Below are 133,827 nucleotides of genomic sequence, written 5' to 3'. Positions count from 1 at the left end.
TCTGAGTCACAAAAACTTCTTCAGTCTATGAATTATTTATTAAAATGCTACAATGATGAATATAGACTTAATTTCAGCATTCATGCTGCACTGGTATACAACAAGTATCTGGCATTGTTACAGGTATTCTGTAATTCCAAAACGGCCAGAGCAGATCACCCACTTCTCTCTAAGAACCTCAATTTCTTTTGAACAAACTCTCCTTTGATTCTACTGGTCAGGTTGGAAATTGTCACATCTTTTCATAGTATCAGGAGCAGTATTTTTGGTTGTACATTTAAATTTACATGTCTACATTTTGCAGTGTTTAAATTTTCAGTTAGATTCTAGTGAGTCACAGTTCCAAGGTAGGAGATAATATATGATATCAATGTTTCTGACCTCTTCATTTATTTCCAGGAACACTTTATGATTATCAATTTTTTTATTTGTCTAGGTAATAAAACTTTCCTGAATGAACCCCAAAGCACACATACGTTCCTTGTTTGTAGTTTAATTTCAACAAGTGTTTCTGCAAACATTATTTGTCATTTGGATGTTGAAATAAGTGATTTCTTACTCCACCTTCAAATAACTTATATTCAATCTCTATCAAAAGGTTATTTCTACAGACATATTTCTAAGACCTCTTACAATCATGTAACTTGACAAGCATCACCATTTCATCTTGTACATTGTTCACTCCTGGTAAAATTTGAGATGTATTCTTCTAGCCATTCTTTTACGATGATCATTGTACCAAGATCTGATTCCAATGGACCACTTTATAGTTCAATGGGATTTCCTTCTTCAAATCAGCATTCCACAAACTGAATGTTCTGAAGTTCTCTTTTTACCTTCAGTTACAAACTTATAACAAATGCACAGTGTACGAATACAGTTATATATCTATCTCTAATCCATACCTTCATGCATGTCAATAGTCCAGTCGCAGATAATAAATATAGAAAAATCTTCAAAAGACATTTCAGCACACCAGATATTGCTTGGATGAATTGAGACAATTTGGTTTCAACATCTACAGAAAAATTTTAGCTTTCTCATGTGCCGTCAGTTTAATAATATTTAATGTGATCCATATCATTATTCTCAAGCTGCTTTCACTTGATGCCTCAAGCAGACTACAATGAATCTTGCCATGGTCTCCAATGATAATCATAAGATTAGCATATTATTTGTTCACTAAAATATCACTGTGATAACATTGGATAAAGTAAAAGGCTTGAGTTAATGTTTCAGATCTATGATGCTTGTGCAAAAATGTTTTCAATCTCCACAAGCTGCCTAATCTACTATGTGTTTCCAACATTTTCTATCTTTACTCCTGATTTCCAAATCATCACTATTTTATCATTTGTTTTATTGTATTTCATGCATTTATTTCTCTGAAACCAATATGCACCTTGGCCAGTACCTTCAAAGTGAAGTATTGACTGTTGCTAACAAACTTGCATCTTTACCTTTCTTGCCGTACCAAAGTGCATCTTTGGTATCTAATACATGTGAAATATTTCTTCATTGGATCATTATTTGCAAAGGTAAATCTGGTTTGCCAATACAAATTCAGAATTTTGTTAGTCTGATTGCATTCTTTAGTTATCAATGTATATCTGTCAAATACAATGCACAGATTTAGCTGAGGACTATGAGTTGCATTTTCACTTTTGGACATACGCTGCATTCCAGATCTTAGTTCATTTCTTACTGCTGTCAGATGGCTTGCACCAAGTTACAGTTAGAAGCTTCATTTGGAAGCTTCAGTGTTCTATTGAATTACACTAATAATTTTGGATCAATTATAACAGAGTTTTATGTTTATATTGCTTCATTAACTGTCTTAACAGGTTTTGAATTTTGCATATTGAATTTGTAAGGAACATATTCATAATCGCTCAGCAGTATGGTGGCTCAGTGGTTAGCACTGATGCCTCACAGCGCAAGGGACCTGGGTTTGATTTCACCCTTGGCTAAATGCGCATGTGGCATTTGCACATTCTCCCCTTGTTTGCATTGGTTTTCTCCCACAAACCAAAGATGTGCAGGTTAGGTGGATTGGCCATGCTTAATTGCCCATAGTGTCCAGTTAGATGGGTTAGCATGGGAAATGTAGGGTTATAGGGTAGAGGTTTGGGTGGGATGCCCTTCACAGGGTTGATGTGGACTCAATGGGCTGAATGACCTGCTTCTACTCTGTAGGGATTCTATGATTCTAATATTTGATTTCTGATACCATTTTGCACTTAAACAATAATGTGGGATCTTTATCTATATCTTGGATCTCACTGTTGTGTTTAGCTTTTCTCTACAGTTCAATCTACAGTTGATTATCAGACACATCACACCTTCATTACAGAGCTTCAGCATATTGTGTTCATAATCTATCTGAGATTCAGGTTCCATGGGAAATGTTTGGTTTACCATGTCAAAAAAAGTGAACAAAAATGTAAATTAATGCAGTTTCCCTTTCATTGGCCTTTGTTTGCATTACAAACAGAAATTCAGCCAATCCAGACTGAAATGAAAGTTGTTTGGGGTCCTTCAAGTAGTTTAACAGCAACTAAACTCGGCAAGTAACAGCCAGAAACATTAATCCAGCTTTACAGAGCAGGAAACAGCATATAATTAAGTAGACCAAAGGATTAGTATAAACTTATTCACTAACCCAGTCATTTTCATATTTTGAAAGATTGATATGTTTATCTAGGGCAATAATGTTGCTCTTATGAGTGTAATCAATCTATGGGTTTTTAAGTTAGAAGAAATTCAAAACTGAAAATTAACATGCATCTGCATCTGCAGGTTGTCGTTAAAATTATGTTTATTCTTGATGTATTAATCATTTTACTAATTATTTAAACATTTAAAAACTGAACCTTTCAAATTCCCGTAAAATTGTACCTGTGGAAAAACAAAGTTGCACACTGTTAACTTCTCCTCAAAAGATACAAAGTTCTGTGATTTCCATTATGATTTCTCAAAAGTTTCTGTTCAATCTTTGGAATGTCTTGTTACTTGTTCAATTTGTGGTGAAGTAGATTATTTAAATTATCTGGTGGTGGGATGACTTCTCAGTCTACGGGTGGAATCTGTTCTCTTTGGCAGTCTTTACCCAGCACCAGCAATTATGGAATCAGTTCATGAAACCCTTGTAGCAAAACATACATAGATAAATACGCGTCAAAAAATTTAAGTGCTCGATCACTGAATTAACTACAACTAAGATAATTAATAGTTATTAATTTTAGTTTCTATCAATGCAACATTTCTGGTTAAACTAACTCTAAACAGGAAATTGATTGTGAGGGAAATTACTATGAGCTACCCATTTCATCCACTCTCTTTAGAATTAAGTAGTGCACAAAAGGGATCAACACTGGCACTTTTCATTCAGCTCCTGAAACCTCTGCTGGGGCTGCTTTTAAATTGTAGTGGGGAGAAGTCCTTCCTATCATACATCTTCAATTGTTTTTTGTACATCTATTGTTGATAGTGAGAGTGGTAGGACTTTCACGTGAGCCAGGATGTTATTGGTCAGTTTAAGATTGTGCACCAAATACTATATTGCAGTACTGAGGGAGAAGATTCCATAGCAATATTCCAAAGTACTAAAAAGGAGTTTTCCCCACTTCACAACATGGCCAATACCCATTCATCAAGCAACATTACTAATATTATCTGATACTTACACAGTGGCTGTTGGTGGGAGCTCACTGTGCTCAATTTGGCTGTCACATTTTGAACATTATTATCATGACTACACTTCAAAAACACTTCATTGGCTGCAAAGTGCTTTGGGATGTCCTAAGATTATGAAAAGTTTATAGAAATACAAGTTATTTCTTTCTAACATATCTATCTTATTCACTGACCTCCTAACATCTTCACAATCCTCTTAGTTTGATGAAAAAAATATATACAGACAATTAGAATTATTAAATGTGTTTTTCCTTCAGCCATTTCAATAAGGTGAATTCAGATTCTTGAGAATAGGGCAAGTCACCCGATGGTAAGTTTTGTATTTAGTGGTAGCTTTGTTTATACCAATTTTTAATTTAATTCAATACATTTATGGTTTAACCAAATTTAAGCATAACATAGATTGCTTGGGAACATATTTCATCTCCCTTTTGAAAACTGAGTTGCACACAAAGGGAAGAAGTTTGGAACTTTCCATTGAGTTTCTGAAATCTCTGCAATTGCTGCTTTTAAATTGTAGTGTGAAGCAGTCTATGTTAACAATTGTATTTTTGTCGTATAGTGGTTACATTTATTGAATGGTGAAAATTAGTCGAAGACAGTTTTTGGGGAAGGGATGCTTATTCATTAGATTACTTACAGTGTGGAAACAGGCCCTTCAGCCCAACATGTCCACACTGACCCACCGAAGCACAACACACACAGAGCCATTCCCCTACATTTACCCCTTCACCTAACACTACGGGCAATTCACCTAACCTGCACATTTTTTGAATTGTGGAAGGAAACCGGAGCACCCGGAGGAAACCCACGCAGACACGGGGAGAATGTGCAAACTCCACACAGGGAGTTGCCTGAGGCGGGAATTGAACCCAGGTCTCTGGCGCTATGAGGCAGCAGTGCCACCGTGTCGCCCACATGAAGATGAAGTAAGCAGATCTGTTAGCTTGGTGTGGGCAGGAATATCTAAGTAAATAGTTCATCTCCTTTTGCATTTGACCAGCATTTATGAAATTCTCAAGTTGAACAAATTAAATGCCACAAATGTCTGAGGGAAACATTTTTGAAGAATTCTATCTCCTTACCCATTCAATGAATTAAAAAACTTTACCAGATAATCTAAAGCACCTAACATTTTTAGGAAACTATCACCATCGATATTTACTGGGCAACTGGGAATATCAGAGTTAACATGAGTTCTGAGGAAGGGTCACCGGACCCAAAACATTAACTTTGATTTCACTTCACAGATGTTGCCAGACCGGCTGAGCTTTGCTAGCAACTTCTGTTTTTGTTTCTGATTTACAGAATCTGCAGTTCTCTTGGTTTTTATTAAGAATATCATCCACTATTGCACTACTGTCAGGGGTTAAATTGAATAACTCTCAGAAATGGCCAAAGATTTGTTAGAGTAATAGTGTCATAGAGATGTACAGCACAGAAATAGACCCTTTGGTCCAACCTGTCCATGCCGACCAGATATCCCAACCCAATCTGGTCCCACCTGCCAGCACCCGGCCCATATCCCTCCAAACCCTTCCTATTCATATACCCATCCAAATGCCTCTTAAATGTTGCAATTGTACCAGCCTCCACCATTTCCTCCTGCAGCTCATTCCATACACATTCCACCTTCTGTGTTATAAAAGAGACCTTTGGGGCAAGTTTTTATCTTTCGCCTCTCAGCCTAAACCTATGCCCTCTAGTTCTGGACTCCCTGACCCCAGGGAAAAGACTTCGCCTATTTACCCGATCCACGCCCTTCATAATTTTGTCAACCTCTAGAAGGTCACCCCTCAGCCTCCGATGCTCCAGGGAAAACAGCCCCAGCCTATTCAACCTCTCCCTATAGCTCAAATCCTCCAACCCTGGCACAATCCTTGTAAATCTTTTCTGAACCCTTTCAAGTTTCACAACATCTTTCTGATAGGAAGGAAATCAGAATTGCATGCAATATTCTAACAGTGGCTTAAACAATTTCCTGTACAGCCGCAACATGACCTCCCAACTCCTGTAATCGATACTCTGACCAATAAAGGAAAGCATACCAAACACCTTCTTCACTATCCTATCTACCTGCGACTCCACTTTCAAGGAGTTATGAACCTGCACTCCAAGGTCTCTTTGTTCAGCAACACTCCCAGGACCTTACCATTAAGTGCACAAGTCCTGCTAAGATTTGCTTTCCCAAAATGCAGCATCTCGCATTTATTTGAATTAAACTCCATTTGCCACTTCTCAGCCCATTGGCCTGTGTGGTCAAGGTCCTGTTGTAATCGGAGGCAACCCTCTTTGCTGTCCATTACACCTCCAACTTAGGTGTCATCTACAAACTTACTAACTGTACCTCTTATGGTCGCTCCAAATCATTTATGTAAATGACAAAAGGTAGAGGACCCAGCACTGATCCTTGTGGCACTCCACTGATCACAGGCCTCCAGTCTGAAAAACAACCCTCCACCACCACCCTCTGTCTTCTACCTTTGAGACAGTTCTCTATCCAAATAGCTAGTTCTCCCTGTATTCCATGAGATCTAACCTTGCTAATCAGTCTCCCATGGAGAACCTTGACGAATGCCCTACTGAAGTCCATATAGAGCACATCTGCTACTCTGCCCTCATCAATCCTCGTTGTTACTTCCTCAAAAAACTCAATCAAGTTTGTGAGACATGATTTCCCACGCACAAAGCCATGTTGACTATCCCTAATCAGTCTTTGCCTTTCCAAGTACATGTACATCCTGTCCTTCAGGATTCCCTCCAACAGTGTGCCCACCACCGACGTCAGGCTCACTGGTCTATAGTTCCCTGGCTTGTCCTTACCACCCTTCTTAAACATTGGCACCACGTTAGCCAACCTCCAGTCTTCCGGCAACTCACCTATGACTATCAATGATACAAATATCTCAGCAAGAGGCCCAGCAATCTCTTCTCTAGTTCCCACAGAGTTCTAGTGTACACCTGATCAGGTCCTGGGGATTTATCCACCTTACACGTTTCAAGACATCCAGCACTTCCTCCTCTGTAATCTGGACATTTTGCAAGATGTCACCATCTATTTCCCTACAGTCTATATCTTCCATATCCTTTTCCACAGTAAATACTGATGCAAAATATTCATTTGATATCTCCCCCCTTTTCTGCAGCTCCACACAAAGACCGCCTTGCTGATCTTTGAGGGGCCCTATTCTTTCTCTTGTTACCCTTTTGTCCTTAATGTATTTGTAAAAACTCTTGGATTCTCCTTAATTCTATTTGACAAAGCTATCTCATGTCCCCTTTTCGCCCTCCTGATTTCCATCTTAAGTATATTCCTACTTCCTTTATACTCTCCTAAGGATTCACTTGATTCATATGCTTCCTTCTTTTTCTTAACCAAACCTTCAATTTCTTTAGTTATCCAGCATTCCCTATACCTACCAGCCTTCCCTTTCACCCTGACAGGAATATACTTTCTCTGGATTCTCGTCATCTCATTTCTGAAGGCTTCCCATTTTCCAGCTGTCCCTTTACCTGCAAACATCTGCCCCCAATCAGCTTTCGAAAGTTCTTGCCTAATACTGTCAAAATTGGCCTTTCATCAATTTAGAACTTCAACTTTTAGATCTAGTCTATCCTTTCCCATCATTATTTTAAAACTAATAGAATTATGGTCTCTGGTCCCAAAGTGCTCCCCCACTGACACCTCAGTCACCTGCCCTGCCTTATTTCCCAAGAGCAGATCACATTTTGCACCTTCTCTAGTAGGTACATGCACATACCGAATCAGAAAATTGTCTTGTACACACTTAACAAATACCTCTCCATCTAAACCCTTAACACTATGGCAGTCCCAGTCTATGTTTGGAAAGTTAAAATCTACCATAACTACCCTATTATTCTTCCAGATAGCTGAGATCTCCTTACAAGTTTGTTTCTCAATTTCCCTCTGACTATTAGGGAGTCTATGATACAATCCCAATAAGGTGATCATCCCTTTCTTATTTCTCAGTTCCACCCAAATAACTTCCCCGGATGTATTTCCGGGAATATCCTCCCTCAGCACAGCTGTAATGCTATCCCTTATCAAAAATGCCACTTCCCCTCCTCTCTTGCCTCCCTTTCTATCCTTCCTGTAGCATTTCTATCCTGGAACAAGAAGCTGCCAGTCCTGCCCATCCCTGAGTCATGTTTCTATAATTGCTATGATATCCTAGTCCCATGTTCCCAACCATGTCCTGAGTTCGTCTGCCTTCCCTGTTAGGCCACTTGCATTGAAATAAATGCAATTTAATTCATTAGTCCTACCTTGTCCCTACCTGCCCTGACTCGCTTCTGTTCTCAACTGTACCAGTCTCAGATTGATTTCTTTCCTCACTATCTCAGAGTCCCACACCCCCCCACCTTAATGGTTTAAGGTCTCTCGAGCAGCTCTAGCAAGTTTCCCTGCCAGTATATTAGTCCCCTTCCAATTTAGGTGCAATCAGTCCTTCTTGTTCAGGTCACTTCTACCCTAAAAGAGATTCCAATGATCCAAAAATGTGAATCCTTTTCCCATACACCAGCTCCTTAGCCATGCTCTTTCCTCCTATTCCTGCCCTCACTAGCTCATAGCACTGGGAGTAATCCAGATATTATTACTCTCAAGGACCTCCTTTTTAAATTTCTGCCTAACTCTGTAATCTCCCTTCAGAATCTCAGCCTTTTCCCCTTCCCATGTCATTGGTTCCAACGTGGACAATGACCTCTTGCTGGCCCCTCTCCCCTGTGACAACATTCTCCTCCCCCTCTGAGACATCCTTGATCCTGGCACCAGGGAAGCAACACACCATTCTGCTTTCTTTGCTGCTGGCCACAGAAGCGTCTGTCTGTACCTCAGACTAGGGAGTCCCCTAACACAATTGATCTCTTGGAATCCGACATACCCCTTGTTGCATTAGAGCCAGTCTCAATACTAGAAACTTGGCTGTTACATCTTGGCTCTATGCTACTTTCTCCCCACGCCCACCCTCCTCTAGCTTATCTCTCCACGCTTCAGGCTCACTGCCTTTATTCCTGATGAAGGGCTTTTGCCCAAAACGTCGATTTTGAAGCTCCATGGATGCTGCCTAAACTGCTGTGCCCTTCCAGCACCACTAATCCAGAATGTAATACATGTATACAAACTATCACTCAAAGGGATGTGATAGATGGTACAATACTGAAGAACCACATTGTTGAGTATAACACCAAGACTACTGTATGAAAAATGCTTTGAATTCCTTTCACGAAGGTAGGCATTGTTACTCTTCAAAGGAGCATCTAGGTCAATATACAGGTCATTCTGCAATAAACACAGCAGTCGAGTTCTTGTGACCTCACGCTGTGGAAAATTGCTATACCCATTCACTGCCAAGAGGAAGACCTACTCATTTGGCATGTCTCAAATTAACTGGGGATCGGTGCTTAAGAGTTTAAGACAGCAAAAACTTACTTCACAACTCTTTAACCATTCCTGGTGGACTACTGAAATGTCAATGAACTGGAGAAAACACCAAAATGTGTAAAACTACAGCAACCTAAAAGTGGTTAATGACCACGAAAAGAGGAAAGCTTTGAACATATGATTTCTTATTCATAGCAGATCACGCTTCATGGCCACAGCTAATACAGCACAAATAAAGTTTTAATTTTGATTTTAAGTCAGATTTTTAGTTTCTCTTTGACTGTTAGCTAAAGAACTAGTTCACAAAAATCAGGTTGGTTTGATAATGCTCTGTGGAGACTTGAACAAGGTTAAGGGTGGCCTTGACTTTGAAAAGTTTCCTTCAACAAACGTTTTGAGAGAGTCTTAGCTCGAACATCCTCCCAGCCATATCTGTCATCAGTGCTGTCCAGTTTAACATTATGTACACAAACTTGCACTGATTGTGTCACCTTTTTAAAAGCCTATTAGGTTCAATAAAATTACATCTCAGTGTAAAACCTCTTACTAGTGTGAACAATATTAGTGAAGGTGAGCCCAAAAGGATAATTATATATTTAGGGTCACCATGTTCTTTGTAATGTTACATATCTCAAACCTTCAATTATCCTTGGGTGATATTTGAAATAATTTTAACATTTCAAATTTCAAGAACTCACATTAGTGTGATTGCAAATCATGCATGACATTTATAAATAGATACACAGAAAATAAAGACAAGGAAGTCAAGTTGAATTTTTATGAAGCTTTGGTGAGCCATATCTAGATCTGGTTGCCAAATCTTACTTAGTTGAGCTTAATCTTCCAACTTTTCACATGTGCTACCAAACCTCAGATAAAAAGTCAACAGAATGAGTATGTACAGTTTTTCAAAAATTATTTGTAGTAGTGCCCAAATTAGTTAGTAGAAAGAAAACCTACTGCATAGCTTTAAAAAATTCCTGCAATTTTATCGTGCCCTTCAGGCAGGTCAAAGCTTGAGACTAGTTAACCCGATAGCACTATGCTGACTTTCCCTATTACTGTAGCAAATGTACACAAAAGTATTTCATTTACTTATTTTCAGAACTGCTAAGGTTTTGTATTATACTTTATAAAGGTCACATCCCTTTTTTCCCCCAGGGCAGGTTGCACACAGATTCTTGCAATGCTAGAACGTTACCTACATATCACCTAATTTAATGCAAAAATAAACAAATTTCAAAGTAAATAAAGGTATTACAATTGTAGCCTCAAACTCAATTACCACAGAATTTTAAAAAGCTCAACCAATACTGTTAGTAAAGATATGGTGTTTCACTTAAAGTTAGTGCCGACAGACATTTTATTTTGAGCCTTGTATTTTGAATTGTTTAGCACAGCTAGAATTTTATAATGCAGTTTATTATTCAAGCTTATTAAAACATGAATTACAGGAATACTTAAAATTAATTTTTGTTGGCAAAATTGGCATTGTGATTGCAAACTCACTATTTAGTTGTTAAACAGGCTCAACTGATTTTTTTTAAAAACAAATCCCATAAACAAAGTTCCTTCCATCCAACTTAATTACAAAGCACTCATTTGATTAGATTCCCTACAGTATGGAAACAGACCATTTGGCCCAACAAGTCCACACTGATCCCCTACCCTATATTTACCCCTGACTAATGCACGTAACACTGGGTACTTTAGCATAACCAATTCACCTGCCCTGCACATCTTTGGATTGTTGGAGAAAACTGGAGCACCCGGCGGAAACCCCCATGCAGACATAGAGAAAATGTCCACACAGTCACCTGAGGTGGGAATCCAACCTGGGTTTCTGGCACTGAGGCAGCAGTGCTAACCACTGAGGCACTGTGCTGCCCCTGCGTTTGAATGCGAAATTCTCAGTAAGATTTTATTGACCTGACCAAACCCAGCTCAGTGATATTTAAATCATTCAAGGAAAATGGCATTGCACCATAAATCAAATGGACAGCTTTTCCACAATTTAAAGAATGAAATCAGTAAGAGATTATTATAAACAGTTTGTTGGGGAGAGTTGACCACAAGCATGTCAATGGCTGTGAAGGGTGGTGATCACATTGTGGGGTGAGTATGGTGAGACCACTGGAGGGTGGGCAGGGGGGGGGGGGGGGGTAGCAATCATGGCAGTGATTTGAGCTGTATCAGGTGGGCATGTTGTTTTTGGGGGAGGGAGAGGGGTGGGGTGGGGGAAGAGGAGTTTTGGGCAGGACCTGTGTTTACTGTGGCAGGAGTAATACACAGGAAGGTCAACAGTGTTGGGGCTGGATGCACAGTATCTGGGGAGGTGTCTGTAGTGAATGGACTGCTTTGACTTTTCACCTGAACTACTGAATGATGTCAGAGGAATGGTTCTATGAACATCAGTCTAATCAACTGTTTTACCAAAGAGAAACAAAATTCACAGGCTTTTGAAAACCATGAGCAGCACCCAATCAGGATCATGGTATTAGGATGATTCTACCAAGACACTCGAGAGCATGACAAACTAACGGATTTCTGTTGTGCTGTTTCTATATCATTTTTCTTTTAAGTTATATAGCATGATAATTTGTTTTGAATGGATGCTATGAGGTAAATCGTTAGAATATGCAGCTCCCTGAACTGTTTTAACTGGAAGTGTAAGAGAATACAGTTAATTTCTGAATGATGAAACCTCTGCACTGATGACTAAACTCAAGATTTATGCCATCCATCTGTCAGTTACCACTGCTAAGAAATGAGCACAGGCCAATTGCAATGCACATTTGAAAGCTCAAGTCCAAACTTGAAACATTATACCAATTTCAGGTCACAAGCCTGATTACTTTAAAGTCTAAGACATAAAGAGTGACAACTTGAATGCTGGAAAATTACAACAGCCACTGACTTTAATGGGAGAAGGGGGCATCTGCTATAGAATGGTCAAAGTACACAGCTCCAACAGCACTATCCCTACAAAAATAATGTACTTTGAAAATTAAAGCAAATTATTTTCCTGATTGGAATGAATTTAATGGACTGTTGGTAATGCAAACCATAAGAGCAACAGTAGATAAATACAACAGTAAACATCTTTTCAACAGATATGGAAGCCTGGATCACTAATACATCAACAATATCCTGGTATAACAGCCACAATGACCATGTCATTTTCCCACATAAAATACCTAGTTTATTGAAAAGTGACGTTGGTGTAATCAGTCTTGATCAGATACACAGGCAAATATAATTAAACCAGCTTTAAATATTTATTTTTAATAGTTTCCAAAAGATAAAAGGCTTCACAATAACAGAAGAAATTTGCTATACCAGACAAAAAATCTAGAAAGAAAAACAATACATTCCATTTACTCTTCAAATGTTGAGCAACTGAAAGTTTAATATGTTTACCTAAAAAATATTTCATTACAAGTCATAAATAATAAATTTTACACAAAGAATGACTAACATGTTTCCATTATATACACAGACAATGTCTTTAAAAGGGACTTAGGTCATAAAATATGTACAGTTTCTAATTCAAATCATGATTTGTTCCAGGGATGACTCTTCAATGTACAAGTAAAAACCAGGGTTAAGAATTGGCCCCTTACCCAAGCTATAGGACTCAACCCATTGTGATTAGGAACATCCAGTCACTTTGGGCCTAATTTGTATACCAAGGATTGCAAAAAAAGGAAGCAATTTTACCACTTTGGGTGCTTTACAGGAGGAAAAAGCCAGTCAGTTCCTGAGATCAATTTAGTGACTTGGCTAAAAATATGAGACTCAGTCTTCAAAAAGCTGGGTCATAGTGCTAAAGACATCTGGCTAACTAAAACAAAATCTGCACTTCAACCCCATAATATTAACCAATTTAATTCCAAGGCTGCTTGAAGTAATAGTATCAATTTCTGTAAATATTTACAGATCCACATTCACACATTACAGTACATGACTGATATGTTTAGGTTACTGCGTGGCAAATATTTTGTGACAAAGGATCAAAATTGCTTTAACGTCTTTCTGGCATGGGAAGGAGATTAGTGCATAGGATGATTAACCTCTCGTTACATGCAGCAAGCAGTGCATATCACAATCCCCAAAACCCATACTCCGTTACAATTCATGTCCTCAGCAAATATATGCCAGATCAAGGTCATCACTAGAAAGTTATGGATATCTTTAAAAATACCAACAGGTCTTGTCTTATTTTAAAAAAGAGGAAAGTATTTTTCACTTATTCTTCAGTGAGGTCTGTCACATGCTATATCTGCCAACTCCAATCCACAAGATTGTGAATAATGAATAAAAAAAGGTTGACAGGATCCTGGAAAAGAGTTGCTTTATTTGTAAAGATTATGTTGGATCTATCATAATTCAGAATAGGCAGTGTAGTGGTAATGTCATTGGTCTTGCAATCCAGTCTAATGTCTGGGGATGTACATTCAGACTCCAACATGACACATGGCAAAATCTGAATTCAATAAAATGCACTGAATAAAAAAAACCTCGCCAAATGGTAATGATGTAGCCACCGTTGATTGTCTTAAAAATCCACCTTGTTCAATGCCCTTTATTCTGGTCTACATGTAACTCCAGATCCACAGCATTGCCAATGACAATGAACACTATGTGCAATAAATGCTTACCTTGCCAGTGATGCCCACATCCCATTCATGAGTAATTATAAAAAGATCAGTTGCGCAATACCAGGAAACTTGACTTCCGAAGCTTACGTTAGCTAAGTACCATGAGAGTTTACTTAATTGCATTTAATTTCATGATATTTTACCATTTCTGTAATCTGGATCATTACCAATTTGCATTTAAAAAGAAACTTTAATATGGCCATTTACAAGGTGTAAAACTTGACCTGACAGCTGAATGTTTAGCATTGTCACATGAGAACAAAATTGACTTGTAGAAAAAAAACCCAGAACATATTATTTTGGAAATATTATCTTAATCGAACATGCAGTACAATTTAACTACACATTCAGTATTAAAACTTTTATTTCATTATCAGACTTTCCATGATGTATATTGCCATCAAATCTGCAACTACATTTGCATTCTTATTCTAAATTTGCAATCAAACAAAGGGAAATGTCACCGTATAATCCAGGGATTTTACCAGCAAACCTTAGTTCAATAGAGAACTGCAAGATTATGGATGCAATTTACATGATAAACCACAGCAAAATACCCTTGCACCACAAAATTGCAAGAAATAGTTGAGACCATTACTCAAGTAACAGCCTTATTTCAGTCACAGTCAAAGTCGTGGTCTCAGTTTTAATTAGCATGGCCAAAATTGACACACACATTAGAACTCAGCTTTTTAGGATGAAAGGTCGATGAGCTCGGCACTGCTAATGACTCTGCTGGCATACATTTGAACCACATGCTTTAAAGACCAATAGCTTAAATTTTAAATTTTGTTTAGAAAAATAAATCATATCATACCAAGTCACTGTGCAGTAATCATGGGATTTTACAGTTCCACTGAATATCATATAAAGAAATCTGATAAGAAAGACTCTGAAGTACTCATGCTGTCAGTCATTGCTTGGATTTCCGAACAAGTCTAGAATAGGGAGCAGTTCGTGATTTGTTGCCAGGTACTTTGTCTGTGGGCTTATTGTATGAGTAAGCTGGGGGCCCTGTATACTCCACATCTGGGTTTTCAGCCATCATTTTAAGCTTGGTTTCAATTGCTTTTATTTTTGCACTAATGCTGCAAATAAAAAGAGATGACCATTAGAACAAGATTAAAGCCCCTTAATCTACATTATATCCTGCGGCTTTGAAAAGTCAATGGCAAAGTGACTTTTGAAATCAAGTAGCTTGCTATTAACATAATAGCTTAAGATATTGTTTGCTGTACTTTAGAAAATATAGATATGTAATGTCAAGCATCAAAATGAAAGCTGTCCTAAAATGTTTGAAGTTTTCATTTGAATACAAAAAAATTAACAACGGAATATCCTTGGTAGCAGAAAAAGCTAAAATCTGTTGAACAGCAGTACCTAGAATTCGATACAAACATCTATAATACAAGATTTGGTTTTTTGGTATCTTTAAATAACCTGCATGACAAAATGAACTGCAATAACGATCCAACTGCATCTAGTAAATGGCATCTATTCTATTTTCCCCCCCATTTTTACATAACACACTTCAAATTATATCCACTGTAGAACTAATTATTTCAGTATAAGTACAATTGCTATCAGAGTACAGAATTTAAATCTTAAATTTACATGGACTCCGAAGACTGTCCCCTCAACTTTTTTTAAAAAGAAAGGTTTACAATTTTACAGCAGACCTAATGAAGCTGGAAAAATTCTATTGAGACTCCTCCAGCATGGGGTCGATACAAGACAAACCATATTTTCTATCTAATTTTGCAAAACAGGAACTCTAGTTCTTTGTCTGATTTTATAATAATATAAAGATTTGTTTATGGGATTAACATGGGATTTACAAATGTGTTAGATAATTTCAAAACTAGTTAGACTATATCACTGAATTTAATTTTCCTGTGAATGGCATGAGACCATGATCATTATTGCAGTCTTGGGTGTTGACTGGTGCTGCAGAGACATCTAAAAACACCAGCAGCTGAAAAAAAAAACAAGGGTAGCAATCTCCCACGAATCTTCACACCGCTTATAGTTAATACAAGTTTTAAAGCACTGACTGCACAATCTTAGGTTAGATTCAGTGTAACGAAAACCTTGCTCATCATCTTCTAGCTAGTCTATCAATAGTGATTAGGTTATTCATGAATAGGTTGTGTCCTCTGTTTAGTGATAAGAGTAAAGTTGGTCTCAATGAATTTTAAAAATGCACTGAACAAATACATTTAACAAAGTTGGACCATACAGAGTATATGTGGTACTTTACAAGTGGTTGTTTTGTCCCTTTGATGTTTATAGAAATGAGTGAAGAAATCAATCATCTGGTCAAAGCAATCATTTCACATCTGCAAAACTTACATTGGATGACTTATTTCCTTCCCACTTTTTTAAAAAAAGTTAGTTCTGATCTTGCTCAGTTCATTATCATCATCACACTCAGATCACAGGTCATAGAGATGGACAGTACGGAAACAGACCCTCCAGTCAAACTCGTCACTGCCAACCAGATATCCCAACTTAATCTAGTCCCACCTGCCAGTACCCGGCCCATATCCCTGAAAACCCTTCCTATTCATATACTCATCCAGATGCCTTTTAAATGTTGCAATTGTACCAGCCTTCACCATGTCCTCTGGCAGCTCATTCCACCCTCTGCTTGAAAAGTGTATCCTTAAAGTCTTTTATATCTTCCTTCTCTGACCCTAATACCTGTACCCTATAGTTCTGGACACCACCACCCCAGAGAAAAGACCTTGTCTATTTACCCTTTCCATGCCCTTCATGACTTTATAAATCTCTAAAGATCACTCCCCAGCCTCTGATGCTCCAGGGAAAACTGCCCTAGCCTATTCAACCTCTCACTACAGCTCAAATCTTCCAACATCCTTGTAAATCACAACATCCTTCCGATAGGAAGGAGACAAGAATTGCATGCAATATTTCAAAAGTGGCCTAACCAATGTCCTGTACAGCTGCAACATGACCTTCCAACTCCTGTACTCAATGCTCTGACCAATAAAGGAAAGCATACCATACACCTTCTTCGCTATCCTATCTACCTGCAACTTTACTTTCAAGGAGCTATGAACCTGCACTCCAAGGTTTTTGTTCAGCAACACTTCCTAGGACCTTATCATTAATTGCACAAGTCCTGCTAAGATTTGCTTGCCCAAAATGGAATCATCGCATTTATCTAAATTAAACTCCATCTGCCACTTCTCAGCCCATTAGCCCATCTGATCAAGATCTTGTAATCTGAAATAAACTTCTTCACTGTCCACTACACCTCCAATTTTGGTGTCAGCTGCAAACTTACTAACTATATATTATGCTCACATCCAAATCATTTATATAAATGACAAAAAGTAGTGGACCCAACACCCACCCTTGTGGCACTCCACTGGTCACAGGCCTCTAGTCTGGAAAAACAACCCTCCACCACCACCCTCTGTCTTCTATCTTTGAGCCAGTTCTGTATCCAAATGGCTAATTCTCCCTGTATTCAATGAGATCTAAACTTGCTAACCAGTCTCCCATGGGGAACATTGTTGAATACCTTACTGAAGTCCATATAAATCGCATCTACTGATCTGCCCCCAATCCTTTTTGTTACTTCAAAAAAGAAACCAGCAACAACTCAATCAAGTTTAGGACATTGATTTCCCATGCACAAAGCCATGCTGACTATTCCTAATCAGTCCTTGCCTTTCCAAATACTTGCAAGTTCTGTCCCTTAGGATTCCCTCCAACAACCTGCCCACCACCGATGTCAGGCTCAGTGGTCTATAGTTCCCAGGCCTGAACTTACCATCCTTCTTAAACAGTGGCACCCAGTTAGCCAATCTTCAGTCTTCCGGGACCTCACCTATGACTATCGATGATACAAATATCTCAGCAAGGGACCCAGTAATCACTTCCCTAGCTTCCCACAGAGTTCTAGGGTAGACCTGATCAGGGCTGAAAATGTGTTGCTGGAAAAGCGCAGATCAGGCAGCATCCAAGGAACAGGAGAATCGATGTTTCAGGCATAAGCCCTTCTTCAAGAATCAGGTCCTGGGGATTTATCCACAGCAGAAAAGCTCTAGAACATGCAGTTTAATCTTCCTCACCCTATGCAATTCATTGAAGTTCTTGGAAATACAGATGATCTAAGTTGCTACTATTTATTATTTTGAAACTTAGTTAATGTCAATTGGTCTGTGCGCATCCCAGCTGAACCAAATCCTACATCAACACAGACATTTATAACAGGTGTGAAGCTTGAGCAGAAGCAGAAACGCTGGCTGATGACATCTCCTGACCTAACCCAATGCCTGAAGACTAATTTTAGAGCCAGATGTACGCGCGGAAACAGACCCTTTGGTCCAAATCGTCCATGCCAATGAGTGTAGTTTCTCCAACAAATATGAATTGAACCATATAGGTCTTGGATCTTAACTACTCAATGATATTGATTGAAGGTCAAAAATATGATATTCAACGTATTGTGCGAATTAAGCATAATTAAAATGTCAGTTGATAGCACCGTCACCTCAGTGGGGAGGTTTTGGGTTCAAACCTCACTTCAGAGCTCAATATTACATTGAGTCTATGCTATGAACATAGAACATAGAACAATACAGCACAGAACAGGCCCTTCGGCCCACAATGTTGTGCCGAACTTCTATCCTAGATTAAGCACCCATCCATGTACCTATCCAAATGCCGCTTAAAGGACGCCAATGATTCTGACTCCACCACTCCCACGGGCAGCGCATTCCATGCCCCCACCACTCTCTGGGTAAAGAACCCACCCCTGATATCTCCCCTATACCTTCCACCCTTCACCTTAAATTTATGTCCCCTTGTAACACTCTGTTGTACCCGGGGAAAAAGTTTCTGACTGTCTACTCTATCTATTCCTCTGATCATCTTATAAACCTCTATCAAGTCGGGCGGCACGGTGGCACAGTGGTTAGCACTGCTGCCTCACAGCACCAGAGACCCGGGTTCAATTCCCACCTCAGGCGACTGTCTGTGTGGAGTTGCACATTCTCCCCGTGTCTGCGTGGGTTTCCTCCGGGTGCTCCGGTTTCCTCCCACAGTCCAAAGATGTGCAGGTCAGGTGAATTGGCCATACAAAAATTGCCCGTAGTGGTAGTTAAGGGGTAGATGTAGGGATATGGGTGGGTTGCGCTTCGGCGGGGCGGTGTGGACTTGTTGGGCCGAAGGGCCTGTTTCCACACTGTAATCTAATCTAATCTAAAAAAAAGTCACACCTCATCCTTCGCCGTTCCAACGAGAAAAGGCAGAGAACTCTCAACCTATCCTCGTATGACCTATTCTCCATTCCAGGCAACATCCTGGTAAATCTTCTCTGCACCCTCTCCAAAGCTTCCACATCTTTCCTAAAGTGAGGCGACCAGAACTGCACACAGTACTCCAAATGTGGCCTAACCAAAGTCCTGTACAGCTGCAACATCACCTCACGACTCTTGAATTCAATCCCTCTGCTAATGAACGATAATACACCATAGGCCTTCTTACAAACTGTATCCACCTGAGTGGCAACTTTCAAAGATCTATGTACATAGACCCCAAGATCCCTCTGTTCCTCCACCAGACTAAGAACCCTACCATTAACCCTGTATTCCGCATTCTTATTTGTTCTTCCAAAATGGACAACCTCACACTTGGCAGGGTCGAACTCCATCTGCCACTCCTCAGCCCAGCTCTGCATCATATCTAAGTCCCTTTGCAAACGACAAATGCCCTCCTCACTGTCCACAACTCCACCTATCTTCGTATCATCTGCAAATTTACTGACCCACCCTTCGACTCCCTCACCCAAGTCATTAATAATGCTTTCGGAGATGCCACCATCTGGATGAAACATCAAACCAGTGTTCTGAAGCCTCAGATATTTAGAAAAGATCCAATGGCAAATTTTGATAAAAGCAGGGGCCATCGCTCCAGAGACTTGACAATAATTATTCCTTCAAGATCCTCCGTTCCACGCTTGCAGCAATGCGCCGGCACCTAACCTCTCTCCAGTCAGCCCTGCCTCAGCTGAGGGCCACACTCGCTCAAAATTGCAAAGGACCCACTCTGTACTACATCCTCAGGAGAATTCATACTCTCAACAAACAGTATTTCAACTCCATCTCAAACATCAAAAACTGTAAGTACAACAAACTTTATCCACCCACTTCCATAACCAGCGCTCCTCAAACATTCCAGAAGATTCCCCTGGCCTCGGAACCTATTCCATCATTAGCCATGTGGCTGATGCAGCTGCCACCCCCACGCTGATTGATGATGTCACTTCCGCCCCCATAATGGCCACTCCCACAACCACTTCCACCCCTCTCAATTCCTCATGCATCACATCTGACATCACTTCAGCCCTTCACATCATCACCGATGCCACATGCTCAGTGACTTCCACCACCCCTACTGCCGTGGTCACCACCACTTCCGCCCCCACCAGCGCCACTCACCTGCATTCTGCTGACATGCCCCCCACAGACCCCACTTTCACTATCCCCACCTCGCAGAACCCCAAGGGCAACACTACCCCTGCTCATGACTCCACCCCCATTCCCCCCACCATCACATCCACTCCAGTTACAGGTTCCGCCCCCACTCCCAGCTCTACACCCACACTAAATCCCAGCTCCCAGCCCCGCCGAGTTTTCACCATCCCCCCCAAACCTCCCCCTCACTGAGGACGAACGATCAGTCCTCAGCAAAGGACTCACCTTCATCCCCCTCCGTCCACGCATCAATGAATTTAATACACGCCGTGATGTCGAACAATTCTTCCGTCGCCTCCGTCTCCGAGCTTACTTTCACAATCAGGACTCCCGCCCACCTTCTGAGGACCCCTTCGCCCACCTCCAACACACTGCATCCACCTGGACACCCCGCGCTGGCCTATTACCTGCCCTAGACCTCTTCATTTCCAACTGCCGCCAGGACATTAACCGCCTCAACCTGTCTACCTCCCTCCCCCACTCCAACCTCTCACCGTCAACGTGCAGCCCTCCAATCCCTCTGCTCCAATCCCAACCTCACCATCAAGCCAGCGGATGAAGGGGAAGCAGTGGTAGTCTGGCGCACTGACCTCTATACCGCTGAAGCCAAACGTCAACTCGAGGACACTTCTTCCTACTGCCCCCTCGACCATGACCCCACCCCCCCATCACCAAACCATCATCTCCCAGACCATACAGAACCTCATCACCTCAGGAGATCTCCCACCCACAGCTTCCAACCTCATAGTCCGGGAACCCCGCACTGCCCGGTTCTACCTCCTTCCCAAGATCCACAAGCCTGACCACCCTGGCCGACCCATTGTCTCAGCATGCTCCTGATCCACTGAACTCATCACTACCTACCTCGACACTGTCCTATCCCCCCTCGTCCAGGAACTCCCCACATACGTTCCAGACACCACCCACGCCCTCCACCTCCTCCAAGACTTCCGTTTCCCCGGCCCCCAACGCCTCATCTTCACCATGGATATCCAATCCCTCTACACCTTCATCCGCCATGACCAGGGCCTCCAAGCCCTCCAGACGTCCCCAATAGTACCCTTCCACCGACACACTCATTCGTTTGGCCGAACTGGTCCTCTCCCTTAACAATTTCTCCTTTGAATCCTCCCACTTCCTTCAGACCAAAGGGGTAGCCATGGGCACACGTATGGGCCCCAGCTATGCCTGTCTTTGTTGGCTACGTAGAGCAGTTGATCTTCCGTAATTACACTGGCACCACTCCCCACCTCTTCCGCCGCTACATTGATGACTGCATTGGCGCCACCTCGTGCTCCCGCGAGGAGGTTGAGCAATTCATCAACTTCACCAACACATTCCACCCTGACCTTAAATTTACCTGGACCATCTCTGACATCTCCCTCCCCTTCCTGGACCTCTCCATCTCCATTAAAGATGACCGACTTGACACTGACATTTTTTTACAAACCCACTGACTCCCACAGCTACCTGGATTACACCTCTTCCCACCCTACCTTTTGCAAAAATGCCATCCCGTATTCCCAATTCCTCCGCTGTATCAGCTCCCAGGAGGACCAGTTCCACCACAGAACACACCAGATGGCCTCCTTCTTTAGAGACCGCAATTTCCCTTCCCACGTGGTTAAAGATGCCATCCAACGCATCTCGTCCACATCCTGCACCTCTGCCCTCAGACCCCACCCCTCCAACCGTAACAAGGACAGAACACCCCTGGTGCTCACCTTCCACCCTACCAACCTTCGCATAAACCAAATCATCTGCCGACATTTCCGCCACCTCCAAACAGACCCCACTACCAGGGATATATTTCCCTCTACACCCCTTTCCACCTTCCGCAAAGACCGTTCCCTCCGCGACCACCTGGTCAGGTCCACGCCCCCAAACAACCCACCCTCCAATCCTGGCACTTTCCCCTGCCACCGCAGGAACTGTAAAACCTGCACCCACACCTCCTCCCTCACCTCTATCCAAGGACCTAAAGGAGCCTTCCACATCCATCAAAGTTTTCCTTGCACATCCACTAATATCATTTATTGTATCCGTTGCTCCCGATGCAGTCTCCTCTACATTGGGGAGACTGGGCGCCTCCTAGCAGAGCGCTTTAGGGAACATCTCCGGGACACCTGCACCAATCAACCACATCGCCCTGTGGCCCATCATTTCAACTCCCCCTCCCACTCTGCCGAGGACATGGAGGTCCTGGGCCTCCTTCACCGCCGCTCCCTCACCACCAGACGCCTGGAGGAAGAACGCCTCATCTTCCGCCTCAGAACACTTCAACCTCAAGTCATCAATGTGGACTTCAACAGTTTCCTCATTTCCCCTTCCCCCACCTCACCCTAGTTCTAAACTTCCAGCTCAGTAACTGTCCCCATAACTTGTCCGGACTTGTCCTAACTGCCTATCTCCTTTTCCACCTATCCATTCCACCCTCTCCTCCTTGACCTATCACCTTCATCCCCTCCCCCACTCACCTATTGTACTCTATGCTACTTTCTCTCCACCCCCACCCTCCTCTAGCTTATCTCTCCATGCTTCAGGCTCACTGCCTTTATTCCTGATGAAGGGCTTTTGCCCGAAACGTCGATTTCTAAGCTACTTGGATGCTGCCTGAACTGCTGTACTCTTCCAGCACCACTAATCCTGAATAATTATTCCTATACCAGGATCACTAAGCCAGATTTGATTGCTGCTACATTTGTTGTGGAACCTTACAGGTTGTAAAAATTAACTCGTCTTTCCTACAAATTCAAAGATTACACTGCAAAAGTACTGCTTTACATGCTTTGAGATATCTCGAGATCACAAAACTTACTGTTTAAAAGCAATTGCAACCACTGTCATCAATTTAAAAGACTTCACTATTAAAAAATAACATTTTCTCTTAGAGACTTGTTAATTTGTTAGATGAGTGAGGAACAGAAAAGTGCAATTAGAATGGGCATTCATTGCAGTTTGTATTGAATCAGTTTAGCTTCTGTCATTCAAAAAGAAAACACGACAGATACTGGAAATCTGAAATAAAAGCAGAACAAACTGGAAACATTTAACATGCCAGGCAGCTTCTGTGAAGAGAGCAAAGTTATTTCAAGTTGATAACCCTTTGTTGAATGAAAAGTCATTGACGTTGAGTCTTTTTCCCCCTTCAAAGACATGACCTGCGAGTAGCTTCTGCGATTGTTGAAATGTGCTACATATATATGAGAACGCAATGAAGCAAGTGGAAGACACGACACAGCTATAGTTTAAACTGCTTCAAGGCTCAAACCTTGATTCAAAAGAGCAAAGTAAAGACAATCAAGAAATCAAAGGAAAAAGAAAATATGCATTTTCATAGAATTTCACGTCCTTTACCAAGTACTGTTGAAATGCTGTCATTTGCTATAGACCTTGCACAGCAAGGTCTCTACAGCAATGGGACAACTGATCAAATGATAGTTTAGTGTTTGGTTGAAAGATAAATAATGGTCAGGAAGGATAGAACTTTCGTCCCCTTCTTTGAAGGGGGTCATGCATTATTTAAGCTAATCTGAATGGGAAACCAGAGCCTCAATTTGGTGTCAGCTGACAGACAGCGACTCCAGCTGCACAACACTCCCTGACCTTAAATGATGTGCTCAAGTCTGTGCAATGGAGTTTAAACTCAATCTTCCATAGAATAGAATATGGGGTACAAGAAAACTTGAGGTTCCATTCCATGTAAACATGCCTTAAGCTTGGATAGTGACTCTTTTCAATTCTGGAGACTTCAATGTGCTTGTGACTAAATGGCTTAAATAACGTTCGCTACATTACCTCAGGTTGGACTGCACTGGCTCAGTGCTTGAGGAAGGCTCCAGACTTATTGGAAGAATCTTGTCATTTTTATATTGATCATATCTCTGCATAAAACAGGAAAACGTAGGCAAATTTTCATTAGATCAGAATATGCACTCCAATTTACAGCAGGAAGAAACAAGGCCTGCATAAACAGTTAAAGAAAAGTACATGATACTGGCATGAAAGATCACTATTTTAGTCAAGTAGTTACCCAAGCTGCTAGTACAAACACCAATTATAATTAAATAAATTTCTCTAACTGTAAACAGAATGCTGCATTTATTTTGATCCACAAATGGCACCAGTTCTTAAAATGGTGAAACAATGAACTGCAGAATTGAATAACCGCCCACAGCAACAACTAGATTTTCAAATGTGCGATATGAGAGTATCAAAGTTATCCTGCACCTTCAGCAAAAACAACTGAAAAAGTTATCAGGGATACAACATTAGATCTCTGTCCTGTGCACATGTTCTTGGCATTTGCTCTATCCACATAATTGGAATGCATTTTATTCAGACATGTTCAGATAAAGTTGACTTTGCAACACAAGATATATGTATTGTGCATGTGTGGGGGAGGGCAAGAGCATTGATTTTGCATAAATATAACAATTCTCTAGCTAGTGGAGAAAATCCTGCTCAGGTCAAAGTGAACAGGTCACAGTACCAATTCCACCAGACAATTGGCTCAAGAATTCCACAAGAAACGCATTTCCCCTGCTAGAAAAACAACCAGGTTCTGTATTAAGCTCTCACTTTCAATTGTTATAAGAGAAGTGTATTCTCAATAGAGTGATATATTTAAATATAATTATTACATGCAATTCAATGGAGATTGTGCTCCTAAAATCATTTATACTCCTCCCACCTGTTCCTTAACTGATTTTGAAAAATACCAATGTATTAAGAAAAGATTTTTAGCGGAGTACACTAAACCTCATTATTTACCACTAGTTTTTGGGAGTAATAGCCTTTCACTATACATTTGATATTATTTGGGTAGACAAATGCAGTACAAATTGAAGTGCTGAAATGTTTCTCTAGCCCGACTCTAGAATATCGTTACTTCAGAACATTTACAAAGAAAAATATAAAGAATGCCGTTAATAGCTGATTAAAAACAATTCAATGTGTCCAACCGAAATGTACATGCTAAAGTACTGAAGCAAAAAAAGATATTATAAAGCTGGTTTAGGTAATTATCAAAATAGAAGGTGCAATTTTCAATTCAGCTGTAGGGTTCCCTTGAACAGAAAAGTTAGAAACACTGTTTAGAATCCTCAGTTTCAAAACCCCTGAAACAGCACCAGCATGTTCAATGCTTCCTCAAATGTTTTATTTGGCAGTTGTTCAAACTTGCTTTCTAGGTGGAACTTTTGAAATGTCCTGCAGCTGTTAACTGCACCTTGCCCATGCAATTTTCATGAAAATAACCAGGATCCTCAATTTACCTAAGTTACAGGTCACAATTAGAATGCTATAGAACATTCCTATTATTTGCAACAGCACTCAAAACATAAATTAGCATAGTTCAATAAATTAATCAGTCTGTATGACTGCTGCAATCAAAAATATGGAACTTGACAAAAACAACCTTTGTTAGAAATCAGATGAAAGGAACTAGATCCACTCTCACTTTCACTATTTCAAACCCAAGTTAAGAACCAGAACTTGTCAATTTGAAAATGTAATTAATTTTAGGGAAAAGAACAGCTTGCCTATTTTCTTCCTCACCACCCATAATGCAGGCTAAGACCACTGACCATCAACAGAACTCATTTTCTCACATTTCTCAGAACAATTTTAATCTAAAAACACATTGCAATAAGAGCTTGATTTCTATTACATGCTTTGGCACATGAGAGACAACAGCCTGCTGACATCAGTATAGAGCACTACTGCCATATGCAATTCATTAGTCATAACTATTGGATAGATAACCAATGCCAAAAGTCTTTGAAGCTTTGGACACAATTTGTCAGCGACTGAAATACTTCTGCTCTATCCATGAGACTGCTTGTGGTTTACAAATGTTCAAGTACCAAAAATCTTCAGAGACCAAAAATGGAAATTTTCTTAACAAAAGGCCCTAACATATTTAAACTAAACGTTCAGAAAGTAAAACACTGCCACTAGAACGACAAACTGATCTCTAGGTATGAAATTTTGCGCTTACACCAGGATTGAAGGCAAGATGTGGATTATTTAATGGTGCCAATTACAGCATTTGTTGTGCTAATTTTCTACAGCTTTAGTTCATTCAGTTGTGATAAAGCACAAAATGACTAACGTATAAAATTATAACCCTAAAGAGTAAACTCAAAGTCTGCACTTTTAAATCTGAAATCTTGCTGGAAAAAAGGGAATTTTACATTCAGGACAAAAATTCAAAAACAACATTCACCTTCACTTGTGCATGAGCCCAACGCACTACCAGTTTCTTGGAGAGTGCAAGTTTGCCATTTAAGCACTGAATGGCTCGTTCAGCTTCCTAAAAGTAACAAAATGATGAAACTAAGTTAGTGTGGAAAAATAACATTTGTTTCTTAAAAACCTCACCGATGTACAATCATCAAATAATTTAAGATTAATAGTCAGTCTTAGCTTAGTTTGCAGTACTCCTGTGTTTTAATATGAAAGTCTTGGGTTCAAGCCCCAAACAAGACGAGAGTACACAATCCAGTTTGGAATGTTTGTTCATTACAAAAGGAAGTACACCTTTCAGTTGAAATGTTAAAAAGGTGTTCTGTCTATTCTCTTGTGGATATAAAAATCCAACACAGCCTAAAGAGATGCATAGGATTACTTGTGGCTAACGTATGTCTATGAATCAACACCTAAAATAGTTAATCAATTGCCATTTGTAACTTATATGGACTGTGTCTAGCATCACATTAGTTGCTACAATTCATTCTTAATTGTGCACTTAGAGATGCTGGAGTTGTGAAAACAGCTGCAAAGATGCAAGTTCATTATTTCTAGTTAATGAAACTATATAAAAATGCTGGAAGGGTTGGCAAAAATTGGGTAGTTCGGTACATATTCGAAACCATCAATATTGTATGAGGAAGTAATTTAAGAATCAATCCAGGAATTTTTTTTGACACTGTTAAGTGTAAATCATTTTTATTTCTGAAGCTAAGAAAAATTGCATGGCAGAATAGGACAAAAAACTATTCACGACACATTTTTGTCAAACTAAAGTTTTTCCAACAACTAACATCTCAAACATGATAGCTATTAAATAATTACTCTGAACATCCAAGTAGAAGTCAAACAATTACAAACTAAACAAACAACTTCGTTTAGGTAACGAAAACAAAACAATCTCAGTAAATATTCAATGTCATAGCAGTACTTCTTGAGTACTTGCCATGCATCAAATAATGAAATCTACCTGGAAACTTGGAATTGAACATCTGCTTACGCAATCCGGACATGTGACAATTTCCAACAACCTTGTACAATTATTTGCAGAGTACTTTCAATGCAGTAACCATCAAAAGTATAGAAATAGCCCTATCGTTTGATAATGGTGAGCAGCAGACTCTGTGGCGCTGAAAAAGCGCAGGTCGGGCAGCATCCAATGAGTAGGAGAGATGTTTTGGGCAGAAGCACTTCATGCACTTCATCAGGGATGCAGGGGAAGCCTAAGGGGGCTGAGAGACGAATGTGAGGGAGCTGGGGAAAAGTAGCTGGGGAAGATAATAAAGGTTTGTTTGAGGGGGGGCGGGGGGGGGGGGGGGGGGAGGTGATGGAGAGGGGTCAGAGTGGAAAAGGAAGATGGACAGGTGGGACAGTGCCGAGTTGGAGGGTTGGATCTGGGATATGGAGGAGAGAGGGGAGATGAGGAAACTGGTATAATCAGCATCGATACTGTGTGGGTGGAGAGTCCCAAGGCAGAAGCTGAGGCGTTCTTCCTCCAGGCGTCGGGTGGCGGTCCAGGACCTGCATGTCCTTGGTGGAATGGAAGGGGGAGTTGAAGTGGTTGGCCACAGGGCAGTGGGATTGTTGGGTGCATGTGCTGGAGATGTTCTCTGAAGTGTTCCGCAAGTTGGTGTCCTGTCTCCCCAATGTAGATGGGACCACATGGAGAATAACGGACACAGTGGATGACATGTGTGGAGGTGTAGGAAAATCTCTGCTGAATGTGGAAGGATCCTTTGGGCCTTGGATGGAAGGGAGGGTGCAGGTTTTTATACCTCTTGCAGTGGCAAGGGCAAGTGCCGGGAGTGGAGGTAGGATTGTTGGGGCATGGTCTTAACGAGGGAGTCGTGGAAGGAATGGTCTCTATGGAATGCTGATGGAGGGGAAGTGGGCGGGGGGGGGTTAGAATTTGACTGAGGTGGATACATTGTATCTGTAGATTGGTGGCTAGAAGGTGAGGACTAGGGGGGCTCTGCCCTTGTTGCAGTTGGAGGGGTGCGGTTCAAGGGTGAAGTTACAAGAGGTGGAGGTAGTGGACTGGAGGGCATTGTTGACCACGTGGGAGGGGCAATTACTGTCCTTGAAATAGGCAGCCATCTGGGATGTTCTGGAGTGGAAATGCTCCTCCTGGGAGCATATGAGGCAGAGGTGGAAGAATTGGGAGTAAGGGATAGCGATTTTACAGGAGGTGAAAGTGGGGGGGGGGGTGTAGTCCAGGTAGCAAGAGAGTCAGTGGGTTTGAAGTAGATGTCTGTGATGAGTCGGTTGCTGGAAACGTAGATGGAGAGGTCCATGACAGGTTCAAGGTGTCCACGATGGTCCAGGTGAACTGGAGGTCAGGATGGAAGGTGCTAGTTAAGTTGATGAACTGTTCAACCTCCTCATGAGAGCACGAGGTGACACCAATACAGTGATCAATGTAGTGGAAGAAAAGATGGGGAATGGTGCCAGTGTAACTACGGAAGATACTGTTTCACATACCTGAAGAACAGGCATAGCTGGGGCCCATGCAGGTGCCCATGGCTACCCCTTTGGTCGGGAGGAAGTGGAACCCACTGTACTATTTGGACAACATTCACAAGTCATTTGAGGTTCAATCATTATTTAGGATGCTATTGTAACCCCTTAATTATCATAGCTTTGACAAACTGCAGGTCAAATACTAAATACACTAGCTCAATTGCTATTATGTTAACTCTATCCTGAATGGGTGCAACGAAAGATATTAAAATGCAACTCTGAAATCTCACTTAAAAGACGTGGGCTAGCTTCACCTGAAACCTATATAATGCCTATTTAGTCAATTTAATGTGATAATATTGCTAGATTTCACAGCCACCCACACTGTCAAATAATAATGTCATATGATTCCGCCAATAGCAAACCGAATTGGGAAGGGGTTTGGCTAGTACTGCAAGTTTCTCACTGAACTGTCTCAAAAATCTATTTGTTTTATTGTCTTGAGAATTAATTTGTTTTTCTTCAATTGTTTTGGGAAATTGAGAATAATTAATAAGCATTCTGCTCTAAGTCAGCAGATAACAAATCTAGTAGAAATAATCCTTATTAGATCACCAACATTACTAAACTGCAAATGCTTACAAGATGCCAAAGAATGAGTTTTAAAAATTTAAATATTGGAAAAATAGCTGTACAAACAAACCAGGAGCCAGGATTTTTATGGTCTAGAATTCATAGACCAGCAGCTAGTAATTTCACAAAATTAAAAATGGAAGAACTTGTCAATATATTTGTATGAAGAGAATCATCAGACAGGAGTGTGAAGATTCAAGGTTTGCATGCTTATTGTAAGAGCAGATATAAATGAGCAAATTCATTGTCTCAGTTTTTACAATGGAGGTAGATACTGAAATTCAAACATTGGTGATTATTTAAAAAGAGATGTTTGTTACACAGTTACTTAACTCAAGTTACTGGGATCTTTGCATACACTCATTGGGAAATAAGAATCTGGCTATATTATAATTTTCCAGAATACTTAGGAATGATTAAATTGTGCCAAAGTTAGCAAAAACAAAATATAAGGAAGTTACAGAGCAGTTAATCTCACATCGGTTATTAATAAACTATTCAACTGTACACATTACAAAGCTCACAATGGAACCAGAGTTATGGCATTTCAGCACAGATGCAAAAACAAAAAGCAAGTTGCATTTGACTAGCCTCACAATGAATTGAATAAATACCAGTGGAGGAATGGAAGCTGAAATGGATTTTCAAAAACATTTGGAAAAGGTAAAAAGTTGACACTCAAGATAGAATTAAAGGGAATGTAGCAACACAGAAGTTGTTGGAGGGTATAAGCAAATGATTTGAAAGATGTGGCAAATAATATTCTCTATGGTTCTGGTTTGGGTGACGATCTTACATAATACATCCATAAATGATGTAGACGCAGGCTTTGATAGAACAATACGATGATTTGCTAATGATACCAAATTGTACCGTTGATGACAATGAGTTTTTGACCACAGACCTGATATTACCAAGTTCACTTCTTCCCATTTCTGTAACATCACAGAACTCTGCCCAATACTTTAGATGTACAGCTGATAACTTTTTTCATGCCTTAATTAGCTCTAGACAACTATTCCAATACTGTTGGCTCACTCCACATTCTGAATCCTCTAAACTGGAGGTCATCTAAAATTCTGCCGCCCGTACACTGTTCACCAGAACCCAGTACTCACTAACCTAAACTGGTTCCCAGTAAGCAATGTCGCCATTTTAAAATTTTTTAAAGTAATGCCTGGCTAACCCACTCTAACCTATGTAATCTTTTTTAGCATTACAATGCTCAAAAAGGTATCGACACTCAGTCTCTCCTGGTCTCATGAATTTTTGATTTTAAACACTTCTAAACATAACCCCAGGTGAACTGCCAAAGACTTCAATCTTTGGAATTCCCTCTTTGAATCAGTCCAATTGCTTGTGCCTTTCCTTCAAGATGCTTCTTGACGATACTTGTTCATCTGTCCCATAGTCCCTTATGTGGCTCAATGCCAAATTTTAATCTCTTCCAAATCTCTTACAATGTTAAGGCAGCACATAAATACAAGTTTTGATTATTTCTGGTTGCAAAAAGCTCTAGCAGGACATTGACAGATTAGTTAGCTATAAAAAGGTCAGAGACTGGGCAGATGCAGTTCAATGTAGAAAAAAATATATATTTGGGAAGAATAAGGCAAGGAAATGCAGACTTCAAGATTCTAAGATGTTAAATGGAACAGAGAAATCTTATTTTGGGACAATCATTCTTAAAAAGATGGATATAGAGCCAAAGTGGATAAGCAAATCCTTGGTATGTCTATAAATACAGAATACAAGAGAAAGGAGGATAGCTCTTGTGCTGCAGTGATAATGTCTAAGCCAGGAGCTCCAGGTTCAAGTCTCACTTGATAACATCTCTGAACACCAAGCTTAGAAATATCTACAAAAGGATAAAAGGAGTAGTATTGGAACTACAGGACCACAATTTGAGATTACTGTGTAATTCTGAGCTCCCTCAAAAAGAAAAAGGTACATTGTAGATTTGTTATAATATCATGAAGAACAAGCTGGTAGACAGACTTGACAAGTTAGATATTTTCACTAATGCTGAAAAGAGCAAGGTACCACCCAATAAAGAACTTCAGAATTATAAAAGGTTAAGCTAAAGATAAAAATTGATAGATCATTTCTATAGGGGTAGTGACAGTTAATAAGTGGGCAGAAATTAAAAGGAGGTGGGAAAGCATATCTTATTTAAGACTGTGGTTATATGTTGAATGCACTGCTGCAGACCATTGGTGAAACGAAGTTTAGCAATTTTCTTATAAGTAGGAATTAAGTAATTACTTGAAAAAATATAATGGGAGGGGAAAAAATATGGAGAGAAAGGAGGTGCTCGAGATGACAATACTAACACAAGCTTCAACCAAATGGCCTGTTTCTGGACCCGGACATTTTATGATTTTTTGAAAACAGGGTAATATACAATTATGATTAGTCAAATACCATTTTAAAATGCTTTATTAACTAATTGACCTTAATTGACACAACCAACATGGATGATTACTGGAATGAGAAATATATTCAAGCAGAATTAACTCTTGCTTGCTTTCTTTAGAATAGGGGCTTCTTGGTGACAATTTTATTCTTTAAGAATACTGAAGATGACTGACATAATTAAAGTCTCCTTAAAAATGTGGGCTAAGCAACATGAAGTAAATTTTCACATAAAATGCTAGGAAGTAACTGGTCCAATAGATTTCCCAGGAAGGCCACCAAGACAAAGAATAATTGAGTGAATGAGTATCTAAAAACATTTCCGAATACAGCTCAAGAAATGTGACAAGGTTGATTGGATTTCGATCCTATGAAAAAGGCAAAAGTTATTGGGCTGAATTGATGCTAAAGAGAATATAACTTAACACCTGCAGACATTTGTATAGGAGGTCAGACCCACATACCTCACCTTAAAATGCTGGGATCTACTCCAGCACTACACAACCTATGTTGTGTATCTCACTCAGGGCTAATTTCAGGTCTAGAAAGCAAAGAATTAGCCCGTCATAATTAATAAGTCTCACTTTAACATCATTATAAATATAAATCAGCATTCAAAATGAGGTTGGTTGTCCTTCACAGTCAAAGCTGTTTCTGATTTGAGGGTTCTCTTTCTTTGTAGAAAAGTGCTAACAACACCTTATTAGTATGTAAGAGGAAGTGAAGTCAATAAAATAAAATACCTGAGGGAGGTCACCAAGTATTAAGGTCTGTACAGTTGACTGGTAAACAGACTGGTTCAGGAGTTTTTCCTCATGGTAGCAACAAAGGAAAATAACCTTTGCAACAAACATGTTCAAATATATGAAGCCTTCTCCAAACTAATGGTTTATAGAATTTCCAAAGATATATTAGTTATTTGTGAAAGTAGAAATTCATATACACTGAATTTTGTATTATATCAAACTCAACTTTCAATTCTAAGAATTAAGCTAAAAACGGTTGCCCATGATAATATTCAGTGCAGTTTGAAATAAATTAAGTGCTATTAAAATTAAGTGCTATTATAAGTGTCTCTGGCTAGAACACCACAAAAGTTGTGTAATATAAATATTAAAAATTAGTCTGAAATATTATCTAAATTTAACATACAAAACCTTGGTAATTTATTAATTAGTCCCCTTTATGACAGTATGGATATGCTTCTGAAGCAGAGACTGTGTCAGAAGGCCTTACCTGTCATCTTGTGGGTTGCGCTCAAAAGTATCAAATTTGATTTCCAAAAATGAACCTTTACATTTTAATTTAAGTCAATAGGTATGTGGCACTGGCACACACCTCCATATATAAAGTGAGACCTATTAATTAACTAGCCAATACACCAAGCCTTTTCCAACTGGACTAAGTTTTCATGACGAGGGTAATTGACAAAGTTGTCGACAAATAATTTGTATATGGTGGGATCAATAAAAGTTATAAAGCGAAGTGTGAAGTTTGAAGGTAATAGGATTGCAAGCTATTGGAAGGACTAGGAATCTAAGTAGTAGATGGAAAAGACAGCTGTGATAATAAAAGGGACTAAAGAATGCTGCAAGAAAATGGACAGATGGGAAATTAAAATGACACTAATTGTGATGGATAAAATAATTACTACTGTTTTATGATGCACAAAGCAGTTATTTGAAAACATTTTTGCTTCCTTGTTAAATAAAATTGAAATAGTTTTTGTATTGGGGTTGGACATAAGTGCTGTCAAGTCAAGTACAGACAATAGCATTACTATCCAGAGTTATTTAATTCCAAGTAAGTAGAACCAATATAAATACTACATTTAAGAGCTTTGATTTAATTTTTAATGGCCCAAAAGGAATAAACACCTTTGAAAAAATACCTACCTCTTTTGTCTCAAAGTTGACAAAGCAGTAGCCTCTAGGTTGCCCCTCAAGCGGACCAGATTTGTGAAAAAGGAAGTCAAATTGCTTCACTTTTCCAAATTTCTGGAGTAGCTTTAGAAGGTTGTATCTGAAAGAGATGAAAATACTGTTAACACCACTTTGGCTGCTGATTAAGATTTGAATATTAACAAATTTGAAAGAAACCTGCAGACATACACTATTTTAAATGGTAGCCTAAACTGTAAATGCAAATAGATTTTCAAAAAAATGGAGGGTTCTGTTTAAAGCTTTGCTCCCATTCCAAGCTGAAATGTTTTTCTAGGTTCACTAAACACTAACATACAGGAACCTGGGATCAAAACATCAGTAGCATTGTTGAAATCTCTCATGCAACAGAAGAAAAACAAGTTTAATTCACTCAACCACGGATAAACATTTGAGCAGGGTACAGAAGCAGCATAAAAAAGTGAGGCTGTCACAGGAGGGCATATTTAGTTGTAGAAATGATCAAGTGTAAAACAGAAATTTTTTATTTTGTCAAACAAAAAAGGGAATACATAACAAGGGTAACATGGCTGGGAAAAGCATACTTGGGGAATAAATTTAATTTTCTCCTGCCTGCAAATTGTCAATAAAACTATTAACAAATACTCTCACATGTAATCTCTTTCTGCCATTTTTCTTTCCCTTCAATTTATTTGGAGCTTTCTTTAAAAAAAAAAGAAATTTTGGTTTTTCTATGTGTCATCAGGACGATTTTTAAAAACACATTCTCTGGTTGACCCACCCCCGACAAAATATGTTCATACAATACATTATTAAACAAGTCTGGTTAGATAGGTGCTATTTTGAGGGTAATAAACCTCTCCACTAATACAGATAGTCTGCACAATCATGAAACAGCAGTACCCAAAAGTTGACACCGTGGGCGGCACGGTGGCACAGTGGTTAGCGCTGCTGCCTCACAGCGCCAGAGACCCGGGTTCAATTCCCGCCTCAGGCGACTGACTGTGTGGAGTTTGCACGTTCTCCCCGTGTCTGCGCGGGTTTCCTCCGGGTGCTCCGGTTTCCTCCCACATTCCAAAGATGTGCAGGTCAGGTGAATTGGCCATGCTAAATTGCCCGTAGTGTTAGGTAAGTGGTAGATGTAGATGTAGGGGTATGGGTGGGTTATGCTTCGGCGGGGCGGTGTGGACTTGTTGGGCCGAAGGGCCTGTTTCCACACTGTAAGTAATCTAATCTAATCTAATCTACTCTACCTTTCAGGAGAGATTTACAGAAGGGAAAAAGCAGACTTACAAATCTTTCTGGAAAATAAAGCTTCTGTTTTGAAGGCATGGTCAACAAGCAGCAATGGATTCAACAGCTGCAAACAACTTGTCAATCAAGCAAGCTATTTCCATCTAATTCACTGCCAATTTTCAAAAACATTTATCAGTGCCTCCAATTTTAAAGAGCTATTGTAGTAAATATGAACCCCCCTCTTTTCATTGAAACAATAGACGTCAACTTTCTATAAGCTTTCAGAATCACAATGGGAAAGCCTTAACTGGGAAGTTGATAACGGATCTATCTTGAAAGCTAGTAGTGAGAAACAAAATGCAGCCAAACATCACTACTCTTTATTTCACTCTGGCAAACAGAGCCAAATGTCAATGGAAGTAATTTTTGTTGTTCTACCTTTGTTCTTAGCATACAAAATTGAGTTTAGAATCAAAACAGATTAACTTGACTTCAATAGTTTATTAACAGGTTCTCTTATTTGTCCTTCAACAGTAACCTTCACTTGCAGGGGGACTCACCTTCCCAGACACCATTCACTGAGATTGAATATATATAAAGTTTTCACCAAGAGGGTTTAAAAAAATTGCAGGGAATGCACAACACAATAGAGATGTGGATTTTAAGAGTTACAGAAATAGAACAAAGTTTATACACATTTATGGTTTGTGGTATTTTAACTATAATAAAATACAGAAGTATTATATGCACAGGAGAGGTAAGGGGTTGGGCTGAAAGAAAGGTCATATTCTGAGACAGTCGGGCATGCAGAAAACCAAAGGGAAATCAAAAACCACAGAAAAGGAGTGAAAGCATGACATTGATTTAAAAATACGAAATAGAGAGTGTAGACAAGTGTTCATAATACCCTGTACAGATCAGCCTCAGTTATTCGAACATCAATTATCAGAATTGATAATGCACCAAAAACCAAAAGGTAAAATCTTAGATATAAAATCTTGGTGCACTAGAAAGCTTGAGCAGATGGTGATTGTATTTGGTTTATACTAAATACTACAATTGTGTTGTGAGGATATGCTTTATTGCAGCAGATCTTTAAATCCTCACATTGATACTTCGATAATAATCCACGTGAAAATATTTCCTGGGCACACCTGTTGCAATTTTTAAGTTTTCTTTTTAAACTCTATCCAATTTAGGAAACCACAATTCTAGCTCAGTCTGGTCCAAGGAGACCACGCTGCTGCTTGCCAGTGTTGGATAACCCGGAAGAGGTTGAGATTTATTTTGGAACCTTCCTGGTTCAGGTGGATCAGATCGCTATGACAATTACTGTATCCAATGAACCTTCACGGAGTAACTCAAGCTGACACTTTGAAAATTCTTAAAATGAAATTTAAAAATTAAACAGCTTTTTAAGAATGTATTTAGTTGCAAAGGGCAGCAAAAAAAGTAGTCACACTTGTTTCTTGTGAATAAGAAAAGTTCCAGTATGTACTTGAGAATGCCAACATTCTTTATGGTGTAGCCAACAGCATTCAAAAACAAAAGCAGAAATGAAAAACACTTTATAAATTGGCATATAGAGGAAACCTAGTGAAAATCCAGATGCATAGCATTATGAAAAAATGCAGTTAACAGAAAGAGGTAGTTATAAGGAATAAAGCAGAGAGCAGGGTGGAGCTATAAATGAATATTTTCCAGACTTGCAGGATGTGGGTAGCAATAAGCCACATTATGTGTGTAGGCCTTCTTTTGCTTTCCATTTATAAATTATGAATTAATACATTGCTTTGACATGGACACAGAATAACAATTTGCTGATTAAGGCCATTGTAAATCAAAGAAGAATGGAAGGAGTCACAGGAGAAAACAGTTTAATAGAGTGAAAAGTAATAGATGTCGCTCATTGCATAAAAATGCAGTAAAAGTTTAAAAACAAATGGCAAAATTATAAGTCGGGGGGAATTGCAGAAACAGAAATCTTGGCATGCAGTCAATTAGGAATTTAAAAGCTACCTGAAAATAACATGAAATGCACACAGAATTATACACAGATATATTTCGCACAAGTGCATACACACAGAGGTGGCATGGTGACTCAGTGGTTAGCACTGCTGTCATAGTGTCATGGACCCAGGTTCGATTTCAGCCTTGGGTGACTCCCTGTGGGGATTGTGCATACTCTCCTCCTGCCTGCATGGATTCTTCCCACAGTCCAAGATGTGCAGGTTAGGTGGATTGGCCATGCTAGATTGCTCAAAGTGTTGAGGGATGTGCAGATTAGGTGAATTAGCCATGGGAAATGTGGGGTTATGGAGGTGTGCAGTCCAAAGATGTGCAGGTCAGGTGAATTGGCCATACTAAATTGCCCGTAGTGTTAGGTAAGGGGTAAATATAGGGCTATGGGTGGATTGCGCTTCGGTGGGTCGGTGTGGACTTGTTGGGCTGAAGGGCCTGTTTCCACACTGTACTGTAATCTAATCTAATCTAATCCATACAGTGAGGACTAGGTCTGTGTGCAATGCCCTTCCAATGGGCCAAGGAGCCTCATTCCACACAGGTATATTTAATAATAACAGTAAGCTTGTGACATTGCTGAGTTTGTGTAAAACTTCAATTTGACTCAAACTATAATTGTTTTGGAGATCTTGAAAGAAGGATATTACAGAAACAAAGGATGCAAGGCAGATTCCTTTTGTAAATAATCAATGCAAGTGAATCTATGATGAAGATAGGCTTCCCCCTCAAATGAGCAGAACAAAATTGGGGAAACTACTGGGAGGTTTTGAACTTTTAACATTTGAAATATTGAGATATTAAGATTTTTTCCCACTGGAAAACAAAGCAGAAGGGTAATGTCAAATATTGTAGATAGCCTAACCCATTCAGCAGGGAAAAAGAGAGCTTAAAAGCCTGATGAATTTATCATGGATAGCATATATGGACTAAATGTTGGGACTGCACATCACAATAAGTTACTCTGCAGGACTAAAAGTAGGAGTCAGTGAGAAATGGTTAGAATAGGTTAAGAACTCACTCCATCCACATAAGCAAAAAGTTTTCATGAATAGTATGGATTTCTTTACAGGCCAGTTCCAAATGCCACTGCATAAACCCATGGTAGGGTGATTGCAGAGTATGGTCTGTATGGAGGTGTGGATGCACAGAGAGTGTGACAAAGTCTGGCAGATAGTATTTAAAGGGCAATGTTAAGCATGTGGGAAGGACCAACATAAATATATTTGTACTTTATGTGGAACAGACAGATAGATTGGCCTTGGAGCTCCTAATTCTTTTGAAGTCAGGTCGAATATTGAAAAACCATAGCTAAAGCAAATAGAGTATAAAGCTGAAATAAAAAACAAACTGGAGAAACTCAGCAGGTCTGATAGCATCTGTAGAGAGAAAACAGTCAAATTTTGGCTCCAGCGAATCATCAAAAGGCAGGACTATTTAATATTTAACAAAGCAAACCATTTTGTACTTACATAAACCTTGGCTAGAATACCTTTAGACATTTGGACATATTGGTGGTAATTTGAGGCTTTGGAAAAAGTTCAGTGAAGAATCCAAATGCTTATTATATTTTCTCAATGCAGACTTTAACAGTGACAGCAGTCACAATTAACATGCTCCCAGCTGCCCAGAAAGGAGTGGCAATGCGTAGTACTCTGGCTAAGTTTGTCTTCTATTTCCTGATAACTGATGTGAACGTGAGTCATAACAGCAGCCTTCCCCATTCTCCTCTTTCCTCTTCCTCTTGTTTTCCACCTGGCACTATTGCAACTATTCAAACTTTTTACCATTACAGTCAAGGTTTCTTTCAAAACAATAATATCTCAAACACTGAATGCAATAAAACAGCAGTCAACCACATACGCTAAAATCATTAGAGTGATTATACCCTGAGGAATAATGCTAGCTTATTCTGACATAGCCCCTCAACAGAGCATTAAAATTATGAAAGCTGAGACTTAGCTTAAACAGCAACTTAAATCACCTCTACAAATTCAACTTCAGTGCCATAATCTAATAAAGATTTCCAAATTAAACATTAGCTCTTTCGGAACTTGAGCAATAATCCTACACCAAACAAAGCAAGTTTTTCCAATTTATTTAGAAAAAAAGTGTTGAATTACTATATTATATTCTTGACAACTCTACTAAACACCTGTAGGAAAACAAACATTTGCAATACAGATTTATTAAGAAGGTGGAGAGAGATTAATTAATTAAGTTATTAATAATTAAGTTATCCATTAACCACACAGTTTGCTTTAACCACAACTACTGATACTATTATTATAGTATGATCAGATCTACCTCAATATTCTAAAGACCATGTTTTAGAACAGCTTCCAAATCCCAACAGCAAACATTGAGCCTGCAGAGCTGACAATCAAAATTTGCACAACTTACCTAATAAAAATACAACTTACGTTTCTCACTTTTTTAAAAAACACCAGAATATTTTTCAGGTTCAGCAGGCTACAACTGCAGTTAAGCACTCACCCCTTTGCTGGCTTAATAGTTGGGCAATTCAATTCTGAAGGCAAACAGAAATGCTGTGGGGACAGTTTCCCAGCTTACTGATAATATCACACATCCTCACAGGATTAATTTTCTAAGGATTAGAATATTAGACGGTAGCTCAGAAGATAAAATCCTCAAATGCTTTGTTTTTAAACAAATGAAAAAGGCAGGTTAACAGCAATGAAACATTACACAAATTAAATCCAATATAAATTGGACCATATATTGCCTTTGAATATTAATGATAAAATGTGTTTTATCGCTGACTGTTCAGAATCTTCTGATCCCACTCACTGCTGGTTTAAATCAAATTAGAAATGGTTTAAATAACAAAGACATGGGAATTTAAACATGTATAGAGGAACCTCGATTATCTGGGATCCAATTATCTGAATTTTGGATTATCCGGCAAGATCACAATGCCCCGCTGCTTGGCTAAACTGTTATCTGGTATTTGATTATCTGTAATTTGATTAACTGAACAAAATACTCCCCCGCCCGTGTCCTTTGGATAATCGAGGTTCCTCTATGTACCTCTCACTGAAATATGGCTGTCAACCACCGTCAAATAAAACCCTCAAGATGCTTGTATTTGAATGAGGTTGCAACGCCGTCCAATATCCCAATCAGAAAAAGCAAACATCCTGCTACTATTGCGTATTAAAATAAGTTGGACAATTTATCTTCAATGTCTTAATTATGACAACAGCCAGAATATAACCAGCAATGTTAAACAATTTTTTATGTTACTATAGCACTGAATTCACTATAGAAACTTTGTGATGTGCTCTGCTCAGACAACTGCTTGCAGCTTGATTGCAATGAAAAGTGCATGAGCGGAGATGTATTTTGTCTTGATATCCTGCACTCAGACAATATTCTTAACATCCACACAAAACTTATATATTCCTGTAACCTGCTTCTTTAAGAAGAAACAGCATTCGTACTGTTTGAATAGTCACCAGTAGGAACACTGGCCTGGATAAATTGATGGCCAGATAGTTGCCGTTGTACAGACTGAAGTTCTAGCCCAGATTCTGGAGAATGCCAGACACAGCTGACTCTGTGGGAATTTTGCCTGGGAAATTGAGAATTCCAATGGGTAATTCCCCTTTGTTGAGCCCTTTGAGAAAACACTAGAGAATTGAGGCTTCCACTTCCATCAAGTTAATAGTTACCCAGGAAAATTTAAAAACTTAATCAAAATGTATTTTTAAAAATTAAATTAAAAACCTAGTCTGCCTCCTGGGTAACTTTTAAAGTGACCCCCTCAACTCTGTGCCAACTAACTCCCATTCCCCAACTACATTGTCCCCAGCTTTATAGACCCTTGAGCAAGCATTATTCCAGATCCACAGGACCCAACGTTACTCGATATACCCGTTGCCTGTCAGCCCAAACTCCCCCCACCTCACTCAAGCAAACTCACACTCCTTTCTCCACCATTACTTTCCACTGGCCCTGCCACACCCACCATTGCCCAACCTACCCTATGCACTATTACTTACCTGACACCCCACCACTTTAGCCACATTAACTCTTTTCGTACCCTTTCAGTGACCGTTAAAGTGTCTGGCTGTGCTGCTGGACATTTTACATCACAGATCATGGCAACTGACTGCTGCATAAGGGACTGTGGCTCGACTTCACCAAATGATGCTCCGCTATTAGGGAAACTGTTGATTTTGTAATTGCTCAGGATTTCTAAGTGGCTTGGATAAAAATTCCCAGGTATAAATGTGGAGCTCATGTGAACGTAAAGATAAAATGAGTGAAGTCACAATCCAACTGGGTGTGCCACCCTCAGAATATCTGGGCCAGACTTCTAAATGCATTGCAGAGAAATAAAAATCATCCTAGACAGCACTTTTATGCTTTTAAGGTTTGTGACGATTTTTAGCTCGGGTTATGGTTGAAGTTGTTGGTCGATTTGCCAAGCTGGTTGATTTCCTTGCAAACGTTTTGTATCCCTCCTAGGTGACATCTTCAGTGCTATATGGTGTCCGGATGAAATGCTGTTGTTGTGACCTGCCCTGAATTTACATGGTTATGCCTGCTGTAGCAGGTAGTTCAACTGGTTTTGTACAGTGGTGGTTCTTAGATGGGGTCTATTTCAATGTGTTTGTTTATGGAGCCAGGGGATAAATATCAGGCCTCCAGAAATTCCTGAGCTCATCTTTTTGTCACCTGTCCTGGTATGGTAAGGTTGTTCCAATTAAATTGGTGTCCTTCACTGTCAGTGTGCATTGATATGAGGAAAGACTGGTCATATTGCTTTGTTGCAAGCTGCTGCTCATGTATTCTGGAGGAGAGTTTCCGGTCTGTTTGACCCATGTCATGTATCTCACGTTTGCCGCATAGTATTTTATATATCACATTTGTCCTGCATGTTGCGGGTATAGTCTTATGCCCTGGATAGTAACTGACAGTGTGGCTGTCGGTTTGTGCTGTCATTATTCCCAGAGGATGTAGAAGTCTCACCGTTCATTGAGACATTTCTAACATAGGGTGGGGTGGTCAGTGTATTCCTTAGTTTGCCAGGCATTGGCAGATGAAGCTGATAGGGCACCCATTATTGGCAAAGATTTGTATAAGTGTTCCTCTTCTTTGCTGAGTTTGGGGTATTGCAGTATTGCAGCTCGTTAACACAGGGCCTTGACATAACACTCTGGATTTTGGGGTGGTTATTGTAGTAACTGAGGTTCTGGTCTGTATGTGCAGACTTTCTATACACTTTGGTAAGGAACTCACTGTTGGTCATTTGTTCAACCAGTACGCTTAAAACAGGAGTTGGTTGTTCTCTTCTCTGGTCAACTTGATCCCGATAAACGTGCTGTTGAGGAGATAGTGTGTACTTACCGTTTAACAAAAACAAAGGTATCGTCTACGTATCTGATTAATAATTTGGGCTGGATCGGGGGGCGTTGGTGGAAGAGCTGTGCTTTCTAGGCTTTGCATTACTGCTTCAGCAATGAGCATGCCTATGATTTGTTCATATACCTGGTCATTAAAGACAAAGTGGGTGGCAAAGACTAGGTCTAGTTGTTTCAGAATATTATCTTTGCTGATAGACTGACAATGAAACTGTTGTCCGTTTGTTTAGAAGTGCAGTTAGTGTTTCCTTTGCTAGTGTTATATTGCTAGAGGTGAACAATGCTGCAATGTAAGACCATAAGACATAGGAGTGGAAGGCCATTTGGCCCATCGAGTCCAATCTGCCATTTAATCATGGTTGATGGGCATTTCAACTCCACTTACCTGCATTCTCCCCGTAGCCCTTAATTCCTTGTGACATCAAGAATTTATCAATCTCTGCCTTGAAGACATTTCGCATCCCGCCCTCCACTGCACTCCACGGCAATGAATTCCACAGGCCCACCACACTCTGGCTGAAGAAATGTCTCCGCATTTCTGTTCTGAATCGACCCCCTCTAATTCTAAGGCTGTGCCCACGGGTCCTAGTCTCCTCACCTAACGGAAACAATTTCTTGGCGTCCACCCTTTCCAAGCCATGTATTATCTTGTAAGTTTCTATTTGATCTCCCCTTAACCTTCTAAACTCCAATGAGTACAATCCCAGGATCCTCAGCCGTTCCTCATATGTTAGACCTACGATTCCAGGGATCATCCGTGTGAATCTCCGCTGGTCACACTCCAGTGCCAGTATGTCCCTCCTGAGGTGTGGGGCCCAAAACTGGACACATTGCAACAGATAAATGACAACATTGCATTGGCTTTCTTAATCACGGATTCAATCTGCATGTTTACCTTTAGATAATCCTTGACTAGCACTCCCAGATCCCTTTGTACTTTGGCTTTATGAATTTTCTCACCATTTAGAAATTAGCCCATGATTGTATTCTTTTTTCCAAAGTGCAAGACCTTGCATTTGCTCAGTGAACTTCATCAGCCATTTCTTGGACCACTCTCCCAAACTGTCTAGATCCTTCTGCAGCCTCCCCACCTCCTCAGTACTACCTGCCTGTCCACCTATCTTTGTATCATCGGCAAACTTCACTAGAATGCCCCCAGTCCCTTCATCCAGATCATTAATATATAACGTGAACAGCAGCGGCCCCAACACTGAACCCTGTGGGACACCGCTTGTTACCGGGTGCCATTCCGAAAAAAGAACCTTTTATCCCAACTCTCTGCCTTCTGTCAGACAGCCAATCCTCAATCCATGCCAGTAGCTCACCTCGAACACCATGGATCCTCACCTTACTCAGCAGCCTCCCATGTGGCACCTTAAAAAGGCCTTTTGGAAGTCTGGATAGACCACATCCACTGGGTTTCCCTAGTCTACCCTACTTGTCACCTCTTCAAAGAATTATTGACAATTTGAAAGATGTTGATTTTTATTCTGAGGAGTTTAGAGTCAGTTGTTAAACAACTTAAGTGCTCTTGACCAATACTATTTTGTGAATATGCTGTTTGTTTGGAGTTAGCTCCTGATGAATGGGCAACTGTGCAATCTTCACTTGTATTCCATAGTGATGTAATTTTATTGTTGCCTTCTTCCCTTAGACAAATACACTGATTCTGAGAAAACAGAAATGCTTGAACTTTATTTCTTCCACTTCGTTCTCCTTTTGATGCTTAACAGAAGGTCGGTTGATTACTACGATCAGTCTGATTTTCACCATCATTCAGCCATTGATAATCGTAAGAATCACAATTACTACTACATTCATTCTGATCATCTGACCTTTGGACCACACACTGCAGTGACGAAATATATTTAATTTCCTCATCATCCATTCTAAGTTTAGGTTGATAGAATTGCCTGAGAAGTTCCTTCATCAGTTGATAACCAAGCTTTTGTGTCAATGGTGATTGTTGAAGTTGGAGTTGGAGTTGATGATAAAGATGCAAATGTCTTTCCCGTTCCTTTTGCAGAAGGTGCATATTGACAGTTGACTCCGGAGTCTTGAGAGACATTTTCAAAATTCTCAGAACTATTTCTTTTATTAGACGAACAGTTATTTATTTTCTGTTCAGTACAGTGAAATCTAGTTTTGAAATGATTTCTTTCTGAATGGGATAAACAGCTTGAACTTTCACATTTTTAGTTACACTAGATTGGTTTTCTGAAAATAAATCTTTCCTTCATCCATGTTGAATTATCTTGGATGTTCCAGGTTTGGGATTAGTCAGAAAACGCTCTTTAGTCCTACAGCTCTTATCTGTTGAACCCTTATCCTTTGAACATTTTTTGATACTTAATGAACCTTTCTTAAGGATTTCCTTATTGGGTGTAGTGTGACTTAGCCACATGCCTTTTGAGGGGTTCTCCAAAAGCGCATCTTTATTTGCTATTTTAGATGTGGAACACAGGACATTAGGTGAATGAAAAACTGATGTTGATTTTGGCTGTATTGTGTTTTTAGTCTCACAAGACAACTGTTCAATTTTCGATTTCACATTTTTCTGTATTAATTTTTTTCTCCATGTTGTACAAGGTGTTTCCTTAATACATTTCAGAGATGGGCTTCTAGCTCCTTGACATCCATTATGTATTGTGCTGGATGTTTTGGTTCCTCTCTTTAGTTCTTTTACCCTATCTGCATAGCATAAAGTGTTCAGTGTATGTTCTGTGGCTACATAGCTAGGTGAAATATGAGCTATCATACAGGTTTTAGAATTCCCAATAAATGAGTCTTTCAATACCAGTGTAAGCTTGCTTTACCTAAAGGGTGTGTGAGGATGTTCCTGGTCCAAAGCTCGAATACACTTAGGGCCAAGAGACTGATTTATTTCAGCTCCTTCTATTTTAGTTTGTTTGTTGGAATCCCTGGCATCAGCAGCACTCTTACTCCCAGCTAGATCAACGAAAGAAATCCTTCCAACAATTGTATCATCATTTAGGTTTTTAAGCTGGACTTGAACAATGGCATGTGAACATGAGGAATCTGTATTTATCCCAGAAGCACCAGTACTCCATGCTTTACTACCCCAAGAAATCACCTCAAACAAGGCTGGCACTGCATCCATTTGAATTTCACACAATCCCACAATTTGTACTGTATAGTTGCCATCTTCCCTGGCAAACAATCCTTTTCGCCTATTCAACAAGTCATATAGTTGGCCACAGTATATCTCAAAGAAGTTATCCAGATGAAAAGAGGTCTGTCTCACTTGGATGTCTGCAATTGTGTGAAGATGTCCTCAGCAGCAAGTGCATACAGCCCTGGATTTTGATCAGTCCCAATCATAGTATAAGTTTTTCCAGCTCTAGTCTGCCCATATGCAAAGCACATTGCCATTCCATTGTTGGACATATTGCTTCAAATCAACTGCTTCCTTTTTCTCATGAAAAAGGACAGAGCTATTTTCTTCCACTTTTGCAACATCAATTTCTCCACGTCGCACTTCTCTTACTCCAAGGTCGCTTTCGAACACAAACGTGGATTTTTTCAACCTCAATCCATGCCTGTTCTTTCCCAGGGTTCACAGGCCTCAAGACAGCACGTGGTAGTCCATAATTTATCCTGAAACATGCAAAATCATTTTTGTATTTTGGATTGTTGAGCAAGTTTCCTTCTCAGGAAGAGAGTGCATATCCTTTAGATATAACTTGACAGGTAGCTGGTCAACTGAAGGAGGTTTCAACAATCCTGAAGGAGTATCCTGAAGATGATTTTCAGATGGTAGCTGAGGATAGCTACTGGTTTCAGAAACCTGACTGATATTGTCCCTTTTATGATTAGGTATGTACTCAAAGTTCAACTGACACCGAGGGCCAGGTTTAGTTCTCTCCACAAAGACATGAAGTGATTCTGGCTGGAACAGTCAGTACTTGCACTGGCATCATGGTCCTCATTTTGTACAGCTTTATAATTTGAATGAGTTGGAATAAACGCTTTTGATCATGCATGCTATGCATTCCCAGCACAGAGTAATCATTCATGGTCAGCTTAACTAGATCTTGTGATTTCAGAAAACCCATTGTTATGAAGTGAGTGTAGTACTGCTCCAGTCCAGCTTCACGCGGACATTCGTTGAGACACGAGGACATTCTACCACTTGTATTGCCACAACTTTGCAGCATTCCCTCATTCTGCCTTTCTCCCTTCTACCATAACAAGACGACCGCTCGGATCCATGGTAACACCGCCAGCCGTTTGAAAGGCGCACAACACAGCACGCGTGCATGTGCGCTGCGACCCCGCACATGGGGTCAAATGGATACCCTACCAGCTTCATCCGCTGATGCCTGGCATACAAGCACCAAGAAAACACTGACCCCCAAACACCGACTACCCTACACTACATTAGAAACATCTTAGAACAAACAAGACTTCTACATCCTCTGGGAATAATGACAGCACAAACCAACAGCCATACTTTGCCAGCTACTATCTTTGACAAAAGACCCCATACCCATAACATGCAGGACGAATGTGATATATAAAATACTATGTGGCAAACATGAGAAACATTACATAGGTCAAACGGACAGGAAACTCCACCAGAATACATGAGCACCAACTTGCCACAAAACAACACGACCAGTCCTTCCTCAAATTGAACAGATTGGCCCCATGCAAACATTTCAAGGCTCCCTGCCTGCAGAAATTCCCATCTGTGCGCCACATTGCTCACAGCCTGGTTATGACGGTAGAAACAATGACTGCAGATGCTGGAAACCAGTAAAATCTACGTTTTGGGCAAAAGCCCTTCATTAGGAATACTGATGAAGGGCTTTTGCCCGAAACGTTGATTTTACTGCTCCTCGGATGCTGACTGAACTGCTGTGCTTTTCCAGCACCATTCTAATCTAGATCCTGCCTGGTTATGATGCCTGGTGATGCTACATCTGAAATGCTGCACATACTTTGAGTGTGACATGCTAGCATGACACAGAGGAAGGATAGTTACAACTGTTCTCAGCAGCAATCTTCAGTTGCACACATTCTTGGAGAATGATCATAGACAGGTCTGACTAACCTCTGCTAACCTTCATCTGCAAAGAAATACCAAAAAAGACAATTGACAAGTAACAGTTATGTTAAACCCGCAGGTGACTCTGGTGGTACTATGCTTGAGAACGGTATACAATTGTAGTCAAACTAATAAACAAAAGAAGAAAATGCAACACTTACAGGGATAATACTAGACCAGAGAAATTATTGAATTAAAAAAGTTAACATTCTCTAGACCTCTTATTTAAAATTAAAAAGGTGATTGGATAGCAAAATGGAGGAAATATTTCCATTTGTGGCAGAATTTAAAACTAGAGTCATGCATACAAGTTAGCTAACAATAAATCCAATGAGGAAAAATATTTTCACTGATTAGAATGTGAAGCACTAACACAGGGAATGGTTGATGTACGTGGTTTAGATTTTTTGAAAAAGGAGTATAGACTAGTGCATAAAAAAGGATTAGAAAAATATGCTGAAAGGTTGAGATGTAGCAGTCAGAATGAGGGGGGTATGCTCACTGGGCCAAGTGGCCAATTTCTGTGCTCTACAAAATATACTATGTATATGTTACAGGAAAAATATATTCTTTATAAGTTAATATGCAAGCATCTTAAAACACCACAGGTATTTTTAAAGTCCTTTAAGTTGGGCACATCAAGCAGGAACCCACAAGTTGAAATATCAGGTTGTTACTGGTCCTGGCACAGTGCTGCACATATTAGTGCAATAGGTTTAGCTTGCTTTATAGACTATTCAATATATGACTGAAAATATGCAGACAGAATCACAGAACAGCAGCAGGGTGGAAACAGGCCATTTGGCCCAAAACGTCCACATCAACCCTCTTGAGTAACCCACCCAGACCCATTCCCCTACTATATTACTCAACATTTCCCTTGACTAATGCAACTACCTTACATACCCCTGAGCACTATGGGCAATTTAGCATGGCCAATTCACCATCTTAGGTGCAAGGTACTTAGGTACAAAACCTTGGGAATAAATGATGTAATCTATCTGGATTTCCAGAAGGTTCTTAAAGTGCTTCAATGAAGTAACAAAGAATTAATGAGGGCAGAGTGGTAGTTGTGATCTATATGGACTTCAGTAAGGCATTCGACAAGATTCCCCATGGGAGATTGGTGAGCAAGGTTAATACTCATGTAAAACAGGTAGAACTTGCCATTTGGATACAGAACTGGCGCTAAGGTAGAAGACAAAGGGTGGCAGTGGAGGGTTGTTTTACAGTCTAGAGGCCTGTGACCAGTGGCACGCCACAAGGATCGGTGGCACTATTCTTCATCAGTTAAAAAAGTGATCCGGATATGAGCATAAGAGGTATAGTTAGTAAGTTTGCAGAGGACACCAAAATTGGAGGTGTCGTGGACAGCGAAGAAGGTTACCTCAGATTACAACGGGATCTTGACCAGATGGGCCAATGGGTTAAGTAGTGATAGATGGGAGTTTAATTAAGATAAATGTGAGGTGCTGCATTTTGGGAAAGCAAATCTTAGCAGGACTTATACACTTAATGGTAAGGTCTTAGGGAGTGATGCTGAACAAAGAGACCTTGGGGTGCAGGTTCATAGCTCCTTGAAAGTGGAGTCACAGGTAGATAGGATAGTGAAGAAGTTTGGTATGCTTTCCTTTATTGGTCAGAGTATTGAGTACAGCAGTTGGAGGTCATGTTGCAGTTGTACAGGACATTGGTTAGGCCACTGTTGGAATATTGCGTGAAATTCTGGTCTCTTTCCTATCTGAAAGATGTTGTGAAACTTGAAAGGGTTCAGAAAAGATTTACAAGGATGTTGTCAGGGTTGGAGGAACTGAGCTAAAGGGAGAGGGTGAATAGGTTAGAGCTGTTTTCCCTGGAGCATTGGAGGCTGAGGGGCGACCTTATAGAGGTTTATAAAATTATGAGGGGCATGGATAGGATAAATAGACAAAGCCTTTTCCCAGGGGTGGGGGAGTCCAGAACTAGAGGACATAGGTTTAGGGTGATAGGGGAAAGATATAAAATAAGACCTAAGGGGCAACTTTTTCACATAGAGGGCGGTCAGTTTATGGAACGAGCTGCCAGAGGAAGTGGTGGAGGCTAGTACGATTGCAACATTTAAAAGGCATCTGTATGGGTATATGAATAGGAATGGTTTGGAGGGATATGGGTCAGGTGCTGGCAGGTGGGACTAGATTGGGTTGGGTTATCTGGTTGGCATGGACAAGTTGGACTGAAGGGTCTACTTCCGTGCTGTACATCTCTATGACTCTATGGAGAATGCTCAATAAGATAAGACCCCATGAAGTTAGGGGCACAGTACTGGCATGGATAGATGATTGGCTGACTGGCAGAAGGCAGAGAGAGAGGGGATAAAGGGATCTCTCTCAGGATGGTAGGCAGTGACTAACGGAGTTTCACAGAGCTCAACATGAGACCACAACTATTCACATAATATATTAACAGTCTGGCTGAAGGAACTGAAGGCATTGTTGCCAAGTTTGCTGATGATAGAAAAATAAATTTAAATGCATTAATAATTTTAAATTAATAATTGATTGCTCCCCATCATGCTATAACATGCTTGAATGTTACATTTAAATTATTTTAATGCTACTCTACAGGAGTCAGGCATAATATAGAACTGAATTTATTTAAACAGGCAACAGAAATCTGAAGCACTTTGTTGTTTAGAATAATGTTTATAGATAACAGTGCCATCATTGCGTCTGAACACTATTGGAAAATAAAAGCAATTACAGCACTTACTCAGTTAACCTGGAATCAAGATTGCCAATCCAGAGTCTATGTCCCTCTTGTGAGGAGCTTTCAGATAGAATAGAAGCATTTTCCAGTGGAAGAGATTCATTTTCAGTCCCCATATGTCACTAGAAGAAAGCAAAACTTTATCACAGTTTCAACACTTCCCGAAGTGCTTAAGTACTTTTGAAATGTGGTCTGTGTTGTAACATAGGAAACATGGAACAGCAAGGTCCCCAACATGACAATGAGATAAATGGTGAAATTAACAACTTTTTAAAGAGATACTGGTTGGGAAATAAGTATTTTTCAGCACACCAGTGAGAAATGCTAGTATTTGTTGGAATCATGTTATTTGATTTCTGATGCCCATCCAACGGTAAATGGGGCTCTAATTTAATTTCTCATCTTTCAGATGAGACATCAGACTAAGTATTGCACTGGTGTCAGCCAAGATTAAGTGCTCAAGCCTATGGTGTGCAACTTGAACTAGACAACCTTCTGACTGAAAAATGAGACCTATTCTGACACTACAAGAACAACTAACAGATACATTGCTAATTTAGAATTACTTTTCAATTAGTTTCAATTAGTGATTGAAGACAGACAATACAAAGTATTGCACTCATTCCTTTCGTAATAGCCAACTTACAAAACACACTGGCCAAATTAAGCTACTTTCCAACAGGACAATACTATTCTGACCGCAAATTACATTGCTTAGCATACTTTATCTCAGTTTAAGAAATGGGCAAACACCATCCTCCCCCTATGTGTACTACTGTTTGCACCACAACTCCTTTGTGGATACTCAAGTTGGCAATGTGTAAGTCAGCCATCATGACCAAAAAAAAACAAGACATTCAAATAGTCACAAGGACCATGGCTGCTTTGAGAAAAAGTGCACACATGTTGATGAATTTGGCCTAACCAGTAGAAACTGACATGTGAAATATACAAATTTAGGAAGAGATAGGAGTTGGTGGCCAGCATCCTGAAAACCAGAGCAGCACAAGATTAACAACATCCTAGAGATTCGGAAGAAAACTACCAAACAAGGTAAGCAAGAAAGGAAAGAAATCAAAACCTTAAAATTAAACACAGAAACGTGAAGTACTTTGTATAGTGAAAAATAACATAATTGTCATCAAAGTGTGATTTTTGTTTTGGATGTTTAATCATTACATAATAGTCTAGACAATGGCATACTGTAAAGCCAAATTAACAAAGTCTATGTTGGAGGCTATATATGAAAATGTATGGAGCCAAAATCTGACAGCATCTCATGTAATAAACCTGGCCACCAACACACAAGACAGATACTCAGGCCCTCTAGACAATTAACACACAAGACATAAAGCATCTTACAAGAAAGGCCAATGTATATTACCTCTTCAGAAATAATTGCAAACGTTTACATTATTCAGACAGATTTTCATGGTCTACAATATGTATTATAACATTATTGCATTGTACTACAAATGATCCTGCATAAGTCAGAAAACTTGTTTGACAATAATTTACATTTCTCACACACTTTATAGGATCAAACAAAAATCAGAAAACAATGTGAAGCTATCACCTATGGGTGTGGATGAAGTTTGTTGGAATGGGGATGTGCAGGGGAGAATCTAAAATTTGTTATTTCTCAGCAATGATTGAAAATACACTTGGAGAGTTCATGGGAAGCTTCGAGAGACAGGAAACAAAGTTGCAACGTCGATGGTCAGAAGTCAAATACAGTAAATGACAAATAGCTGCAAGTGCTGTAGCAAAGGTAGAATGAGAATAAACATTGACCCATGCTGGATCCAAGATCAAAAGACCAAGGTTGTGGAGGCTGAAGTGATAACACAAAGGAATTTAGGAGGGGACCCTCAACCAATTCATTTAAGCAACCAGGAGAGCCTGTTAAGAACATGGGTTGTGAAGTGAAGTTTATGAAGTGCAGTTTGCAGAGGTTACAAAAGTAAGGAAGTAATTAAAGAAAACAACTTAAGCACATGATAATATTGTTGCTTGACACTGCTATGTGCTCCCTTATTCCAGCTGGCGATGCTGAGCGTTATCCCATTTTGCCTGAAACGCATTTTTCTCTACAGAATTGCGCTTTTTGGACAGCTAGTTACTTCTTATAAAAAGGATTTATATCATACCTTTAGTTTAGGGGGAAAAGCACACAAAAGAACTTCACAGCAGTGCCAGACAAAATTCACACCCAGCCATTTAGAGACAGGTTACCAGAAAGTTTGATCAAAGAGGCAGGTTTTAAGAACCATCCAAAAAGAGGGGGGGGGGGGGGGCGGGGCGGTGTTCAGTAGGAAATTCAAAAACATCTGGCCTTCGTAGTTGTATGGATGGGAGACGGAGAGGGAAGAAAGATAAACTTAGGGCGAATTGCAAAGGACTGACATTATAACATGAGGGGCCTTTCTCCATTTGTCCTGTGGCTACTGTATGGACATGAAACAGGCTCGTCTGCGTCGGTGGGTCGAGATTAATCCCCGAGTGGGGTAAATCTCTGTCACTGCGAGAGTAACTCCCGAAGAGTCAAACGTAAAGGAAAGGCCGCTCTACGTGACTGACTTCGCCTCGGGCCCAAGTTTCTGGCTCATTCACTTCCGTTCGGATTCCGGGCGACCGCTTAAAGCGGCGCTATTTGGTTGATTTGAAACTCCCTCCACCCAGCGGCATTCCAGTTCCATCAACCTCCCTCACGACGTCCGTTACCTGTCCACGCGGGTGAACCTTTCATTCCCTCGTCACTCCCAGTTTCCCCCTTTCATTACATCCGGTCTAGACAACAGCCTAACCTTTCACCTCGCCGCAGACTCTTCCGGTTCGTGCCGTCACTCAATGGGCGGAAAAGACCACATTGCCCGTCGGGCGACGCGTGGCGTCCTCGCGCAGCCTTCCCAGCGTAGCCGGACGGAGCATTCTGGGTGATGTAGTCCCTTTGCCCCATACACACAGTGGGTTGGCCCGGATGTGGCAGCAGGGTGAACGCTAGGAGCAACGGAGACTCTTGAAACTCATTGGGCAGGTAGTTGATCTTCGGGTCTCATTGATCCCATTGACAATAAAAACAACAATAATAACGGCCACTTTAATAGAAATGTATTGTATTAAGGTGAAAGCATCCCCGATTTAAACTTTTAATGTCTTGAACTCTCTCCGCTTTCAGGCCACATTGTCCTTCAGTGATAATGCTGTTCCGCAGGGTCAGGTTGCTAACAGATGTCAGTGATCAGCCCCATGTGTTTATAAATTGTTATGGTTCATAGTAATCATATAATTTAAATAATAAGTGTAATGGGGGAGTAGCTCCAGGGGTAATTGTTCTTCCGCGCCTAAAAATATTGTCTCCTCTCCTCGTAATAATGTTCGGAATTTGCTTTAGTTTCTGTGGCGTAGCATAGTGCTACAGTATTTATTCTCCTTTTGATTGTTCAGAAAATTGGCCGACCTCATTTTGATGATGAAATTGATGCAAATTGTTCTATTTGCGTTAATGAAAAGTACATTTGTAGAGACGAGTGAGTAGCATTTTTGGAGTTCTGCAGGTTTCCGTCAACTGCATAAAAATGTTTAACACATTACTCTTCCTTATTGTACATGGCTTTCCGGTTTCATAATTTGTGCACTTTTGCTCACCTAATCATTGGAGAAGTATTATTGCCTTTGAGATTCTGTGATGAGGTGTTTCTGGCAAGGTTATCATTTGTTGCTCATTCCTAACGGTCCTCTGGGCCCTTTAAGTCTGGGGTCATATGGAGGCCCGACCGGGTGAGGACGGCAGATTTCCTTCCATCTTTCTTATTAGTAGATTCATGGTCATTCAGTTTTTAATTCCAGATTTTTTATTTTTTATTCAAATTAAATCATTTGCCATGGTGTGATCTGAACTTTGCTCCCCAGAATGTTACTTGGGTCTGTAGATTAATAATCAACTGATAATACCACTAGGCCATCACCTCCCTTGTAATGAATAAAGTCAGAAGTCACATAACACCAGGTTATAGTCCAACAGGTTTATTTGAAATCACAAGCTTTTGGAGGGCTGCTTCTTCATCAGGTGAAATAGGGGGAAGTGTACAGACACAGAATTTATAGGTGGAGAGATGATTGCAAAATAATTCCAAGAGTAATTAATAGTGTCAAAAGATGGTGCAAGTGGTGTGAGTGGCGTGTCAGCTTGAATAACAAGTCTTGTTATTGACACTCCACTCACACCATTTGTACCTTCTTTTGACACTCTTAATTACTCTTGGAATTATCTTGCAGTTATCTCTCCACCTTTTCATTCTGTCCCTATGTGCTTCCCTCCACTTTACCTGATGAAGAAGCAGCCCTCCGAAAGCTTGTGATTTCAAATAATCCTGTTAGACCATAAGACATAGGAGCAGAAATTAGGCCGTTCAGCCCATTGGGTCTGCTCTGCCATTCAATCATGGCTTTTAAGTTTCTCAACCCCGTACTCCCGCTTTCTCCCCTTAACCCTTAATACTCAAGAATGTATCTATCTCGGTTTTAAATATACTCAATGACCTGGCCTCCACAGCCTTCTGTAACAACAAATTCCATCGATTCACCATTCTCTGGCTGAAGAAGTTTCTCCTTATCTCTAAAAGGTCTTCCCTTTACTCTAAGCCTATGCCCTTGGGCTCTAGTCTCTCCTACCAATGGAAGCATCTTCCCAACATCTACTCTCTACAGGCCATTCAGTATTCTGTATGTTTCAATTAGATTCCCCCCTCATCCTTCAAAACTCCATCGAGTATAAACACAGAGTCCTCAAACATTCCTCTTATGTTAAGCTTTTCATTCCTGGGATCATTCTCGTGAACCTCCTCTGAACACGATTCAGGGCCAGTACATCCATCCTGAGATATGGGGCCTAAAACTGCACAGAGTACTCCAAATGTGGTCTGATCAGAGCCTTATTGAGCCTCAGTAGTACATTCCTCCTTTTATATTCAAGTCCTCTCAAAATAAATGCCATTGTTGCATTTGCCTTCCTAACTACTGACTCAACTTGCAAGTTTACCTTGAGAGAATTCTGGGCTAGAATTCCCAAATCTCTTTGCACTTGAGTTATAAATTTTCTGCCCATTTAGAAAGTAGTTTATTTCTCTATTCTTCCTGCCAAAGTGCATAACCTCACACTTCCCCAAGTTGTATTCCGTTTGTCACTTCTTTGCTGTCCTAACCTGTCCAAATCCATCTGCAGTCTTCCCATCACCTCAATGCTACCTGTCCATCTTCCTATCTTTGTAATGTATGCAAACTTATTCACATACCCTCAGTTCCTTCATCTAGATGGTTAATATATAAAAGTGAAAAGTTGTGGTCCCAACACTGAACCTTGCAGAACACCACTTGTCACTGGCTGCCATCCTGAGAAGGACCCGGTCATCCCTACTCTCTGCTTTCTGCCAGACAGGGTCTAGATTAGCATGATGCTGAAAAAGCACAGCAGGTCAGGCAGCATCTAAGGAGCAGGAAAATCGACATTTCGAGCAAAAGCCCTTCATCCGGCCTTTCTGCCAGATAGCCAAGCTTCTATCAATGCTATCACCTTGCCTCTGACGCCAAGGGCCCTTATCTTACTCGGTAGCCTTCTGTGAGGCACCTTGTCAAAGGCCTTCTTGAAGTCCAAGTCGACAACATCCATAGGCTCTCCTTGGTCTAATCTGCTTGTTACTTCCTCAAAGAATTCTAGCAGATTTGTCAGGCATGACCACCTGTTGATGAAACCATGCTGACTTTGCCCTATTTTACCATACACTTCCAAGTATTCAGAAATCTTATCCTTCACAATGGATTCCAAGATCTTATCCATAACAGAGATTAGGCTAATTGGTCTGAAATTTATCATCTTTTGCCTTACTCCCTTTTTAAACAGGGGTATCATGTTAGTGATTTTCCAGTGCTCTGGGACCCTCCTTGATAAATCCCTCCACTACTATTTTGCCCTTTATATATGTAAACAAACTGTTATAGTCTTACTCTATATTACTGGCTAGCTTACCCTCCTTATTTCTTTTTCTGTTTCCCTCTGTTGTCTTTGTAAGCATCCCAATCCTCTAGTTTCCCACTGCCTTTCACCACATTATATACTTTCTCTTTTGGTTTTATGCTCTCCCTGACTTCCCTGGTCAGCCACGGTTGCTTCATCCTCCCTGTACCATGCTTCTTTTTCCTAGGGATGAATTCCTGCTGTTGGACTATAACCTGATATTGTGTGACTTCTGACTTTGTCCACCCAGTCCAACACCTCCACATTACTGTGAGTAATGAAGAGGATTAAATAATCGTAGTACTGAGCAAAGATTAGGAAGTTAATCTGTTTGGCAGAGACATTGTGAAGTTGATTTTTAATAGAGATAAATCTACATTTTTCACTAATGGAGAATTTCAACACCCAAGACACAAATTTAAAAGTTAGGAGAAAAGAGAATAAACTGATTGCAAAATTTTATTTGAAATAGGCCAGATTTATTAAGATGCTTTTTTCCTTTTCCTTGTCCCTGAATCTCTTCTTCATATTTATGCATCTATTTATGAGCGTCTTGTAAAATGTCCTAGACATGTTTTCCACAGAGGAAATTATAACATTAGTTAGTATCCTAATTAAAGCACTTTGGGACAGTGCTTTAATTTGTGAAACACGCCATATGAATACAAGTCCTTTCTTTCAGGGACATCCATTTTTCTGTAAGTTGATTTGGATGTTCTTCCAGATCTGATTGAAAACTTAGCAGTTAATGAAGCAGAAGGACTGCATGATGCAGTTGATATTGGCCTCTGATGTCTTAGAATAGTCCAGTTAATCTAAGTCTACATTTTTCTAGTCATGGATTCAGAATAAAATATAATACAAATAATTTTAAGCAGCTCACCAAAGCCAATGATATAAAGGCATTGAATAATCTATGGCTCAGAAGGAAGATATTTGGTCCATCAAGTCCATACAGACTCTAAAGCAAACCAGTCAGATTTGTTCCTATGCTTTCTGTTCAGCCTCACAAGTTTATTTTCTTTTCAAAGTATTAATTAACTCCTCTTCTGCACCATTGTGGGCAACGGGTTTCAGGTCATTACTACTCACTGTCTTTAAAAAGAATCTTATTCTCAATTTTATTTTTCACCCTTTGTTTTAAAATTATTTGAAATGAGATTTTTCATTATTTATTAAACAATGGAAGGGGCTTTCAAAAGGAGAGAAGCTGTTACATAACATCCCACAAGAGGGAAAGGATGGGCAACCAAAGCTTGAGCTTTGGTTGCCCATCCTTTGATTAAACACAGAAATTTAAATATGGCAGAAATAGAACTTCAAATTTTTTTGAAGGGTAATTTGTTAATGAATAGTTTTTCTCACAAAATATATGGTAATTAAATAGTGCATTTATATGTTAAATGCAACTTTTTTATAAAATGAAATGTATGTATTCATATAAAACTGGTGGGCATGTTATTGCAATTGAAGGACACAAGGCTGATTCCAATATCAGGACTTCACTTTCAACACAAGTTGGTACCTCCCTTATTCAACATTCTCTAGACTGGCAGCAACAGTGCTTCCAGTTTGAATCATCCTCCAATCTCATTCCCTACAATACGTTTTTAAGTACCATTTTTAAAAAGTTAGTATTTCGTAATATTAAGTGGTTTATTGCTACAGAGGGAATAGTCACTAGTTACCAACAACACTTGCTAATAGTCATGGTTAGATCTGCACCTCCCTGTCACTCTCAGTACTCCACCAGGGATGCTGTCATTCTGAAGCACCTCCTTGAAATTGTCTCATCCTTCCGAGAATGTCACTGACCAAGATGGCCAGAAGGCGCAGGCAGAAGGCCACACGCCGGGCTTCAGTCTCTGTTTGAGGGGAACGCACAGGGCTGCAGCCTTGGATAGTGTGCTGGATATGTGACCTCCTGTTGTCTAGCATGTCCTCTGTTTTGGCACAGGCCTGGTCTCAAGGCTGGTACAATCTGTATTTTAATGTGCTGTTGCAGAATGCTAGGCCTTGTGCTGAAGGTAGATTCTTGATAGGGAGTAAGGGCAAGTTTGTTAGAAGCCAATAAGTCTGTACACGTCCCAGAACTTAAATCTATGTGTAGGCAGAGCACAGCTTAGCCTCTGATTCACAGAATGGTGAAATGGAAGAAGATAGAAATAAAAAAAGCAAATAAAATATCAATTGAAAATAGACCTTTCCAACATTAATCAAAAATATCTAATTACAGGAACCATACTTCCTGTGTTAGATAGAACTGAAATAATCTTTATTTCTGGTATTTAAGTTACTGGGTTTTATTTTGTTAATTCAAAATATGGTTTCCAATAGAATAAAGGATCCAGTTATTATGATGCATATTGCTTGATGTTTGTCCATTAATGACTTCAATCATGGCACTGATGCAGTAACCTGCACCTGTATCATTAATGTCATCTAGAGTTTGACAAGCTGAATTTATTTTCTATTAAACTAGACTTCAAAAGATAAAAGGAATGCAAAACCACTTTACTTCTAATTTTTTTAGTGGTCAGCAGTGGCTGTATTAAGTCAGGTTTCATGTTGATTTTGTACAAATGTCTCTTGTATAAAATTCTGTGGCAGAACTGAAAGAGGCTTAGCTCTTACAGTTGTCAGCTACAGACTTTAATTCAATTTAAACATAATATAGCACTTCATATTAATTGGTTAGGGTCCATGTGCTTCAAGGTTTTTGAAATTTAAAAAAAATTGTTCTTTCTTTTCTCCTGCACCCTGGTATTGTTTTACATAGTACTGGCCATATTCTGATACTTTGCCAAAGGTTGGCTGTGCAATCTAACAGGTCAGTCATCAAACGACAGCATTGGCAAACACACACATCTCCAGTCAGGCTGCTGTATTCCATTCAGCAATCATAAATTGTGGCTGATTTTCTCAATTTCTAGTTCAGTGTTACTTTCAACTGAACATTTATGGAACATTTAAATCTATAATCATAGTGGAAGTTGTATATGAACTGGGGAGTCTTCACCTGAGTGTGGTTCAGAAGCAAGGATTCCACTTTTGAAACAAAGACTTCTGAAGTCTGCAATTTTTGAGAAGATTTGTAGCTCAGGTTGAGGTTCTGTTTGTAGGTTTGCTCACTGAGCTGGAAGGCTTGTTCTTGGATGTTTCATCACCAAACTAGGTAACATCATCAATGAGCCTCTGGTGAAGCACTGGTGTTATGTCCAGCTTTCTATTTATATGTCTTGGTCTCTTAAGGTGGGTGATATCATTTCCAGTTCTTTTTCTCAGACAATGGTAGATGGGGCCCAAATCGATGTGTTTGTTAATGGAGTTCCAGTTAGAATGCTAGGCCTCTCGGAATCTCTGTGCGTGTCTCTGTTTAGCTCGTCCTATGATGGATGCATTGTCCCAGTCAAAGTAGTGTCCTTCTTCATCTGTATGTAAAGATAAAAGTGATAGTGGGTCATGTCTTTTGGTGGCTAGTTGGTGTTGTTGTATCCTGGTGGCTAGTTTCCTGCCTGTCTATCTGATGTAATGTTTATTACAGTCCTAGTAGGGTATTTTGTGGGCTACCATGATGCCTTGGGGTCTGAGTAGTCTGGGAGTCATTTCCGAGATGTCTTCCGAGATGTGTCTAGGGTTTCTGGGTCTGTTGTGTCTGCTTGTTTGGGTTTGTTGTTGAGAAATCGGCAGACTGTGTTTATTGGGTATCCATTCTTCCAGAATATGCTGTGTAGGTATTTTTCTTCTGCTGTTTACTGTTCCTGGGTGTTGCAGTGTGTAGTGACTCGTTGAAGTAATGTCCTGTTGCAGCTCAGTTTGTGGGTGTTGGAATGATTGCTTCTGCAGTTAAGTATTTAGGAACCAAGGACACAAAAACCAGACAGCAACGACTTCATCAGCAAAGACAACATCCTCAAGCTAGTAGACCTGTGCCTCACCATCCACTTTATATTTAATAACAAGACCTACAATCAATGGAACACCATGGGATCACCAATATCAGGGTTCCCAGCAGAAGCAGTAATGCACAGACTCGAACAAACAGCCCTTCCAACTATCTAAACCAAACTTTGGGTCCGCGACATGTCTGACACCTTCAACATCACAAAATGGAAAAAATTAAAGGAAACCTACAACACCCTTACTAACACAAAATTCACAAAAGAGGAGGAGAATGACAACAGACTCCCATTCCTAGATGTCACAGTAGAACGAACAGTTAATGGAGAACTTCAAACCAGCATGTACAGGAAAACAACACACACAGACCAAATACTTAACTACTGTAGCAATCATCCCAACACCCAGAAATGGAGCTGCATCAGGACATTATTTCAATGAACTACAACACAACTCAGCACCCAGCAGAAGGCAGCAGAAGAAAAATACCTACACAGCGTAATCAGGAAGAACACGTACTCAATAAACAGTCTACTGATTTCTCAACGACAAACAAGCAGACACAACAGACCCAGAAACTCTAGCCACATTACCTTACATCAAAGATATCTCTGAAAAGACTTCCAGACTACTCAGACCCCTTGGCATCATGGTAGCTCACAAACCTACCAACACACTTAAACAGCGACTAATGAACCTCGAGGATCCTATACAAATAACCAGCAAAACGAATGTCATTTACAAAATACCAAGCAAGAACTGTAATAAACGGGCAGAAAACTAGCAAGTAGGATATATAACACCAGCTAGCCACCAAAAGACATGAACCAATATCACAAGTATCCTTACGTATAGATGAAGAAGGACACCACTTTGACTAGAACAACGCATTCATCATAGGACAAGCTAAATAGAGACAAGCATGGGAATTCCTAGAAGCCTGGTATTCTAATCAGAACTCCATCAATAACCACATCAATTTGGACCCCATTTACGATTGTCTAAGAAAAAGAACCAGAAATGATATCACTCACCTTAAGAGACCAAGACACATAAATAGAAAGTGGGACATAACACCAGTGCTTCACCTGAGGCTCACTGATTAAGTTACCTAGTCTGGTGATGAAACATCTGAAAACAAACTTCCAGCTCAGTGAGTAAACGTACATCGACTTCTGAGGTCATTATATGATTTGTGGAGCAATGAACTTTAGTTATCCATAAAGTAGAATTGTTACTTGACTAATCTGACTGTGAGCTTCAGAGTAAATCGGTTAGCGGCATGTTGGTCGTATATGGAGATTTAACAGAGAGCAGTAGTTGTGGCTATACACTGTAACCCTGCTCACAGCCTACCATACATTTTCCTTCTGCTCGCTCAGTTATGGCACTCAGCTCTGAACATTGTGTATTTAAGTTTCAGTACAGAAATGCAATTGAACCGAAGGAGAGCTATCTTCGAGTCAGAGTCATACAGATGTACAACACAGAAACAGACCCTTCGGTCCAACTCGTCCATGCCGACCAGATATTCCAACCCAATTTAATCCCATCTGCCAGCACCTGGCCCATATCCCTCCAAACCCTTCTTATTCATATACCCATTCAGATGCCTTTTAAATGTTGCTATTGTACCAGCCTCCACCACTTCCTCTGGCATCTCATTCCATAGACATACCACCCTCTGAGTGAAAAAGTTGCCCCTTAGGTCTCTTTTATATCTTTCCCCTCTCACCCTCAACCTATGCTCTCTCGTTGTGGACTCCCCCACCCCAGGGAAAATACTTTGTCTATTTATCCTATACATGCGCCTCATGATTTTATAAACCTCTGTATAGTCATTTGGACAGATATGGGCCGGGTGCTGGCATTTGGACTCGATTGGGTTGTAGTATCTTGTCGACATGGATGGGTTGGACCGAAGAGTCTGTTTCCATGCTGTACATCTCTGTGACTCTATGACACCCCTCTGCCTCTGACACTCCAGGGAAAACAGCCCTAGCCTATTCAATCTCTGCCAATAGCTCAAATCCTGCAACCCTGGCAATATTCTTGTAAATCTTTTCTGAACTCTTCCAAATTTCTCAACGTCTTTCCGATAGGAAGGAGACCAGATTGCACGCAATATTCCAACTGTGGCCCAACCAATGTCCTGTACAGTTGCAACATGACATCCCAACTCAATACTCTCGCCAATAAAGGAAAGCGTACCAAACGCCTTCTTCACTATCCTATCTACCTGCGTCTCCACTTTCAAGGAGCTATGAGCCTGCATTCCAAGGTTTCTTTGTTCAGCAAGACTCCCTAGGACCTTACCATTAGGTGTATAGGAACTACTAAGATTTGCTTTCCCAAAATGTAGCACCTCACATTTATCTAAATTAAACTGCATCTGCCACTTCTCAGCCCATTGGCTCATCTGATCCAGATCCTGTTGTAATCTGAGGTAACTTTCTTCGCTGTCCAAGACACCTTCAATTTTGGTGTCATCAGCAAACTTACTAACTATACCTCTAATGTTCACATCCAAATCATTTATATAAATGATAAAAAGTAGTGGACCCAGCACTGATCCGTGTGGCACTCCACTGGTCTCAAGCCTCCAGTTAAAAACACCCTGCACCACCACCCTCTGTCTTTTACCTTTGAGCCAGTTCTGTATCCAAATAGCAAGTTCTCCCTGTATTCCATGAGATCTAACCTTGCTTACCAGTCTCCCATGGGGAACCTTTTCGAACGCCTACTGAAGTCCATATAGATCACATCTACCACTCTGCTCTCATCAATCCTCTTTGTTTCTTATTGGAGTTAATTAGTTTTAGATGAAATATTGAATTAAAACCAGGTCTGTCTGTATAGGATTAATTAGAAGATACTATAACCTTTTAAAAAAAAGAGCAAGGGGTCCTCCTAATGTCTTGGCCTACACTCAACCCTCAACCAACACTATCCAAAATATACATTAATTTGTAATTTTTGTTGCTGTACATAAGTTAGCTTTCATGATTACTGATATGGATGTGATTGCACTTCAGAACAAATTTATTAGTTGGACATAACAGAAACCAAATGAATGCAAATATGTAGAAAAAAGCACATGGTTTATTAGCTGCTGCATTGTAAAAGCTCAGTGACTCTCAAGTTCATAGGTATGAATGAGCAGGAGAATGTGGTGTGGAACTATCTGATTTTGAAAGGTTACTCCTCCTTTGTTCAGATGTGTTCTCACTTATCCCATGACATCAGTACTGAACCCATTCTAGTGGGTCCCTATTTTCTAATGGAAAAGTGAATTTATTTCCTAAATACAGATATGGGGACATGGTGGTGCAGTGGTAATGTCAGTGGACTAGTAATCCAGAGGCTCAGATTAATATCCTGCGGACGTAGGTTTAAATCCCAACACTGCAGCTGATAGAAACTAAATTAAGTTCATAAAGATAACGAAGATTAAATTCAAAGGTCATCTTGGTAATCAGAATATGAAACTATCATCACTTGACATAAAACCCATCCAGTCCATTCTTTAGGGAAGGAAATCAGCCATCCTTACTTGATCCAGCCTAGATGTGACTCCAGATTTACAGTCAAGTGATAACTCTCAACTGTCCTCAAGCCATTCAAGGGCCGTTCAGGATAGGCAATAAATGTGGCTTTCCAGTATTGCCCACATCCCATGAGAGAAACATTTTAAAAAATATGAACAACAGATATGTTTATTAGTCAGACATCTCTTTGCTGGAAAGGTACTGTGGCATAGAGGCTTATTACAGTTGTGATTCTTGTAATTGTAAAGAATGATCCAGTCTTTGTAAATATCTGTAAAATAGCTTATAACACAGTACATAGCTGAATCAGTGGTTGTGATGTATGTGACGGTACCAAATACTGCTATATACCATTTCTCACATTTACATCCTTCTTAAAGTGCAACACCAGCACTGCATACAGTACTCCAGCTGAGGTCTAATTAGTATTCTAGACAACTTAGTGCCTACATAGCTTGGATGTTGCCAGGAAAAAACATAATGCAAGTGATATTGTGATCTGAAGATGCTGTTTTCATGCAGTTCATCAGCCCTATGGGAATACTGATAGGAATTTCTACCCTCCCAAGTTTGTAAACAATACCTTGTCCTAAACAACAGTCATCAAAATTCTGGAAAGATTTAATGTTGGACAGTTTTGAATGGCAGTAATGTAAGGGGAGAAAAGGATGTTCAAAGAAATGTCTGTTGTCAATGCAGTAGAACAAAACTTCCCAATTTTAAAACACACGGTGATCCCATTTTTATGCTAGAAAATTGCAATGGCATGACCTCAGAGTCAGAAGCAAAGCAGTGGGAAGGTGGTGTGGGAAAGGAGAGTGGTACAGGGTAACATATAAAGGCAGCAATTGGCATTAAGTGCCTAGAGACAGTGAGCACACAATAGGCCATGTTACCTCCTCCTACACAAAAAATTATTCTGGTTTGGGGGTGTGAGTTGTCAGACTTGGGGGAATGAGAAAGTTGTCAGAATCAAAGAGGGCGGTGATGGGAAAGGGGAAGAGCATTCAGTTACGTTGAGAAAATGTTATCAGAGCATGAAAGTGGGAGAACCACAGAGAGGCAAATGAGTTTTTAAAGCCAGTGAATGAGAAAGACTTGTACATGACTTGTACAGCCATCAGGTCAAGGGGACGGACAGAGCATTCATAGCAGGGGGATGAAAGGGGAGGATAAAGGCTGATGAAGCAGTTGGGAGAAGGTGGGGAAGAGAGAGCGATTGGAATAGTGAGACAGGGAGAATGGTGGTGAGGGACAGATGTAGGAGGAAGAGCACAGACTAAGGAAGTGTGGTGCAGCTAGGGATAAATGAATTCTTCAACAATATTTGCTGGCTCTAATAAGACCTCAGAGAAAATTCTCTTTGGATGTGCTGTCAGAATTATGGATAGAAATAAAAATCCATACAAATGTACCAAGCGCCATGGAGTTTGTCCCAGGATTATCCTATTGGTGTCTTGAAGCTCATGACCTTGATTGCTCCTGAATGGGAATCATAACCCGCAGTCTGGAAACTCTACACTAGACTTCAAAACAATCAGTGCAACAACAACAGCAACCTGTCTTTAACAGATAGTCCAAACTTGACTGGGCAGTTTCTCTACAGCACATGTTGTTTAAATTTATAATTTAGTGTGGGACCTCATTTTCCTAATTAGACTATTCAAACACAATTCTTCATGCTTGTAATATGCAATCTTTTTGTTTCCTTCATAGGTGTGGATCAAAAATAAATGTAAAATACTTGTTTTGTGACTTAGGAGACACACAGGTGACTCATTCAGTGATGTGCCTAAAGAATGATCTTGTTGTATTAATCCACAGTTTTACTTGTGGAAAGAAACTCTATTTCATTCCAGACACAAAAGATAATGGTTGGAAGTGCTTTCAAACTATTTTGTGTACTCCGTGACACTTGCAGCTTGGAAAATTATTTGAAATTTGCTGATGCAATAATCAACTTACATCTATATAGCACCTTCAGTATAGTAAAACACTTAGTGATTCTTCACAGAAGTGTTAAAACCTGCAGTATTAGTCAATCATCTGGTCAGTCTGACGTCATATATCGTAGCCCTAATTTCTGTGACACAATAGTAAGATGCGAATTTGTAATTTGCAAAAGTTCTACCTCATAGGTCGCTGGAGCTTTGAATGTTATCCCAGAAATAGAGAGACCATCTGCAAATAAATCACCTCAAACCAATCTTCTAATGGCTGTCTTGAGCAGTAAAGCAAGTTGCATTTTGCATCACAACACAGGAAGAGTAGAGCAATGATACCTTACAGGAGCAAGAGGACATGAATTACAAGGAATTGTGAGAATTTTTTTAAAAAGTCTGCTGGAAGAAATTTTCTGAGATTGTCCAAGGCATAGTATTTTTACAACTGTATCTAATTGTGCAGTTGGAAAAATGCTGATTACATTTTGTGGAACTGAATTACAAAGTTATATTCATCAGTTAAGCCACCTCTCATACATTAACTTACAAGGGGAAATTGCAATGTAATGTTAGAACCAAAGATGTAAAAGAGCTGCTTCTAGAATGAGATTACAGCACAAATTCTAATTATTAATGAGTAAAATAATAATTAAGTTACAAACAATAATGGTGGCTGCCTTTGAGAGTCTAGTTTCAGGAAGAAAGGGTTAAATATGCAGCTGCACGAATATAGTAATTACAGATTTCATTGGGAATTAAGATTGTTAATGAGCCTTAAATCCTTAATGCCGATGCCCCACAATTGCACCATTCTTCTTTTGTTTTGTTGTTTTACTTAAAATACTTTTACACAGCATATGTGCTTAAAAGTTATATTGAAAACCTAACTATACATTGAGATAAAATGACAAAAATAGTTAGAAAAGTGCATGAAAGGATTTGAATGAACCATTATGAATAAAGTGAAGGAAACATTAAAATGTGCATCTCATTTGCTCCTGAAGCACTCTATACGTGATTGCTTCTGTATTTGAAGATATTAAGAAAGGTTTTCAGTTAAAACTTTGCATGTCATTTTGTATATTATCCCAAGTTAAAATCAGGTTGCTAAGGTTAAAATGAAGCTTGTATTGATTGGGGAGTGATCTGTGTGAGATGCTTTTATTCAGATGTGTTAATATCAAATTTGAAGTAGCTGTTTCAAAGCAGATTTTTTTTGGCATTATTGCTTGTACAGTATTTAAATCCATTAACTACAATAGCACATCCAGTCTGCTGGGATATATTTTCCCACATGCTGAGCTCCTGGACTCAGGTCGATTATAATGCTGAGGGGTAAGAGTATAAATTGATTTATTTTCAACAAGAGAGCCACCCTAGATCACTGTTGGGCACCTCCTAGTAGCCAGATCCAGAGCAGTGAAAACCTGGGAAATGGTTCATTCACAATTCTTTTAGTAGTCAGGAGGCAAAGCACTTAGCTCGTGGAAATATAGCAATTTTTTTTCCACCAGGTTCTGTCAAGTTGCTGTATGTGGTGAATATTAGTAGTTAATGAGAGATATCTGCAGCATACCTGCTGAATATCTGATATCTTGGTGGCTACTGTGAGTTAGTAATACATTAAGAGTTCATTTGACGTCAATCTAGAGAGCAGAAATTCACAGTATCTGATCTTTTGACACATAAACCACAGTTAACATGTTGTACTGTCCTCTTTGTAGGTCCTTTCTGCTACAAGTTTTGTCAAAGGGGCTGAAAATCTGATCAGGCTCCTTACTTATAAAAATAAAATCACAGCCACGTTCTCTCTTTTGGTAGATACATTCTAAAAGTTTTGCTGTCAACAAATCATTGGGAATTTTACTTTGATTTCAGAACTGATAATGAATTGGTTGTATCAGCTCCAAGTGATATACTCCAAGTTTGCTTGCTGCAGTTTGAACAACTGATAAAGAAAAATCTTTAGATTGTTGGAAAATCTTGCTAAACTATTCATAGTCAGTCCTCAAGTGACAAAGTTGGCTCATACATTTTCTATTTTCTGCACCCACAAAAGACAAGCAAGCTCTTACAGCCAAAGTAGAAAATACTGGAAATAATCTGCAGGTCAGGCAGCATCTGTGGGAAGAAAAACAAGTTATTTTAATAGCTTTTCATCAAAAACTTTGGTCTGATCTGATGAGTATTTCCAGCAGTTTTTTGTTTTTATTTCAGATTTCCAGTTCTGAGGTAAATTGCTTTTGTGGGAAGGCTCCTGCTTTTGTAAGAATGAATGATATTTATCCTCATATTTTGTTTGCTTTATATTTTTACATTATGTTTGTTTGCAGAGTGTTCAAAGCAGTTTCAATTTCATCCTGTCCTCTAACTTAAATATGAGTAATAATCCTGATGAGTGCCATAATTATTAACAAAAGACAATAATTGTGTGGAGAAAGACAATATATATGGGTGGTTAGAATTAAATGCTCAATATATGTTATGAAGCAAACGAATGATCATAAGTAGATAACTATACCCAATATTTATTTTGCAGTTGTGATCTACAAGCTTAGATTTAATTCCATAAAGGAAATACTTAATTTTGCAGCAGCATTTTAACATGTTTGTGAAGTATGTTCTATCATTTCAATACGTTTGCCTCACCTTGAGCTCTGTTCGGAGGATAAGAGACATATCTATCTGAGAATGTGATGGAGGCTAGGAGGTCATCATTGAGGAAATCCTTTTTTATCTAACAGTGTCTTGTAGGTTTGATTCACACCCTTAGTCTTCAATTTGAACCCCATGAATAGGTTGATGAAGTTGAAGTCAGCTCAGTGTTGGTTCATGATCACCTTGAGGAATACCAGGTTTCACTTATTACTGTTTTGCTGGACCATCACCAACATCTACAGATGCACCATTGAAAGCATACTGTCCACATCCATCATGGCCTGAACGCCAATTGCTCTGCCCAGGACTGTAAGAAAGAACAGAACGTGGTATTCCATCCATAGACTCCATTTACATGGTTTGCTGCCATGAAAAGGTTGCCAACATCATCAAAGACCCATTGTACCCCGGTAATGATCTCCTACAACCTCTTCCATCATGCAGAAGATATAGAAGCTTGAACACATGCACCGGCAAGTTCAGGAACAGCTTCTTCCAGGCCGTCATTAGACTGATGAATTTGAGGGACTCTCTACCCTCAAATAATGCTGATCTTGCTAACATTGATCTCACCTAATGCACACCCTGTGCAGTGTAACTCGTATGCCTCTGACCAAGGTTTCTTTACAACCTCTGATATACATCCTTGCTTACTATGATCTGCCTGTACTGCTCATAAACAATAAATTGGGAGACGTGACAATAAATCAATCAATCAATTTTATGCATCCTGCCCGCCCACTTCTCAGTATCTTGCGTCTTTTACTGCTGAAAATGTCAGGAATGGTTTTGTTGATCTAGTTCTCATTCTTGCTGCTGCCACTTGTAAAGCCATTACTTCTCATGCTGGCTCTTTGAACACTACTACTACATCACATTAAATGTCAAAAGCTGCACCTAAGATTTTGGAGAGCTGCATGTGACTAAATGTAAGGACTGTCAAGCCTGTTGGTTCTGGAATCAGTGAAGACTTTAACTTCAGATTTGTACTACAAATATGATTATAACCTTGTCCTAATGCTTTCAGGAAATACCATGTTTGCATAAATAATAGGTGCTCAGGAGACATTATAAGACTGTAATCTATTTGCTACAGAGGGAGGTTCAGACCCCATCATCATACCCATACCATTCATGTGTTTGAACTGGAGTTAGAACTTCAGAATTATCCCTCTATTTTTCTAATGGCTTTAGGTTTATGTAAGAATTTTAACATGATAAGTTTCTTTTTTTGCCATTTTTATATACACCTTAATGTTCACACAAAAGGATTTGCAATTAGATTACATTACAGTATGGAAACAGGCCCTTCGGCCCAACAAATTCACACTGACCCGCCGAAACGTAACCCACCCATACCCCTACATTTACCCCTTACCTAACACTACGGGCAATTTAGCATGGCCAATTCACCTGACCTGCACATCTTTGGACTGTGGGAGGAAACCAACGCAGACACTGGGAAAATGTGCAAACTCCACACAGTCAGTCGCCTGAGGCGGGAATTGAACCCGGGTCTCTGGCACTGTGCCACCTACAATTCTGATGTACTTACCACAAGTATACTATGTATTCTGTAACTAGTGTGCATTAAGTAGATTCTGCCTACATAGTCATAGAATCATAGAGATGTACAGCACTTCGGTCCACTCGTCCATGCCGATCAGATAACTTAATCAAGTCCCATTCGCCAGCATTTGGCCCATTTCCCTGAGACCCTTCCTATTCATGTACCCATCCAGATGCCTTTTAAATGTTGTAATTGTACCAGCCTCCACCACTTTTTCCAGTAGTTCATTCCATACACGCACCACCCTCTGCATGAAAACGTTGCCCCTTAGGTTCCTTTTAAATTTTTCCCCTTTCACCCTAAACCTATGCCCTCTAGTCTGGACTCCCCCACCCCAGGGAAAAGACCTTGTCTATTTACCCTATCCATGCCCCTCATGATTTTATAAACCTCTATAAGGTCACCCCTCAGCCTCCGACACTCCAGGGAAAACAGCCCCAGCCTATTCAGCCTTTCCCTGTAGCTCAAATCTTTCAATCCTGGTAACATCCTTGTAATTCTTTTCTGAACCTTTTCATACATATGAATAGTTTTTAGCAGTGGCATCATTACTAGTTTGTTTCATTAACAATTTTCTCAGGTTAGTGTTAACATAATTAGTGAATAAGAACTTTGCATGATTGGGCAGTGGTGGTTAGCACTGCTGCCTCACAGCACCAGGGACCCAGGTTAAATTCCGCCCTCAGGAATTTATGTGGAGTTTGCGCATTCTCCCCATGCTGCATGGGTTTCCTCCGGGGCTCTGGTTTCCTCCCACAGACCAAAGATGTGCAGGCTAGCTGGATTAGACATGGGAAATGCAGGGTTACAGGGATAGGTTGGAAGGGTGCTTCTAGGTGAGATGTTCTTTGGAGGTTGGTGTGGACTTGAGGGGCCAAATGGCCTGCTTCCCCACAGTAGGGATTCTAGGATTCTATTCTATGATAATTGAGATTCTCCATCTTAGTTGAAACAACTCGATTAAGACGGAAGTACTAATTGCTGGCAATGCAGTTTAAGTTAAGAACTCTGTTCATAGGGTTCAGAAAATTTTATGGAATTCTGTGAATATTTTTACAAAGTATAAATGGTATATCAGGAACACTTAGCTGAGACTTTAGTACTGCTAATTGACATGAAACAGTTAATACTGATAAATGTATGCATTCAGAACTGAGTAATTTTTGTTCCAATAACAGGGGAAAACCTTTGTGACTTTGAATGATAACAGATGATAATCCTGTCTGTTTTAGGATACAAGGTGACATATTGAATTTAAACCTGTTCTTTGACCTTTGGCGTATGTATTCATATCCAGTCCAAATCAATGAACAAATGCCTCATTTTTTTTCTGTTACAAAGGTACTCCATAAAACAAGTTTGGACAGTTTGAACTCAGTTCCTAATGGGCATAGATCTACAGCAGAAAACGGCTTGAAATCGAACACTAATTAACAATCTAACTCAGACCACCAGGAAGTTTGTGTGAAAATTGGAAACATTCACACCCTGTATAGGGTTTGCTGTTGTGAAAATTGGTTTAAGGTGCATTGAAGGATAAAGTGGAATGAACTTTCCTTTGCATCTGGTGTGTGTTATACCTGAACTGGAAAATAGTTCAGTAAGTGTTAAAAGTGGAAAAGGTTTATATTTCCAGCACTGACCTCTGTCACCTTGATCAGCATCAAGTTCAACTCAAAATTGAAAAGAATTAAAACATACCTTATTAGAACATACCAAATTGTTCCAACTTGCAGGATATTTCCCAAACTTCATGATCTTCCCTCTATCTAAAGCAGCAACATGAACTTTGTTAAAGCTGTTAAGGCTTTGCTTTCTATCATGCAAGATAGAAATTAATGTCATACACAGCTTAAATGTTTGGTGCAATAATTGCTTGGCACTACCTTTTTTGAGGCTGTATGTGGTTTAATAATGCATTGAATTGGAGGTAGCTATTTAGGCCATGTGTAAAAAAGACCTTAAAGAGAAAAACCTGGAATTAAAAGAATCTTGCTCTCAATATTGGAAGTTGTTGAAGGGAAAGTCTGACTTGCGACAGTGGGAATAGAGAGGTGACTCACTGACAGTAGACTGGGAAAACTAAAATGAGGGAGTAAAATGAAATTAACAAGCTGCTGAAAGCTCCTCAGTCTTGCGTGAGTTTCACTCAATCTTTTTGAACTTTTCCTCAACTCTGAAAATGCCTTTCTGCTATACTCCAGGTAACAATTAAAAGCAGTTTCCTGCAAAATGTTGATTGTGCTGAGACAGATGTACCAACTAGGACCTTCACTGTACAAATTCCGGCCGCTTTTCATGCGCTCAGTAGTGGAGAACCGAGTGGGACCAGCAGCTGTGTTCCTGAACAACTGCAAGCAGTGCGGTGCCCTGCTTGAATCCCTGAGCCGACCACTTGCTACCAAGAAAGCCAAAGGTAACAACTTGCCTTTTTTACTTCTCCCTGTCTGATAATATATGTTGAAATTGAAAAAGATGTGAATTTTACTATTGATGCAAAATGCCTATATAATTACAATTGTGAGACTTAGAAAGTCATCTGGTTCATTTTAGTTTCTAGTTTCAACTGGTTATGTTGAAGTATTGGTTAAAATTGCAATCTTATTTTGGGCTCAAAACCCTTTCACCTGGGAACCTATTTTGTAGGATGCAAGTGAGTGGAGTAAATACACAATTTTTGGCTCCCATCTCTGAATTCAATATACATTATGTTCCTGCTTGTTTATGGGTTGCAGATGTTTACAAGGTTTTTCCAAGTAATTGCTAAAGATATCTGTTGGTTATATTGCCTGCAAGATGCAAATACTACCACATGAATGTAAGGAGATTATGAAATGTGAATATTTGCCAATTGAGCTCAGTGAAGGTTTCAATAAAATTCTTGAAACATAAGCAGCATTGCAGTACTGTATGCAAAGAGCAGTCAGCAATCAATTTAATTTGATATACAGAATATAGGAGTTAAAATAAGTGATCTAATTACTGAATAACCCAAGTGCATTTCATGTACAAACATAAAATGACCTCATCTCAATGTTACAACTGTGGCAGGTAAACCAATGTAAATTTAGCTGATTTCAGCTATTTATAGATGAGCTCCCAATAACAGGTTATGGTAAGCTTATATTAGCTTATAATTTATTTGTACAAGCAGACTGATGTACCCAATCTGATTATAAATTACAGTGAAAACTAAAGGACAACAAAGTCCTCGAGTGAACATCAATGCTGCTTTGGTCGAAGACATTATTGACCTCAACAAATTAAAACAAGATATGCTGGAAATCATTGACAATCTCAAGGATGATTATGGGAAGAACCTAAATATAAGAACTTCACCAGGTAAGCTTTATGGATGTACAATATGTCTTCATAATCTAAAATATTAATCATTGATCTAATTCCAAAACTAGAAAAATTTAAAAACTTGGAGCTTTAGAAATAATATACATTTTATTATAATTATAGAGAGTGGGTGGGCTTATTCATGCTGGTTTGTTACTTGGCTGGAACTGATTTTATTTCACAGTGATCCTTCCATAGCTATTCTACAGGTATTGCCACATGTCATTCAGAGATTTAAAATTGTCACTCACTACTTCCTACAAATATTAACCATTGCATTTTTTTTCAAAATGCCATATACAGCCATCAATTGTCCACATAGCAGTACTATAGAGCAATCTTAAAAGCAGTTTCCTGCACAATGTCGATTGTGCTGAGACATGTTGTTGAGACAGATGCTGAGACAGAAGCTGCTGTTGGCTAATGTGGTCAAAGTGGCTACCAGCTCACTACAATCAAAATGTATCTTCTTACCAAAAATGCACAGTCATGACATGCAAGACTAAATTGGCCTTCATTTTACATAGTTTTGTTCATTATGCAACAAGTTGATTTGATTCCCCACAATATGTTAAATACCTAAATTGCTGCTCAAGTAATCACATATTGTTTGGCAATAATTGACATTCATTTCCACCACTGTGCATTTCAGAGAATGTTCTTTGCTGGTGAGTCATTACTTTTATGTTCAAGTGTCTGAATTAAATGTTCCTGGATTTGCTGAAATCTGCCTTGGAATAAACTTCACTCTGCTCTTTGAGTTCTAGGAGCCGAAAACTCAAGATGGATGATTGCCCAAACTTCCTATTTAAAAGATGTGTGGTGTAAAACTCTAAGAGCTTCCAGAAATTATTGACTGAGAACTATGTTTTTGACCAAAATGCACAAGTTTTCACTTTCACTTTTGGAGAATATGCCAACTAAACAGGAAGCCATCCATAATTATTATCTTTTCACAATACCATAAGAAACACAATTTTACTTCTCTTTTTCAAAAGAGTGTTGTTAGATTAAATACTACATACTTTTCTTCCTGATTATGGTCTTATGAAAATGAGTAAATATCAGTTATTATTTCCAAATTCCTTATTTCAGTGATCTAAATTTAAAACTTCACAGAAAGGGGAATGTGAAATGTTTAATTCTAGAAGTTAGGCATTTAATAATACATTTTTTAAAAATCATATCCGTTTTGAAAAGGACTCTAAATATCATCAGTTTAAGAAAGCAAATTGTGTCAGCTATCCCATATTTATGCTTCCCAATTATTTTATCTACCTTATTTTACTTTATAAAATTCAAATACTTGGAGCATAATCATGCTTTGGATGTTCTGCATTATAATTTGGTCACTTTATGTGACCTTCCTGAGCTCCTCTTTACCATGGTCTTGACCAGGAAGAATCCAGTTTTGCTAATAGCTTCCTGAAAATGGTTTTTGTAGGAGGCATATGTCAAAATCTTCTAGTAGAAGTGTTTGCAGATGGTTTTCTATGTAAGCTGACAGGTAACAGCATCTCAAAACAGGAAAAGAAGTGTTCCAAGTATCTAGCACTTTATCAAGTACTTAATTCTATTATTTAACGAGTTGATTTTTTTTCACCTTGGTTGATTGAATGCTGACATGAAACTTCCAAGTAAAAATTTCTAATTGTATTAAACTGCAGACTTGGGGAGAATGAGCTGCCAATGGTAAAGTTAATTGTAAAATGTTTCTGCCGACAAGTTAAGTGCATCAGAAATTATAGCATGTGGAATAGTAGGAGTAAAATATTACCTATCAAGTTATGTGCTGAGGCACCATTCTGTACTCCCTTATTTATAACAGTCAATAGAAATTTTGATACCTGAAACTTTAATTGCCACTCAGTATGGTAGGTAATAAACGATTCAATATCTATTTGCTCTGCTCTCACAATAATGCAGTTTTTTTTTAGCTATAAATGAATGGGTTAAAATAGGAGAACAAATGACAACCTGGATGTGAATGATTGATTGCTGAATTGGACTGCTGGATCTTTTAATTTATTCATAGTAGAACAGTCTTTAGGTACCAAAGTTCTTTTAGGATGAAATGTGAGGTTCTAAACCTGGAGCTATGTTTCATCAATATTTTTATCCATGTTAACTATAAATAAATAGTATAAAACCTATTATTATAATGATTGAACAAGCATCAGAACTATTCAACCAAAATTTATTTTAGTCATATCTGTGTAGTGAGCTGTTAATTCAAGTAGATTTACAGAACATCTTTAGCCCTTTTTGTCTCCTGAAAGGTAATAAAATCAAGGAAGACTTTCTGGAAATTAAGACCATAAATATTCCATTTTAAAGATCAGATATTTGCAAGAAATTCTTCCTCGCTTGTTTTTGCTGAATGATGTCCCATTATCAATAGGATTCTTGAATATGTTTACTTGAAGTAAACTAATTTATCAATGATTATTTTATGTCTCATTCATTTTTACACTAACAACAGTAGCCCAAAATAGCACCATTAATATCCTGCTGTGTGGAAGTTGTGGTGAGAAGTCTTGAGACCTACAGGATTATATCTGGGTTCTGTCATTGATTTGTGTTGACAGCAGCTCACAAGTCATGATTATCCAGCAACTTGGAACTTTTTTGTATTTTAGAAGAAACTTATTTCTGATCACAAGAAAGAAAACAATAAAAATGTACAATCAGCAGCTTTAGGGTTCCATTGTTTTCTGCTTATTCCCAAATTTGCTGCTTTGTACTTTCAGAACATTGCAGTCAGTGAGTTGTTGCATGCCATCGGTCATTAATTGGATTTGATTTTTTAAATTTATTAAGAGAAAAAAAATGGGCAGAATTCTATTACTTTTAGGAGATTGTGACTCTCGACCAAAGTTCATCTTATAAGTAGGATCAAGGCGTATGAATTTTGAAGTAGATTAATGGGATCAAATTTTAAATTGAATACAGGGAAGACCGCTTTGCAATTGGATGAATATTCCAGTTTAGGAAACCTGATCAGCATGGACAAGTTGGGGTAAAGGGCCTATATCCATGCTGTATGACTCTATGACTCTAATTTAAACATATTCATCTATTACAATAGAAATGTTATCTAAAATGCTCCACTTTACATTTACTTAATCTTGTTTGTTAAATATGGTCACCATTCACTGAAAATGTGATATTTTCTTTAGGTGCTTTGGATCATATTGCCGTTACTACTAATGATGGAAAATTTCCATTAAACCACCTGGGACAAATCTCCCTGAAGTCCCCTCAACTCATCCTAGTAGATATGATGAGTTTCCCTGAGGTGAGTTAATGTGTAGAATATACACAATATGTGATATTTGAGATTAGTGATAGGTGCCTTTTAAACCTATATTTAAAATGTAGTTAATTATTGGTTGGGGCAAAACAGTAGAATTTTGTGTAGGTTATAGTGTAAAGAACTTGCATTTCAGCAATAAAATATAACAGTTCTTTTGTTATAGCCCATGTTTGCTAGAAGAATAGAATGTACATTTTTTAAAAAACTAATGAATTGATGATCGTAGTTCTAAATCACTTGAAATCTTAACAGCCCAAGGCATCAGAGCTTGGAGAAGCTTTATATTTAATAGTCCACTAAATTGATATTCAGATTCAGGCTATCATCTTTAAATATAACCAATTGAAATAAATACACAATGGTTGTAAAACTCAACAGATCTGAAGCACTTACCTCATTTTCTCCCTCCCTACCTTGCATGCTATTGACTGAAATGTGAGCTGGTGAAGACATACTACGCCAGGCCTCTGTCAATACTGGTATCTACAAGCCATAAAGATTTGTGCCCTTCCTTATTCTTGATGGGAAGTGCAATTATCCCTCATAGCATCCTGAAAGTTGGGAACTTGTTGTGTGGAGAATCATGGGCATTCAGTTGCAGTAGCTTAGCATTCTGGTGCCTTTTCACTGCTGAGTGATGTGATATGAAGTATTTTACAGTCAGTAAAAGTATTGTGAGCCTTTTACAACATTTTAAATTTTTCCAAAACTAGGAGATATTTGGAGAGGGCAGTGTAAAATTGTATCCAGTTGTATTTAATGATTATTAAATTGTGGGAGTATTTTATTGCAATTAGCTATTGGGGCAGAAATGATACTATTTAAGAGTTAGAATAAGCACTAAAAGAATATATAAGGATAATGGAAAAAGCTGGAATAAAATGACATTAAAAATAGTTGAAGAGCTAACATCAGCCTGGTGAGTTAGACTGCATAGCTTGTGCTATAATTTGCATGATTCTGACCAATTTTAAATAAAGTATTCTATCAGATATTATGATTGTTCCTTATTTTCTAGGCCACCACCAAAAAAAGTGGGCTATTCAGTTAAAATCCATGTCCTATTACAATAAAACCTTTTGTTTATTGTATGACAAGATGATGGATTGTTCAAAGCCTATTTTAACCTTTAAGAACTCAGTTCCAAAGCATCTTTCATGAGAAGGAAATAAGCCACACTTCCAGCATAGATTGTCTTATTCAGAAACATGTTTGCTCGGTAAACAGTGGTCATGCAAAAGTGACCTGTTCTGATCGCATTGTTTACTGTTATGAATGTAGTTAAAAAGACACAAATGTTATTAGTAGAACTGTCATAACAATTAAGGTTCTGCTTTTTTTTTCTATCTTCATGAACTACCATTTGTTCCGCCACCCAAGCTTGCTACTCTTTGGTGACACTAACTATTTCATTCCTGAATGTGCTACCTCATGTGGATACAGTTCTGTACCATTAGCAACCCTGCAGAAACTCAAAGAAATGGTGAATCTAAAACAAGAGACCAAAAATTAGGGTCTGGTCTTCCAAAAGTGAAGTTAAGAACATTTCTACATATGTATTATGATACAAATTTGGAACTCTGTTCTACTGGAGGAAGATGAGGTCAATTGTTAATTTTAAAGCTATTGAACTAAATAGCCTATTCCTGTTCCTATGTTCCTAAATTATTTGTAATGTATGATTCTAAATGAGTATTAACAGGCTATTTATCATTGACAACTTTGCACCTTTGCCTAATTCTGTCATCACCTGGAGCAAGTTGATGTATTTCACACCAGGGGCTGCAGAAAGGATTGGGGCAAATAACTGATTTTGTTCATTTTCTTGCAATTCCCATAGGTTTCTGCATTACTGTATTCTTAATGGCTGAATTGGAATACAAAATTACTGCTAACTAATGACATTTAGACAAATCTTATAATACTGTGATTTTTCTAAAGTCTGTTTTTACATATTGATGTAACTACATAAGATTTCAGTTCCACAACTTTACAAAATGTTACTGTTATACAATTAATGCCATGCGTAAAGGTAAGCATAAAGTGGTTTATCTTTATTTCATCACCATTTTGCTGTCTGCTTGTGACTATTTGTCATATCAAGACATTGGTGTTTCTGCTTTCATCACCAGAAATTCAAGCTGAGCTTAGTATTGCATTCTGATTTGTCTTTGTCTTTGAATAAAAGGGAGCTGGTCTGTCAAAACAATCCTGATTTGTATCTACAGTACAGACATTTATGCAAGGACGACATGATACTGAATTATTTTGTATCTGAACAGTTTGGGTGTTTTATTCAATGTTAAACATTTAGTGATTAATTGTGTCAGTGTATTTGTAGTCCATTCAATATTCAGAAGGCAATTAACACTGCCTCCCCTCATTTAATTTGGCCTAGGCTTAGAAAAAAAATATTGTGTACAAATAGTGAAAATCTATGATAAGTTTTTTTTAAAATTATAGTCAGAGCTCCAGTTTTCCTAAGGATATATTGAATACTTCAGATTGTAGATTGGGATCTAAATTGGCTTGTTTTTAGCATTCTTTCTTTCTTGATAGCACTGAGTAGGGCAAATGGACAACATAACAACTTTTATTGGCAAAAGCCTCTTCTGTAATTTGTAACTGTAACTGAGCTAGTAATTGAGAATATTGTAAAGATACTTGAGGCATTCCCAAAAGCATTGACAAATAAAAAGATTAGAACGTGCACTGCAACTTCATTTGTTGTTTTGGACAGTTTAGTGAACAAACCATTTAATCCCACTTGTTTGGAGTTAAAAATAAACAGATGCAGAAATAGCCTATAAATAGTTTAGTTAATTAGTCTTAGTAAGTATGATAATTTACAATATCTGGCTGTAGGATGCACAAGCATTAATAGTGAAGTTATCCATTCCCTTTACCCATGATCGATAGCCGTGCCTTCATCCAGCCTTCACCCAGCTACGCCGCATGTTCTAGCATTCTCTCCATCAGCCCATCTACTTCTCCAAGCGTATTTCTTCATACAATCCACTCTGTCTACATTCTTTCACTCTGTGTCTATTTTCGTTTTGATTACACCTCTGTAAAGGAGATTCTTTTTTTTGAAATTAGAAACACAATATGTACTAATTACTTGTTCATTTAAAAGGTCATTTCTGCTATGTTACAATTATTTACTGTTTGGTGGTTAACGCCGTGCTTGAAAAGAAAACCATCACTTCAGAAAAGGTTGTTCTTTAAGCATTATGTACATGTCCTGCTCATTCATTTACCATGGGAACCATTAGCACAGTACAAGCAAAGTGTGAGATCTTTACTGAGATTTACAAGTAGCTTTAGCTTGGTTTTTGACATCTGGCTTAGAAACCACCTCTGCAGGAATGTTAAAAATATCCCTCAGAGGAAATCAAATGTTTTTATTTGTACTCAGTGCCAGCATAATTAACATTCTTTGTTTCTCCCCAATTTTCTTTCGTATTTCGCTGCTTTTCTCTTCAAGATTGACTTTTGCTTGAGTATTGTTTTACAGAGATAGCAGTTTTTTTCACAACCGACTGACCATTTTTCCAAATGAGTGATCTTAGACAAACAATTTGACTATGTAAAGCTTCAGAATCCATTGATACTCATTGATACAAGGTGTTTACATTTTGCAATAAGAGTCACATGACAATGATCAGGAGTGAGAAACTTGGTTAACATTTTTTCTCCCTTACTCAGGGGCACTAAGATTAATTGTTGTTCCTCAGCTGCTTTCATGACTGATTGTACCTAGACTGGGGATTAGTTTTTGTTGTATTTCATATGATACCCTTGTTTGATTTTTTTTTAAAAAGTCTATTGATTTCAATCTTGAGAATTTAAGCTGACCCAGCATCCACAACGTTTTGGGTAGACACCTCCAGATTATCACAACAGTGTGTGGAAACAGAGCTTCCTGATTTCACTGTCAAGCAGCTTCCACCTCCTTTTAACATTATGCTCCGTCATCTTTGATTTTTCCACTACACAAGATCATTTCTTTGTATCGTTGCTACTGAATTGAAACATCTCAATTAAATAACTCATCAGCTGTGTATGATCAAGAGAATGCAAGCCATATTAATACAACCTGTCCTCATAATTTAACTCCTTAAACTTTGGTATAATGCATTATATTCTCGCCAAGACCATTACTTCCTCTCCTGAGGTTCAGTGCCAAAATTCAAGTATAGTTCTCCAGTTATGGTCTGACTAATTTCGTGCACAACTAAAACATTGCCTCATCACTTTTGAGTTCTAGCCACCTTGAGATAAATGCTAAGAATGCATTAGTCTTTTGGATTATATTTTGTGTTTAGGGAGAACAATACAGGAAAACTCAGAAAAGGTGGCATCTTTTGCATGTCTCTCAGCATTTGGATTTGGTAAAAAATTAGTGGAGACTTTAGAGCAGACCAACTTTTAAGCTGTGTTGCAAGGAGATTCATTGCCAAGTAGAAGAGACAATGAGACCAAATCTGAATGCAAAATTAGATTATTAGCTGGAAATCATTCTTACTACTTAGACTTAGGGGTATTTCTGTTGAAGTTTTGAGTTCCTGTTTGCATTGGCAAAGAGTGCCATGGTGGACACTGAGTTTCGCTACTTGATGCTGATGTGTATCGTTATTGCTACTTTGTCAAGAAATAATTTGTAGTTGATTAATGCACAATTCTGTGTCCAGTACATAATAAAATAAATGTTTAGCACAATTAGGGGCAAATCTGGTTTTGATTATGACGTTCTTTCTGTTCATTGCCTTCCGATCAGCCCCAAAATTACTCCTTCTAACTACCTACCTGAGTTTTTATTGATGTCAGATCAGTATCTTTAAACAATTATGTAACTTGCAGTTTTAGAGGTATTTAGATTTACACTTCATCTTAAATCGGTCTGATATTTTCGAAAGTGGATTTATTTCAATTAACGCAAACACTGTGTAAAACATTAGATGTCTAAATCAAACTTTTTAAAAAACTTAGATTTTAAAAAAATCTTGGTTTTGTAACCATTCCCAAGAGCATTAATTTGTGGTTTCTAAAATAGATGGCCTCAAACCATTGAAAATATGTTCAAAGAGGCAGAACTTTTTTTCTTTCAATTTTTTTTCCCCTTCCTTTCTCCTCCTCTGCAATACCACAGTTTTATCCCTGTGTGTGCAAGGGGACTTAGCTTGCAATTCACAGTGGGATCAAAGCTTCTTGGACTGAATTTAACTTCCTGATGTTCTTGGTGAAAGAGGTAAACGTTTCCATGTTCTGGGCAAATAGATTAGCCGGACGGAGACGGAACAGTCATCTGTAAGTAATTATTCTGCTAATGCCCTTTACCTTTTGATCTGGTTCACAGGCAACGATGGCTGCCACCAAGGCCATAAGAGAAAGTGGAATGAACCTGAACCCAGAAGTGGATGGGACTGTGATCAGGGTGCCAATTCCTAAGTAAGTAATTTGAAGGTTATGCCTAAGGTTTCCGTCTTTGTCTGCTGACTGTCATTACAGGGCAGTTGCTGGCAAAAATACTTAAGGCTGAAAATCAAGTTTTTGAATTTCAATGCATATTTTCTTGAATATTATTTCTGTTTTGTTTTCTCTATTCAGGAAAATAATACAAATTAAATCCTTTAACTACTATTTGTTAAAATTTAGAATACTCTATCAAATGCAAAATAATATATTATTTGATGTGTGGATTTGAAAATTACAAAGCCAATTCAAGAACTTGAAAATAAACTTGGTGATTCAAATGCTCACCAAAAAAACTCCAGTTTAAATGCTGCCAGGATGAGATAATTATTTTAAAATTCTTGGTTCCTAGTTTGAAGCAATTTAATCGTTTTGTCAAGTTTACTGATCTCTTCTAAATCTGTCTTAAATTCAAGACAAGTGGAATATTCAAAAACTATGCTGAAATCACTGGGGATAATCAAATTATTAAAACAAGACTTGGTTTGTGTTCATTTAGAATACCACATGTCTTCTTTTAATCATGAACTCTCACACAATTTGAGTTAAGCTGTGTGATCCATTTTACTAATAATATTGTATAATTGAATGTTAACACAGACCAAAATCATCCCTTTGTTATTTAACATGGACCAAAAATCTGCTGGTTTTTTTCATTTAGACAAATTTTCAGACCAAAAGTTTTGAGTGTGCGTAATTAGTTCTTCAGTCACTGTTGAAGCATCACCATGTAATATGTAGTAGCAATAATAAATGGTGACTTAATGTTTCAGAATGCACATTCTTGTTGCTGTTCCTTGAATATGCTGAACTGCCTGCTTCAGTGCCATGCATTCAGCCTGAAGACAATACCATAGAATAGGGATGGATCAGTGGCAAAGGAACATCAAGATGGCTTTGATTTTCCCACTGTTGAGTTAGGGGAAGTTGTGACATATTCAAAGGTAGACATCAAATAATTAGAGTGACAGCACAGAGACAGTCACCCAAAATGCTGGGGTGGTACATCCAGCTGTCATTGTATAGCATAGAGTGACCCTGTTGCCCTGTCTCTGAGGTCCAATATGTGAATGAAGAGGAGCAAGGTAAAAATAGCTTCTTCGGGAACACCGGTGTATGTGATGGGGAAAGAAAAACCATTGCTAAAGTTTCCCAGGTCACGTTCCGCTAAATAGTAATTGAACCATACAGTACCAATTAGCTATAAACCTCTTAAATATTTGAAAAGACCCAGTAAAGTTTCTAGTAGGCACAGACCTACAGCACAAAGCAACTTAGACATAGGTTTAGGGTGAGAGGTGTAAGATATAAAAGAGATCTAAAGGGCAACTTTTTGACACAGAGGATGGTGCGTTAATGGAATGAGCTGCCAGAGGAAGTGGTGGAGGCTGGTACAATTGCAACATTTAAAAGGTATCTGGATGGTTATATGAATAGGAAGGGTTTAGAGGGATATGGGCCGGGTGCAGGCAAATGGGACTAGATTAGGTTGGTATATCTGGTTCAGCATGGATGAGTTAGAACTGTTTCCTTGCTGTATATCTCTACGACTTTATGACTCTATAAGTCATGCTGCCCAAATACCACTCAGTTTTTTCAGTGTCTACACCAGCCAAGTGTTGGTTCCTTTAATATATTTTGTTTCAGACCCAATAACCAAAATGCAAGTAACTTTATACAGGGGTACCTGTGTGTACAGTGAAAATCCACTGTCCAACTATACCCAGGTTTCATTTTGATCCCAACATCCAGTTAGTTAGTGCTTCTATATTGGTACCCGTAGGTTCTATCTTGTGGAGTAACCAATAATAAGATACTTTATTAAACATTTTCTATATAAATAGGAGTCATTCATCCACAACCTTAATGGCTTCCTCAAAATGCTCTTAATAAATTTGTCAGGCATGATCTATCCTTTCAGAAATCATGCTGTACATTTCTCATGAACCTTTCTTTTTCTTAATGTCTATAAAGAACATTCCTTATCCTTCCTGCCATCTTCTCAGTTAGGATAGTAGTCTGATAGGCGTAGTTCCTTGGCTCTGATTATCCCTTTTTCACGAATTATCTGCATAAACTGACTTCCAGTCTAAAGAATCTGGGCAAGGAGATCATTAAACATGAAACATCTCTTTAATTTCACTAGCAGGATATCATCCAAACCTGGAATGTTATCAATTTTAAAGTTTTCTAATCTATCCAAATTGACTTAACTATCTAATGTTAATATTGCTTTTCCATTCTGATCAGTCTTTATTTTGGACATACAGGAATAGAGGCTGATTCAAGATTGTCATTTAACATCTCTGGCATAATCAGAGAATGTGTTTTATTCCAGTATCCTTTAGTGCTATATACAGCTATTTAAGATAATATTATCTTGCTGTTCCATGCCACAGTTGATCAGGTATCATATCGGAATAAAATACATTGGCACTTTGCAACCATGTAGGTTAGTTGGCTTAGTCAGTGTTCCCTTGAAGTTACAAATTTGATTAAGTGATAGTGTAATGACTTGGCAAACAGCAAAAACTGGTATTTGTACATTGTCTTGGAAAAACAAAATGTCTCCACTGGATAGGAATATTAAACAAAATTTGATATCAAGTGGCTTGAGAAATTAGAAAACATGACCAAAACTCTAGTCCAAACAGGTTGTTTTAAGGGTTTCTTAAAGGATGAGAGGAAGTTAAATGTTTTAAAGAAAGAATTTCAGAGGCCCAGCAACTGAAAGCACCTGAAATGATGAAAATTGCGGAGTGGCATGACTACTCAGAGTAATGCCATGATCGCAAAGGAACATGGAAATAAAAGAATTTGAAAATTGATGTATTATTGGCTATTGGTCCAGTACAGGCCAGCAAGCTTATGATTGATAAGTGAGCAGAATTTGGTTTAAGTTAGGATGCAGGCTGCAGATGTTTGGATGTTGTCGCCTTTCACCGGGTGTGTAAGAAAGGTTGACTAGGAGAACATTAGGCCAGTCAAATCTGTTGGTAACAGACACATGGATAACAGATAAGCATCTTACAGTTGTATCTCTGATATATTTGTATTTATTACTTCAAGTAATTGTAATAGTAGTGTACTGTTTGTATGAATCAATGTCTTGTAATTCTAAGGTGTAAGTTAACATCCACAGTTTGGCACACAAAACCTTTCAACAATGACAAAACGACTGGGTGGAGAAGGTAAAAGGATATGTTTGATATTAATGCATATTTATTATAAAATTCCTTACTGCTGGCTAAAAGCTTTAGTGGCAGGGTCCCTGGGAATGGTGTAAGATGCTGCATAGATCAAATGCAAAGAGAGAGGAGAAAATAGGAGGGTTTTTTCCCCACAATATGGTAGAATCATAGAATAGTTACACAACAGTAAGAAGACCATTCAGACCACTACTGGAATAGAGTGACCTATGTACAGATTTGACTATTCTAAAGCTGTCTTGGTGAGCCTCTCATTTTTACTTTCTGAAGGTTGAGGTCATCCAGAAATCTGTTTTGGGTCTCTTATCCAAGGAAAGACATGATGGCATTGGAGACAGTCCAGAGAAAGTTCACTAGCCTGATACCAGGTATGGAGGGACTGCATTATGAGGAGAGGCTGAGTAGGTTCAGCCTGTACTCATTAGAATTTAGAAGACTGAGAGGCAACCTTATTGAACATACAAGATTCTTGGAAGACTTGACAGATTCGATGCAGAAAGGTTATTTCCCTTTGAGAGAGAGTCTTGGACCAGTAGGCATAATCTCAGAATAACGGGTCACAGATTTAAGACAGAGATGCAAAGTACTTTCTCTTTTCAGAGGGTAGTGAATGTAAGGAACTCTTTATTGAAGGTGGCTGTTCAGGCTGGGTCGTTGAGTATACTCAAGGCTAAGATAGACAGAGTTTTAATTAGTAAGGGTTTCAAGAGAAAAGGATTGTCATATCAGCCATGATTTATTTGAATGACAGGGCACACGCAATGGGCTAAATGGCCTACATTTGCTCTTACATCTTATGATCTAATGGTTATTTAACCCATCAAGTCTATGCTCTGAATAGTTCAACTAATTGTGTTTTTTCCTAATAAACTTATCCTCACATGCTTATCCAATTTTATTCTTAAATACAAAATAATTCCAATCAATTGTGCTTTATTATGTCAAAAGTTAGAACATGCTTCACACAAACAATTACTTTTGAAGCTCGATGGTTGATGTAGGCAAATACAAATCTTGCACTTCCCAAATGTTTTTGATTTACATGTAGAAAATACTTGTTTATAATGGTAGGTTCAGAATATTACATTGTATACGATATATTTGACTGTTGTTTACCCCGAAGAATTGTTTTGACAGCTAATCAAAATGAGGGTTGTGATGTACTGATTGATTTATTGAAAAAAATTATAAGTTTCACTGTTTTAATTTGTGATCAATTCTAAATGCAAAGAATTTTGTGATTTTTTTTTGAAAGAACTGATGGTAACTAAGCTGTGAGGGAAGGTCATAAATGCTTGTCTTCTAATTTTCTCTTCACAAATAAATTAAGATGAAAAATATTCGTATCTCAGTGATAAAATGCAAAGTGAATGTTAAATATAGAAATCTATTATTTCATCCTTAATATTCAAAAAGGCAAAGCAATTTATAATCAGTATATTTTATTTTAATCTCTGTGTTATGAAGTACATTGTATATAATATATCCTATTGTTAGCCAAATCAAAGCTCGTTATTCATGTAAATAGAAATGTAACAAGTGTTTTTTTTTGCATCCTGGAAAAGAATAGGAACTTTAGATACAGTCTAATCATAGTTATTAAGGAAAATTTGTATTTTAAATTCAAATTGCTTCTTCATAATTTCAGTTGGCCCATTGTAATTATACTAGATGAAGTTCAGAGTCAATTCTAACCACGGATCTTTCAGGGCTACTATTACTATGCGAGATTGTTTTTATAATGAATCTGTAACTCACACTGAGCTGGTGCCATAATGAAGAATAGCAAAATGTCAAGGTTTAGCCTAGCAATACAACTGACAAACATTTTTGTCATATATATTGTAACTGGTTTGCAAGATGAAAATTGAATATAAATTTGCACTTACTACAATTTCAAGATAAGTTTTTGAGGCCTAAGGACATAAGTCATCAAACTAGCCTGAGCAAAAACCAAATTGTTAAATATCTTCACAGTTGGATTTACATGTGAAGAGACTTTATACTTGAGCTGTTTTGTATTGAATTTTACAAAAAGATAACATAAAAGTTAACCCTAGGGTCATTGATGATCCACTTTGCCTAAGTATTAGCAGCATTTTCCACATTAAATGAATACAATGCTGGAAGTTTTCATTGGTAAAACTTCACAAGTAACATTTGAGATATGTAACCATCAAAATTTAATAGGGCATATCTGAAGACCAGAAATAATATTTTTAAACCTTCGGTTCAGAAAACTTCTGCATTGACATGATGAACAGTAATTTTAATTGGTGAACTGTACATGGAATAAATGAGCATTGCTTGTAGTTACAGTTAATGTTAATCTTGCATGAGTTGCAGGAAGCATGCCTAAGGGAGACCAGGCACCTTCACATAAGGTTGGAAAACCAACATGAGTTATTCTTTACCGGTCTTGAACATGTACAAGCAGATCACCGCCAACTCCAACTAAATGGCTTCCGTGCAAATCTTCAGTTCACAAATGAAATTTTTTAAAAATAAAAATCTCCTTCATTGGAAGTTGTTAATAATTACAATGAATGACCCTGTCAGTAAAATAAAACAATGGCACAATTATTTTGCTCAGCATTCAAGTGACAGTTGCACATTCTAATCAACTATGTTTAGATTAGAAAATTTACCATTGAAAGTACAGAAAACAAAGTGGTTAGTGTCTGCATATAGAGCTATTCTAGCAAGATTCTAAATGCAGTTTTGCTTTTTGAAGGCATATAGTGTGTGTATCTATATATGAATGCACCCTTCATTCTTTATGTTTCTGGAATTTGCTTAGATATCTGTAACTATTTTTGCAGAGTGACCAGAGAGCACAGGGAAAATCTGGCCAAACTAGCCAAACAGTTTACAAACAAGTCAAAGGAATCACTCCGAAAAATACGTACTAATGCAGTTGGTCAAGTAAAGAAATCAAAGGACTCTACCTCTGAAGATACAATCAGGCTACTAGAAAAGCAGGTTAGTGTTGCAACTTTTAACAGAGGTTGGATACAATTTTTCCATCCCCTATTTCTTTCTCTCTTCATGCTTTGAAACGTAAAGGGATTTAAAATGTTTCTTAAAAGCAGCGCGATAATGTTCTGACTGAAGACATTTGTTGTTCCCAATTGAACACAGACCAAGTACAGTATTATAATCTGTGCTTTCTGTAGGTTGACAAAAATAGAATAATGAATAATATTTGAATGCATCACTTAATTGTTTATGGCTAAACGTTAACATATTTATAAACTCTTCATTTTTCAATCTTTTCTTTTCCCTAATTATTTCTTAATCACAGAATTCTTACAGTGTAGAAAGAGGCCATTCAGCCCAGGAGTCTGTACTGACCCTCCAAAGAGCATCCCATCCAGACCTAGTTCCCCACCCTATCACCGTAACACCACATTTTTACCCTGTGGCTAATTCACTTAACCTGCTCATCCTTGGACACTACGGGCAATTTAGCATGGCCAATCCACCTAATGTGCAGTGGATGGTGGGAGGAAACCCATGTAGACATGGGGCGAACATGCAAACTCCACACAGACAGTCATTCCAAGACTGGAAATGAAACTGGGTGCGTATCACTGTGAGGCAACAGGGCTAACCACTGAGCCACCATGCCCTGCTTATGAATTAGCTGCTGGTGAGGAAAGATCACAAACTGGATCTGGATGTGAAGGATGAATAGGCCCATCCATCTAACTGGAACTTTAAAAAAAATTGTTCATGCAATGTGGGCATTGCTGAGAAGGCCAACGTTCATTGCCCTAATTGGCTACCCTGGAAAACATTGGGTTTGAGCTTCCTTTTTGAAATGTTGCAGTCCTTGGGTGCAGAGTAGTGTTCAGTAAGGGGAATAACAACTCTTCACCTTCCTGCCCCCTCACCATAATCAACACACCATTCTGTTTGAATTAGATGATGATATTGGATGTTAAAAAATACAGTACAAGAGAAGGGAAGTAATAGTAGCCAGGACTTTGCTCTGCATGACAAAGGAATGGCTGTTCACCCAGAGTGAGATTACAAAGAAATCTTTTGAGGTTTTGTCATTTAGAAATTTATGGGGGATTGTGGTGCCTATAAGCAGATCAAGCTGAAAGTTGTTGGGTTTGATTCTTTAACTAGATTGAATAATCTTCACTGAATAGCAGTCTGTAAAGCAGGAAAAGTAAAATAAATATTGTTGTTAGTGCATGAATTAAGGCAAAGATATAAGAAAAATAAGCTAAGAATTATTTTATTGAAACATGAGACTTTTTTTCTGAGAGAATGAGACTCCACATTTGTAAAATTTCAAGTGTCATTTAGTACCATTGATATATATCATATTGTTTAGTACTTATTTATTTCTGATTACACTAACCCTAACTTTGTCATGCATGTTTAGTCTGAGAGTAGTGGGTAATTACCCCCACTTCTCAGTGTTCCAGTGTTTTTTGTGCTGAGTCGCATCAGCAAAGGCTAAATTTGCACAGCTGTGGAAAAATAGCACATCAGTGACAAATGACTTCTAGATTTCCACATATAATGTTCAGTTGCCATAAATTGCTGTCGATTTTGTCCTGTATTAACAATGGACACTGATAGCCTCACTGTTAATAATGTGGTGAAATATGGACTCTTGTAAATTTGGACCAGCAGGCATGAAAAATAAAATTTTCTTCTTCATCCTCCACTCCCTCACAGCAAAGTAAGGAATAGCTAAAGGGGCACAAATTATAGAAATAAGGCAGTGTGTCACATGAGACTGGCAATGAAATAAAATATCAAAGTAAGTCTGACTAGAAGGGACTCCAATTATGGCTTTAATGCATTCTTGCTTAAATTAATGTTATAGAGAACTGCATTGTGTACATTCGATACTGTGTCTTAATTGCTAAAATGCCAGTGCTGTCTGATATGACCTGCAATCTTCCTCCTGCTGTAAACAAGGAAGGCTTGCTGCTTAGGGTGAATTTACTTGGCAGAGTAACTTAAGTTTTTCTACGTGGTGGCCCAATAATTTGTGTTGAAATTGAAGAATTGTAATGTACAGTAAAAGTCGCTTCCTGGTTTTTTTCTGGTGGTGAGTCAGACATGACATTGTTACAAAGAAGTATCAGAGATGTGATGGGCTTTCTATTTCTGCAGCATTTCTAGTAATTCTGTAAACTGGGGGGAAATCAGAACAAGTTAATCTGCAGTGGCAACTGTCCACACAACAGCTAGTGGATTTAGACTTGAATTTCAAATCTCAGACTCTGATCTCTGCAGTTCAGGACAAAAATGGCTTAAGAGTCAGTAAAACGACAGAGGAAAATGGTATTGATAATTTGTGAAATTGTTGTTTCAATGGTTGTCATTCCTTAAATAAAGTTTAGAAAAAAATTAACCTCTGAAGTGCTTGGTAATGACATTTGTGTCACCGGTATGCCAGATAAACATGAAAATTTAGGGAGGAGTTGTAGGCACAAACGTGGCCAGTCCCTCATTCAAATAGCATAGAGTTTGAAGCCATATATACATCCAATACAACATTAAGACTATTCCAGTAACAAAGTAATAGGCTTTCGTTTGTTGGAAATACAAGATTTGAATGTAATGCTAAATGCTTCAGTATGAAATCTTATTGCACAGATGCAGACTTTCAATTTCAGTCCATTAATCACTAATCATCAATTGCAACCCCCACATTAATAAAATCAAAATAATTATGAAAATGAAAAAAACTAACTTCGATGCCCCCATGTATTTGTCATATTTTTGATAAACATACATTATTTTCTAAGCCACAAGATCATCTAAGGTTGCCCATGAAATCAGTCAATAAATCTCCCAATTGCATCTTGGCTTTACTTTTATTTTTTGCATTACATAGGAATATATCAATCTATTTGGGAGGATGGTAGCTGTTATTTTGGGAGGATGGTAGCTGTACAGCTTGATACATGCCAGAAAGCTTTGTTGTTGTTTATGGGAGATCTCCCAAAGATTCAAGAAGTCAATGAGTCAAATTAAATTCAGAAGGTAGGAGCACATTTACTAAAGAACTTAGACAATGGATGGAATGATCATCTGTTCAGCAAATTTAGACTGTGATTGTGGATTACATTACATAAAATACAAATGCGTTGTTGCATGCAGAACTGTTCATTATTTTAGTTTGAAGGTGGAAATTATTCTGCACGTTCATGTTTTGAGGTCAAGATCCAGTTTGCACAGTGCTCATGAAAAAGCATGTGTGTGCTGGCAGAGAATGTGCATTCTATGGAGGCCTTGAGTTTTTAAATTTTCAGGACTTGGTTTGGATTTCTTGTGTTTGGTTATTCTTAGTGAGAGAATGAAGGTTTCATACCTACAGATTGGACATGATGCTGCATTAGGTATCAATTCTTCTCTCCAATTTTCTGGATTTAGCCTTGCTACAGCAAAAACCATCCATAGTGGGGCCAATTAATCCATTGCAGAGGTTTGCCAGTGTGCCAGTGTGAATTTGGCAGCTAGGAGACACACAATAGACCAACAGTGATTCTTCCTTTGATTTTTTTTCTTGCTTCCTGCAGGGAAGCACCTGGACTGTGGAAATCTTAACATAGCAGGCCAATTAACGTTAGCATATGTATCATATATATCAAAGATTAAATGCATTCTAAATAAAGCAAAACATAATTATTGGCATTGCTACATTCTTTTTCTGGTCCATGATATTCTAGCCTAAAACCCATTGAGGTTCAGTGTATGCAGTCTCTTGCATGAATTCTTGTAATTACTTCCTTCAGACTGAGTTATTTGATTTTCTTCATCATTTTATAGCTCTTCAACATTTAATTACAATAGTTTCTATACTAGTTGGTCAAATTTGTAATGTTAGTCTGAAATTGCAGAATGTTATGTTGGTGTAGAGGTATAGTTAGTAATTTTGCAGAACAGAATGGTGTAGAGGTATAGTTAGTAATTTCGCAGAACAGAATGTTACTTTGCAGAAGAGGGGTGTTTTGCTTTGTGTCACTTAAAAAAAATTCTCCCTGACTTTATTGAACTGTGTGTAAATTGTTTGCCATATGAGAGAGTTGGCACAGTGTTTCAAATAATCAAGGAATCCTCCTTTAAATAAATCTTTTAAACTTGGGCTCGGAAATTACATAACCATTTAAAATGGCTTGACACCTCCAAAAAAGTAGTGTGAGTAATTTTAATGAAGTGGATTACATTATTGTACACATTAGATTGAAATTCAAAATTAGTGGATTGAGTTTTCCCATTTTTGGCAGTGGTTTCTTTCAAGATATTTATGGCGAGCAGTCCACTTTGATCCGTATCACATTTTCTCAAGCAGTCTGCTATTGTTCACCTTGTTAATTGTGCATTTGCCTCGATGGTGGCTGGCTCGTGAAACCTTGTGGCAGGATAATGCTCACTGTTACTGGGAGTTTGCAACATTCTTACAGCTGGTGCCATATTTAAACCCGAGCTCCGCGGTATTTCAGACGCTGTAAGCCAAGGCCTGTGACCAGCTGGATCCACTACTTTTTGTCATTTATATAAATGATTTGGATGTGGGCATAAGAGGTATAGTTAATAATTTTGCAGATGATACCAAAATTGGAGGTGTAGTGGACAGTGAAGAAGGTTACCTCAGATTACAACAGGATCTTGATCAGATGGGCCAATGGGCCAAGAAGTGGCAGATGGAGTTTAATTCAGATAAATGCGAGGTGCTGCATTTTGGGAAAGCAAATCTTAGCAGGACTTATACACTTAATGGTAAGGTCCTGGGGAGTGTTCCTGAAAAAAGAGACCTTGGAGTGCAGGTTCATAGCTCCTTGAAAGTGGAGTCGCAGGTAGATAAGATAGTGAAAAAGGTGTTTGGTATGCTTTCCTTTATTGGTCAGAGTATTGAGTACAGGAGTTGGGGGGGTTATGTTGTGGTTGTACAAGACATTGGTTAGAACACTGTTGGAATATCGCATGCAATTCAGGTCTCCTTCCTATTGGAAAGATGTTGCAAAACTTGCAAGGGTTCAGAAAAGATTTACAAGGATCTTGCCAGGGTTGGAGGATTTGAGCTATAGGGAGAGGCTGAACAGGCTGGGGCTGTTTTCCCTGGAGTGTCGGAGGCTGAGGGGTGACCTTATAGAGGTTTACAAAATTATGAGGAGCATTGGTTAGGATAAATAGACAATCTTTTCCCTGGGATGGGGGAGTCCAGAACTAGAGGGCATAGGTTTAGGGTAAGAGGGTAAAGATACAAAAGAGATCTAAGGGGCAACTTTTTCATGCAGTGGGTGGTACATGTATGGAATGAACTGCCAGAGGAAGTGGTGAAGGTTGGTACAATTACAACATTTAAAAGGCATCTGGATGGGTATATGAATAGGAAGTGTTTGGAGAGATATGGGCCAGGTGCTGGCAGGTGGGACTAGATTGGGTTGGGATATCTGGTCGGCATGGATGGGTTGGACTGAAGGATCTGTTTCTGTGCTGTACATCTCTATGACTCTATGACTTTATGACTGCACCAAGCATTCCCGCAATGTTGGAACCGAGAAGATGTCTCAGAAAGATGGCAACCCAGTTTCGCAGACAGGAACGTGGAGATGCTGGGGAACTGGGTAGTGAGAAGTAGGGTAGTGCTTTTTCCTCCTGACTGCCAAAGGATGCCACGCAAAAAGGTTTGTCTGAAATAGCAGCCTGTATCATTGTGGTCTCATTGGTTCAACACAATGCACAGCAGTGCCAAAATAAGTTTAATAAGCTTCTGTGCTCTCAAAGGGCAAGTGTCACCATTTTCTCTCTGCTACCTACTACTCACTTACTCGAACTCTTTGACTGCACATAACTCCTATCAAGGCTCATAGATGACAACTCGCATTATTGTATATCCATGTAAAAGCTCTCATGCACCTGATTCCTCTCAAATACTAACCCATCCTCTCCTGTGCATTTTTTATTCATACACTGGGGAGACTATACCACCTCTTCTGTCCCTGCATCACCAATAATGGCTCTCCTCCCAATTCTATCATACACAATTGCCCCTTTACTCATTACTCTAACAAAAATCTTATAACCTGGTTTAGAGGGCAAAAACATCCAGCAGGGTGGTAGACATTAGGTTTGTTATGCTATATGAAGAAAAATGCTGGAGTTTTCTGAAAAAGTGGATTGCTGCTCAAGTGGAGATGTGGGGTCCTCCATGAGCAAAGAATTGAGTGCTGTGTTATGCTGCTCTCCCACATCAGTACTAACCCATTTTTAACGTTTACATAAGCTTTTAGACCTTTTACACAGCTACTGGCCTTTCTTCCTCTATGCGGGCACAAGTAGGGCGCAACATAAATGAGAAATATCTGTAAGTCCCTCAGTGGAGACTCTGCATTCCACCTTTGAGGAGGCAGCCATTGATTGCAGAGAGTGCACAGGCTGGGCTTTACCTATACCAAATACCAGCTCAGAGATTTGCACCTCAGTGGATTCACTTTTTAGATTAGAATCAGGAGTGCAGTCTGGTGAGCATATCACTGATTCCTCTCTGCAGTTCCTGGAAGACTGCTCAGTCCCATGCTGAGAATGATCCAGTGGTCTCAGCCATTAATTGTATGGTCAGAATACACAAACAGTCACAGGTACAGCAGGAAGGTTTGTCAGAGATTTTTGGTAATTTGGATTGATCATCATTATCAGTGGTGGCGCCTGTATATGTCAATCTGGCTACCATCATGGAGCGGCTATCTATGTGCGCTTACCACCCCCTCAAGGGCAACAAGGGATGGGCAATAAATGCTGATCCAGTCAGCGATGTTCATGAAGGAATATAAAGATCGCTGCAGCCATTGGTGCTCAGCATCAGTAGTAAGAAGAGAAGGCAATGAGGGACCTCAAGCTCAGTGAAGATTACCTTGGGGACACGGTGCTGCCTGCACATGACCAGGAGGAGGAAGAACCACACACAGCACCTGCAGTGTGACTGCCACGTAAGCTGCTATTGGTATGACATTGACATAGCACGGTGTTGTGTAGTGATATGCCCATCTCTTGACTGTTAGGTACTCTGAATGATGACCTGTTACTTGTTCTACTCTGTACATTAAGACCATAAGACCATAAGACATAGGAGTGGAAGTAAGGCCATTCGGCCCATCGAGTCCACTCCGCCATTCAATCATGGATGATGCGCATTTCAGCTCCACTTGCCAGCGTTCTCCCCGTAGCCCTTAATTCCTCTAGACAACAAGAACCTATCAATCTCGGCCTTGAAGACATTTAGCGTCCCGGCTTCCACTGCACTCCGTGGCAATGAATTCCACAGGCCCACCACTCTCTGGCTGAAGAAATGTCTCCGCATTTCCGTTCTGAAATGACCCCCTCTAATTCTAAGGCTGTGTCCACGGGTCCTAGTCTCCTCGCCTAACAGAAACAATTTTCTAGCATCCACCTTTTCAAAGCCATTAAATAGCAATACAGGTCCCAAATGCTGGTAAACTGTAAGTTCAGACTGAACAGCCAGTGCTCTAAACGGTAATACAAGGAGCTGACAGTCTCCATCTAATGCAAAGTAAACAAGTACAGAGGAACTTTAATTATCCAAACGACGCGGGCGGGGAGTATTTTGTTTGGATAATCGAATGTTCAGATAACACAGTTTAGCCAAGCATCTGGACCGTACAATCTTGTTCGGGTAATCCGAAATTCAGATAATCGAATACCAGATAATCGAGGTTCCTCTGTGCTACAGAAGTTATCTAAGAACTATTTGATGCATTGAGCATGGATGCAAAAGATGTCTGGCACTGCATGCTAAGTGATGGAGCATTAACATTAGAATCATAAGTATGTCTGAGCTTCAAATTGAAGCGCTGAAGTGGCATGTAAGTTGGTCCAGAAGCCGTCTCGATAACGTGGTGATGCTGATGGTTTGGTGGTACGCACTTATATGCGTGTGTGGATGAAAAGGACAGTGTCCACAGGGCATGGAGGAATGGCTGTGATGATGTGGTTAAATGAAGGCCCAGAGAAACAAGCAGCAAGCTACCAGCTAACTGCTGGGACTTGGTGCCATCTAAATTTGTTTGAGGAAGGTGCGGTAAAATTGGAAGTTGCGTAGAAATGTGACATAATTAGCTAATAATGAGATGCAAATGCATGCAAGTAAGGTAGTCACCGCACATAGTGAGATTTAAACCCGAGGGAGGGAATGTCATAAATATTTTTCTAGAGATCGAGAATGTGCATTGTTCCATATACCAACTTTTCCCAACTTCCATGCTGCTGCCCACTCTGCTCAAGGCAATGGAAAATTCTTCCAGAGTTTCCCAGTGTTAGTATGCTAATGTTGTTGAACTGAATCAATTGAGCTGAACATGTTTATTGTAAAGTTCGATAGCTTTATACCTTTACAGTTTGGGAATAATCCTCTCGCTTATATTTAAATATTGCAGCTCAGGTAAACTGGCAACAAAATTCTAAGAATGCTTTCCAGTTATTTTTTAAAGGCCTCATTTATTTTGAACTCTTGTAAGATCATCCATTTGTATTAAACTACAACAATCAACATTTATCCACCATTGGTAAATTGTGGTGGCTTCTAAACGGCACTGCAAACGTCAGACTTGCCGGTTGTTTTCGTATTTTTCCAAATTATTTGCTTTGCTTCTTCCCTTCACTGATTTTTCAGTATTTATTCAATTTATAAGTAATAATTTGGTGTGGATAATTGATAAGTGGAATGAACTGGCGTTTTGAAGGCACTGCTGTTAGATTCGATCATCAGTAAAACAGAAGTTAGTGTTAGTAGAAGCAAGCACAACTAATTTGTGGGGCTGTGGTAAATAGCATGGGTAATTGGATAGCTGTCTCAAAGACTCAGCAGGGATGTGATTGGCCAAATGGCCTCCTTCTGTGGTGTAGAATTCTATGTAGAGAATTGAAAAACGAAGCCATTAAACAATGGCTGATTGGAAAGCAACAAAATCAGAAACAGAAGTATGACGCATTTCACCCTGAAAATGGCCCAGCCTGACTTGCTGCTTGTCTGTAATGCATGGTTTCTACTTATTTAAAGCCAACTTTTGTTGAGCTAGATCTCCATATTCTGCAACAATTTGCTGAACATGTTGTGGTACAGACACAAAAATATGGTGTGGCATTTAAGCCTGAGCATTTTCTGTATTGTTTAAAACTACAATTGTTACAAGCTCTAAGTCTTGCATACTGAAAAGAAAGGTTATAATAGACACTGTATGAACCTGGAGTATTCTTTGTTCTGTGTGAAATTAATTAAATTTACCATACTTTGAAATATCTCACAAATTAACAAAATACATACTGGTGACTGAGAGACCAAAGCAATTTAACAAAGTTAATTCAGATTACTATTGATTTGCTGGTCAAATTGTATTTACATCTTTATTAAATGACATACTGCATAACTGTGTTAAAGGCAACATCTCCCTCCTTATCAGCCTTGATCTACCGGAAGCCTTTGATGGTTTGTTCATAATTAGGCCAACACTCAGTGGTTAGCACTGCTGCCTCACAGCACCAGAGACCTAGGTTCGATTCCACCTCCTGGCGACTGTGTGGAGTTTTCGTATTCTCCCCGTGTCTGTGTGGGTTTCCTCCGGGTGCTCTGGTTTCCTCCCACAATCCAAAGATGTGCAGGTTAGGTGAATTGGCCATGCTAAATTGCCCATAGTGTTCAGGGATGTGTAGGTTAGGTGCATTAGTCAGGGGTAGATATAAGATAATAGGGTACGGGAATGGGTCTGGGTGGGTTACTCCTCAGAGGTTCGGTGTGGACTTGTTGGGCCAAAGGACCTGTTTCCACACTGTGGGGATTCTAAGATTCTAATTGTCACCAGAGTACACTCGCAATGGTTTCTCTTCCTGCTCCCACTCTATCCCCCCATTACCCTATCCTGCCAGTTTGAAGAGGTGGAAATAGGTGGTCTTAATAATTGGCATGGATAGAAAATGTGCTTGGGAGCTCAGCTGGTGGAGTAAAATAGAGAATCAAACATTTCCTTTACCACCTCCAATTTTTCATCTTCATGCTGCATCTTGGCAATATCATCCAAACACACATTTTATTACATTAAAGCTGATATACACATACAGGTTGTTGCTGTTGGTTTAAATTCAGATTTAACATTCCAAAAGTAAACTGCATTCAGCACTATAGCAAATGTTCTTGATTAAAAAAACTGGTTTTCTGAGAGATTAAGTGGTGGTTGCATTTGCTAAGGTCTTTTGTTATTCTTCGTAGATTCAACAGATGGCAGACGATGTTGCTGCTGACATGGACAAACAACTGATGGCAAAAACCAAAGAGCTTTTAGGATGAACAAGATGGGAAATATAAATGGACGGGAGCTGAAAAACAAAGCTGTTCTACCATACCCATTCTCAACCCTCTTTCCCCAAATTGATTCCTCCAGATACTTACATTTCCATAGGTTCTGACAGTCAGCTGCTTCTGAGTTCGAGAGACCATTTTTTTGTATGCTGTACAGAACCTTTGAAGTGCAGTCACTATTGTATTCTAGGGAACACAGAAGCTGGTTTTCAGCATAGCAAGCACTCAAAAGCAATAATTAAATAAATCAACTGCTTCTGGTGTCAGTTACAGAGTAGATGTTGGACAGTGGATGTATTTCCCTGTTCTTCTTTGAATAGTAGCATGAAAGGTACTTTTTGTTCATCTGAGGGCACACAGGGCCGTGTTTCAGCATCTCATTTGAAACACAGCACCTCCAGTGTTGCAGCACTGTTCTCAGTACTGCTAGCTAGATTGTGTGCTTTGGTCTCTGTACTGGGACTTGAACACATGACCTTCCAACTCTGAGGCAGGTGTAACCTCCTGATTCAAGGCTGACACTTGTTAACTTCGCCATTCAATATGCACTAAGTTCTTATCATTTAACTTCCCTATGCATTTCCTCTCCTGGCATCAGTGACAATGAGGTCAGTAGAGTGAACTCAGAACATTTGTCTAACCTGGGATATACCAGGTCAATTTATCTGCTTGACAACAGTGACTGTACTTCGTTAATAAAATATTGCTGACTTAGTATGTTCTGGAGAGATGAAAGGATCTGCAAGTTCTTTCCTCCTTTGTATGGCACTATATTACAAATTCATGCGTCTCTGAAGATCAGTTATACGTTAAAGAGGTTCCATACATTTTCATTTTACATAATTTCTATTTTGACCTGTACAAAATGAAATTGACACATTCTAAATTGTATTCCTGATCAACTCAATTTTGTGGAATAACTTAATTTCACTAACTAAAGTAAAATATATCATTTTATCTATTGAATCATGGCAATGATTGTCAAAAAGTATCTACACATGTCTTTACAATAAAAATATATGATTTCTTTACCATACCCTCGCTTTGTAATCTGTAATAGGTGTGACACCATGTTTCATAATTTTAAGACAACAAAATCACTAATGAGCATTTTGTAAATGTTGATTCTCAACAAGTGATTTGTGTAACAAATTTAACTCAAATAGCATGAATATGACTAACAGAATCATTGGTACTTACAACACAGGAAGAGGTTATTTGGCTTATTGTGAGTGGGCTGGTTTGTGTAAGAGCAGCTGTATTTAATCCAACATTACAGCTTTTGTCTATGACTGTGTCAGTTTCTCATGCTCAACCTGTCCAAAACCCATTTAAAATTATTTGTGGAAGCATCTTCCAGGTCCTTTCAAATTTCCTTTTTTATTCACTTGTGGGACATGAGCTGGCCACCATTTATTACCCATCCCTAGCAGCCCTTGAGAAGTTGGTGGTGAGCTACCTTCATGAACTGCCTTGGTCCACGTACTGTAGGTTAACTCACAATTCCTTAGGGAGCAAATTCCAGGATGTTGACCCAGCAACAGTGAAGGAATGGTGAAATGTTTCGAAGTCAAGATGGTGAGTGGCTTGAAGGGGAATTTGCAGGTGGCAGTCTTCTCATGTCCTTCGAGATGGAAATGATAGTGGGTTTTGGAAGGTGCTGTCTAAGGATCTTTGGTGAATTTCTGCAGAGCATCTTGTAGGTATCATACTTCACTGTGACTTAACATTGGTGGTAGAAGGAATGGATGTTTGTGGGTTTTCTTCTGGATGGACTCAACCTTCTTGAGTGTTGTTGGAGCTGCACCCATCCAGGCAAGTGGGAAATATTCCATCATACTCCTGACTTCTGTCTTGTAGATGGTGGATAGCCTTTGGAGACAGTAGATGAATTACTCATGACAGTATCCCTAGCTACTGTTAATGTTGTGAGTCCAGTCAAGTTTCTCATCAATGGTAACTCCAAGAATATTGATAGTAGGGGATTCAGTGATGGTTATACAATTGAATGTCAAACGGTGTTTGTTAAGTTGTCTCTGATTGGAGATAGTCATAGCCTGGGATTTGTGTGGTGTGACTGTTATTTGCCACTTGTCAGCCCAAGCCTGCATATTGTCCAGATCTTGTTTCATTTGAACATGGACTGCTTCACTGTCTGGGTAGTCACAAATGGTGTTGAACATGGTGCAATCATCGGCAAAATTCCTCACTTCTGACCTTTTGCTGGAGAGAAGGTCATTGATGAAGCAGCTGAAGATGGTTTGGCCTAGGATACTACCTGAGAACTCCTGCAGTACTGTCCTGGAACGGAGATGACTGACCTCCAACAACCACAACCATCTTCCTATGTGCCAGGTATGACTCCAACCTGTGAAGAGTTTGCCCCTGACACCCATTGATGCCAGTTTTCCTAGGGCTCCTTGATGCTATATGCTCACCTCACCTCTGGAATTCAGCAATAGAGAATTCCAGATCAAAACATCTGAAAAAATTTCCATCCCCTTCTCCGTATTTTGTTTGTGGTTTTATATCCAAGACTGTCAAATTATGGACCCATTGCTAATAGGTTCTTTCCATCTCCTCTATCAAAACATTTTATCATTTTGAAAATCTCTTAATGTATCCCTTAACCTTTCTGTTCCAAAGACAATAGTCCTAAACTTTTCCTACCTCTCCTTATCTCTGGTAACATGCTGGTAAACTTAGAGTGTAATGAGGAAAAGCCGTTTACTCTGAGCTGAAGTATGCTGTCCAGAATTGGCCACAATACTCCCACTGAGACCTAACCAAGATTCATAAAGTTCTAGCATAATTCCTGCTTTAAATTCGATTCCTTTGTTTATAAATTAATGTAACTTGCATATACACCTTCAAGGTCCTCTAATTATCAAATATTTTGCATGAAAGTAACATGTAAATTTAGTCATCAAATAAATATTCTAGGGTTGTATGTTTAACCTGGCTTTAATTTATAATTAAGTCTTAATGTAGGTGTTTTTTGCAGATGTTAAAGCTTTCATAAATTGAAGAATATCTTAGTTCTTGAAACTTTTAAGTTGAAGCTGAGCACATCTGCACCCAATCTTCACACACTGGTTTCTTGGAAAATGATGACTTTCTTCAAGATAAAAGAGTAAATTTTAAAAATAGTCATAGATGACCGAGGAATACATGGGTGTTTTGTGATGGTTTAGTGATGCACAGTCAATCCCAATTAATCCGTATTCAAATCTAGTTGCATTTCAAAGGAGGCTCCTGAGGTCGAATTTTACCCAGTCCTTCGGGAACGGTCGGGGGGTGGGGGGGGGTGGTTGCAGTCTGATAAAATGATACATAAGGGGTTTGGGATGATTTATATATCACTCAGCAACAGAAGAAAGAAATAAAGAAAGAACCTGCATTTGGTTAAGGCCTTTCACGACCACTGGACATCCCACAGGATCTTTTCAGTCAATGAACTAATTATAAGTTAGTTACATTGAGATACAGAAGCCAGCTCATACAAAGCAACTCCTGCAAATATCAGCATTGTAACCCATAGTTAATTGGCCCAAAGACCAATGGCAGTGATCATGATTGCAAAAGTTATACACCAATTTTAAAGAATTGGAAACTTAGAATTTGCAACAACAGCATCGAGATTGCTGACAAAATAATATGCAATACTTGGAAGAGAGAAACTGCCAGCAGACATCTTATTTTCTCGTGGATGACGTTTGCCCAATTGCTCTAAAGCAGAAAACAAGACTAATCTGTTTCACAATTCAATACTGAGATTCTAGCTCCTGGCTAATCTATAGGATGTTAGAAGCAGACCCTGGGTTCTGTTCCTGAGTTTGTTCACTAAAGTCAATTTGTACACAATAATCACAATGCAACAATACAAAGGAGTCTTTTGTAAGTATAGGACATGTACATATGTCAGATATTTAAGATTACACCCCTGTATGGTTTGCATTCATAAATTGGACAGTCATAAATTTTAGATTAGATTACTTACAGTGTGGAAACAGGCCCTTCGGCCCAACAAGTCCACACTGACCCGCCGAAGCGCTACCCACCCATACCCCTACATCTACCCCTTACCTAACACTACGGGCAATTTAGCATGGCCAATTCACCTGATCTGCACATCTTTGAACTGTGGGAGGAAACCGGAGCACCCGGAGGAAACCCACGCAGACACGAGGAGAATGTGCAAACTCCACACAGTCAGTCGCCTGAGGCAGGAATTGAACCCGGGTCTCTGGCGCTGTGAGGCAGCAGTGCTTGCCACCATGCCGCCCACTAATCTGACATCCCCTCTGTTTTAAGTATTTAATTATGAGAAATGCACCTTGTGAGATAGGAATATTGCATGTGAATATTCAGAAAAGTTCAATTTGGCTTTTTCCCAGCCTTTAGGATTTTTACATTTAAAAGTGTGGATTGAACAATGTGCAACAGAAGAGGTGTAGAACCTCCCTGAATCAATTCCAGGCTCTAATGTGTAAAGTCTTGCTCCCCACAGACTTTGATGACCGAACTTGGAATGTGAGACATGTAAAAAAGTGAACCTGCCATTTTTGTATGAAGCATAAAGTATGTTGCTAGATTCATATCACATAAACGTGGAGACAACTATTAGACATAAAGGCAGAAAAGTCAGTTTTGGGCCAGAGAATTTCACCTGTAGATATGAAAAAAATTGTATGATACTTTTAAAGAAGCATTGTTAATTGGTTCCTGCATTTGTTTTTTTGATGGTTAATTGGAAGACAGCAAGGTTTTCTGTATAAAGGTTTACTAATGCTCTATTCTACCCTGGGTAGAAATAAATCTTGCTTAATGCAGTGTTTGAACTCACCCATTTACTACTTTGGAGGGTCACTTTTACAAAGGACACAAATTCAAACAATTCTAACAATTATTAAAGCACAAACCTGACTGCGTAGCACCACTAACTTGATTAAAACAAGACCATAATTAAAATTCCCGAATCAGCATTGTTGCACTGAAATGGTAGACTTAGTTATATAAGCAGAGGTGTCCAGGAACTCAGATTCTCAAACTACTCATTATGACAAAATAAAAATTACATAACAATGTTACTGAATCATGTTTTCAAATTGCTGTAACAAAATCTGAAAACATAACTACTAAAAAAAAATTAAATTTTGACAGTAATTAAATCTTAATATTTGTTTGTGAGGACATTCTGATCATTGAAGTTAAGAAAAAAAAAAGCAGAATAGGTCGAATGTGATTTTGAAATAAATTTTCCTTAATAGATACTTTGGAACAGAGCATCTGTCTCTTCCTCTATTGGTTACAGAAATAAAAAGAGTCTGGATCAGAGATCAGCTGAGCAGTTCAGTTCTGCCTGCATATGTTTGTCACCAAAAAGATGATTTGGTGTTATGAATGTGTTCTTAGAGGTTTTCTTAGTCAAATAATTAACGTCTATATTATTTTACAAATGAGTTTACAATAAACAGAAAGTACACTTTATGACCTTTGTAGTATCTAAGTCCTACTGACGTTTATAAAGCTGCATAATTTCAACCATATACCTCAAAGTGCTTCATAAATTTTCAAACGTGTAATTCTCCATCTAAAATATCCAGCATAATGAACTGTTTGCTAATGCACTTCAAAATACAATTACATCAATTGGCATTAATTCTAATTGCTGATACCATAATTAGAGAGTTAAGAGCTCAAAGCCTCTCCACAACTCTCCAGAGTAACAGTAAGGTAACGATTTTAAAAGTTTATTTTAAGTATGATGTCATTATGTATTATATAAAAGAACAGATGCCAAGGAGTTAAAAAGCTGCAATTAAATCTGTGTTCTGCTGATATCTCAATGACATCACTGTAATCCCTCTGCAGAGTTAGATTTATAGCACCCTTCTAGAATAGTATCTATTATACTGTAAACATCCAGCTAAACACTGGCACTGGTGCATGGACCAGACGAAAGCTGTATGTGATTTGTATGGCATATTTACACAGTGGGGGATACATTATTTATCCAGCTGCTGTCCCTGCCTGTACTGTAGTTAAATAGAATACTGGCTCCTCCTTCACGAATACAGCTTGTTCTGCTATCAGGTATCAGATTTTCTGCTGTGCTGGGCACGCAATTTAACACACAGTTTACAGCAAACGTAATTTTATTTGGCGCATTGCTGCAGCCATGAGAATCAAATGTGACTGCAAGATTTATTTTTAGCTAGGCCTCTAATATCAAGTAGAAATGCAAAACATGTACGTAACAGTTTATTCGATTGTTTGGATTGTTCAGTGAATAAAATTAAAAGGTAGATGTAAAGAAATAATCTCTCCTCAAGAGACTGTATTAGCATACCTGTGGATACAAGGTGCTGGTTTAAAGCTTTACCAATTCATTTCCCTCCATAACGTTTCTCCTCAGTCTATTAAAAATGAAATTTTACACCTCTCTGAACTTTGAAAATAACTTTATTTTGCAGTCAAGGGTAGTGTTATAAAATTGATGCTTTTTGTTATTGAACTCAAGTTGAAGCGCAATGTATTTTACCATAGTTTAGATTTTATGTCAATGGAGAAAGTGAACTGCAGATGCTGGGGATCAGAGCTTAAAAATGTGTTGCTGGAAAAGCGCAGCAGGTCAGGCAGCATCAAAGGAGAAGGAGAATCGACGTTTCGGGCATAAGCCCTTCTTCAAGAATTTTATGTCTATGCACAAGTTAAACCTTTCTGTTTAAAAAAGGCTGCTTTATTATCTTGCAAATCAGGCCATGGTTGTAATCCTTCCTAATAAACTGAGGAAATTGCACACTGTTTAAGAATTGCATTAAAAAAACATCATTGCTAATAGCGAGAAAATGCTCAATGGTCTTCAAATAAACATAAGTTTATTTTGCCCAGGCCCAAGAAAAATGTGGGGTTTTTTTTGCAGTTCGTCTACATATGTCAGCAATTTTACTGCTTTGTGTATTTTGGCGAACAACAGTATTTCATGATAGATGAATGAAGGAAAATCATAAGCCTCTGGCAGTCCCAGGGCTATGCAAATTGCTTTCAGCTGATTACTTTATTTCATTTGACATTTATCAAATACTTTTCAATGGATCCATCGTGGTACTACTGTGCAAGAGTTGCTAAAATAATAATAAAAAAATCTCAACATAATGTGTTAATAAGTTTAGCCAATGCAAAAAATGTTAATCTGCTGAAATTAAGACAGAGCTGGTGACATTTCTCAAGACATCAGAACTTTTCTAATAAAGCATGCTGCTCTCGAATGATTTTGTGCAGTCTTTTGCCCATTCTTTATGTTTTGCCCCAATACAATCCATGCTTAAGGAGGTGAAGCATTTTGAAACAGTCAATAAATTATCCCACTTTTTTATTTGGAAATGCATGGGAACAGTAAGGCAACAGTTTATTCTTTAGCTTAAATTCTCTTGCCTCCATCAGTTGGCTCAGATTGGGAAACTCCATCTCCATTGGGGATGGGGTGGGGGCGAACTAGAGTATCATTATTAATTAAAATTAGAATTTTAAGCTGGAAGATGCCCTCAGTAAGATTAGCTTTGGAAATGATGAGATTTCCTTCTCCATTCTCATAGATTTGAAGGGAGTGGTTCAGATATTGCTTGACATAATCATTCATCTTACTTAAAGTAGGCATAAATAAAGTTACTGTAGGTGACCATTCATAAGAGTGCCTGACTTGTTTCACCCAACAAATACTTTATTCCAAACTCTTCTAAGTTCTGGTATATTTTTACATTTTTTTCTCTCCTTTTGGAAGTGAAACAGTGTTGTTACTGAAAGGCTTTCATCAAACTTTAAGCTGGACAAAGTTTATTTACAGCTTCACTTACTATTGCAGAAAAATCCTTTTGTGTACATAGGTGGATGCAACTGAATTCTCATCAGGAAGACAAATAGTGCATAACATTGCAATGTTTCTAACGCACAGCAGAAAATTGTTTGGATTTCACATTTGCAAGAACATGGCTAGAAAAGAAAGGCTGTAAAGACAGGTAAGACTTTCTTGATGCAAACACTGCTTGGAATGAACTGTCATAGGAAGCAGTGGGATCTGATTATGTTAGCAAGTTCAGGAATTATTTGAATATGTATCTGGAAAAATATTTTCTAGAGTGGGAGGCATCATGGATACCTTTAAAATATTGCAGATGCTGGAAATCTGAAACAAACACAGAGATTGCTTTAGAAACTCAACAAGCCTGGCAGCATCTGTGAGGAGAGAAACAGTTAATGTTTTGAGTGATATGACTTTGGAACTGAAAGGTTTTGGAAAACGTTTTTATTCATACATTTGACGGAGGGGGAGGAGGAGTAAAAGGTCACATGATGTCAAGGCGTGGTGGGTTAATGGTGTTGAAAGAGAAAAAGAGAGGCATTGTGGACTGAGATGTTTCCCAGCTACTGGTACTGGTCAGATTGACTGCAGTGGGGTTTTTTTTTCTGGTTATTTATTATTCCCAGAGTTAGATTTTGACTTTTGACCCCAATTGGTCACCCATGTTTGCAGGAAAATGGGGCTCAAGATTTCCAAGCTGATTTATCTCATTGACACCTTGCTGATGTGTATAGATCATCTAGTGGGTGTCCTTCAGTATGCTAATTAACACTGACCAATAACAGGGGCCATTTCTAAACCACCAGTAAGGCCAAAAATGTGGAGTGAACAAAGGTAGCAGCCATGTCAAATTATCTTTGTGGTTCTAGAAGAGCACCTATTGTCCACCCACAACCTGTTACTCTTGCATCCTACCATTATCTGAACCATTTTACTTGCCTTTTAGGTTTTGTCACCTTTAGGAAGTGATCCATTTGAACCATGTTTATTCATTCATTTACGGGATTTGGGCACCACTGGCTAGGCCACCATTTGTTACCATTGGTAATTACCAAAGGGCAGCTGACAGTCAGCCATGTTACTGCGAGTCGCATGTAGTCCAGACCAGGCAACAATGGCAGACTTCCTTCCCAAAAGAACATCAGTGAACAATCAACACAGTCACCAGCTGTTTATTGAATTCAAATTTCACCAGGTGGGATTTTAACACATACTTCCAGAACATTGACCTGAGGTTCTCAATTGCCCATTCAATGACATTACCATGACACCACTGCCTCCCTCTGTTCTCCAATTAGCTGCAACCTGAAGTTAGAACTGAACATCTGGGAACTCTGCATCATAAAATTAAGGGAGCGTTCCACTTAATCATTTAGGTCCTCCAATTGTCCTGTGGCCCTTTTAAAATGTTGGTAGCACTGAGGTCAACAGGGCACACAAGATGTTGCTAACTCAACTTTGAGGCTGTTACTGGCCTGTTAGTGCCATGTAACATAAGCAACAGTAACATGCCATCAGTGCGTTTTTGGAGTTGCCTTGTGTCAATCATTGGTGGTAGAATCATAGAAAGAGGCAACGTGTGAGCTGTTTGAAAGTGCTATCCAGTTTAATCCCACAGTTCAGTCTATTCCTCATTACACTTGCAAATTAATCCTTTTCAAGTAAATGTTCAACTGCCTTCAAGGTTCAACAGCATCTAATTGTACGAGCCTTTGAGGATCTGAGATAGTGCAGAGGAAATTTGCTAGAATGTTGCCTGAACTGGAGGGGCTGGGCTACGAGGAAAGATGGGATAAGCTGAGATTGTTTTCCTTGAAGGCTGAGAGGGGACCTGACTGAAGTGAATAAGACTAGAAAGGGTCATTAATGGAATGGATAAAAAGCCTCTTTTGCCATTACTCATGGGGTCAGTATTCAGAGGAGCCTAGATTTATGGTGAAATGTAAAAGGCCAAGAGGAGTCATAGAATCATTGAGATGTACAGAATGGAAACAGACCCTTCAGTCCAACTCGTCTATGCTGACCAGATATCCGAACCCAATCTAGTCCCACCTGCCAGCACCCAGCCTATATCCCTCCAAACCCTTCCTATTCATATACCCATCCAGATGTTTTTTAAATGTTGTAATTGTACTAGCCTCAATCACTTCTTCTGGCAGCCCATTCCACATACACACCACCCTCTGTGCGAAAAAGATGCCCCTCTTTTATATCTTTCCCCTCTCACCCTAAACCTATGCCCTCTAGTTCTGGACTCTCCACCCCAGGGAAAAGACCTTGTCTATTTACCCTTTCCATGCCCCTCATGATTTTATAAACTTTTATAAGGTCACCCCTCAGCTTCGACTCTCCAGAGAAAACAGCCCCAGCCTATTCAACCTCTCCCTATAGATCAGATCCTCCAATCTGGCAACATCCTTGTAAACCTTTTCTGAATCTTTCAAGTTTCACAACCTCCTTCCAATAGGAAGGAGACCAGAATTGCACACAATATTCCAAAAGTGACCGAACCAATGTCCTGTACATCCACAACATGACCCCAAAACTGTTTTCACCCAGATTATGTTGGGAGTTTGAACTTGATGCCTAAAAAGATGCTTGTGTGAGATACTACACTTATAGTCTTTCGATATTCACTTACATTGTAATAGCATCCAGGGCTATGGGCTAAGAGTTGTAAAAAGGGGTTCGCATAACCTGATTTTTATTGACTAGTGCAGACATGATGGGCCAAGTGGTCTTCTGTGCTGTAAATGTCCGTGAATCCAACCTGCTGCATGAAGAAATTATTCTACAATTGATAGTTTCTCCTTACCGGTTACATCAAAACCCCAGATAATTTGATGCTACAGTTGGTCTCCATATACTTCTGCTGTGTGGAGAACAATCCAACAATCTCTCCACATAACTGAAATCCCATATTGCTGCTATTTTTCTTATAACCTTAATGAGGGTTTATTTGGGAATAACTGAGTCGGCCATGTGTAAAGAGGTCTTACTGTGACATTAAAAAACAAACGCAATTTCTTTAAGTACTAATTTCAATAGACAATAGGTGCAGGAGTAGGCCATTCTGCCCTTCGAGCCAGCACCACTATTCATTATGATCATGGCTGATCATCCTCAATCAGTATCTTTATCACCATAACCCTTGATTCCACTATCCTTCAAATTAAGTGTGACAAATTTATCCCAAGTTTGAAGAGTCATTGGACTTGAAACATTAATTCTGTTTTCTCGCCACAGATGCAGCCAGACTTGCTGAGTTTTTCCAGAGATTTCCATTATTCCAAGTCGAGTTGGCCTTTTTATTGCAAGAACAGGGGAGATGGTGGCGTCGTGGTTGTGTCACTGAACTGGTCATTCAGAGGCCCAGGCTATTGCTCTGAGGACATCCCGCCACAATGGCTAGTACAATTTGAATTCAATTAATAATCCTAGAATATAAATCTAGTCTCCATGCCAGTGCCCAAATTAAATATTGTTGCAAAAATGCATCTGCTTCACAAATGTCCTTTAGAGAAGGAAATCTACCTTCCTTCCTGGTCTGGCCCTTATGTGACTCCAGATCCACAACAATGTGGTTGGCTCTTAAATGGTCTCTGAAATATCCTTGCTAAACACTCAACTAAAGGGGCTATTTGGGTGGGCAATGCTAGAAACACCTAAATGCTAGATACATTTAAGCAGAAAAAAGAAAAAAAAAACATTATAAAGTGCTCACTGGAACAATATTGCATTCTAGTCACTGCAATTTCACAAACTATACATATCAAACTAACAACGAACACCAAAAGAGCAGAAAATGACATTCTATAAGAGCCTCACTTTTCTCCAACAAGTGTAATCCTGAAAACTTTTTAGGTGCAGTATACAATCCAATCTAGGTGACTAATTTCAAAGTCTACATTAGCATGCAACCAGAAACTGCATTTAGAACACAAACTGGACAGGCTCACAGTGATATGGATGAATCACCATGGATGTGACAAACAGAGCTTTACTGAAACTGCCCTTATGACAAATTATTGGAGAATAAAAGCACCTTCAATCAAGCCTGCAATTTAGAACAGTACAGCACAGGAACAGGCCCTTCAGCCCACAATGTTTTGCCAAACATATACCAAATTAAACTAATCCCTTCTGCCTGCCTTTGGTCCTTATCCCTCCACTTAGGGGAGGAATTAGAGCTGTGATATCAAAACATCCATCCCTGATGTAGAAAGGCTAATTTCTAATACTAAGTACTGAGGCTGGGAAAGTGCACCATTCCAGAGTACTTGAATCACCAACAACTAATTGCAAAACAACTGAACTCCTATAAACAGCAATGTTAGATAATCTGTATATTTTTGTGATGTTGATTGAGGGATAAATATTGGCCAGAGCTGTTCTAAAACCCTGGAGAGGCACGTTAGCCCAAGACCATGTGACTTAGAAGCAAGCATTCTACCAGCTAAGTTACAGTGGACACTCAATGTTTAAAAATATATAATTTTCTTAGTCTTGGTCCCAGAGCAGAAAGTGCCTCCTGAGCTTGGGTGAATTAGGGAGACTGTTTTTGCTTGCCATTTTTCACCTGTACCTTTATGTCCAAGATGTGGTGGACTATCTGTCAGCATGCACCACCACATCACTGCAGGGAGAAGGAACCAATCTACTAATGTTCTTGGCATGATGTGCATATTTTGCACTCTCAAAAGAAAATTTATTGTAAAGTAAAGCCAACACTTCCTTTAAATAAATGTAATCTAATAATAGAAGAGCAGAAGTCAACAACAGTATGCCTATGTGTGTGATATAGGGGAGAACATTCCAAATAAGTCCCAGATCTCAGCTCACGCAGTTTCTCTCTGAAGCATAAGCAAGTTCAAAGCATCTATTATGGGCCCATGAATAAAGATAACAGAAAACAAATGCAGCTCCTTTAATGCTATTGGGAATATATTATTAACATTTTGTAATTTGGTCCCCTTGGCATCCTGCCTGTCTAGCACACAGAAAGGATATTGTGTATTCTAAACTTTGTTGCTCATATACATTTACACATTTTACTCATTATCCTACCTATTTTCCATTTGACAGTTATTATGAGCTATTTATAATTTGGTGCTTGGTTTCACACAAAATAACCCTTATTTCAAAGGTTAAAGGTACTGTGATTTATTGAGTAGGCAGATATGAGAGAACACAGCACCCTAAGAAATAGCCCCAACTTCCTCATCCAAGATTGTTTGGTGATGCAGGTCCAAGTAAAAGGTTCAGAAGGGTCTCAATTAGTTTGTAAATAACATGGAAATAAGTCTTTGTTGTTATGGCCAAGCTTTTCCATTATCCACAAGCAATCCCAGGAACAGGGATCCCGTTCATTCCCCCTGTTTTTCATAAGTAGAATGTAGTTAACTGGACCTTTAGAAACCTCCATGATACCATCACTACCAATCTATCTGACCGATCTGGAGTTTTTGTCGGATGATGTCACCACATTTTTGGATTTTAAATATTGATACTTTTGCAAGATTGAGTCATATATGGCCCATGAATGAGGATTCCCCCCCTACTATCCATTGTCCAATAACCTAATAAATATGAGTCCAGCAATTGAACAGAGACCCTATTGTGTTGTATTTTGAGCTGAACAGTAGATATAGTTTTCTCAACTGCAAAACAAACATTCCAATGGGGGTAGATTTGGCTATGAGTTATTAGCAATATATATGAAACAGATTATATATTAAATAGGATACGATGCAACAGCTAGAACAAATTTTATTGCTCCTCCATGGAACATTAAAAACAACAAAAGCGATTCTCCTACAGTAACAATATACAGCAGAACATAATCCCTGAAGTAACAGTTTTCAGCAAACCTACCCAAACTATTTGTTTCTGTAATGGTTCTGGATACTGGCAAGCCATGCTAGATATAAACTCGGACTAGACTGTTTTTGGCTACACATCTGAGTCAAATGGTCTGCAGGAATCACAGACCCTCCCCTCACAGTCCTTGGTCAGGACAAAAGACATTCCAAGCAATGTTTGCTGTTCATAGAGATTTGTCACTTACACTTGGTTCCAAAACATCTCTCAGCTCAGCTCATGCTGGAATTGAATGGCTTGACTATCTTCCTGGGAAACAAATTAATCTCTCCTCAAATACTTGAAATGACCTGTGAGATAGGTTACCACCCTGTAACAATGGTGGGTACAGTGTTCACAAGGCTAACCCTCAGCTTTCATGCTACTTTTAACTGCTTCATCTGTACAGCAGGCAGCCATTTGTTTTTGTGTTTGAACCTAATTTTGACCTGTGCACAGATAAACATTCATTGCTGTCAGAGTGTAAAACAAAGCCTTATGTTGGGAAATAACTTGTTAGCAGCCTGGAACATGATCACAGTGTTAAAACACGAGGCTTTAATGAACAATTCAGTCAACACCTCCCCCACACCCAAGCCACCCTCACCATGTGCAAGAACCAGTACTGGCTGCAAGAACAGCATTATAGGTCAGTTAATTACATCAGATTCAACAGTTTCGTGAATAGTAACTTTTTACATGATTACAACAGCTACTGAAAGGTAATCAATGACAGCAAGGATTACTTTATATATTCTTTTAGTTGAAATAATCTAGTGATCACGTTTTTCAAATTTAACTTGAAGCATTCCAATTCAAAGTATCACTTGGAGAAATAATAAAAGAATGATTGCAGCAAGCTGACAAACTAGGAAAACACTTTAATCATCCAGTAACTAACTAAACTGTACTGGAAAAATGCAGTTGTGCATTGAAAATGTTAAATTTTTAAGTTCTAGGTAAATGATTTTTGCTTGGGTTTTTGAACAAGCGTATGTTAACTAACTAGTCAAATCCGCCCCTCTTTGTTGCTTAAAAAAACCTCACTATTCAACCAATGCCAGGATATGTTAGCAAATAGTTCTGTTAAAAAGTAAATTTGGCTACATGCAGGAAAGTTAACGATCCTTGTGGGAATGCTGAAATCAATCAACCTGCAAAGCCCATTGACAGCAGTGTATTTTTCATGTCCATTGCTGTCTGTCTGCCAACTGTAGCTGGTTCGCTTGTGTTGCTTTATTTACATTTTTTGTTAATAGGAGGTGGGAGTCTCTGGCTAGGCCAATACCTATTGCCCCTTGCTAATTCTCCTCAAAAAGGTGTTGTTAAGATGAGGGTTCTAGGATTTTGAGCCAGTGACATTGAAATGTAATATAGTTCTAAGTTAGGATGGAGGAGAACTTGCAGTTGTCCTAGTCCTTCTAGATGATGGAAGTCACAGTTTTGAAACCAGGAACACCACAATCACAGCAGATTTTTAGACTGTGATCATTCTAGATGCATGTCACACCCATTAAATTTCAGTTTCATAAACTATAAATAGATTTTCTTTCATTAGCTAGCTACAATTTACAGCATCAAAACAGTTATAGATCGGAAATTCAAACAGGTTTGGTACATCAGAGCTGTTCCTATGTAGCCCATAACTTTGAAAAGAATCATGTTCGAACACTGCCAAAGTTCAGTGTGTGTCATCTTTGTTTTACCAATTAATTTTCTTGAAAAATTATATACAACTCAAGTGGAATTTTCTTAGCTATAACACACAGTAAACCAAATATGGTGAACTTGATTATACTGTACAGACATGTAGTAATACCATTTGCTGTAGGCTGCACTTATTCCAAATATACTTTATACTGATTCCTTGCTCCCAGGGTTTAGATTCAGAAAACCTCACTACATTTAGCATTAGTCCCTTCCCATGGTCCCAAGCTGTTGATTAAACAAACCAGTCTGGTCTGGTGCATGGCATTGAACTTTCTTTTGAGTCACAGAGCCATAGAGCTGTACAGCATGAAAACAGACCCTTCTGTCCAACTTCTCCATGCCAACCAGATATCCTAAATTAATCTAGTCCTATTTGCCAGCATTTGACCCATATCCCTCTAAACCCTTCCTATTCATATACCAAACCAGATGCCCTTTAAATGTTGTAATTGTACCAGCCTGCACCACTCTCTCTGGCAACTCATTCCATATACGCACTACCCTCTGTGTGAAAAAGTTGCCCCCTAGGTCCTTTTTAAATCATTCCCTTCTCACCTTAAACCTATTCCCTCTAGTTTTGGACTCCCCTATGCTTTTGCTGCTGATTATGAATTCAGTTATTTCTTTCCATTTTCTTTTCATATTGCTACTACAATAAACGTTATCTGCTTTTATTATCTGTTATTTTTTGAACAACTTTAGAAGATAAATTGAAAAGTCATTGGAAATGTTCTGGCCAATTAAGTAAAATGCCTTTAATTGGTGAATTGATGGGTGTAACGCAAATCAAACATACTTCACAGGACATCAGAGACGTTTTTGTAATTTTTTTTGAGCTTTGGTTACCTTTTCTAATATAGTTCACTGTAACTTGTGGTTTATGTTCATTTGCATTGCTACTTACAACTGTATTGCCAGTCAAGGTAATTTTCTTCTAATAAAACTGTGAGAGAAGGCATGGACAATCTAAGGGGGGATTCTCAGGCAGGTCTAGTTGCTACTGGTAATTTTATACTGCTTTCATGTGGGCCTTAGCTCTGCTGATTTCTCACTTACTTGTGCTGTAAAAATTAAATTTTCACAAATGTTTTTGTCACCTTTGTTAGAAAACAGCCACAAAATGGCCTTGATCAAAATTAGAGATAGGCAAGCTGAACAAAATTATTTAGCCTATCTCTTCTGAAGGATTTTACAGCACAAACCTGAAGTATATAGCTTTTATAAGACAGCTTGTTCACACCACAGCTGATGTAATGACACTGTGTTTGACAAATATTAACAGCTGGTATAATCCCATCAAATTCATAAATTAGAGCATTCAATATTGCACTTCAATCTTCTCTGGTTGAAATACACCTACTGTCATCAATAGTCAGATCATATGTAGTTTTGGGGAAACACTCACTGTTTTAACAATCAAAGCTGTGAATGTTTCATTATTTTATAGACTGGTGAGCAGGATCAGGCAGCTAAAGTTGTAAAATCCCAAATGCTTTCACAATAAGAACATCTCAAGATTATAAAGTAAACACAGAGGTAAGCTTCCACTGTGTTAATTTGTGAAAAGCGTTCTGCCTTTAAGACCAATTGATTAATTCTGCAGCCTGGATGAATGTCCCAAGTTATTGAGCAAGTTGAGCTGTTATTTTAGTTGCTCAGTTTCCATGTATGTACTTTGGGAGTCTTCCATTTTCTAATGGGAAGATATTGCAATTTTGAACATGGGATACATATTCGAAAAAAGCGTTATACATTCCAGAGCTAACATAGATCAGTCTTTAGGCTGGACCACAGTAGGTAGCTAGAATTAGATTTAGAATTAGATTTTATTGTCACTTGCACTCAAGAACAGGGGTACAGGAGTACAGTGAAAAGTGTACTACATCGCCGTCCCTGTGCCATCTCAGGTACAAAGGTATCCTAGTATAAAATTTTAAGTACAAAATGGAGAAATAAAGAAATAAGTTAAAAAGTGTAACACTACAGTTCTTTTTAGTATAAAGTAGAAAAATGAAGAATTAAAGTTAAAAGTTAAATATTACAGACCTTCCTTAAGCCACGGGCTGGCAGATGCTCCATGCTGGGCTTTTCCCATGAGGGCACGCTTTCCACTGCACTGAGCTCACTCTCACCCATTCTGGGCTAAGTCCTGCCCAGGCTCTCCAGCTGCTGCTTCACTGCTAACTGCCGTCGGTACCCGGATGGGTGGAGAAAGAAGGTATGAAAGTACATTTCAAAAGGGAATTGGATCTAAACTTGAAAAGAAACAAAGAAAAATACTTGCACAACTTTGGGGAAAGTGGAGGGGAGTGGAATGAATTGGGAAGTCTTTCAAAGAGCATGACAGGCTGAATAGTCTTCTTTGGCATTGTACAATTTTATTATTTTATTATAATCCAAACCACACACAAAAAGAGAGGCTTTTAAAAATGGTAACATTGTTATTTTACATCGATCTCCAAAGATTATTAATCTGAAGGAAAAGAAAAGTACCTTTAGACATGACGAGGCTGTTTGAGGTCAGTTTAATGTAACATTATTCAAATTTGAGCCTCTTTGACTTGGAAGAAATGAAAGAAAAACGACTTTGCATTCATCTATATTTTAAATGTTTCTAAGGCAAAGAAAGAGAGATTTTTGATAAACAAGGGAGTGAAAGGACATCGTAGATAGGCAGTAACATGGAGTAGTCACATCAACCATGGTCTTATTGAATAGCAGAGTGTACTCAAGCATTCTGGAGGGGTTGAGTGGCCAACATCTGCTGCTGAGTCATGGGATTTTATTTACACATCCTCAAGGAGTGCTTTATAAATCAATGAAATCCTTTTGAAGTGTAGTCACTGATGTTTTTAAGATAAGTACATCAACCAGACTCAACAAAGAGCATTGCTAAGAGAAGCAGCATGGTCTAGTTCTTGTGATGTGAGTTGAATGATCATTATTAGCCAGGACATCAGGAGACTTCCCTCTTCTCAAGGAATGACCTAAGTTCAGGAAACCACGACATAAAAGCAGTTTGGCTGGAAATGAGAAATGATAAAGGCAAGACACAATTTGTGGTAGTCTTGTATAGGACCCCCAACACTAACCACTTAGTAGGATGGAGTGTAAAGGAATAAATAATGGGAGTTTATCGAAAAGGCACCAGGATAATTATGGAGGAGTTTAATCTACATTTAGATTGGAAAAATCAGATTGGCAAAGCAACTGAGATAAAGAATTCGTAGAATGTTTCTTGGGATTTTTTTTAACACAACTCTTTCTGGAGCCAACCAGAGAGGATGATGCACTGTATTTGGTGTGGTACAAGATAAGATAAATGACTTTGTGTTAAAAGTGCCCATGGGTGGCAGTGGCAATGATTGAATTTTACACTCCATTTAAGAGAGAGAGGAGTGGATCCAAGGCTCGTGTTTTAAACATTAATCTGAGCTGTTAGGAGGGCATAGAAGCAGAGCCAGGTAACATAAAATGGCAAATTAGGTTAAAGGGATAGGTCAGTGGAGATGCAGTGGCAGATTTTAAAGGAATATTTCACAATACACTGCATAGATACATTCCAATGAGACTGAAAAATTCTGAGGGGAAAGATCATAGGTTGATCTTTGATATGGAGAGATTTTATGAAGAGATCTTGAGTAGGTTGAACCTGTGCTCATTGGAGTTTAGAAGAATGAGAGGTGAACTTTTTTGAAACATAGAAGATTCTTTGTGGACTTGACAGAGTTAATGATGGTAGGTTGTTTCCTTTTGTGGGAGAGTTTTGGACGAAAAGGAATAATCTCAGTTGTAGTGGTCTTGTAATTTAAGACACAGATGAGGAGGAGTTTCTTCCCTCGGGGGGTAGTGAACCTGTGGAAGTCTCTGCCCCAGAGAGATGTTGAGGTTGGCTCATTAAGAAAGTTCAAGCTTGATTTTGGATTGCTAAGGGGGATCAAGGAATATGTGGGGAAAAAATGATCAGATTAGTCATGATCTCATTGAATGGCAAAACAAACTTAGTGGCTGAATAACCTTCTCCTGCTACTATGTCTTTTGGTCAGATAGAGTCATAGAGATGTACAGCAATGAAACAGACCCTTCAGTCCAACCCATCTATGCCGACCAATTATCCCAACCCAATCTAGTCCCACCTGCCAACACCCGGCCCATATCCCTCCAAACCCTTCCTATTCATATATCCATCCAAATGCTTTTTAAATGTTGCAATTGTACCAGCCTCCACCACTTCCTCTGGCAGCTCATCCCATCCACGTACCACCCTCTGTGTGAACAAGTTGCCCCTTAGGTCCCTTTTAAATCTCTCCCCTCTCACCCTAAACCAATGCCCTCTAATTCTGGACTCCCCCAACCCAGGGAAAAGGCTTTGTCTATTTATCTTATCGATGCCCCTCATAATTTTGTAAACCTCTATAAGGTCACCCCTCAGCCTCCGATGCTGCAGGGAAAACAGCCCCAGCCTGTTCAGCCTCTCCCTATAGCTCAAATCCTCCAACCCTGGCAACATGCTTGTAAATCTTTTCTGAACCCTTTCAAGTTTCACAACATCTTTCTGATAGGAAAAAGACCAGAATTGCACGCAAAACCATCTGTGGTTAACAAAAAATCTTAAAATTTGTGGCAAATAAATGCATATAAAAGAATATGTGACTGATCAGAAGATGAGACAGAATATTTTAAAAGTGTGAAAATTGGCTAAAAGATGAGTAAGGACAGCCCAAGAGAGAGCTAGCTAAAAATGTAAAATCAGATAATAAAAATTGCCATACTATTTAAAAAAAGGAGTTAACGAAGTGAGTGTTTCCCTATAGGAAGTGAGACTGGGGATTTAGTAATGGAAGCTAAGGAGATGGCAGACAAACTGAATGGGTATTTTCAATCGGTCTGAACTAAAGGATTCAATATCTTCCCCAAAGTAATGATAAATCTGGAAATGGAAGGGAGAATGGAAGTCAAGAAAATTACAATCACCAGGGACATGGTACTTAGCATAGTATTGGAGCTTCAGGCTAACATGCCCCTGATCCTGATGGATTTCATCCTAGGGTTTTGAAAGGAGTGAATACTCAGACAGTTGGTTTGAAGTTTGCAGAGCTCCGAGGTGGAAAGGGATTTGTGCACCGATGAACTAATGGCACAGATAATAGTGAATGATTATGATGTAGTAGGCATCACAGAGACTTGGTTACAGGGGGGTCAGGACTGGCAGTTAAACCTCCATGGTTTTTCAACTTATCGAAAAGACAGAGGTGGGCAGAGGGGGTGGGGTTGCCTTGTTAGTTAAGAACAAAATTAAATCTATGGTATTGAATGACATAGCGTCGGATGATGTAGAATCTGTGTGGGTGGAATTGAGGAACCACAAAGGCAAAAAAACCATAATTGGAGTTGTGTACAGACCTCCTAACAGTGGTCAGGACCAGGGACGCAACATGTACCGGGAAATAGAGAAGGCATGTCAGAAAGGCAAGGTTACATTGATCATGGGTGACTTCAATATGCAGGTGGACTGGGTAAATAATGTTGCTAGTGGATCTAAAGAAAGGGAATTCATGGAATGCTTACAGGATGGCTTTTTGGAACAGCTTGTCATGGAGCCCACAAGAGAGCAGGCTATTCTGGACCTAGTGCTTTGCAATGAACCAGACTCTATAAAAGATCTTAAAGTAAGGGAACCCTTAGGAAGTAGCGACCATAATATGGTAGAGTTCAGTCTGGAGTTTGAAAGGGAGAAGGCAAAATCTGATGTAATGGTGTTACAGTTGAATAAAGGTAATTATGAAGGCATGAGAGAGGAACTGACTAAAATAGACTGGAAGCAGAGGCTAACCGGGAAGACAGTAGAGCAAAAATGGCAGGAGTTTGTAGGTATAATTGAGGACACTGTACAGAGGTTCATTCCCAAGAAAAGAAAGATTAACCGGGGAGGGATTAGACAACCTTGACTGACAAAGGAAGTCAGGAAATGTATTAAAGAAAAAGAGAGATCCTATAAAGTGGCTAAGAACAGTGGGAAATCAGAAGATTGGGAAGGATACAAAAGCCAACAGAGGATAACAAAGAGTGTAATAAGAAATGAGAGGATCAAATATGAAGGTAGGCTAGCCAGTAATATTAGAAATAATAGTAAAAGTTTCTTTCAGTACATAAGAAACAAACGACAAGCAAAAGTAGACATTGGGCCACTTCAAACTGATGCAGGGAGCCTAGTGATGGGAGATAAGGAAATAGCAGGAGAACTTAACAAGTACTTTATGTCAGTTTTCACAGTGGAAGACATGAGTAATATCCCAAAAATTAAAGGGTGTCACGGGGCTGAGTTGAGTATGGTTGCCATTACGAAAGAGATAGTGCTAGAAAAGTTAAAAAGTCTTAAAATTGATAAATCTCCTGGCCCCGATGGGATACACCCTAGAGTTCTGAGAGAGGTTGCTGAGGAAATAGCAGAGGCATTGGTTGAGATCTTACAAGAGTCACTGGAGTCTGGAAAGGTCCCGGATGATTGGAAGATGGCTGTAGTAACCCCCTTGTTCAAGAAAGGATCAAGGCAAAAGATGGAAAATTATAGGCCAATCAGCTTAACCTCGGTTGTTGGTAAAATTCTAGAATCCATCATTAAGGATGAGGTTTCTAAATTCTTGGAAGAGCAGAGTCTGATTAGAACAAGTCAACATGGATTTAGTAAAGGGAGGTCATGCCTGACAAACCTGTTGGAATTTTTTGAAGAGGTAACAAGTAGGTTAGACCAGGGAAACCCAGTGGATGTGGTTTATCTGGACTTTCAAAAGGCCTTTGATAAGGTGCCACACGGAGGCTGCTGAGCAAGGTGAGGGCCCATGGTGTTCGAGGTGAGCTGCTGGGATGGATTGAGGATTGGCTATCTAACAGAAGGCAGAGAGTTGGGATAAAAGGTTCTTTTTCAGAATGGCAGCCGGTGACGAGCGGTGTCCCGCAGGGTTCGGTGCTGGGGCCACAGCTGTTCGCATTATATATTAATGATTTGGATGAGGGAACCGGGGGCATTCTAGCGAAGTTTGCCGATGATACGAAGTTAGGTGGACAGGCAGGTAGTACTGAGGAAGTGGGGAGGCTACAGAAGGATCTAGACAGGTTGGGAGAGTGGTCCAGGAAATGGCTGATGGAATTTAACGTGAGCAAGTGCGAGGTCTTGCACTTTGGCAAAAAGAACAAAAGCATGGACTACTTTCTAAATGGTGAGAAAATTAATAAAGCCAAAGCACAAAGGGATCTGGGAGTGCTAGTCGAGGATTCTCTAAAGGTAAACATGCAGGTTGAGTCTGTGATTAAGAAAGCGAATGCAATGTTGTCTCTTATCTCAAGAGGGTTGGAATATAAAAGCAGAGATGTACTACTAAGACTTTATAAAGCTCTGGTTAGGCCCCATTTGGAGTACTGTGTCCAGTTTTGGTCCCCACACCTCAGGAAGGACATACTGGCACTGGAACGTGTCCAGCGGAGATTCACACGGATGATCCCTGGAATGACAGGTCTAGCATATGAGGAATGGCTGAGGATACTGGGATTGTATTCATTGGAGTTTAGAAGATTAAGGGGAGATCTAATAGAGACGTACAAAATAATACATGGCTTTGAAAAGGTGGATGCTAGAAAATTGTTTCTGTTAGGCGAGGAGACTAGGACCCGTGGACACAGCCTTAGAATTAGAGGGGGTCATGTCAGAACAGAAATGCGGAGACATTTCTTCAGCCAGAGAGTGGTGGGCCTGTGGAATTCATTGCCACGGAGTGCAGTGGAAGCTGGGACGCTAAATGTCTTCAAGGCCGAGATTGATAGGTTCTTGTTGTCTAGAGGAATTAAGGGCTACGGGGAGAATGCTGGTAAGTGGAGCTGAAATGCGCATCAGCCATGATTGAATGGCGGAGTGGACTCGATGGGCCGAATGGTCTTACTTCCACTCCTATGTCTTATGGTCTTAAGTGACAGGAAGTTATTCTGCAGTTACAGCAAGTAATGAGGAATGGTAATAGAATTGTGTTGTTATGTTCAAGGGGAATTGCACATGGAAGTAGAGAGCTTATACTTCAGTCATACAGAGTATTGGTGACACCACATCTGAACTCCTGTGCTAATCTCCTTGTTTAAGGAAGGATGCAGAAGGTTTACCAGGTGAATACCTTGATTAGGCATGTAGTCTCATAAGGAAAGCTTGCACAGGCTAAGCTTTTATCCACTGCAGTTTAGATAATTAAGAGGTGACTTGACTGAAACATATGCCTCTTCTTACACGAGTTTCCAGAATTAGGGGTCACTGTTTAAAAATAAGAGGTTTCCCATTTAAGTTAGAGACATAGAGAATTATTCTCCTTCGAGAGCTGGGAGTCTTTGGAATTTTCTTCCTTGGCAGACAGCAAAGGCAGAGATAGATGGATTCCTCATAAGTGAGGGATGAAAGGTTATCATTTGTAGGCAGGAATATCGGGTAGATATTGTGGTGCCTTGACTCAAGGGGTAGAATGGCCTACTCCTGATCCTAACTCATATCTTCATAAGAATATGTTTTACATCCTTAAAATGTGTTTTATAATCAATGACATTTTTAGAAATGTATTCATTTTTTAAATTGTCACAAATAACAATGCTGCAAATAATATTCTGCTTCTTGTATTTGGCTTTGAGTGATAAATATTTGCCAGGACATCAGGAGATGACCCTTTTCCAAATATTTGGAAGGTACCTCATGTCATTTTAATATATTTGGTTCTTTTGTAACTATTCAAACTATTAAGGGATGTACCGCTTAATTTTGAGCTCTCAGCACAGAAATACAATGGAAAGAACATTTCTGATTGCTCTTTTTGATTTCCTCTTTTTGACTTTACAGCAACTGCATCAATTTTCAGTGCATCTCAGTACATGGGCTAGATGGATTGGACATGCCTATCTGCAGCACTCTTTTATAATTTGATCTGGAAGAGGAGCAAGTTTTCATGTGGAGGCAACTAAAGTTAACTTTTGTCTTTGTGATGTTTGATAAACAAACACTGCTCTTCTCTCCAGGCATTTAAATGCTATTTTAGTCTTACAGGTAAATGCGTCTGCTTTCTTTTGAGGCGCTGATCAGTTAATTAATCTGGAAAGGAATATGCATTCAATCCCAGGTGTGCAGGACATTTACATTTCCCGAGGGGAAGAAGAATTTTCCATAATTTCTGCAGTTCACAGAGATTCCTACTTTGATTTCAACAATATGTAAATGTTAATAGTTCTAAAGGAGATTAGGACCCTGAAAGACATAAATGCTCAGCCCAAGCTGCTGTCATAGAGGTAGTAACAATAAAACAGTAACTGCACATACGTAAATTATAATAAGAATTTCAACTCAACTCATAAGCTGCAGAATCTTTAGTGGCATAAAGCATTCAAATTTGGCATGAGCAGGGGCTTTGGTGAAATCTTTGCTGTAATCATTGTTACATTGACAATTATTACTGTGCAATTAAATTGATTTTTTTGTTGGCAACTTCATTGATATAGTGCCTTTTGCATTCTCTAGATGTCCCAAAATGGTTTTAGACTGTGAAGAATGTTTTGAGGTTTAAAAAGCATTTGGGGGCGGCATGGTAGCTCAGTGGTTAGCACTGCTGCCTCACAGCATCAGGGTCTCAGGTTCGATTCCAGCTTCGGGCGACTCTCTGTGTGGAGTTTGCACATTCTTCCCATGTCTTTGTGGGTTCCCTCTGGGTGCTCCGGTTTCTCCCCACAATCCAAAGATGTGCAGGTCAGGCGAATTGGCCGTGCTAAATTGCCCATAGTGTTAGGTGCATTAGTCAGGGCAAATATAGGATAGGGGAATGGGTCTGGGTGAGTTACTTTCTGGAGGGTCGGTGTGGACTTGTTGAGCCAAAGGGCCAGTTTCCATGCTGTAGGGATTCTAATCTAATAGCGTTAAGAAATGTGGTGGCCAAATGGCAAGTTTCTATAAACAGCAATTAGATAAAGGCCAGATCGCCCCTTTTGCATGCTGAGGAATAAGTGTTGGCCAGGAGACTGGGAGAACATCCTTGCACTTCTTTGAAGAATTGGTAGATGTCAGACATTCCAAATTGAGAAGGCAGAACTGTCTGTTAATGTTTTATCTGAAAGACAGCACCTTTGAGAATGCAAACCTCTCTCAGTGCTGCGTTGAAATGTCAGCCTCGATTATGTGCTCAAATCTTTGGAGTGGAACTTGAACCATAATCTGAGGCAAGAGTGCTGCCAATTGACTCAAGGATGACATTTTAAGACAGTGCTCAGAGAAAGTTAATCAGTCGTTATTAGACTCAATTTAGAGAATTAACTTAACTATTATTTTCTCTTGAGCACAGGTATCCAATCCACAAAATTGAAGAATATTAGGTAAATCCAAAATGAATTATGCATTAATTCACATTTAAATTAGGACAAGGACAAACATAATTGTAAGACAGCACAAAGTTTTTTTCTGAAGCAACAATGATTCTAATGTATGATATTAAAATAAAACATTAAATGTGGATAGGTAACAGCATAGAAACACAACATTTTTGACAATTCCCCCATGTAATGTGCCTATTAAATGGCAGAATGTGCTATTTTACCAGTGATTTTCCACAGGAGAAGACAGTGGGGGCTGGAATTTATGCATAGGATGGGGAGCAAGATCAGTAAAAACAACAAGTATGCAATTATATGGGGCTTTTTTTTATTCTTGAGATATCCTTAAGTGATGTATAACCAATTAAGTATTTTTCATGTGTACACAGACATTGGTATAATGCATTGGGTTATGCTTTTGATAGAATTAATATTATAGGCTACATAAAGCTTCACCTAATCTGATTATGCCATACAATCTTACATGGGGCAATGAGCAGAATACAGTAATTCTAGATTTTATTGGGAATCTTGATGCTAACCCAGCAGTCTTAGTAACAATGTCTAGCTAGTTAAAGCAACTCATACCTAATTGCTAGCATCTTATAAAGACATGAACCACTTCTCATGAAGATTCATTACTCTACTACGTAAGCCAAATAGGTCAGTTGACTCAGTCAAGGGAAAAGGAATTGTTGTACCTGTAAACATCATGTGGTGGGCATTGTTGTTTAACACCACAGAGCACAGTGATGAAAAGATTCATTGGATAGAAGAAGTCATTTCCAAAAGACCAAGTAAATTTACAGTTTTATAGACTTTAAGAACTACTCACACAAACAGACAGCGCCTGAACAAACAAGGAGACAGCAGGAACTCACAGAAAGACCAATAAAGGAAAATTGCCAATGGTTTTACTTCAGCCATATCAAGAAGTGCAAAAGAAGCAGTGTGAGCAAGAAAGACCCAGTCACTGATTATTCCTGACAGTTCCAGATTTCATTGAGAAACAAGTGTCTGTTGGAACAGTTCTGGTGAGAGATTTGTCAAGACAGTGGGCATATTTGGAGACAGTTCAGAAAATATTTACCAAGACATTGCCTGGCTGGACGGTTTGAGTTATAAGGAGAGGTTGGGTATCCTGGGATTTATTTAAACTGGAGTGTAGGAGGTTGAGGGGTGACTTTATAGAGATTTATAAAATCATGAGGGCCATAGATAAGGGGAACAGCAAAGGTTTTTTTTCTTGAGGGTCAGGGAGTTCAACACTAGGGGGCATATTTTAAAGGTCAAAGGAGAAAGATTTAAAAGAGATCCAAGCAGTAACATTTTCACACAGAAGGTGGGTTTGTACAGGGAATGATCTGCCAGAGGAAATGGTAGATGCAGGTACATGTGTAAGCTTTATAAGACATTTGGACATGTATATGAATGGGAAAGGTTTTGAGGGATATGGGCCAAAAGCAGACAGGTGGGACTAGTTTAGTTTGGGAAACTTGGTCAGCCTGGATGAGTTGGACTAAAGGGTCAATTTCCATGTTGTATGTCTCTATAACTCTATATCCGAGCTTTGTGACTAATGTTAAAAATCCTTGTTGGACAAAGGGTCAAACTGTAAACTAACAGTGTAAAAATCAGGCCAAAATGGAGAAGGACAGAAGTTAAGTAAAGGAGTACTCACAGTGAGCATTGATGCCATAACAAGCAGACACCATGGCATGTCTCTAGTCAGGAAAATAAAGGCTTTATACCAAGGTTGTATATTGCATTCCTGTTCACCAGAACTAAGCGCTTTAAAAAAGGAAAACAATAGAGCATTACGGTATTGCATAGGGTAAAAGCTTTAACACATGGAAATACAACAGCATTGCTTTTTACAGAATTAAAAGTCTTCAAGGGAAATACTCTACAGCAGCGTAGATAAATTTCAAACAATTAAATTCTGCAGTCAGAAAAATAAGTGATCATGTTAAGAAGATGTGGCAGGAAAAGTTATTACTGGCTGCAAATTTTAGTAGTAGAGATATACCAAATAGTACAAGGGATTGGACATCTTGATGAAATAGTTCTTAAGATGCAGAATTGCATCATGCTTAAATATGAAATCACAGGCTGAACAAATATATACACTACTGTCTTTAATAGAATATTACCTGATGATGTTATGGATCATCAAAACATAAAGTGCCAATAGTTTTCAAGAAAATCTATAAAGTTTTGATAATTACTTCAATCAAAGAAATAAATAAAATTCATTAAAGAGCAAGAGTTATCAGAAGAGTTCAGCATCTATGGTAATCCATTAATAATTTATTTAAATAGCTACAGAATATTGGAAAATTGTGACTTTAATCATTTGAAATCAGAATTCAGAAAAGTCAGTATTGTTGGAATTGACAGAATTGTTTGAGGTTTCAATGAACTGTTGTCAGCTTTATTACAATCCAAAGAAGATTGACTTTGCAGAAAGCTATTCAGATTGTGCTGGAGCAGTAACCAGAAAGAATTATAGACAAATCCTGAGATGAGATAGACAACCATAATCACAGAGGAGCAACAGAACCTGTCTACTTTATAAGGACAGGTACCATACCAACACAGCCAATGTCAAGAATCATTGTAAACGAAACAGCAGTGTGATACTATTGAACAAAAAAAGACTCAATAACAAGGAGTGCCTAGCTATGATATATTGGTAAAACAAAATTTCGCTTCCAGAGAATGCGTAGAGGCAGGACAGTTTCAGAGCAGTAAGTCAAAAAATACCGACAAGGATGATAAAGCAATAGAACCATCAACATTAGAAAAGATATTTCAAAGACTATTTCTATTTTCTAACAAATGAGAAAATAAACTGCTTTAAACCGAAAATTTGTGGATTGAAGATACTGCAGTTACTGGAGCTCATCGTGAGTTGTATCTACAATCTTGCCATATTCAACCTTGGGGAAGGATACTAAACACCCCAGCTCTGTGCGTATATGTTCAGGGCAGGTTTACATTTAGTTATGCATTCAGGAGTGCTTAGTATAGTAAATATTTCTTGATGGGTGAATGACTACAGCTTTGTGTCTAGATTAGATTTCCTACAGTGTAGAAACAGGCCCTTTGGCCAAACAAGTCTAAATCAACCCTCTGAACAGTAACCCACCCAGACTCATTCACTTACTCCCTACTAATGCACCTAGCACTATGGGCAATTTAGCATGGCCAACTCACCTAACCCACACATCTTTGTACTGTGGGAGGAAACCCCACACAGACACAGGGAGAATGTGCAAATTCCACGCAGACATGCTGAGGCTGGAATCGAACCTAGGACCCTGGCACTGCAAGGCAGCAGTGCTAACCGCTAACCACTAAGTCACTGTGCCACCCAGATAGATAACCCAGGAGACACATCCAGCCAGAGAAAGAGAAAGCACCCAAATCTCTCTTGCTGTCTTCACACCCCTGCTTCTGTGAGTGGAGAATTAAAAGAAAATTCTGAGTAGCTAGATAGCTTCTGTTTCTGCAGATTTCTTCTTGAAAGATTGAAAATCAGTGTGTACACAGCATTTTGTCCTCAAAAAGTCAAAAGGAATTGGAAGGGAACTAAAAGATCACAAATCATCAACCTCTGCAATCTGAACTGGTGCCAGAAGTGTGCTTCACTGATATTATTGTTCCTTCCCCATCCTTAATATCTGGGTCTCATCTGTCTGTTTTGTATCTATTTGTTCATGAATGAGAAGTGCTTATGTTGTAGATGTACATATTAGCAATTCATGTTTCTTTCTTGACATTGGTTGAAACTAATTCATTGCAACAAAGTGATTTTTTTGTTAATGATAAAATCCTGGTGCACATATACTTGTAATCTGAATTAGACAGTTAGTGAAAATTGGGCTGTTTAATCAAATTTTCACATCTGTGATGATTCCAGAAATATTGGGTCTTGATTTCAATTGCATTCCAAGGAGACATAATGATATCAATGAATTCCTGGGAAAATTGGTAATGCTAACAACTTGGTTTTGACAAAACCTGCTCAAGTCAATGGATAGCTAATTAATTTTAAGCTTGATATAGATAACAGTGTCGAGAGTGTGGTGCTGGAAAAGCACAGCAGGTTAGGCAGCATCCGAAGAGGAGGAGAATCAACATTTCGGGCAAAAGCCCTTCGTCTATGACTCTATCTGCAGTCCTCACTTTCGCCTATAGATAAGCGTGTCATTTGTCCTATCAGATTGAAAAGTATGGCTGAAGAAATAGAATTACAGCCTACAAAGATGAAACTGCACAGTCTCAAAGGCATTACACTCAAGATTAACAGGTGGGCAACACTCTGAAATACAAAGCATAAGAGAATTGATAATATATAAGTGATACAACATCGATAGTTCTTACTTCTGACCTAAACACACGTCTCTACATCAACATCCTTGAAATATTAGAAAATGTTGTAGCAAATTGGTTCTAAAAGACAGTGAGTATGTTGAGAAACAAATTTATTCCAAGTCTATTGAAAGAGAAGCGAGTCAGAGAGTAACTGGTCCAGCAACAAACCATTGGTGTCAAACCAGTCAAGGAGCAACTGATAAACAATTTAACTGGACTTCCTATAACTGTGGTGGAACATAAATAAAATGTATCTTCTGAAGTTACTTATGTTGGCAGAAAAGAATTGTTTTGTACTGTTACAGGAAGTCTGTGAATGTACTAGACTGGTGGAAATGGTTTCTGTTTCCATCAGTGAAGAAAATTCAAATGAAAGAAATTGACTGATTTTACAAGCTGAAACAAACAATGGTAACTAGAGTGAGCAGTATAACTTACTTGAGTTTATTGAGGAAACTTTATCTGAAATTATTCAGACTATGAAACCGTCGGCAGACCAAATTGTTATTGCAGGTTTGAATTTGATGTCAGACAATGAAAAGACATGGGAACATTTCCAATCTTAAAAAGCAGAATATTCAGTACCAATGACAAAGATAATGCTAAATGAACAGAAGTTCATTTAGACCATAACTGAGTTCTGGTGCAACAGTAGAACAACCACGGGCAAGTTAAAACATCCAAATAATCATTAATGTGAAGTAAAGAGTTTACATACTGCAACATAGATCTAACCTCAGATTGAGAAGAAAGACAAACTACACAAACTGAAGGTAAGCTTCAAACAAATCCATGGAAGCCAAATCAATATCCACAGATTTAGGACATGATCGAAAAGAAGAAATTAACAGCCTCAGAAATGTAGGATACTGCAAAGAAATAAAAGCTTGTTTCCATTCAGCCATCTTTTGTGATAGAATTTTATTTTAGATTAAAAGGTCTCCAGATGTTGTTATGGGGCAACTATCTGATTCAGAAGGGAAGAACTCCTCTATGAAAGATAATATAGTAAACCAACAACCTAGATTTGCAGGAATGAGTTCTCTATAAATAACATCAGCAGATGAAAGTTTGAAGATCATGCTAAGCAGAGAGTTTTGCTGTCCGAATGCCTTCAGACCAAGGTCAGAATCAGAGGCAATAGTCCTCAAGCCCAAAGATCCATCAATCATCCAAGTCCAAAGACAACATGTTCTGGAAGGATCGTGAAAACTCCAGACTAACTGAATAAGTGAAATCAGAGACTTGGTGGGAAACAGTGATAAATGTAATTATGTGTTTGCTAACTATGGTGAATAAAGCTGCAGTAAGACATTATATAAGGCAAAGATTGTGAAAGGGTTAACGTTGAAGATTGCATTAATCTTCATGATGTCATACTGTCTTCCATCGTGAAACAGGAAGAATGGTTCTGGATTTTGGAAGAGGACAGATGTGCCATCTATGTTTCCTAATAATCTTAGTAATAGTGTCTAACTTGCTAATATATCTTGAACATAATTATAATCATGTTATCAATCTACATCTTGTTAAGACAAGAGCTTCTTCTTGTGAAAAATCACTAGCTATTGTTTTTATCCCGCTGTAAACCAAATAGAGTCTTAGGTCCAGTCAAGTAAAGGGGCATCCTTGTACTCACAAATGCTCCAAACGCAGGAAATACGGCGGCCAATTTACTGAAGTTAACATAATATTCATAAACAACTGGGAATAGGTTGCCCAGGTGGTCACACTCTTAATTAGCAGCTGCAACCTAGCAAGGAGGGATGTAGGAGCAGGGAGTAAAAAAAAACAAAAAGGGAAGTCGTTTTAGAATTACTGAATTTCATGTGAAATCAGCCAATTTATATGTGAATGAAGCATGGCAAATAGAAATAAAACAGGCTTTGTGCATCTAGCAAGAAGGCATATATTTCTTACATTTCAGTACCCATTGGCTACACTGTGCCCAGTTAGTTTGGTTCTGTCTCATTTTATTATGATACAAAAAACAGTTTTCCAGATTACCTCACACTCTGCTAAGTATAAAGTGAACCTACTCAATAATACTAAATATTCCTGATGAAGAGCTTTTGCCTGCAATGTCAATTCCTGTTGAAGGGCTTTTGCCCAAAACGTTGATTTTCCTGCTCTGTGGATGCTAACTATGGTGTGCTTTTCCAACACAACTCTATTCTTGACTCTGATCTCTAGCATCTGGAGTCCTCACTTTTGCCTACTTAATAAAGGCACATTCCATAAGCAAAAACTGGAATAGCCTTAATGGGAAATGTTGTTCTAGAGAGGAAGCAGCATACAGGCAGTGCAAGTAGATAGGATTATGTTATCAGAATGCTTTCGGATGCTGTCAGCATTAACCCTTTCAGAGCCTAACATCAAATATGGCATCTCCAACTGCCCCTATCAATTACCTCCACCCCATTGATCCTGCCTCAGATTTTCTCCCATCTTATTAGTGGCCTGAATATTCCTCTAATCAGACACTTATCAAGTATTTAATAGTAATCCTGATCTCTTAATGGCTTTACTGATTGAAAGCCATTCTTTGGGGCTCTATAAGATGAATCCTGCTGCCCCTGAACTTAATAAATTCATATTTATGTCATGTTCTCAGTATTGTGACTTCATTTAAAATTACTTCTGTACCTGCCAATTTTCCTTACTGCAGTCATGGTACCTGCCTAAGTCAGCAATGCTCCTCTGAGCTGTTGATTCTGTGCCCACTTCTACCTTTCTCAGCTTATAACTGGATCATAGTTTCAAAACAAACTCTCTTCGTCCATCAGGGATTTCAACTTTATTCATACATCATCCGATGTCCACTCACTCTTGGTTTGAACCTTCTCCTATATTCCATCAACACTCTGCAATCTGTAGCAGCCTAATGTTTCAGCTCCTAGCTCACATTTGTTTCTGTGAGTGCCTTACCAGCTCTGAAATGCTGTTCATCATTGACTTATAGCTGTATGACCAAGTAGCCATCTTAAAGCCGTATGTAAAGACTTCCTCACAGCTCACTGGAATCCACACCCACTGCTCACCATGTTGTATGATGACTTCAATAATTACCTTATGGAAGAATACATCAGGTTTGCTCTCAATATCTTCTTTTTATGTTGGGATCCAAAAGGTCCTGGCTGGCCAAGTATATGAGAGGAAAATCATTTGGTTATTTCAGGTGAAGAAGCTCCTATCTTAAACAAGGTAAAGTTTATCACATGACTGTAATCAGGTTCTTTGGTATGATAGCAACAAAGTCTATGAGACAGAGTTAGATGTTAGATTGATCTCCTTCATGATCTAGAGTTGTTCTTCCACCCAAGTTCATGACATCATTGTGTTGGGCAGTGCTTACTACAGTCTTCAGCATTAACGGTCTCTGAACCTTGCGCCTAATAAAGTCATCACATCCTTGCCAGACCACAAGACTGCTCTCCTATTAGAGACTGTTGACTGGTTGTGGTTTAACCTGAGGGTCACACCAAGCCTCAGGTGAGAGGGGAGATTGAGTAGGAGACTCCTTAATAGTAACCTCAGCTGGGGAGATTCCAACAGCATGGGTAACACCTAATACAACAATTGCATTAAAAATATCAATTTAGCAATCAGATACCTGCCTATCAATCAATATTACTCTGTTAGACTTTGTGGTAATCTGCAAATGTGTATCAATGATTAAAGCCTCCTCCTTCATGTGGACCAAGTTCAGAGGGAAGTAGGAAAGTTAGAGTGTGGCTCACACTAAGTTAATTTTACATAAGTTTCGGTAACCTGTTACAGAGGATCAGACAGCATTTTCCCCGTACCTCCCTGGCTGAGGTATGTTGGGCACCACAGAGAGAAGGTTGATTAGACAAAACCAACAAGTTATACATTATTCCCACATCTATAGTGTATTTTTAATAGTTGGAATATTTTTGAAACAAAAGAAACGCTGAGGGAATGTACAGCAAACGTATAATTTCTATTTATGGATGCCACTTTCATATCACTTCTTTAAAAATGGAATAACCACGCATTTAAAAAGGATATTTGCTGATCTCTATCTTGGCTGCTTCCCTGCCTAGCCTTCCCGTGTCAAGCATTGTTGCATATCTGCTTACAGGAAACATCTTTCACTGGGCAGGTTAATCTTCATTACTTCCCTGCAATCTGTTAGTGCAGTATTTTCGACTAATGATTGGGGAAAGTCAAGTTCTCGAGATGATGGAGAGATTTCATCTCAGGTCTACCATTCAGATCTGCCACATTCAACATTCAAATTTCTAAGTCTACCTAATGGAGGAGCTTGCTATTTGATTTTGTAATCAATCATGAGTGAAACCAAACATTCTATCTAAAATTAAAATGTTACAGATGCTACATTGTTATTTGTAGTGCATATTCTAATGAACATATTCTTCATATTAATTTGGAACAAGGCATGATAAAATCATGCTTGAATCTGGAACAGGCAATGTTTAGAAAAGAATTGAAATTACATTATTTAATAAATTTGTTATTTTCTCAATAAATTTGCCTCATTCATTGTAATGATTTGGAATGCTCAGCAGGTGGAGTGTCTTTAGTATGAAAGTATATTTTTCTCACACATTTTAAGAGTTTCTCACACTCGTTTTAAGACCCAACACTTTGAACAAGATTTTGGCAGTGTCAAAGTATTTGATAGCCTAGAACCGCAGTTTGGGAATAAAGAGAAATAAAATCCCTAACAAACTGAAAACCTTTGGTGCAATAGTTCTGCCCATTCCATAGCTCAAAATATATTTTCTTGCCTTGACAGTTGCATGTTGAGATTTCTCAGGGGTACATCTTGCATTCCCCTTAAAGGAGTGGCTCCTGTTGTGTTGCTGTAACTTCAATGGCAGTGCAATGGAACCTTATTCATGGAAAAATAGAAACACTGAGAAATTTCCAGGCTGA

The 133,827-nt window shown here is 38.9% G+C and overlaps 2 protein-coding genes and 1 pseudogene across 5 annotated transcripts; 1 reads left to right on the top strand and 2 right to left on the bottom strand.

Annotated features, from left to right (window-relative positions):
- Positions 1 to 12,179: 12,179 nt before the first annotated feature.
- Positions 12,180 to 53,226, bottom strand: rbm18 (RNA binding motif protein 18). Of its 4 annotated transcripts, none has more exons than XM_072566365.1 (6): positions 52,973 to 53,118; positions 50,396 to 50,514; positions 33,926 to 34,052; positions 26,500 to 26,586; positions 24,069 to 24,154; positions 12,180 to 14,849 (listed from the first exon to the last, which is right to left on the bottom strand). In XM_072566365.1, exons 2-6 carry the CDS (start codon positions 50,506 to 50,508, stop codon positions 14,675 to 14,677), a joined length of 588 nt encoding a protein of 195 aa, XP_072422466.1. In that variant the 5' UTR covers positions 50,509 to 50,514; positions 52,973 to 53,118; the 3' UTR covers positions 12,180 to 14,674. The 4 variants fall into 4 exon arrangements, with proteins under 4 accessions (XP_072422466.1, XP_072422467.1, XP_072422468.1 ...); XM_072566366.1 differs by lacking the exon at positions 52,973 to 53,118 and adding an exon at positions 52,799 to 52,964; XM_072566367.1 differs by lacking the exon at positions 52,973 to 53,118 and adding an exon at positions 52,543 to 52,677.
- Positions 44,073 to 46,877, bottom strand: LOC140469227 (kinesin-like protein KIF24; annotated as a pseudogene).
- Positions 53,227 to 53,314: 88 nt separating the features above from the next.
- On the top strand, positions 53,315 to 99,735 carry mrrf (mitochondrial ribosome recycling factor). Its single transcript, XM_072566363.1, has 7 exons — positions 53,315 to 53,429; positions 72,229 to 72,440; positions 73,211 to 73,366; positions 76,549 to 76,667; positions 82,045 to 82,136; positions 88,192 to 88,351; positions 98,625 to 99,735. Exons 2-7 carry the CDS (start codon positions 72,257 to 72,259, stop codon positions 98,700 to 98,702), a joined length of 789 nt encoding a protein of 262 aa, XP_072422464.1. The 5' UTR covers positions 53,315 to 53,429; positions 72,229 to 72,256; the 3' UTR covers positions 98,703 to 99,735.
- The last annotated feature ends 34,092 nt before the right edge of the window (positions 99,736 to 133,827 follow it).

Source organism: Chiloscyllium punctatum, chromosome 49 (assembly GCF_047496795.1).
Source record: "Chiloscyllium punctatum isolate Juve2018m chromosome 49, sChiPun1.3, whole genome shotgun sequence".
NCBI classification, from domain to species: domain Eukaryota; kingdom Metazoa; phylum Chordata; class Chondrichthyes; order Orectolobiformes; family Hemiscylliidae; genus Chiloscyllium; species Chiloscyllium punctatum.
This window is presented reverse-complemented; position numbering and strand designations above follow the sequence as displayed.

Bases quoted from the DNA above. Each gene is read 5' to 3' on its own strand.
- rbm18 (XM_072566364.1), bottom strand. From the start codon at position 50,508: ATGGGGACTGAAAATGAATCTCTTCCACTGGAAAATGCTTCTATTCTA. The intron at 34,053-50,395 runs GTAAGTGCTGTA...CATCTCTTTCAG, and splicing joins CTTGATTCCAGGTTAACTGA to ATACAACCTTCTAAAGCTAC. The intron at 24,155-26,499 runs GTGAATGTTGTT...TGTTTTATGCAG, and splicing joins GGGCTCATGCACAAGTGAAG to AGATATGATCAATATAAAAA.
- mrrf (XM_072566363.1), top strand. From the start codon at position 72,257: ATGTTGATTGTGCTGAGACAGATGTACCAACTAGGACCTTCACTGTAC. The intron at 73,367-76,548 runs GTAAGCTTTATG...TATTTTCTTTAG, and splicing joins AAATATAAGAACTTCACCAG to GTGCTTTGGATCATATTGCC. The intron at 82,137-88,191 runs GTAAGTAATTTG...CTATTTTTGCAG, and splicing joins ATCAGGGTGCCAATTCCTAA to AGTGACCAGAGAGCACAGGG.